This window comes from Lepisosteus platostomus, chromosome 1 (assembly GCF_059453375.1).
Source record: "Lepisosteus platostomus isolate fLepPlt1 chromosome 1, fLepPlt1.hap1, whole genome shotgun sequence".
Taxonomy (NCBI): domain Eukaryota; kingdom Metazoa; phylum Chordata; class Actinopteri; order Semionotiformes; family Lepisosteidae; genus Lepisosteus; species Lepisosteus platostomus.
The window spans coordinates 5181583-5325761 of record NC_142611.1 but is presented as its reverse complement, the minus strand read 5'-3'; the positions used below and the strand labels follow the sequence as shown (position 1 = coordinate 5325761).

Genomic DNA, 144179 nt, shown 5'->3' with positions numbered 1-144179 from the left:
AAAAATGCAAACCATGTATTATAGGAAATGCAGTATGTAAATTCAATTGTTATGACTGTTTTACAACATTTGAAAAGAAACTGACTTAAAGACTTAATTCTGCTTAGCATATATTTAGTTAAGGCAGGCACCCACTGATATCCATTATGAGGGTCAGTGTGGAGTAGCTGCAGCTTCACTGCAAATTGAGCTTAATGTCCTTCTGATAAACATTATTTTTAGTTTGGCTAAGAAAGCAAAAAATAAAAATGAAATTACTGTGGCATTCACATTGGTAGAAACAACACCGTATAAAATCTTTAAAGACTTTTAATTCTGTTATTAGCCATCAAAAGTAATCTTTTTCATATCAGCAGCCCTTTCACCCTGCAACTCACACCTGTCAGCCCACTGAAGCTCTGCAGGTATGAGCCTGGCCATACCTGGATGGAAGACCTCCTGGGAAAATCTAAGGTTGCTGCTGGAAGTGTTAGTGGGCCCACACAGTCTGTGTGGGTCCTATTGCCCCAGTATAGTGATGGGGACATTATACTGTAAAAAGGCACCGTCCTGACTCTCAACCTTCAGATGACCGTCCTGACTCTCTGTGGTCATTAAAAATCACAGGTTGTTTCTTGAAAAGAGTAGGGGTGTTACCCTGGCATCCTGGTCAAATTTCTCTTTGGCCTTTATTAATCATGGCCTCCTAATAATCCCGATCTATGAATTGGCTTTATCACTCTGTTCTCCTCCCCACTGATAGTTGATGTGTGGTGAGTGTACTGGCACACTGGGGCTGCACACTGATGGTGGTGGAGAGGATCCCCATTACTTGTAAAGCACTTTGAGTGGAGAGTCCAGAAAAGCACTATATAAGTGTAAGGGATGATGATGATGATGATTATTATCTATTGAATGCTATTAAATCATTTATGTCAGGAATGTCTTTTATTAACTCATAAGTGAGATTACCCTGGGATCATCTCAGCTGTCGGCATTGTATACCATGGATGGTGCAGAATCTGTAAAAATAAGAAATTGGTCCAATTTTATGTAGTGTTTGCAATAATCATTTCAAATGCATAGGAGAAAATAGTCGTAAAATGAGTGCAGTTATGGCACACCCGGACATAGTGAAGGCATGTTTTTAATGCATCCTCTGGTTTGCCCAGAAAGGAGTGAAAAACATGGAGGAAAAAGGGGCTGTCAGTGACTGCCAGTGTCCTCATCCTTCTAGATGCCTACCCTGCCTCCACCATTTGAGCAGCTCAGGCCTTTCTTTGTCACAGACTCTGATTTGTCAGTCTCGACATTGGAGGCATATATCTCATCCCCTCCTACTTGTTTAATTCTCCGAGTAGTGACATGCTGTGACTTTCCATCAATACTGGCCTCTTCCCACACACTACCAAACTGTTAACTGTTTTCCCATCATTCCACGTTGAGGCTAAGTGACCCTGATATCGGAGTTTTCCTGATCGTAAGGCAATAGCCTTGCTATTCTGCATTGCAGCTTCGCGACGTCGACAGGGTGATGTGATCACTACTCCTGACAACCTGATCCAAACCCCCCATTCACCTCCTTTTTCTCTCACAACCACGGGATCTGTCTCATGTTGTTTTCCACTCTGATTTGTCTGTCAAGGCCCCTTATTGATAGCATTTTTCCCGCTAAGGTTTCCAGTAGGTCTGTCTCTAGTCATGCAAGCACACCACACACATCACTCTTGCTGTCTGCTCCCTCCTCTACCTCACTGTCAACATGTCTACTCTTGCAGTTTCTGGCACAATGGCCTTCCCCACCATGAATAAAACACTTCATCCATTCTGAAGAAGCAAATACTGTGTGATCACATTCATCAACTATTAATCATAAAGCAATATTCTGTTCCCAGTTTAATTTATTCAAAATTGTATACAATTGCCTTTGAAACAAATATTTTACTTCAGGGGATGCACAACCCAGGAGAAGCTGTGTAATACAGTATGTGACATTATATGCCCATAGCAGCTCAGCTCTCTCTCCACTAGATCATTCTTCAGAAATGGCAGGACAGTTTAAATAATAATTTTCAAGTGGGAGAATTCAGCAGAAAAACAGATTATCCACCAACAACTAAACCCTGTTGTACTGTATACAATTTGCAAGTACTGTCTCATCCATCAAATCCATCACTGCTGCCATATTCATCCTGGATCTTCATTTTCTTTTTCAGTATTTCATTTTTTCTATGTGGTCGTCACGATCCAATGGCAACAGGATCCTGACACCAGTATTTTCTGTAAAGTTCTCTAAAAGTCTTCAATCACATCAATTTGCCTCTAGATTAGGCTTCTAGATCTTTTTATAAAAGCTGATCTTTAATTAAAATTACAAACTGCAAATTTGCAATGGACACAAAGGAGAAAGAATAAAGGGTTTATTGTTTCAAAAAACTCATAATTGCCCAGCTTGTGTCATGACACATGCCATCAATGGATAAAACATGTAAAATAAATTATTTTTCATATCAAACAGTCATTATTGTATCATTTTGTGTTTACAATCCTCATACAAAATTCTAATTACTGTTTTTTTTTTTTTTCGGAAGCACTGAAGTACTGGTCTATTTTTAAAAAATTCAATCCAAGTAAACAGCCATACCTAATTTCATTTCTTGGTAATGTTTTTCAAAGAAAAAGAGAAATGTGTAAAACATATAACAAAGATGAAGAGATGTGCTTCATACAGAATCATAAAAGCTCAGATTGTAGAGGCTTCATATGGATACTGAAAATATCATCCTCATTATTTATGCTGTCAGAGTATAATACATCTTTGCAAAGTATATCATATGTCAGCATACCCATAAATAATTCCTAGTAAGCCTGAAAATGTGAAATGCTGAATTGTATGCATTTTAAAAGGGACATAAAATATTTAGAAAATTCCTGTTACAAGGCCTTCATTTCTTGACTTTTTAATTCTTTTCATGTAATAAAAAATCTATGAATGTTATGTTTTGTATAAGCTGTATGTTTTTCTGTACTGTAAAATCCTGTTTTATTACCCATGGAAAATTAATAGCTAGAATTCCTTCTTAAATTACAGCAAGATGTCACAGCACGTTTGTTTTACAGATAAATGACAGACTACAGAAATGGAAGGGAACTAGGAATGTTTTTAGTTTGCTCTTTAAAGAGTACAAACCAAGCAGTTTGAAGTTCCTCAGAAGTCCCTTTATGCAATATGTTCAATGGACAGATGCATAAATACTGTATACTGTATGAGGCATAAAGCAAACACCCCAAATGTTGCAGCGCTTAATGATACATTACATAAAATATTTGAGATCCTTTTCATGTGAGTTGAAGTAATATATTACTTTGATTCTTAGATAGGTCTGATCACTCTATATTGTCTTAGCACAGTTATTGTTTTAGGGATTCTATTTGTTTTATGTAGCTCTTGGTTTTAATACAAGAAGCACTAAATCTGTCAGAGTGAATTATTCTTTTCAGCCTACTGTCAAATCCCCTTATTTGCAAGGCTAAAAATGCAAGATGATCTGTATTTGCATAGAAGTCTTAACTAGATAGACTTATACTTCTTACACCCACACAAATGTTTGATTTACTGTAAAGAAAAAATCTTTAGAAAATCTTCACTTCAAAACTTAAAAGTTTTTTGGCTTCTCTTTGTTTAATAATGATAAAATACTAAGTGACTAGTCACTAGACCTAGATTAATGAACTTCTTCATGATGTTAACAATAATAATTAATAATAATTTAATTCAGTCAAATCTAAGTGAAATTGAATTATTAAATACACAGGTAAATATTGTTACAATATACTGTACTTATGAAAACTTTCATCTTTCATGTGATTTTCATCTTTTTTTTAATCTACCTTCATAATACCTTTTTAGATAGTAAAATTTCATTATTTAATTGGAAGATTACAGTTATTGTTGATAAAAATATAAGAAGAGTTATGAGAATGAGAAAGATAAGAAGCCTGTCCTGAGTACTTGTTAATCGTCTTAGTAGACGATGAGCTCCAGAATCTTAATTTACCATTTTTTATTAACAAAAAAGCAAACAGAACAGAACAAATTTACTAAACAAAATACATGATAACCACAATCTAGTACTAGGGAAATATATTATGTTCATGCTTCTCTCTTTAAGAACAATTTCTGCAAATAAGTGCAGTGAAGTGCAATATGCAATATGGACTTATACAGTATCCCAGTCTGGACCCAACCTCATAGAATTGATTTTTTGGCTGCGGTTAGATCTGCAAACAAATGTTGTGCGTGAACAGTGATTGTAACTTGGGAATTATCCAGAAAGAGCCATTGAGGGCTTAGTGGAGCGGTCACATTGGTCACAACTGAAAGCACATTGATCACATTCACCCAAAAGCATTCTGTCAACACACTCCCAAAACATATGTAGCTACTGTAGGTACCAGGTACGTACAGTATCTGTGGCAGAGAGGGTCAAGAGAATTTTTTTAATCTGGAACATCTAGTGTCGTGCTGTGTACGTTTGACAGGCAAGCTTTTGAGAAGGTGCAGTTAGTCCAGTTTTAAGCTGAAAACTGATTTAAACAGGCTCAACCACAGTACATTTTGTTTAATCCACTTCTAATAGCAAGTTCTCCATGTAACTGTCTAAACCTGCTCTGCTCTCTGACCATCTAAAACGATATACAGTTCAAATGTATAGAAACGCACAACATTTAACAAATTATATCTCCCTTTCTTGAGAACAGAAGTCAGACTCCCTTTGTCTTGAATGTGCCTTTAAGGACGGTTTTGCCCCTTTGCTAGAAGGTTAGTCTCATAGGCATTTAGTACACATATTAGAAACAGTCTCAATGTAACATTCACTATTTCCTCTTTCATTTCAAATGTTTGAACTAGGAATGCAAAGTAACTTCCATCTGCCTCAGGATTTTAAAGATTGATCTTGAAGCTTGGCCTTTCAGATCTTCCCTAGTCACTCCAGAATTTTTCCCATATTCAAGAGTGGAATTGGTGGGACAACCACTGAGCAATGTCAGGTTAATGCACAATGGCGGGTGCATCTAGAGCTATCAGATGTTGTTGGCTGCTACACAAAGTACCTTGAGGCACATCAGCCAGGTAGACCCATGGAGTACAATGTTCCCAGAACTGGCTTCCTACAAGAGTTTACTCTGTGTCACGCCCTCTGCAGCCAGAGGGCGCTCCTTCTCTGTCCTGTCCCTAGTTTCTGGTCTGTTGTCCTTCCGGTCCCTCTCTTTCCCTTGGGCTATATATTTCCGGGTCTTGCACTCTGTCTGCGCTCAGCATTGACGTTCAGATGTCCTGAGACCCGCCTAGCACCAGGGCGCCCCACGTCCGCTCCCTGAGGGCATAGGTTTCTATACGGCATTCCTGAACTCTTTGCACTAATGAGCCCGGGCCTTTTTCCCGTCTCACCGCTACGCATATGGGTCTTTTTCCGCTCTCCTGCTCCCCACGGTTAGTGCCTTTGGACGTCCGTGACACTCTGATTCTGAACTCAGTGATGCCTATTGGAAAAAGTGAAATAACTTCCTTTGTGGAAAAAGGGAAAGACAGTGAATTAGCATAAACAACATAGTAATGCTGTTGCCAAAATATACTGTGAGATACTGTACATAGCTTGCATATTGTACAGTATATTGATGCATTCCAATATCATGCATGGCCATCGCTCTTCTCTAGTGTTCCCATACCTTTTCCTATAACAACCCAAAAAAAATCAAGTTCTAGAATCCCTCCACCCGAATAAGACAAAGGAAACTGTCATCGCAATTAAAAGTTTTTCTGCTTAAAGCATCTCCAAAAGGTTTGGGGCTACAGCTTGACCTACTTTCACTGGATGCAAAATAAAAGGATTTGTGACTTATATTAGGTGATATTCACTGCTGAACTGAGAAGCCTTTGAGCAAACCTTTGTGGTAGAAATGTCCCAGGTGACACCACTGCTTGTGTCAGGGGTCATGGAACTGGCATCTGCGCAGCTCGTTCACAGCAAGATCTAATGGGATGTCATTTATATGCCTATTTTTAGCATCCAAACCAGCACTAGCTTACGTTTGCTCTAATGATCCATTTGGTTACACTAGAAAAGGCCATGCAAAATGGAAGGCACTATTATTGAATGAATTTGTGTACATTGAAGAGACAAGGAGGTGAAACTAAAAAGGTATTGAAATCTTACTCTACTGCATATGAAAATCCAAATGGAATCAGCCTGTGTATCCAGATATAAAGGAGTCTGGAACTACCATGAAATCCTCATAGCAGAAGTGGATTTATTGTGATTTGCAGAGAAACAAATGGTTAAGCAGTGTGATAAGGCCAGAGAAATAAGCCAGGACCATGCCTGTAATTTGAACTTTTTTTTCCCCACCTCTTCAACATGTTAGAGATTTAGCTGATGTATTTTGTAAGTGAAATAAAATCCCAAATTTGTGACAACAAAATGCAAATGTTAAATTGAAGCAACTTCTTAGTTTAAGCAAGGCTGCAGTTGCCTAATTAAGGTGGACTGGAATGAAAACCAGCAGCTGTGTGGGTCACCAGCACTAGGATTGGGAACAATTACTGTATACTGGATATTCTACCTTCTGAAGAAATCACAGTATAAAGCAGTGGTTCCTTATAATTCCTTATGGACTCCTTATGGTCTGTCTGATGTTTATAAATATATGAATCCCATGTATAATGGAATTTAAAAATACTAATTGGCTCTGACTACTTTACGGTATTAGAATGCAGAACCATCTAAAAGGACTTTTAATGCTGCTCAGCACATATTAAGTCAAGCCAAGTGACTATGGACAGCCATTCTGTCCTTATTAGTGCTCATCAGAATGGTGTAGCAATAGCTTGACTTGTCACTGACATATTGTTAGGTCTTCTACTAAATGTTGGATTGTCAGACATTGTAATCATCTAGGGAATGGAGCAAGAACAAACCTTGTTACAAATGACCTCATACTTCTTTCTAAATAACAAACCATTTTGCTTTTGAATCATTTATTTCTAATGGTGCCCTCAAGACTATTGGGTGTGTGTAACTGAAAAAAAGATCAAACTGAAACCAGCAAAAATAAGCATCCTTGCAACAATCCTGTTTAAAATGAATGTATAAACCAGCTTAACTTGGCTAAGACTTTTTTTAAAGCAAAAATAGCCTTTTAAGGTTCTAAAGGTGCCCTTGCTTGTGTTAATACCAAAATAATTTAAATCAAGTTTCCGCAAGAGTCCCGCGGACAAATCGAAATTCTACCTCGAGAAGATAACTTCTAACAGTAATTTTGAGTATAGGCAAATGTGTGCAAATAAGCTCTTGCATTCAAACTATAATTGATATACTGTAAAAAGAAATGTCTTTCTTTGTAGCTGCTGACAGAAACACAATTGAATATCTTCTGAAAAATGCATTGAAAATACTAAAACGCACAAAACATCATAGATGGCATTATTCTTTAAATATGAAGCTAAATTTATTAGTGGAGTTCAGTTTAATTTACAAACAAAAACCTTCTGTCTGGAAGAATATGATGGATAAACTACAAATTAAATATTTGGCGTCTCAACTTCTGGAAAACGTATACTATTTATGTGATCCCTGTAGACATGTGTACAAATCTAGAGTAGTCTTGGATAGCAAAGAAAAGGAATACAAAATAATAGCCTGTGAAGAATAATAAATTCAAGAAAATTTCTTGAACAGTCTATTTGACAAAAAGGTGGAATGGAAAAAAATAACATCTTCAGTATTTGTAGTTCAGGCTCTACTGAATGGAATATAAGGGAAATTATTTTAGAAGACATCTGACTAGTACTTTGTTGTCATTTTAACTTTTGGTCCAAGAATCCTGTGCTTGTTCAGGTACAACTTTCATCTCATCTGCTAAATTAATACTACCCTGCACATGCTGGCTGTGTGTTGGCATAACCTTTCATGGTGAGAAAATCCAGGACCGCAAAGCAAGTAATCTCTGGGCATAAACCTTGTATGTCTAGAGTTCAATGCAGGCGATGGCCATTTAAACTTTGTTTCTTCTCTGATGTCTGTGAGAAAAATGAAATGAAGGCAGGCCGACTCCTTTTGTGAGAGTTCTAGTGCCTGAATTGAAATGCCTTTTGAACCTGAGGGACATCTCCCCTTATTCTGACAGCAAGGTCCAAATTAGACCTCAGTCACTTTCCGCCTGGAATGATGTCCCATCAAAATTTTTCTAATATGTTTGGAGGTTTATATAGTAGAAGCCTGCTTTATGGCTTAAATTAAATCTGATCTTATTATTAAGCCAATGGAGGGTTAGATTGTGTAACTGAGGCTAAAACAAAAAGTAGCAGGTGTGTGGGCCACCAGGAACAAGACTGGGAATAACTGGTATACAGCAAGCATTGACAATATTGAAAATTGAAAATTGTATTTTTAAAAGCATGTTATCTATGCTGATGTGCAAGCCATTTTGTCTATCAAAGTACAGAAGCTTAGGTAACTGTTCTGTCCTCTAACTGGAAACACACTATTTTCAAATATGAAATGTTGCACACAAGACAGTGGTACTACTACTGAAAGCAATATTATGACCAAATGCAAATAGCCACATACATATAACAGTATACAGTAAAACCAAATAATGTACAAAATGTGAGTTTTAATTTTATTTTTCTAATGTTCACTCTATCCCTTTAAACAAATGTATAGTTTAGACCTGCGCATTATTATTTAGTATATTGACTGTAATTATTTACTGTATGTTTATTTGTGTTTTGTCTTTATATTCAGCTGTCAGAATGAGCCCAGGAATTAAGAGTTTATGATTTGCAAGGTTCTAAGTAAAGATAAGGATGCTGGCCTTAGGATATCTGTTAATTAAGGCTGGATTATTTCCTCAAGGGAATCTACTAAGAGGACATATAATCATTAAGCAGCATCTTTATCCCAAGTTTTTTCAAAGATACGTGCTACTGTATACTGTATATACTGTCAGCTGATACTATTATAACTTAAAAAGTGAAGACATTTGTGTTTCAGAAGTCCTAAAACATATGGATACAGTATATCTATCTTAATATTAATATAGTAGGCTGAGGTTAGAATTGATATTAATGTATAATTTTAGATTGTATTTTTGCTTTTTCATTGCAGTCGAAAAGCAAAATATGTTTTAGACACCTTATGTGAAACAGAGCAACAGTATTGTGCTGATTCAAACTTATTTTTCAATATATATCATATATAATATATATCATGGATCTTTTTCAAAACCTGTTTAATTTATTGCAGAACAGAGCATTTCAGGGATGTATCTATTCTATTTGTTTTGGCTACTTTAGAAAAAAAAAGTCAGCTTGCTATCTTGATATTGTGTGATGACATCCAGTTATACCGTACAGTATAACAGTAACACACTGAAAATAGAAGTTCATGCTTCAAAAAAATATTTTTTATTTTAAAGTACTATTGTATGACAGTCAACTGCTGAAGTTTACCTGAATACAGGTAAAAATCCCAAACAGTCTAATAGTACAGAACATATTATAAGAGTACAGTACATCATATAGTGTTTGGGTAAACACAATCTGATGAGTTAATGCCTAATGCCTTAACACTAAAATTCAAAGACTGAAAGTCATGTACCTTCAAAAGCCATAAAAAATGTTTTTATCTAATCTAAAAATACATAATTGTTCCATTATCAAAAAGATAGCTACACTATGTTGAAAGTTTCAAAATATGAGAACATGACCTGGAAACAATGGGTGCAGGACACACACACAAACAGGCACAGAGGCATGATTTAGAGATACAAATTAAACAAACCAGCAAGTCTTTAAAATAAAGGCGGAAACTGGAGCACCAGACAAAATCCTGCACAAACCCATATTCCACACAGAAAGCAGCCCAAAATTCATGAAACAGACAAACAAATTGTCATTTCAATTATCCTGTAGCACTTTAAATGGGGTGTTGTATTTCTAAGTTACATTTCATTGAGATTCAACTTCTTTGAGTGGGGATACAACTGGTTTTTGTTAGGAAGCAAAATTAAGGTTCCCAAGCTTTGTTTTTATTAAAAGAAACAGTGCATATTTTACTTTTCTTTAATTTTTACACTGATCTCAATAACAGAAAAGGGAACAAAACACCCTTTTCTTCAGAAAATACTGTCTCCCAATCTCCTTTTAGTTTTCTCTAGCTACACTGTCTCTTTAGTGCAAATACCCAATCTCAAACAGATTGTTTGTTTTAGTCTGTTACTTCTATACACTGAGCGCAGGCCTTCTATTCACAACACCTGTGCTCAATTAACGCACGAAAACTCTTCAAGTGGAACTAGTTTATTATTTTAATGAGCTATTTTCCATCACCAGCACAAAACAGCGAAAAGCTGCAGGGGGTAGATCTTAAAACCATAAAAGACACTCCCTATAACTTTACCCCTTGTTCTATTCCAATATAAATATGACAAAATATCGAACTCCTGTAATTCAATAATAAGGACTGTATAAAAACAAAAATAATGAATGATAAAGAAACCTTCACTAAATTAGAAAAAAAATAAGATTCCAAATGGCACTTGAATCTTAAGTTCAAGTATGGTCTAATTCACAGCTCTGGGGCTTAACATGAAGCAACCACATGAGAAATTATCTTTTTGATGCTTTTCGTTCTGCATGGAGTGGCTCCCAGGTCTCTCTTGGGAAGTTCCTTGCCGTTTGATCATTTCAGCAATGACACAATGCTTTCTGATCTGCAAGAGGTTTTACTGCCTGATCTATAAAACACTTTAAGGTAATAAGGATTTTGGATTTTGTACAGTCAAAAAAAATGTAAATCAAATGTCAAACTTTTTTTTCATTTAATTTTCTCCATCTAATAAAGTAGACTTTTTCATAAATAAAGTATGGAAAAATGTATATTGAAATCTCTGGCAAACATTTTTGATGATGCTTTAAGAACCTAATTGTGACTAGAGGAACAGTCACACGCAATCATACCAGGGCCAATTTTTCCAGAAGCCAATTAACTTACTAGTGAGTGGATGGTCTGTAAAAGGACCAACATATCAAGCCTGGCTCAATTCAAGAAAGGCAAAGAGAAAAGATTCGGCAATTTCTTACCTGGATTGTTAGAAACGGAACACAGCCTGGGAACACAGAAAGGCTATAATCTGGGAGACCATGAGTCATAGCACTTTGCCACAGTCAATGAGGAGGTCAAAGTGTAATGGTTCGGGTGACAGTGTCTTGTTGGGTGACAGTGTCTAGTTGCTACAGGACACACCTTGTAGTCAATGATGGTAACTTGTCTGCACAGCCCTACAACAGAGTACATTGATCATGCTTAAGACCCCACTTGCCCTTCATGAAGTCTCATCCGGTTGTGACAGCGTTCCAGCAGGTCAACACACATTTTCATGCTGCTCATGTACAGTACTGTAGCATAGGCTTTCTTGTCAGAAGAGAAAGTACTTACCAGACTGCAGCCATATTGAACGTCTGTGGAATAAAGTGTTGCATCTACTGTAGGACTCAGAGACCACTGAACAAGCACATCCTTAAACAGGTTCAGTCTAAATCCTTGTACAAAGCATGCATTAGAGTGCCTATGCAGTAGGTTCTTTCCAACAATGGTCCCACACTCTACTCGGCAACAACTTTTACAATACTGTAAATAGCTGTTGATTAACCCTGTAAATAACAAATCTTATTGTCATTACCTACATTTGTCATAATTACCTACTGTACAGTATGTCATGTTTGTTCAATAAATCACCACTGAACCTGCTGTATAACAATTTTCAGATTTCTTTCATTTTTAGCAGATATCAATTAGAGTGTTTGGAGATATTCAAAACCTTTTTGTAAATATACTTTTAGTAAAAAATATTGCAAACACCTATTTGCGCTTCTTCGTACTGTAAATCCAGCAATTTAAGATTAAACTGTAAAATGACATTAAAACAGAAGGAAATATAGCAATAATACAATGCAAAAATGAATTCATATACTGTATAGTGGAATGAATATTGTACTGTACCTTTAAGAAATTGAAAGGATATAAAAATTGGTTAATGGAGTGGAACAGAAATTGGGTCTTTTTTTTAGATTTGGACTTCTCAGATTGAATTCAATTCTATAGATACCAGTATTTTAATTTCCCTTAATTCCATAGATATAGATTGAATTTGAAGTATAAACTAGAAACACATTAGTGCAGTCTTCACTCTTTAGATCTGAATACTCTTGAATCACTGAATCACTGAACTGTATTATCTTTCTAATAGTCCTATGTAAACCTCAGAAAATTGTGTTACATACAAAAGCATTATAAATGTCTTTCAAACATGGGCTTTCATTTTTATTGAGTCATGTAAGAGGGAAATATTGCACTTGTATTACACATCAGTTTATTGGGTAAAACAGAGAAAAACTTTGCTGTAAATGTCCATGTCTCCATTGGTACAGTATGTATTTTAAGCAGGTACTCCAATTTTCACTGTGCATTCTCATCATCATGAATCATGTACAGATAACACCAGAATACCAATGAAATAATACCAGGAAATATATACATGAATAAACATACTCTTTATACTGCATGATAACAAGATAGAGTAGCTTTCCATTGTGCTAAAAATGTCATAATTTAATGTTTACATTTAATGCAGCATGTTTTGGACATCGCTACTGTATATTAGGTGCTGTTATAGAGTATATTCATACTGGACACATGCTGCTTGTTATAGTTCTAAATCAAGCAAATTATTTTAATTTCTGTATTTTCGAATTGTATAACTTTCATACTGACTAGAATCGTTATACATTAATTATTTAATCATGCTTTTTGATTCTTTAGTGGTGACTGGGGCACACTTCCCTACCGCTGAACTTTAAGCATACTTAATTATTCATGTAGTCCAGCCTACTGTATGGCTACATCTGTTCCAACAGCAAAAGGATTGTCTGAAAGATGAGATGAGAATTTTGTTGAAAGTTTATGATTTAAAAAATGCTGGTTTATAGTTAAACATAACTAAAACTACATTAGGCCAAAGACAGAGAATTAACTTTATAATCTTTCACTCTTTAGTACATATCGTAGCATTCCACTTAGCGCTGCCCTATGATCCTTTCCCTTTTAGCCTCTTCCAGGCTCACTTCTTCCTCTTCCTCCTTCTATAAAATGCTTCCGTTCTGTCTTTTCTTCCTTGTGTCCATCCAGTTGATGAGTTGATGCTCTGTATCTCCATCTCCTTCCAGAACATTCCCTCTCTGTGACACGCACACTCCTCTCTAAGACGTGTGTGAGCCTGATTCACCAGTCTCTGCCTATCTTTGTACACTTCCCCATTCTAGGGAAAAACAGCACACAAAGGAAAGAAAAATTCACCAAGCACAGAAAGAAAAAAAACAGAGAAAAAGGGTTGGATGTGTTTAAAAGGGGTGGTGTTGAGTGGGTTAATTAAACAGGTTTTGAGCAAAAGAAAAGGCATATGACCATGTTTTCACAGTCTTTGCACAGACTAAATATAAATTTCCTAACAGCCATTTGTGTTAAAAAGATGCTGCAAGCATATCTCCTCCCTACCTTGAAAGATTCTGTTGGCTGCAGTTAAACCCTCCACTAAAGACATCATGCCTGAAGACTGATAATAACTTGGGAGTTAACAATGTGAAAAAATGGCTAGCACCCACTCAGGGGCAAAAAAAAGCAACGCTGAGGGTGTGCACATGGTATATCCTTGGTAAACACTTTCATAGCAAGTTCAAAACCATTGCCTCTTAAAGATGTTGTTATAACAAGCTAAATCAAAAAGCTGTCAGGTTGAGTGAACTATTAATCAATGAGACTCTTCTACCCAAGACCTGTAACAACAATGACCTTTATTTGCTATTAGGAAACTTGAATTCTAACACGAATGGCCTCAGAAGGCATTGAGGCTGCAGTGTGCATAGAAGCCATTAAACTTTTGATAATCAGGCAATCAGACAGCGCAAAAATCTTGAGGTTTAAAAACTGCTTCTACAGACCATGAAAAAATTACATAGTTTTTCAAGGTATGACCTGACAAGGAAAACGTCTTGGACTGAATGTCTTGGAATCTACCATAAGAGATTAAATTGCATTGAAAGCTGCTATTAAAACACAAAGAAAGAGCTCATGGCCTGGTTCTGCTTCTTAATTGAGTACCCTGTTCAGGCTTTTACCTGACATGAAAATGATTATGGTGTTCTTAGAGGGACTGCCTGGAACAGTGCCAACCACAAATAGAATGAGAAAGTTTAAATTAAATTAATTATATGCATTTGTACAGTAGATCAGACTGCAATTTTTATGATGCTATTATCTTGTAAAAAAATGCATGATACGTGTAGTTACAGTTTTAATGTATCACTTAGTCTGTACACAAAACAATGCATCTCAGAGGTCCACATTCTACAGACCCAGAAACTCAGAAATCGAAATCCTGTTCAATACTTTGAGAAGCCAACAGAGACAAAACCTGCAACCCAGAACTCTTACAACATGGATGCCCAAAGGCAAATAGGAATCTTTCTCCCTATTGTAAAGTTGCATCACCAACTAGGAGAGAACAATTTAATAGTGCTTATATTACTGTATATCTCGTAGAATAGTCAGAAGGGTGAATCTGATTAAGAAGTGGAAGGCACCTTGACACTACCTTGATAAAGTCAACCTCACATAGTACAGTACAATCACTCAGTCAGCATCATCCCTTTGTCAAGCATGGTGTTGGCAGAAATTGTGTTGTGATTCTCTTCAGCAGAAATCAGAAATGAGCTTGTCAAGACTGGTGGGAGTGGAGATGGAGCAAATCCTAGAGGAAAAACCTGCCAATGCCTTGTACACCAATTTCAGAGAGTGAAACTGGAGTTACTTAAAAGTAAAAAAATGAATGTCATTGAGCGACCCAGTCAATGTCCTGACTAGCTTTTCCGTCTTCTTCAACCACAATATTTCTGAAGAATCTGATTTTTTATTTTAAGAAATAATGGGCATTACTTGACTGGACAGGTTCTGGATGCAGTTAGGATGTCTCCCCTTTCACTTCAATTTTAAATGGGAAATACAGTTAATCAGGTGAAAGATTGGCTGATTGCTAAAATGAATTTAATGGTAGTGTGCCATACAATTCAGGCATTATGCACATGATCTCCTAGGAAGCGAAGCAAATCACTGAACTATTGCTTAGCTGGGACAATTAAATTCATTCATTCCATGCGGTATTTCCCAGAGCGTTATTATAGCACAGGTTTCTGAAATAATTTACCATACTGTACATATGACTGTAGCCTTAATGCTAGCTACATGTCAATGACAGGTCAATTTTGTGCTCATTTGATAAGATGTGTCATATTGTTTGGAATGAACCATAGAATATTGTAAATATTACACGTCATTTAAGGTTGCGAGAAGGATTTCAATTGAGAATACTAAGACCCAATGAAAAGGTACACAGAAAGCTCCTATCTTATATTGTTTAACAGAAGAATACAATACAAATACAATGAAAAAGACAAAAAAAATTCACAGTTTTATTGAAATACAGAAATGTACCATGAAACACTTTTCTACGGCTTGCAAATTGTTAAAACACAAAAAAAACAATGTTAAACAAGATTATTACTTTATTTTTTGTCACATTAGGAAGGAGGAAAACTGTTGAAGATAATAAAGAAGGCTTGGTACAGTATGTTCAGATGTAGCCATTCAGAATACACGTTAAAACCTCGTAATATGTTATTAGGGCTGTACTTTACCACGGCATGGTCAAAGATGATCGATAGATGGCACTTGTCGTGCATTAGCTGTTCATGAAACGATTGCTTCATTTAATCTCTCTACTGTGCAAGTTTACATCCGCTTAATATGGAATATTAATATGGAATTTTACAACTAAAGTGAAATTTTGGTAGCTAAGCATAAAAATAACGGGAGCATAATGTCTCTGAACATCATAAATGATATTAATTTAGGAATATAAATATATTAAAATATATTACACATACTGTAAATGGCTGGTAGTGGTAGCTAAAAAAATACACAACAGTATTCCACTTTCTTCATAAACATTTTATGCATCAAAGTCTTTAACTCAGTCACTAACTGTGGTTATTTTGGAAAAGTTTTGACGTGCTTGTTCTGACTATATTAAGTTTATATGCTTTATAAAAAGCTATAATGTCTTAACCTTTTCTAATTTAAGACTCTAAATAGAATCAATATTTATGTAGCTGGTAGTATTACTGTATTCCACTTTCTTTGTAAACATCTGGATCAGTTTCTTTCTACCATAGACCATGTGTTGATTTTAGTCTAGTCAGGAGTTTTATTTATGGTAGGAAAGCACATTATCACAATTTGCTGTTCAAACATATCTTATGACATACAGTAACTGACACGATACAAATGCTGCTGTTTATAGAGAAACTTATGAAAAGTGATGTGCTGCTATTCTGTTTGACCCCTGTTGCTGCTGTTTTTAACCTACTGTATGTGCAAACATTTAAAACATGTTTGCACAAAGCATTAAAAAAATCCTAATTCTACTCTTAATAATTCTGTGTTTTCTGTGTAGAAGACCTGTTTCACTTGTATATTTATATTTATCCACTATTCACTTGGTGCAGTCATTTTAAGTAATATAAAACAATAATTAATTCAGTTCAGGTTCCGAAGTGGTTTAATGCATGTTTACGTCTGGGTTATGTTAGTAGCTGGCTTTAAACTGATTCTGTAGACAATGCTTTCAGTTTGTTATATTTTAGTTGCCAAAGGTTTTTTCCATGTAAATCCAACTCCTGGAACACGCTGGAAACCCATGAGTACCAGGGAGGGATGCACTTCTTCTCCAGTAGATTGTAAATCTTTTGAATGTCACTTTTTCATTTCGGCTTTCATTTATCAGATGATGAATGGCTTTGACAGAAAAGCAGGTAAGAGACAGTTCCAGTATTAATCTCCTTGTGTAGGGTCAGGAATTGTAGCAGGAAAGCTGAGTAGATAAAACACAGCAAATTCAGGCTGATCTAAAAATGACTAAACAATCAGTGATTCCAACCGATTGTTTAGTCATTAGTAAAAAGACGTTTTCAACCACACACTTAATGATTGTAACAATGCCCTCAGAAGTATTGGAGCATTGATATTTAAACTGTGTGGTTTTCACTATCAAATCTAACAATCATTTATTATAAATAAAATTATTCATAATTATGTTATAATAGGACTGATAAGTACAGATACTAAGTGTTTCATTTCAAAGGAAGTCCATACATTTCTACCTCCTTGGGTCAGTGAAACAGATTGATAATATTAAACATCTTTATTTTGAAGGAATGAAATGATTTGTTTGGCAGACTTGTGTCTCCTGTTGGATGGGTGTTTGTTGTTGGGTATGTATGTATGTTTGGAATCCATAGTTAAAAATGGAAATAAAACCAGTAAATATAGATGAGAAAGTCCATGCCAGAGCTACAAAGGCTCATCAGTCCAGAGTTCAACCTGGTCTCTGTAGCGTTCATGCTCATTAGAGAGCATGTGACTCCTTCCCTCTCCCTGGAGTCACTGGTCCCAGTAGTGTCTGCAGCACGTGTCTGCAGCTCTACCTGTCATGAGTCAAAATACAAGATAAGATCAGATCACTTTATTGGCCATATACAACGTCTTCTATTAGGAATTTGTCTTTGCGCATACCCCAGCTTGCTCTCCCTGAGACACACAGACAGGGAGAGAAGCTTGAGGACAGAGCGCAGGTTCAGCCATTTATACGACACCCCTGGAGCAGTTGGGGTTAAGGGCCTTGCTCAGGGGCCCAAAGGAGTAGGATTCCTCAGCCGGCCACAGGATATGATCCGGCAACTTTCCAGCCAGAGGTGCAGATCCTTAGCCACAGAGCCACCGGACCGCCCAATCAGTAGACAAAACATAAAAAAGCAATAAAAAATTATGTGTTAGCAAATCTGAAGCTGAAAGAAAAGAAAAACTCAATGAGAAGCATGGCACAGAAATTGGACATACAAAAATGAACACTATGAAATATACTGAAAAAGAATGTAATCTTAGATGTAATTACCCATCAGCTAAGACTGGGTTAGCTAAGAAAAATATCTGTAGTTGATGACAGGAAAATTATCAAAGCTGTCAAGGAAAGCCCTAATACACTTATCAGTGAAACCACTAATATCCTCCAGGGACGACAGCAGGAAAAGTTACAGTACGCAGAAGATCGAGAAGTCATGAATTACAAGTCACATTGCAAAGCATAAACTTCTCACCAGCAGCAGTACCAGAACAGTCAGATTAAAATTTGTTTGACACTACAAAGATGAGTCAAGAGAATTTTTGTAAGTTTAATGGACAGATGAGATCAAGTTAAACCTTTGCCAAAGTGACAGAAATGTTACATTTTGGTGAAGAAAGGAAGGAACTGCAGATGCTCCAAAAACAACAACCTCATCTGTGAAGCCTGATGGAGGTAATGTCAATAGCAATAGTACCAATTACAGCTTCATAAACAGGTCAGGGGTTGACCAGGTGGAGGCAGAAAAGACACATACTGTAAGGATAAAATGAAAGAGAAAAAGATTTTGTAGGTTTTCCTATAGTGGGTTAAGTATAACTCCTATAGGACACTTCCACAAGAAAACAGACCTTAGGGAATACCTTGTGAACACCAGGTCATTATCAGTGCTTAACCTTCTGCTTCTCATACATACACAGACATGATCAATTCTATGCAAATTCTGTGGTGGCAGCTTGTGGCATTTATTGATTTCCTCTGTAATAAATCATCATTTTCCACAAGATAATGGGAATATTTAAAAAGGACGGTAGATAGTATCGAACGGCAATCCCATTACTGCTGACTAGCAAATGATGCCTTAAGAAAGCTATTTTTGGTTATTTTATATTAGTCCGCAAGTACAGTATAAGGTTAATATTTCCTGTTATAAGAATCGTAGTTTTACATTATCATTTCTATGAAATAAAAAAGAAAAACAATAAGCAATGGCTAGTAAAAACATGTTTATTGTTACGATTGTTAAAATTTCACTGAAAATTATACTGTAAATAACGTAAAACTACTGTATGTAAATTCCTCAGAAACAGTTATTCAGAAGCTGTGCTGTGCCGATTATGAATACATACTTATTCATTAATCAACTGAGTAACCTTTTATTTACTACTGTAAGTTTGCAAGATTATTATGATTATTAACACTTCAAAATTCTGGTCCAGAACAATGACTTTGGTCAAAGACCAAACAAACCAGTCCAATCATGTACAGAATGATTACAGCTTTAACATCCTTAAAAACATGTGTTTCTGTGCTTCATTTATGTTGATTAGTGCACATTACATGAAGGTATCGTCACAAAACGTTTGTGTCACGATCGTAAACCCCTCCTCTTAAGGACGCTCCAGGCCTTCCTTGTTTTTCACTCATCGCCCGCACCTGCTCCCTGTTCCAGCCCCCTTTACAAGCTAGATGCCTACTCTCTTCCAATCTCTGCATTGGTTCCCGTACCTGGAAGTGCCTGGCCCCGTCAAGGTTTTAGTTTCTGTTCCTGTTCGTGTTCTTGTTTTTATCTTGTCTGTCTTGGAATGGATCGCCTGGCTTTGGGCTTTTGCCCTGTTTTTGGATTCCCCTTTTGGACTCAGCTCAGGACTGTTTGCCTCGGCCACACCTCCCCCCAAAAACCAGCGCATCATGGACATGCCCCCTGTTTTCGTTCCCGACTCCTGCATGCCCTTTTCCCCGTGTTCTCCTCACTTATCCCCGGATTGTTTCGTCTTCATAGGGTCCGGAAAGAACGCTTACGTTACAGTTTGTTGATTAGTACTATGTGTTCCGAGGACAGTTGCTTATTTATTATGCATTTCTTAATTGTATTGTTTTAATGTAATAGAACAGTCAGACTTCATTCTCACAATATCTTTCTGTTTTGTCTACAAATCCATAAAATAGCATCAATCCCTAAAATGACAGAGTATCCTGAAGGCTGCTGAATGCCCTTATTTATACTAGAAACAATATAAATAACTGTTACCTTTTAGAGCATTATCAACTTCCAGTTCTTCTAAAATGTTTAATTAAAATTTAAGATCAATCATGTCACACTATAGGATTATAATGAATCTATTAGTATGTCACAGAGCTTCAATCCTGTAATTATGTTTGTTTTTAGACTTTATCTGTTGGTTTTATTAAATTCTATTTGTCCATTGCAGCAGATTGGATAAGACTGATTTTTTGGGTATGATAATAAACCCTTTCTGAGTGATCAATGTGTTATACATTTCTATGGAGGACTGTATAACTGTATTGATTCTTACAGGTAGATATTAACTTTCATTCTTAAATGGCACAGGGTCTTTGGGTTTGAATCATTGCAGTGGCAATATTGAACATTAACATCAAAACAGCACCAGAAAGAGTAGTCATTAATTCTTATTGATTGATGTTTTGATCTTATAAAGGAGTGAATGATAATAGAAAACCTCAAGTATCAAGATAGTTTAAGTTTACAGTAAGGACAAATTAAAGCCCATTTGATGTTATTTGGATTTTTACTTATTTCATAAACATATATTACGACTATTATCTGTGGGCCTCACTCTAAGGTTTTCCAAACATACAAAGATGTATGTTTCACTGGGTGGCAGATCTTTGGGTTTTGTAAGTGGCTCAGAGCTAGGAGATACCTGTATGGTGATCCAATCCCAGCAGTCACACTGATAAAGCTTTCATGTTCTCTGCAGTTTTCAGAAATTATTATGTTTTCAGTTTATACTATAAATATAAAACACAATTAATATTACATTGAAGTTAAGACATTACAAAAGTAGTTGAGCCTTATTCAAGGAAACTACAATCTCACAATTTCATTAGTAACCTTCACTTCTTAAAGCCTTTTGTACTAGAAAATGTTCCATAGACTGGCAATAATTGAATGTCTACTAAAAGACATTTATTAAGAAATGTATTTGGGAATTACTCGAACGAGCAGAGCTTCTAATATTTGTTTGTTTCCTTGTTTTTTATTTGCCCTGTTTTGGCATTTTCATTTTCCAGTGTCTGCCTTATTTTCCTAGTGGGAACATATCTTTGACACAGACATGCAATCATTGTGTCTATCCATTTTTTTCCAAGGAAAACTAGTAATTTATTTTCCCACCTTCTATGCTCCTTTGCCACGAGAATTAGCTTTCATAAAGCTCAATGCTTCAGTGGCCCAGAACAATAGTGCAACAGTCTGATGTTCTGTGCCTAAATAACATCTCAGAGGAGCCAAGGGTACTTTAAACAAAGTGAGAACAATGTTTTAAAGTAAAAAGTTTAGAATAAATAAAAGCCAACACCAGCCTTTAACTTACAATTACATTGTGTATTTTATAAATGCTTTCAAGTGAACATATACCATTATTATTTTTTCTCACTCTGTACAGTAATTGATAGCATAATTATTAATAACTTGTTTTCCTTCCAAAAGGTCAAAATATCAAGCTTAATTTTCTTTCACATTTAAACACTTTTTAGCATAACAAAAAGTCACAGGCATGTTTCAGTCATATGGCATTCTTTATTATTGAGTGAGCTTGATGGTAAATACGTTTTTTTAATCAAATGATCAATTAGTAAGCACTGTTTAGTAAGGAATGATGTAAAGTTATTTGTGGACAGGCTGTGAAAAGTTCTGTATGCTGACATTGTTGGAAACTGTACCCTCAAAGTACGGTATTTCTGAATGATCTAGCCAACAAGTAAGATAAAAGTCTAAGAGTGCAAACAAATCAATTAAGTCATCAATTAGCACAAGATTTAGAGCTCGACTCGAATTAAACCCAACTGACAGTCCTCTTTCAAGACCAGGGATGGGAATCATCGGTATATCCTGTTTTATTACTTAAATTACTTCATTACAGACGAGACGGTAACACCCACCTTTGATCAGATACTTGTTACCTCACTTCTTGCAACATTTAAGACATTCTGTCAGCCAGTTAATGAAATTTAAATTCAAGAATATTTTTTCGTATGTTGAAAAACATGCTTTGCATAATTTTTATTACAAATCCTGAAAGTTATTTCCTGTCCTTTTGATATTGTTTGCTTCCCTGAGCAGCAAACATTTCCCTTGTCTGCTTCACTAAATATGCACCAGCAATAAGAACTAGAGATCATTAGCTATTCAGATTCTTCATTACTGCTCTCTGTAGTTGCCCCATGGCATGGAAGAAGAATATAATGTTATTCAAAACAAACTAAAATATGATTGTGCTAAAGCTATTTTTATATTACAGTTTTTATGCTTTTTTAACCCTTCTTTCTTAAGGCCAGCTGACCTTAGATGGCCCGAACAGCAGGATTTTGAGTTATTGCTCTAGACGTATTTCATTAATGTTTTCAGCATCGTTGATCTCTGGGAATTGTAAGGAGAAGGAAAAATACCTCCTTCAATACCACAGGCAAATCTTGGGCTTGCTTTTTAAAATAATAATAAATATGAACAAAATAATGAATTAAACTGCACCTACAGTATGAAACCTAAATTACTGTACTTAAATCTTACAGTTGAACACCTGTATATCCACTGTATAGGGATTACAAAACAGGGAAATAAAAAAGGAACAACCAGAAAAAAAATGACTGGGTCTGAATTGAAAACAAAAGTACATTTTTATGTTCTCCTTATCCTTTTGATACAAACAGTATTTAATCTTTAAATGCTCCATTTTCTGTACATGAAAAACCTTGAGCATTAACGTTTACTAATAAAACCGACCCTAAGGTGGCCATTTCTGTTGCCTTGCAAGGTTATATAAGCATTTCAGCATAGTTTAGTTCAGTGCTCAATCACAATCACATGGCACACAAAAACTCAGTATTCCCTAAAGAGCATTGAATTGACAGCAATATCAATTATGATTAAAGACGTGTTTTATACCTCTGTCTGCAGTACATTTTTTAGTTACAACTCCCTAAATGTGGGAATTCCTGCAGGTAACTGTATAAAACATCATGCCCAACACCATTTAAAATGCAAAATTACAGTATGAGAATTATTACTGTATAGGAAATTACAAACTGATTGTTGCATTGATTAGTTGAATATCTTTTTGCAGGTATTTCCAGGGGCCTACTGTATGCATAACCTACATTTTTAACAATTCTTATGTAAACAATTCAGAATAAACCCCAATCCACAAACCACAACCCACACCTATATAGGTAAACAGATAATAATAATAATAATAATAATAATAATAATAATAATAATAATAATAATAATAATAATAATAATAAAAGATCCAGGTTCTGAAATTTTGATGGTTTGATGGTCCTTCCACTATTGTATTTGTAGAAGGTGAATAAATATATACAGTATATATATATTTAGTGTATATATATATATTTACTATAGTAAAGCCTTTAGAAGTGGGAAACCTATAGTCAGTCTAAACTCTGCAGTTCAGGATGTCAATTCACTAATTTCCATAGGACCTAATAGAAGTTTAGGTTTTGAGTGAAGTTTAAAGACACGGTACATATTTATTACTGATAGAAATTTCGGAAGAACAAAATTCACAAGAAAACATGCCCTACATTCAAAGGCTACATCATGGGGATCTACAGTATGCACTCATGAATTAGAGAAAATGTGAAGATACACATGAGCTCTGTGCATCATTGAAAACCTGCAACCAGTCTTTCAAAATAAAAGCGGATTTAGTTTGAATTTTCTGGTGAATATCATTGCCTAAAACTACATCAGGGTCTCTGTAGAAGAAGGAAAGTGGCATGCCCTGAGAAATAACAAACAGAACAAAATAGCTTAAATTTGGCTTCAAGGTTCAAAAACATGTGTATCGCTGCTCACTACTGACATGGACTTCAAGGCTACAGAACAGGTCACTAATAAAGCCATTAATTCTAAATGACAAGATATGAATCAGAAATACTACAGGCTATATGGAGTACAGAGTTGCTGGACCTCTTTTTAAATAAATGAGGCTCTGACAGCAGTACACATTTATTGTAGACGTATTTTCTTAAATGTTTCTTCCTGACGAAATACATGAAAACAAAAATGTTGAACCTTTTCTGTTCTAAGATACTAAAAGTAAATATCAGTTTCTCTTTTGATAAATGTGTTCCAGATTATTGGAGTGGATGTGCAATCTGATTTTGTGGAGTACAAGCAATACAATTAATACAGTACTCACATATTCATATAATATTTACAGTACAGTATTTGAGCATTATCAGACGTTTTGTGACAGGAAAAGAAATGAAGTGTAAGAACTATTAGAAAAAAAAGGCCCTGATCATTTACAAAATATGCACTCTTTCAGTAAAATGTATTCTCTCCGCATTTCATAGAAGTAGAGCGTACTGCCAACATACTGAAAGCATACAAAACCAAGTGTAAGTCAAATTCAGGAACACAAGTTAAAAGTTTTGGAAATCCATCCACAATTTTCCACCTTGAGCTAAAGATCGTGGCAAACATGATCTTGATTGTGGTGCTATAGTAAAGATATACTATCTAAAGAACAAGAAGAGGTTGATTCCATGCCGAAAAGAAAAGAAACACAACATTTTGGCTGTGGAACCTACTTCAGGTGTGGGGGAGAGAGGAAAACTGGCAGTGGATATACAGTACCAAGGGAGACCAAAAGCCGGGAGTGGAGAGGAGGCAGGAGCAGGAGAGTGGTATGAAGTCAAGAGAGGTGAAGAGAATTGTGATGTCAGACCTTTCAAATGAATAGAGAGGATTAGAAGGAAACAAATCTGTCATTGAGAGAAGGGGGATCCTAGTTTCAGGATAATTTTGGTTTTGGGTGTCCTTCTGCAATAGGAGTCCTGAAACCCCTCTGTAAGAAAGCAGACAGAGAGATCAATATGATCATGGTCGTTAGAGGTGAAATGGGAAACTATGGGTTTGGAGAAGTCTTTGCTCCTCACAGTCCTTACATGTTCCCTGAAACAGTCTCCCAGTCTCCTTCCTTTCTCACCAGTGTAACAGGTTGGGCGTTTTCTGAAAGAGATGCAGTAAATAAGGTTGCTGGAAATACAAGATGTCATCTGAGTGATCCAGAATTGTCCAGAGGGGGCCTTGAATGAGCGTGGTATTGGATACACTGTATATTTACAGGTGACGCAGCGAGTTCTGTTGCACGGGAAATGCCTGGTGTGGATGGTAACTGAGGGAGGTCAAGGGAGCTGTGATGAAGGTTACGCAGATCAAGTGGCCGGCGATATGAGATAATGGTGCCGTCAGAAACCAGGCTACCAGTGGAGGGATCATCCTGTAAAATGGAGAAGTTGTCATTAATAGTCCTGCGGATAGAAAGGGTGTTACTTTAGGTTGGTAGGGAAGCACCAATTGAATGGGGTTGTGTGGGGCTTGTGCCCCATTACAGTATGTGTCTCCAGGCTAGAGTGATTCTTCCCTGGAATTAGGGGCCATTCCGCTGTGGGGTGGGTGTTTCAAAAGCATTTTGTACTGTACATTGTGAAAATAAAAATAATCCAAGGAAAAAATGTTAGAGTCTTTTAATCAATTTTTAAATGAGTTTCCAGAATGTCAGTTTAAAGTTTGAATTATTCAAACAGACTAATAAAGGAAACAAATGCAGTATTTAAGAGTTTTAAACTGAAATTCACTGTTCTCATCATGTACAGTACAGTACGTAGAGCATTCTAATTATAGAGATCTGCTAACTGTTTACCTTGAAGTTTTCATTTTCGGAATCTGTCAACATCTGCATCCAACCCATTACTGCATGTCTTCTGGATAGGGGTGCCTTGTAGCTGTAAGCTCTGTTGGAAGGAGCGAATAACTCATTCACCAAAATACATCCTGACATTTGAGCTTTCTATTTCTTGCATCATATTTCTAGGGTGACCTCTCATTTGACTCAGTGATGTTTAACGTGATATGAAATGACATATGACTTTTTCCATTAACTGCCCGTAATGCATGGCAATGGGGTATTTTACTACAAATACATTAAACACTTACTTCATGAAATTAGACAATTAATCCTTTCTCCGTCTATTGCCACATACCAACAATTCCAACGACATCTTACTGACCAATTCTCAAAGCAGCAATGTAATACAATGAAAAAAATATTTCATTCAAAGCACTCATGCTATTGCACTATTGCAGGAATTCCGAGACTAACATTTCTTAACAATGTTTATCTGATTTTAATTTTTTTCCCCAATTTTCACAAGATTCCCTAAAGACAACAGTAATTTTATATGTGAACCATTAGTATGTAAATATGGTACATTGCAGAGTGTTCTTTTGCTCCTTTGCATCTGAAACCAAACTGCTGATTATCTAGTTGCAACAATGACTTTAACATGCTAATATAGCAATTCATTTCATATAGTCAAAGGAAGGGACACATACCCATACAGTACATAGTGCTGGTCATTTTTAATCATTAAATGGCAAAACATGATGCTATTTGTTTGTAATTGGTTTTAAGATTGATTTATAAAAATGAAAGCAGAATTTTTTTTTGTGTGCAAAGCTCTTCAGATTTATGGAATTCATATAATGAATTAATACTATTATAAAAATGGATCAATATGCGGTTTATATACATTTATATACAGTATAATGCTTACATACAGTATGTAGGAATGCTAAGAACATGGAATGCAATTATGCTTTGGCAATTTCCTTTGTACATGTTCAAGTGCTTTAATTAATACTGTATATCATGTATTTTATTTGAAGAACATGCTACATCATACAGTATGTTTTATTGTGCTTATTTTCATGAACCTATCATTTTAAGAATGCCAATGGCTTTACAACCTCAAATGTCCTTGACACACTGAAGCAATGTACAATCCCTGAAGCTTTTAAATCAGTCATTCAGATCATGGCTTCAGTTAATTTATATCCTGCTACACCAGCCATAATATAAACAACATAAACAGCTTTAAACACATGCCTGCTTACGTACTTTACTGTAGGATGCCACAGACGCTTTAGGTATTTCTTAGCTTTTTTGACAATTGTAATGAAATACTGATTTTTAAATGAAATTGTCCTTGTATGTCTGAGAATTCTTAATAAGATACAGTTTGATGTTTAAAAAGACAGTAACAAAACTGAAGGACTTAAAGCCAGATGTTCTAAAGAACTGCATTTGTTTTACAAGTGGCAAATTTGGTCGTAAACCATTTTTAACTGTCTGGAGACATATTAAACATACAGTATACAATGATACAGTATTTGAGAGGTTTTCAGGTAATAATTTCTCTTTGTGGAAAAGCACTTGACAAACAATTAATTCTGACCATTCTTGGTCAGTAAGCTTTTGTAAGTGAAGTTTAAATATTCAAATATTAATATTAAGATACATGGTTGCAATTGCAACACTTAAATCTATTTTTATTAAAAATCTTGAAAGCATATTTTTTTATTTATTACTAGTGCCACAGTATAGTGATGTTGACACTATACTGTAAACAGGCACCGTCCTTCGGATGAGATGTACAGTAAAACCGAGGTCCTGACTCTCTGTGGTCATTAAAAATCCCAGGGCGTTTCTCAAAAACAGTAGGAGTGTAACCCCGGCGTCCTGGCCAAATTTCCCATTGGCCCTTACCAATCATGGCCTTCTAATAATCCCCATCTATGAATTGGCCTCATTACTCTGCTCTTCTCCCCACTAATAGCTGGTGTGTAGTGAGCGTTCTGGCGCACTGTGGCTGCAGTCGCATTACCCAGGTGGGGCTGCACACTGGTGGTGGTGGAGGGGATCCCCATTAGCTGTAAAGCGCTTTGAGTGGAGTGTCCAGAAAAGCGCTATATAAGTGTAAGCAATTATTATTATTATTATTATTATTATTATTATTATTATTATTATTATTATTATTATTACAGATTGTTCTTAGCACTTAGTTGAAATCAATGGAGACATTTCAAACCTCTTGGAAAATTAAAAAAAATCCTCTAATATTAGAAATTGTCTCTAAAGAGAGGAAATGCATGTATAAATCTTGTCTTTTCAATCTAACAAGACAGAGTAATCCGTGGTGGGAAAACCAGTTGGAAACTGTGAACATAATATGGTATGCATGAAAGTATATTTACTACAAACTGTCAATGCTGTCCAAAGCAAAAGTTAATAATTTCCAGAAAGCAGACTTTGAAGGAATGAGACAGTTTAGGAAAGTAAAATATAAGATAGGACAGTTATGAGATCATCGGAAAATTGAGGCTGAAAATTTAGACAGTGAGTAAATCAAAAGCTAAATAAAAACAGTTTTCCATATGGTTCAACTAAATTGATAAGGAAAAATAAGGGGAAAAATAATAGTCCATTATGAAACCAATTATAAAACCAGCAGGATCCAGTTATAACAAAGGAATATATTCGATTACATGTAAGGTTATGGAAACAACCTTGCCAGTTGCCAATGCTGCCTGAGTTGTGTTCTTTGAGACTCTTATTGGGATGTCTGTCTTTTAGGATTCACGCAAACCTGAAAGGCTTGCTGAATTCAGTGAGGCGGTGTCATATTATGGCTCTTTCCCATTTGATGATGAATCACCAAATGAAACCTTGGTTCTTCATATACTGTAGTTTGGAAAGCACTGAAAGATATTTTGGCCAGTCCTGGTGCATTAGAGCAGAAGTTTGAAGAAGGCAAGCACTTTGAATTCTGTACTCAGACTCCCGGTTTTGATGGGTGTGCTGACACTTAGTGAATCTCACTCACACTCAACTGTTGACATGACCTAACTTTGAACTCATAATGTCTGGATGATAAAGCTCAATATGTACTCAGAGCAAGTGCTTTTACAGGGTAAGGCCACTCACAGGTCTTTTTTGTTTGTTTTTTTGGCTCTTAATAAGTATTTCTTAAGTCTTGTTTTTGAGGGTACTTTTTAAATAGAAGTGCAATGTCTATTTAATTACAATGTCATCCATTCAGATGTTGCTTCTATTGATGTAGGGGGCTATAGAGTCCAAGATTTCCATGGAAATACCTCAATATAGAATGGTGCCTTTCAATTCATTTCAGGGCTATAGTGCAGAAATTCAGTCAGTGCAGATATCAAAAGAATTCTGTTGTTTTATTTTTACAAAGATCTGGCAAAACATATTTATTCATTCATTCATATATAATAGATTTTATTGAAACATTACAACAAAATGTTGTAGAACAAGCAGAAAATGCAAGAGACTTCACTTAAATAAAGTCTCAGGCTTAAATTAAAAAGCACTAGAATAGATGAAGGTCACTGAAAAAGCAATTAAATTAAAAAATCCATTTTTTTTACTGAACAAGTGCTTCAGACCACAAACAGTCCCAGTAGAAAATACATTTTCTTTAAGAATACAGCAGTCTGATGTTTAAAAACACCACTTGAAACAAAAAAAAATATTACCTATTTACTTTGAGGGAAAACCTGTCTAATCAATTTATCATTGATAATAGCTGATTTTCCTGATTTAAAAAATGATTGGCCTCTTACAGAATGACTAAGGAGTTACACCTCATTTTACATCTCATTCAGATTCACAGGAAGATGATTTCACATCCGAGCTGATAAAAGTAAGACTACAAATGATACACTACTCAGTATCGGTAGTATGATTGAACAACAGGCATTTACAAATTGTGTAAATATTCTGCACAGCCTTTTGTTTAGGACAATACAGTGTCTTACTAAAGTGATATTTGCACACCTTCAGAAATATCCAATAACTTGAAAAGTGGAGTGTTATTGCGCATACTGTACCTCTTCTGCAATGAAGAAGAATATTGCTCTTAAACTTATTCAACAAACATACTGTATCACTATTCAAGCAGATGAGTCAAATATCTTCGCTTAAAAATTAACTCCAAGGATGTTTCTGAAACTGTTTTATTTTGGATATGGGTGAGCTGCAATGTGGAATTGCAGAAGTCATTAAAAGAGAGAATTTAGAATGCCTTTAATACTTTGGGGAACTACGGTTGTTTAGCATTTATTGGATTTTGCAGTGATTGTGGTAACAGGAGGCTATGAGTCAAAGTCTGTATTTGCAAACGGCTTCGGGAAGATTCTCTTTCTCTCATTTTTTGTGACTCAATCATAAGCTTCCAGTTGCTGTTAGTGAGGACCCAGAATGTACAGTATTGGAAGTAATCATGATTTTAAAATATTTTGACAGTTTCTTCTCATTTAAAGTCAGTTATTATAAAGCTTGCATAATCTGAGTGTACATAGAAATGAGCAGCACAACTTTTTTTTACAAAAACGTTACGTTTTTGCTTTATTTGCTGTAAAATATATACTGCTCTTCCAATGGAAGGATTAATTAAAATGTCCATACAAAGCTTTCACTGAGGAAGTAAAGTAAGCTAAAAAAAACTCAACATCTATGAAACATCATATTGAAAGTCATAGAAACAAGCAATCTGGCCCGATTAAAGGAATTTACGCTAATCCTTATAATAACAAACAAGAAACAAAGCTAATCAATTTGTAAAAAAGGAGAGGTCACAATCAATAACTTCATTGAAAATCTTTCTGTTTTGAGCTCAACAGAAATGGGTACAGGATTAAAAACATGCCTTGGGGAAGCTGAAATCTGATCACCGGCTCATCTGCTGAAGATCAGTCAGCACAGGTTTCCATAGAACCAATAGCCAGTGAAGAATGATACACTCCAGAAAAAAATGAAACACTGTGGTAGATTCTCTTGCAGTGAATAACATCAACACTGAAAGCAGATTCAGTCTCATGCATGACATCATCACGAATAATAGGACCTATAAACGTCTCTGGGTTTGATGGGCAGACATTTGTCTTATTTGAAGTATTCATGAGACAAATATACATGTTCAGCTAATATTTTAATGTAATCATGGCCAATGAATGCTTACTATTTTACACTAAACTTTCTTTGAACCATCTATCAAAAAAGTACAGATATAATTAAACTATAGAAGGGCTATTTCAAAATTCTGTACAGGTTAAGTATGTGCATTTCCATGCTCATACTATTACACTTATCCCATTAAGCATAAAGCTGCCTATACACAAGCAGTGACATACAGTGTCACACAGTTTGTCCATTCTAAATACTAATTCACTTTAATTTTTGCATTTAAACTGACATACTGTAAGATTAATTCTTATTTTTCCATTTCTTTTCTGCTTATCAGTTACAAGTTTGATTAAAGGTGTACACACTACACTTAACTGAAAGTACAAGTTATAAAATGGAAAAAAAAGCTTTCCAGAAAAGGTATTACTTAAAAATGTTCATGTTCCTTTCAGTGACTCCTATAAAACATTTTACCAATAGCGTACTTGCTTCTAATACTGGACATCTTAACTCAAATCAATATTTGATTATTTTTTTAATCCCATGGGATTTCCTTTGTAATTCCACTCGCCAATCATGACTTAGTGAAATGTAATGAACATCTCCCATCTCTCCCTGTGAACATTCATCTGTTTTCTTTTGCCCATTTTTCAAATGAAGGTCAAGAGTATAAAAAACATGTGCATAGGTTGAAGGAGTATCACACAGCATATAGACTTTTATCGCATCACATTCTGGAACTACATGTTTAGTACCTCAGCATTCTTCTTAATGTTCTCAGATGTCAAAATATCTGAAGAGATCATATCAGTGTGATTTTACCCCAATAAAAAAACTTTCAAATTGGTAATATCCAAAATACATTGTAGTTCCTATAGATGAAATCCCAAGTAGGCTTCCTTAGATAAAATCAGTGAAATCTAGCCTGTAGCACAGCACAAGGCACAAGTTATAACTTCTGTATCAAATTGTTATCCTGTATATACAGTACAAATATAGAAACTAATTCATTTTTTAGAATTGTTGTTGTTCATTTTTGATGGAATGGTATATTTCAGAATCAAACATGGAAAGTTGAAATATAAAGGATAACTTTATAAAAAATTAATAAAGTATAAATGAAAGTTTAATAGCCTGTCATACGTCACCAATACTTACTATCCCAAACTGGACACAGCCCCACAAAATCGGACATACTGTATTGTATAGACAACAGTATATCTGAATCTGAATGCCAGTGGGAGTTTAGCTGAACACACTCCCATCACATGTAATGTAGTAAAGATCAGGGGTCACTGAAGACCAGCTCAACCTGGTTTATGCTTTGTCAACAAACGTGAAAAAAACAAGAACTGCATAAGGCTAAACTATTATAAATTATTATAGCCAAGGTATAGTATCTGGCTGATGCTTTTTGCAAAGCAACTTCCAATTGCACCTATTATATTTATACAACACTGTATTTTGTGGATAAATTCATGTCCAGCACCTTTCGCAAGGGTATAACATCAATGCCCTGCAATTCACATTAAAAAAACCTAATCATTTCAGTTTTAGTTCCACCACAAACATTATACATACCCTACTTCCCTGACAACTTTTTGACCTCCCCAGTCCTCTGAGCCCCATCTCCATCATCTTTTTTCATTAGAAACTCCTCCAGACTTCGAGACCCAGATGGTATTTACTGTGTATTTTAGTCTTTTAGGGTTGACTGGAGTTTGAGTGGAGCACCAGAGGGGGCTGTATGAGGACCATTGCTTTTCCTGTCTATTGGTGTTTGTTTTAATTATTTGCATATGTGTGGATATAGTTAGAACCAGTCAAGTTCATAGATAGTGCCAAAAAAAGGAAGATCGGCAAGCATTGTGGAACCAGCCAAGGATATTCCAAAGGACTGAAATAAAGACTGGACAAACACTAGGCAGATGACATTTAATGTAGACAGAGTGCATGAGCAAATAGGAAAAATGAACTTTTAAAAATAAAGATATTGAAAAATCCACATGCTAAAAATCAAAAAAAGACATTTCAGTTCCACATTGAATCTGAGCACAGTGTAACGATTCTTGATTCAAATGACGTGTGTTACAAAGGTGTGTTCAAGTCAAGAGCACTGAGTGCAAGGAGAAGATATCGACAGAACTTTAATCAGCAGCAAGATAAATGACAGAATTCAGATGTCTGCTTGAAGTCCTGTTGCAAGTCAATAAACAGCAGACCAAGGATTCACTATGATATAAAAGGATGTGCCAAATATTTGCCAGTAAATCACTATGTTGTCGCTGCCCAAACAATAATAAATCCATTTTTTTTTCCTACAGTATGAAGGCTGGGGTTTTCCATTTCATGTTTTGTTTTTGCCTCAGCTCTGCCCTCTGCAATGTGTAAATGCATTAGCTATGGAATGTATTTTTTTTTATATTTGTATATCAAAAGTATTTTGCTGTACATCAAAAATATTTTTGTCCTAGAAAATCAAAGAAATTTCCATTTGACTGAGTGCTAAAATATTTTACTGTTTATCCCGTTGAATGTAAATATTTCTATATCTAGCACTTTCCTCACTAAACGGTTTCTGTTAAATTGAAACTTCAGCTTACTTAGTATTCTCCAGCCCTTCCAACACCCAAGCACGTTCAGCACAGAATGACATATTCTCCTTTCATTTGCACCAGAGGAGTTCTCCTCTGAGAACAATAACTTGTGGTTCATTATTTATTGCTTCGATCTACACTTATATTGACTCTGTAAAGTGGAGTAATGTCAAGACTGCTAATTAAAATATGAGACTAGTTCAGACTGCTACTTTTTCTGCATAAATGCAAACATAGAATTTACAGGCTTCATTACAAAATCAACATATTTCCCCCCCCATTTTTAGAAGCACTTCATTCAGTTGTCAAGCAAAGAAAAATGAACTACATAATGAAAAATAAAAATGCTTTATTTATTCACATGGGTAGAAATTAGTGAGCTGTAAAAAATGGTCACAGCAATTAACGATGTTTTGATTCTAGTCTGGCTTAAAGAAATTACATTGATCATCTAGACCTAGAACCACAGACAGCAGGCACATGGCTACTTTGGAGACACTGCCTGGTGCTCTCTGGATCAGCCAGAAATAGTCAAGGTAATTGTGATGGCAGGAGAATTGGGAATTAAGAGGAAGCTGAAAGGATGATGATATCATGTTCCTCTGTTAGGAAGTTGTAGAGAAGGTACCAGCAAACTACACTATCAGACTAGGAGGACTAGAATATTCTTGCATGCATGAACTACAGTACCCCTCTTCAGAAACAGCACTTCTGTCCTTCATTGATGGAACAGAGGAATGGAGTTCACATCCTGAAAAGCCATGTGATTTTCTGGTGCCACTGATGACTACTTTCATTTTAGTGCAGGGCAAAACATATCCTGTTCTCTTCAGATGTTTTGGGAGTGTTACTGTATGTAGGAAGAAGGTACTGTAGATATGGTTCAGGTGGGGAGCTGCGTCAGCATGCATAGGCTGCAAAGGAACAAGTAATAGGTTTATCCCATGCTGAAAAGAGAAGAAAGAAAACAACATTTTGTCCATGGAGCCTTCCCACACCTGAAGAAGGCTCCACAGCCGAAATGTTGTGTTCTCTTTCTTCTCTTTTCAGCATGGGATAAACCTATTACTTGTTCCTGTAGATCTAGGATTGCTTTCTGGATACTCATCTGCATGGATGTGTAATGACAGCAGCCTCCAGTGACAGTACTGTACCTGAATTAACAACGCCTTCAGCTCAAGACATTCCACAAGATGCCGCAGGACAACCAGGTACAGTATGTCTCTGTCAATCAGTGCTGCAAGTTACTGAATCATTTCACATTTGTCTGCCTGTAGCTGCTTTATGAAAATCATAAATCTTAAACTTCCAATCCAGCTTGCAGTACAATGCTTACAGTTGTTTATTAAAATGGTCTTACAATCTACATCTGTGTATGCAATTCAAAACAGCTCTACTATCACAACATTCATGAAGTGGTAGCAAGGGTTCTGTGCCCTTAAGTGGAAGGTTGTAGGTTCAATTCCCATATTACGCACTTCTGGTGTGTCCTTAAACATGTTGTTTCCTTTAGGTTGTTTTACTGCAATACCCTGCTGTATAAATGGTAAACCATAGTGTCATAATCAATCATTTGTTTTGTCTGACTTATAGGGTTACATAAAGGTTTAATATTGCTTTGTGTGTGCTCTAACAGCTGTTTGAATCAGCTCTCGTGACTAAAAGAGTATTACTACAACTACAAAATGTATGTACTACAAATACTGTACATATGAAGGATTTACAGTATAAGACACAGCATCCATTTTGAAAAAAAATGCATCTGTATAGTGAAAATAGTCTTTTTTCAATACAAATTAGATAACACAAGACATCTCATTGTAATGTACATCTAAATATACAAGACAAAAAAACAAACAAACAAGCCACAAGCTTTGGGATTAGGACTGAACACCTCTTAGTCAGAATCCCTTCTAAAAGGTTAAATTGCATCCTATATAGATTTTCTTCTTTAATACAATAAACTTTTAATACTGCAGATTAATATAATTTCATTTTGTGATCTATAAATAATTAACTACATAAAAATTAGTTTTGTGGCATGCTGTTAGCAAGCTGTATCAAAGTCATGTAAAGTTAATTACTGTGTTAATTAATGTCATACATTACATTTTGAATTTTTGTTATAAGGCATATATTTATTTAATTATTACTTTAAATTCTTAAAGTTCTTATCCTTCTTATCTGTAATGTAGTTTAACTTGTGCTGGCTTGCTTCATATTCTGCAAATTCAATCTTTTACTACTTAATGTACATCTACAGCGAAAGTAAATATGTTGTTACTAAACATTGTGTTATGTACTTATTGTCAGTTCATTTCTTATTAAAATGTATTGTACATTTATTATTACATACAGTATCCGTCCATTTTCTAACCATTTACTATATAAATTAATCCCTCTACTACTGTACATACAGAATGTAATAAAAGTAGGTTTAAAATCTTGTCTATAGCAGCACAAAGGATTCAGCCTCTACCACTTCCAACAGAGAAAGTGTTATTCCTTTTTGATATCTTGCCTAATGAGCCAATTAGCCATTTTGATGTTCAAGAAAGCAATTAAGAGTACTTATCATATACAGTAGCGTGTACTGCATGTGTTGCACCCTGCAGCAAAGTGTGTAACCCGCTGTCTTCTATGGATCTGCACCTGATATAGGTCTGCACTGCTGACCCCAGTTCACTCTTTGGGAGTGAGCATTTCATAATTAAACTGGCTTAATGGCAAGGTGTAAAGCCCCTGACCCCTAGCTACTGAGGCGTTAAATACAAAGGGAGCTAAAAAGAGAGAGAGAGAGCCTGTAAGGGGTGTTATTGCTCGAAGTATAATTATGCTATTAAGACATACTAGACTATCTGTTTTAACTAAGGTACACAAAAGGTCATTGCTTCAAACTTCTTTCTTCAAGGCTCCTTTCAATGCAGGCTGGGCAGATGTTTTTTAAGGATGTGTTGCACAATGTTTGTGATAAAAGAGATTACAAAAAAATGCTGGCCTTACACAGATCTGTGAAATTCTTGACCTGAACTGCTGGGGGGAGAGGCTGGTGGTGTAAAATGAATGCCGTGCCGGGTCGGGGCTGCACTTCAGCCATGAAAAGTGCTATATAAAAGCAACTAGTGAACTATAATTACATGCCATTACCTTATGCCAGAAAAATGTCACTAGTGAGATTTCACAAGTCAGATGGCAAAAAATAACACTTTCCAGAAAAAAAAGTCCAATTAGCTATTCATTGTTCCACTACTCACATAAATGTGATAAACCTGTCACGATTGTACCCCCTCCTCCCTAAGGGCGCTCCGGCTCTTTTCACTCAGGACTTAATTCTGTGCACCTGCCCCTTGTTCCAGCCTCCTTCCCGTCCCCCTTAAAAGCCAGACACTCGGTCAGTTCCGGGCTCTGCATCTGATTACCATACCATGCAAGCCCGGGTCCGGATGAGTCTGGCTCCATTATGTTTTGAAGTCTCTGTTCCTGTTCCCCCTGCCGGTTCCGACCCAGTTCTTGGGGGAAAACAACCCCCCCTGTTTTCATCCCCGTATTCCTGCATGACCTTTTTCCCCAGTGTTTCCTCACTACTGCGGATTGTGTCATCCGCATAGGGTCCGGAAAAGAACTGTTCCGTTACAAAACCCTTGTACCCCACCCCTAGATAAGAACACAGCATTCTTCAGACTCCAGTACAAGACACAGAAGAAGTCATAAAACTGACAAGTCACAAACACGAGCTGAATGAACACTTTTAAAGCATCCTGACTCTCTCTAAAGGATCTGAGTGTAAAAGCACATACAAACTTGCCTTAAAAATGACTGAATACAGCAAAAACACGTGCATGACCAATTGGGTTTCCTTGCATTCATTTGATAATAAATAAGAAAACAGCCAAAATATTTACCAGTAAGTTTACATTTAACCAACAAATTAAATTTCAGAATATTAAGGAAAATTCTACCCACCTCCCCGTCCCCATCAGGAGTGGGAGCCCAAACCACTACTCCAAATGTCTATGTATCAAATATGCTTTATTTTATTGCAAACACCATTTACTGTACTTTCCTTGTCCAAGTATTACAATATGTGTGATCTTGTCTTGGTTAGATCTAACTTATAAAAGTGTTGATAAAGATAATATTGTAAAGTACTTCTTTTTTTTAATTTTGTTTGCCTAGGTTTCTGAAGACAGATTCCGTTCACAGACAGCTAGCTGACATGGCATTTTCAAAATGCATGGTTTATTTATGGGCAATTTCATTGCGAACTATTCGGTGTTCATTTTCAAATAATATAATGGTGAAATACCTTGAATTCCAAACATGGAATATTATATTAAATTTTAAAAATATATTAAAGAAGAATAAGTCCATCCCTTTTATATTATGGTTATATTATGGAATATAAAAGTAAAGTGGTTTACTTTTATATTCACAAGTAATGACACTAGCAGGATTAATGACTCTTGGAAATTAGTCTTTGAGCCATTTTCAAGTAAGATGACTTGATGATATGAAGCATGCTGTCATCCCAGCCTCTAAATTTTAGCACCAGCGGAATCAGCATAACATTTACACTTAATGTTAAATTATTTGTGTCCTTAATGTGATTTTTTCAGCCCACTTTATTATTCTGTGAGATTTTATCCCTTTTATAACCACTTCCTTTTCCATAGATACTTCTTGTTTTGGATTTGCATTAATGTTTCATCAAAAAGGTAAGCAGACATTGCACTTACTGGGAATTATTCAACTGATTTTTTTTATTTATACATGCTGCCAGAAAACAAGCATCTATACAACATTGTATATAATGTTGTCAAAATAACCTTCACAGCAAATCATAAAAAAGTCCTACTTGAGTTAAAACTGTGCTACAATTACCACAATGCTTTAAAAGAATTAAACTGAAGACAATAAGGTTTTAAAAGGGGATTTCAATACAATAAGGTATGTCAAATCTGAGTCTAACCATCCCTGGTGGCTCAGCTTGGTAAAACCTCAACTTCACAGTGTACTGTAGTGTGAGAAATACATGTGTATCTGCTTATATTTTTATTGAGCAATGAGGTATAAACTAATTCTGTCATATCTAAATAATTTTTGTAGGACATGCTGAGACAGAATCTTTCTGGGGACAGGCTGGATAAAGATTAATTAATGTCATCAGAGATCATGTATTCATCATTTGTCTAGCTTTGTGCTTTGCAGAAGTGAGATAAATACCTGATTAATATTATTCTAACACAGGAGTGTTCATTTCTAATCCCAAAGCAGGGGTCTGCTGGTTTTCACTCCAACACACTTCTTAGTGCACTTAACCATCCAGTTTATAGCTGAATTGCACCAATGGAACAGCTTCTCCAAGCTCTTCTGTGTTACGTTAAAAGTAGCCGATGGTAAGGGATGAAGCCTATGCAGATACAGGGAAATCCAAGGCCAAAGCCCAAACAAACAGTAAGTCAAAAAGCCAAAAGATCTTGAAGCAACAATTATCCAAAAGAGAATCCAGAATTCGGGGTCAAAAGGCAAGGCAAAAAGTCCAAGGGCCAAAAGGGGAAGCAGAGAATATCTTAAGGAAACCAGGATGTGTGGCTCTCAAGATGTAAACCTAATACTGAGTGAGGTTGAAACAGGGAGCAGGGTTTAAGTAGGCTGAAGGGGAGGTGTGGTGATGGGTTAACGAGGTCTGATTAACGTACTGTATGTTTCCCCAGAGTGGATGAGGTACACACTATTTGTTTGGGAGCCCTCTGGTGGCGGGATGCTGGTACTGTAACATTCAGAACTTTAACAAGACCTTAAAAACCTGCAGACACTCCAGGACCAGGAGAGAACATCCCTGCTTTAAAGTGGACATAGGAGAACAGTAGGTGAAGCTCTTCCATATCGTCCAAAGGCACTGTGCTCTAGGAGGGTGTACTTTGAGTGAGGCCATAAATCAAAGTCCTGATTACCTGGTCATTAAAGACCCCATCGCACTATGCAGGAGCAGATGGTTTAACTCTGTTGTCCTGGCTTAATTTCTCTCTATGCCTGACCAACCTTCATTTCCTCCTTAATTTAACTGGTGAATTTGCAGAATCTGCAACTGCATTTGGTGAGGCATAGCAGTAGGGGCTGTTATTTACAGTATCCCTCAATTCAGTGAAGGATGATGTGGGTCCTCTCTTATACTTAAAGTGCTTTGGGATCATTTGAAATGAAAAGTGCTATATACAGTAAATGCAATAATTCATTTATTTTTCACAATTAATTGTAATATTTAAAATCTCTTAGGAAATGTTTTTAAACAGATGGTCTTTTGTTCTGTAGTGTTCATGATTTACATGGTTCGACATAGTCAATGACCCTAAAACTGGGTTCAATGCCTATATATATTTTTATAAACACACAGCTTTCATCCAGCTATGATGAAGTTACATCATCCTTATGCTTGAATGACTCTTGGAAGCAGTGAAACAAAACCCAGTGCATCTATTTGTTCTGAGTCACCACATTGCCTCGGGGTCCAACATAAAATGTCATATTCTTGCCCCTTTCCACTGCCCACATGTGACAAATGGATGCTCAAATTGATATTGCTGCCTTATTTTCTTACATTATTCTGCTGTTATCTGGTGTACAAAGAATGTATTATTTAAGTCAGAGTCTATTTTCTCAAAAACAACAAACATAATTAAAAACATTTTAAACACAGCATAGAACCATTTCCGGAGACATGTACTGTACAAAAATGTAATTCTGTTGTACTTTCAAAAAATGGATTGGCAATGTTTAGTATGGATTAGCTATGAATGTATTTTTAAAGAATATAGTAAGAAAATATAAAAAAATACTTGAGATAGATTTTGTTGGTTTAAAAATCATTTTTTAGATTATATATTTTTGAAGCAGAATTATATTTATATATTTATTTCAATGTGTATATACTTTAAAATGCATGTCAATGGCTGGGCTTACAACAAAAAAAAACTATTTGAGGTTCCACTGATACTGCACATTTTAAGTTGAAACATAAAAAAATAGCAAAGTGAAACACATTTTCACAGTGAGTAAAATAAATAATTTGTTTGGGGTTTTTAACTGCATGCATAAGATTGCAAATGTCCACTTTTAAATTATGGGCTAGGTTCATAATGGTATTACATTTGGTAGAATACCTCATTAAAAACTCACTTTAAAATAGCCTCAGCCCATGTTTATGCACCCTTTCTGGGACTGAGTTATTGTGAAATACTGTATTGTGATATCACTAGTTTGTGCATATTAGCAAGGTGAAGGGGCTTGTTAATACTACAATTGGCCTAAACCCTGATAGTTTTCAAGCCAGGAGTCACACAACACTGCATGATAAAGGTATTACAGGATTATTTGTAACTGCGCCCTTTCTAAATGTCACACCTTCCACAATCCTAATCGCATCCACGAATGATTAATAATTATATTGCAGTAATTTTTCCTGCTTTCATCAGAATTGCATTATCACTCTTTAGTATGTCACATGAACCCCTGATTTCCGCTGGCATTAAAAAAGAATAACAGCTTGCAGAAATTCAACACATAAACCCCTCGTACTGTACACTGAGTATTAAAAGAAACCACTTAGTGTAGACAAAGTATTATTTACAAGTTATGAACAGGAAAATGACAGTTTTTTCTTTAGCGGGTGCACTTGTTTTAAAAGACATGAGTAGCTGTGCTGATAAACATTTCTCATCCACTTGGAGTGCACTTCTAAAATTACAGTCCTATAGGGTGCGTGGCCACTGCTGAAACCCATGGTAGCTGTACATCTGCAGTGCATGCTTTGCAACAGGTTGTAGATGCTGTCCCTCGGGGATTCTGTCTTACTCCTCTTGTAGAGCCTAGATATTCATGTGTCTATTCACTGATCCTAGATGCCGCATGTCACCCATCAATGCTTAATGAGACCCCAGTCTGGAAATCAGGTCATCCACGGGCATCCAATTACTATCACATTCCGATTTCGTAAGAAAGGTGTGGCCATACTAGCAGCAGGAGAATGCGGCTTAGACATCAGGACGGGCAAGTCTCAGGACTTGATCAGTGAAGCACTGTGCAGAGAGGATTACATCAATAATGACAAGTGGAGTTCTGCAGGGACTAAAAACTCCCACAGGGAACATTACATTTCGATCTCACCAATCCTGGTGAAGTGTCAGGACTCGTGGTCTCCCAGATCATGGCCTATCACTGACAGCCTGTGCTTTGCTGTAATGTCTTACCAGATTGGAAATTACTACATTTTCTCTCTTGATTGTTACCTGGCTTGACATTCAACAGGTTAGATCATCACATCACATGTACCCAATAAAATCTCACCGATGAGGTAATTTAGTGCTGATGCAACATTCAGTCACTCCAGTGTGTCACAGTCAGTCATCTTAAAAAGATACCAAGGCATTTACCATGTATTCACAATCAATATTCTATATTTTTCTAAAAACACACATGCATAGGTTTTTGATACATTGTTGTGAAAAGGTACATTTGTTTGAACACAGCAAATGTTACAAGCAAACATGCTCATACTGCCGGCTGTAATGCCCTTCGGTACTGAATTTAAAGAAAATTTGTGATGAAAACTATTAGTAACAGCAGCCAATCTGTCACTTAACAATATGAATTGTAATAACATGCTGCATAATTCTGTCCAAAGTTGTTTTGTTCTGTATTTTTGTATGCAGACTTGGCAATTGCAATATTTATCATGAAGTAGACTAATAACTAATAAGAATTCAAAATTCAGCGTGTTGTTTCATCTTCTCAAAATTATTTTTTTACTCAGCTTAATTTGTTCTTTTAAACCCTTTGCCTTTAGATGTTTTAAAAAAGAAACATTGGTTAGACAGAGCTTGTAAGATGTACAGGTATACTGTATATAAATAAAATAAATCATAATAGTGTGAACCGGATATAAATCCCTTGGAAAAGACAATATAAATAATGTTTTTTTTAATAACATACATGTCCTATTGTCAAATTGTCCTATTGTAAATTCTACAATTTAACAGTCTCTACAAAAATCTCTTGAATAGTAGAAACTACATAGGGGTGTATGTAAAACTGATTTAATACATGAACTGAGTAAATCTTTGGATTGTCTTTATCCAAAGAGTTGTGGAAATGTGGAACAAGCTGCCCGGCCATGTTGTTGAAGCCATACCCTGCTTTCTTTCAGGGAATGGCTGTATGAGGTCTTTGGCTCAATTAACTACTAACTACCAAGAGGGTCAGCTCTACATGAGTAAAATGGTGTCCTATGGATTGTAACCTTTCTAACATTCTCCTGACTGAAATTCAAAGGACCCTGCAACCCTCCAGGGACCGGAGCTGCCTTGCCTGTTCCTGCTCTGAAAGATAATAATGCTACACATCCTTTTTATGTTTCATTCATTAAAAGCAAAACTGGGGACAGAGTTTCCTGTCAAAAAAGATTCTCCTTTGCCAGTATTCGTGTCCTTTCTGCTGATATGTAAAGTACAGCAAACCTCAGATTCATATTATTTGAGCTGGCATGAGCCCCTGGGAAATTTGGAAACCCCTGCCAAGCTACATTACGCAGTGAAGTAAAGGGTGCTTGTCAGTGAACTCCATTGTTTAGTTCACTGTTACTTCCTGTTATGTAATTCTATCAATTACTCATGAAAAGCTAAGAAAAGTGAATTTAGGTAAGACAGTTACAGGCATTATAAGGATACATGATTTTCCACCCAGCCTTCTCTTACAATTGTAATAAGGTCTATTCTGTTAAAAAAGGAATGATATCTAAATTATTTTAGATAGGTTGAAAATAACTGTAATTACTGTAGCAAGAGTAACAATGTTCTGAAAGCTTCTAAAAGAGGTGATAAGAGCAAAAAGACAAAAGTCATAAGGGAAAAAAAACACAATAGTGTTAAATAAAATCAAGGAACAATTTAATCCTTGAAAGGTGATCTCAACGTGCGCAGTAAGTAAATTAGTTTGCATCGAGGTAAAGGCAAAGCAATCGTAAAATAATAGCAAGTGAGACGGTAAGTAGTGTTTTTAGCTGATATAATATAATGTGATTTCTCATGGCCAGGGGGGTATTTTTGCTAAATGGGTTACATGGTTGGCCCTTAAGGAGGTTCTGTTTCTATACTGTCTGGAAAAATCATATGACACAGGGCTGAGTCTGCTGACTGCCAGGGAAAGGAGTCATGGTATTTGTAGTTTTCTCCAGGGTAGCCATGTTTTCTCCTGATTACTGCAAATGGACAAGAATATAATGACCTTCGATGACATTTCCCTGACAGTGCTTATGGTGTCTGTTCAATTTGAGGCTACAAACAATCATCCAAGTGGCTAAAAATGCAATCACATTGCAATGCCCAGTATACTCGAGCACACCTGCTGGAGTAGTGAAAGCAGGCTTCTCTTTGAATGGGGTGGCTGATTATCTCTCCTCTTTGTCTATATAATGGGTAAAATGGTCAGGATTATAGTTTTCATCCCTCTGTGCACAGTTAGGATCCCATTAGGGTGTGACTGATTGAACAATATGTACATTGTTTGTGTAATAAGTGTTTTTTTGTTTTTATCTGGGATGCACTGGGCTAAATTCCAAACAGTTTTTTTGACATGGCGATAAAATATTGAATTGAATACCAGGGTCAGATTCAGAGATGAGATTCCACCCCTTTTGTGGGAAGAACCAGTTACTGGGTCCTGGGTGTTTGGGTGTTTTCTCATCTTACGGGGACCTGGGGTGAAGTCCCAGAGGATCTGCAGAACCCCAGGGACCGGTTGGTCCAGATGATCTGCAGAACCCATTACCATCCTCAGGGGTCCTTTTGCAGTCTCAGTCTACACAATCCAAGATGTGTGAAAAATGTTGTCGGGGTTAAATATGAGAGTGCATCAGCTTCTGAGGGACAAATGACAGGCTGCTTGAGTCTGGCGAAGCCGTAATCAAAGTCTGATGAATTGTCATGACTCAGCTGAGGACAGGGGGTCTGTCCCTTCATGATTAAGAAAGTAACATGTTTGTATACCATGCTGTTCCGAGAGGTGGGGCCAACCTCCCTGCAGCGATGATTCTGGTACTCTTGTCTGGGATTAGAAGCCTTTGTTTCTCCATTCCCTTGGCTGCTTTTCCCTTCCTGGGTGACCATCAATGTGTTCCTGGCTGCAGCTCATTAGATCTTGTCGAGGCACAGCATGCGGAGGAGATTTTTAACAGTTCTGTCGTGGCCTGCTGCCTTTTAACCAATGTGTTTATTTGGAGACTTCCAAGATTTATAGGCTTTTATTCTAGAGTGGAACACTCCACATAAGATGACCCAAAAACAACGTTTTCAACATGATGGCTGTGATTGAAGTGGTTAAGGTTTCTGGTCCTAAGTACTTCCTCGCCAGATGAATCAATTCATACATCTAGGATCAGGGAGCCTGTCAGGTTAAAAAGTCCAGGCTCGGAGACACCACACATTGACATCAGTATTTATTACTACTTAACCGATTGCAATACACAGGCAATTTCAGAGATAAAAAGAAAATAATCCAAATAAAGTCTTGTTCTCCACTTTCTATGCAGTGCTCATTTCCTTCCATCACCACAAATTGAAATACCCAGGCCAGAACATAATGAGACTGTCTCCAATTTAAACAAACAAGAACAGTTTTCTTACACTTTTTCCTCACCACAGAAAGCAGATGTGTAGTTTTCAGTTCTTGTCATGATCTGCAGGTATACTCCCTTACTAAGCTGTGTTCAGTAATATACATTACCAAGTTTTAATAGACAGCTTGATAAACAAGTATACATAGTAACATTTTGAAGCAATTGACGCAAATTCATCTAACTTATAAATGTGTCATCATAGGGCGAGACCAGAATATTCAACCAATTTAATTATAAAACCAGAACACATGTACTGTACACTACATACTGTAACTACAGTAGATGGAATTAAGTTTTTTTTTGCTTTCTCTAATGGTGTCTCAAAAAACTGAATATTTAAATGTACAAATTATTTTACATCCCTCCAGGATGTAAATAGTTTGAAAACAACAAAACATTTGGGGAAACATTTAAGTATTCTGTATTTAATATTACAGTTACCGTACATTGCTAATTTTATATATTACTCTTAACCCTCATCCTCAAAGAGAGGAATGTTTCGTAACCCTCACTCTTTGAACAGCAATGAGTGATGTACTGTATATTGTTTTTTTTATTTATTTATTTCACTGAAGTAACTTTAAAAAATAATTTTGGACAAAATATTTATAATCTGGGACTGAGGTATGCCAAAGTAGGAACAAGCATTTTTTTTGTAACATTACAGTAAGACAGTCAACACAGGTAAGGCTTTGTGTCAATAAAGCTAAATAAGAAATACCTTCATGGAACATTAAAAAGGAATTGCTGGTTGCTCTCAGAAATATCTGTAGTATTTTTATTTAACTTGTCTTATACTGTGATGTTGTGGTACAAGCTAAGTGTAGAGGTCTATAAGACTCATTTTAAATTGTATTCATGTCGAAACAAATTAAAATAAACCACACCAGTGATTGCATCCCTTAGGTTTCAAGGGGAGTGGCGTAGAACCCCCCCCCCCCGCCCTTGTAGATTAGGGTGTATTGAGCAATGTACAGTACACAAGTACAAGGGACATTGACACCACTTTCGAACATGACCATGCATTAAAAAGTTTTCACTGTATTTTGTGGATAAAAAGGAAATGAAATATGCCACAATTCTCATCCTCAGCTGTGCCGTGCATTCTTATGTGCGTTGCAAATCTAATTTTTGGAAACATTCAGAGCAGAAAATTCCCCAAATACTTGCTTTTGCCCAAAAAGGTGGTTTTAAAATGAGAGTTAAGAATCCAGATTGTGTAATAAGAGCGTGTTTAGTCATTTGTGATAGTCACTTTGAACGTACCATGCTACCAGTTCATGTCTGATCCTCCATCGGTTAAAAATCAACGAGCTCTTGACTGCCATGTAGGAGAGTTAGGTGCTGACTAAAGAATTGGTTCATCACTCTCTGAGAATCATGAAACAATATCACCGCCAGGTCCTCTTTCTGGTGCTCAATCCAGGAGAAATGCAGCCCATTAAAGCATGCCGGTCTTTGGCATTGCATTATCCTTTGGTAGGTCCCGTTTGTGGGTCGAGCATAGACTGGACCCCTTCTCCAGCTCGGAAAGCTCTGGCCCTAGGGCTCAAACTGAACTTCTGAACACATTTACTGCAGATAGTGTTTTTAATACCTTGTTCAGTTTTGGTACTGTTACGGGAGCCGGTCCTGACTCCCGTGTAGTGCGTATTTAGGACCCTATGCAGACGGTTTAATCCGGAAGAGACTGGAGAAGGCCTACAGGGAAAACACGGAGGGGAATGGATGGGAGGACAGACAGGGGGCGTTGCCAACAGTGATCCGGGTGCAAGGGGGAGCGCAGGCGAACAAGTCCGGTGGGAGTCCAAAAGGGAAAAAAAGAGCGCAGTCCAAAGTCCAGGTAGCCTGGAGATCGATCCAAGACAAACAGCTAAAAACAGGAACCAGGTCGGAACTGGAACAGGAACAGGAACAGTGAAGTTAGAAACACGATGACGAAGCCAGGCGCTCCGAGGACCCAGATGGTCAGGACGCTGTGATGAAGCCCATGCCGTCGGGTCTCTCCTGGACCCGCTGGTAGGTGGACTTCCGGGCGTCCATCGTCCAGGGGTGAGCCCAGAGCGTAGGAGGCACAGAATGTATATAGGTTAAACAGGAGACAGGCGCACGTTATAATGAAACTAATAATTAAAGGTCGGAGCGCCCTCTAGAGGAGGGATGACAACCAGGACAGGTACATCTGGAGTGCACACAATAGAAATGCAACTAGGTCTATGTAAGGGTCTATGAAGTTTTTCCTTTCCTGTAAGAAACCCTCGGTTCTGATGTACAGTATTCAAATAATGGTTACAGGGTGTTTTAGATGAAACTCTGTTGCATTTCATCTTCTAACTGATCCAGCCTGTACAGTACATACGTCATTATTGATAAATGACAATGCAGCTATTTATTCAGATTTAGATTTATAAATTTAATATCTATATAAAATGTATATGTTGCATTTGTCTAATTTATATATACAATAATTTATATACATCAGAAAGTTTCAATTTATGCTAGTGATAATATGTATCTACAGTATTCATTTTTTAAAAAAATATAAAACTATTTAACTATTAAAAAAAATTAAAACTATTTTAGAATTCTTGTTTTTACTCTGCACATTGTGTTTCAAATTGTTTCCTGTAATGACTATAATTAAGGTATGTGAATTGTGTTATCATTGCTCTATTATACTTCACCCTCCCTTGGCAGCTAAATGTCATTTGAATGCATGCGATTCTGTTCTCAGTCATGTTGACCTGAAAATTTGTATTAGTTTGCCACTGCATATTTGAAAGTGACAGGGATTGACAGCATTTAGCCTTTTGTTCTTTCTGCCGCTCTGAAAAGGCCCAAAGCTTTATTTTGTGCCAAATCATTCTTTTTTAAATGTCTCTTTCTTCAATTTTGACTTTCTGCTGCTTTATTTATCAAAACTGGGCCCAAACAAATTTTGAGTCTGATGGGATCAAGAAAGCTTTGTGAAATGTTTTATTTAATTTGAACTAAAAAAGAATGTTCTCAAACGCAATTGTATACTGCAATTCAGGTGACTATGTTCCTTTGCATGTTGTCATCTGTAAATAACTGTTCTTCAAAATTGAATATCAAATTTTGAGGCGTTTCTTTATTAAAGATAATACCAAAAATAGGGTTCCAACCTTTCCAACCATTTTTTAAAAATAGTAAAATAGGGTTGAAAATTGAAAAATAATTCAAACCGTTTTAAAAAAAGAACATTCATCACTCATTAGGATACTTTTATAATAATTTTGATTGGTGATCAGATCATCAATGTCAGCTGTTTAGAGAATCCAGAAAGACAGAATAACTCTGTACTTTAATCCCTACACATTCACTGTTTATTTAGAAACACTGTGGTTATAGATTACCATGTTCTGCACAGTTGTTTATTTCTGTACTCTCTATCTCTGTGTCTCTTTCATTTCTGATTCAAAATATACTGCTTGGTCAGCCCCACAAGAATATCCTCGATACACTAGATTACCAGAGGAAGAGGATGATTGATTTAACAGCTCTTTTAGCTTTTCACCACTGGTAAGCCACATGCTGTGTGATTTTGCCTCTGCACATTCCTGGTACCTTGTAGAAAGCTGTAAATCTTCATAATGGAGCTGCATTGGACAGTCAATTCTTCTTAATTTCACTTCACCGGCATGCAATATCTCTACCCAGAATGCATATCACTCCTGTCACATGTAATAAATAACTGCAATGGCTCTCCAGCCAGAACCTCAGGTTTGAAAATTAATGAACAGAAAAAGCTAAATAAAGTCAATACTCTAAGTATTCCTTGTCATCCTTTAACATTCATCTGGTGGCAACACTAGCATATAAACTACCAAGGCCCCTTCGGTCTCTCATTTCCTTGTGTGCTCCTTAAACCAATAAATACAATACATACAGATGAATATGTGTAAGTGGTTATGTGCTCAGACTGCTTAATTGTAGGATTTGTATCATGCAAAGAAAAAATAAAATAAGGCTGTCTTTATAGTAATAGTCTAACAAGATACTTAGAGTGTTGGAAACAAACAACAATCACACCCTGTCTGTTTTACATCTTGCACAACGGGTGTGTTGTTAAATGTTGAACATTATTTAAACACATTTTAACACATCCTGTAAATGGGTAGTCTGGAAAAACTACTCTATACTGTGGCAGCAGTATCTTCCACGTCTATTCTAACATCACAGTAAAGAACATAAATTGAACGCGGATATTCTTTATTAAAGATTGGAGAGGTCTTTTAGACAACTGAAAATGTGTAAATTCATGTAAACATTAAAACTGAAGTACGAAGGGAATAAATCTACAGTAGTGGCTTATGATAATGTTTTTGTAAAAAACTGTAATTAGTGCGATTTCTAGAACACATTTCATGGTGGCTCATATGAGGCAGTTTACACCTTCAGTAGAATATAATAATATGGAAAATACAATCAAACAAATATGTTTAAACTAGATAAAGAAAGTTATATACTGAACATATACTGTTTGCAGGATTTTAAGCACTCTTCATAAGAGGGAAAAAAAGGCAAATTTAAATAGTTTTATTGATGACAAATAGTGTAATAACGTCTGAGTTACAACATGAGAACTGTGCCATAATTTGAAACAGTAGCAGCAGAAAAAAATTATTTGCAAGTGATACTTGTTGAAATATGTATTTCACCTTCTGACAAGTAATGTTTCATGTTTTGTTACTGTATTAAAAAAATATCCTCTTTGTCTGTAGCATTGGTACTGTATGTTTCAACTGCAAAGACATTTCATAAAATGAAAAGGTTATATTCATATTTCAACTGCCATATTTATGCATGATGGACTTAAGGCATTTGAAGCAGAAATTCATTATTCTCTGTAAGAATTCACATAGAAAGCCTAACAGCAGAATTGATTAGCATAGATACACATTTATAAGTGCATAAACAGGGAAGAATCAAAATAAATACTATTAAACATGTCATTAAACTAACCTTTTTACTCATAAAATGTGCTAATTGAAGTTTGTAAGGTCTGTTGAGCACCATATTATAAAGCCTTCAATGTTTCAAATTCCTTAATGGCACAGACAAAATCATTGCACTTCTTCAGAACTAGCAGTGAACCAGTGGGTGCAAATGGAAACTATGGGAAAGGGCTTTTACAGTACAACTCAGACCAGGAGTAACCTAGTTCACCCAAGGGTTGTTAGAGTCTGGAAGCAGGAGACCTTGACAACCCATAATGTCAAAGGTCATGCTCTAGATTTCTTCAAGACATAAATGGATTAATTCTAAGGGCCTCCTTCTTGTTTGTAATTTATTTATAAGACCAAGTATGTTCTTTAAATATTAACAGAAATGAAATGACTCATTGATTTTGCGATTTATTTGCTTCATTGCATTTTAGTATTTGCATGTCTAAAGCCATAGAGCCATGGTAAACTGCATTTTTTTAAAATTTTAATTTAGAAAATGTTTAATTATTGTTATTATGAATAGTTTTTGACTCTTGAAGGTGTGGAGAAAGAGAGTTGTTAGCCCTTGGCTGGGTTGTAGGATATTATTATGTCTTTTATGCCTTTCAGGCTTGTAAAGTTAATTGTCCTTGGGATTGTTATGGTCTTGTTTTTTGGCATCCTGTTAAATACCATCCATTCGGCACTCGTGTTAATTGCCAAACACTTGTTGTAATGTTGTGTATCCATTTGGTCACTGATGACAGGCTCTAGAGACTAGAGTCTGTCGTACTATAGTACTTGCAAGTTATGTTGTGTGCTCTGAAAGGACTCAAGTTTGCATTTTATTTCAAATAATACAAATAATTAAACAATAGATAAAAATAACTATATATTGTATACTGTATAAAAAAAATATTTACGATGTGGGATAAGGTGTCCAGGCCTGAGCCTTGTGTAACATCAAATACCTAGCAGCATGGCTGCAGCTTCTACAATAGAGAAATGATTACAAGCTCTGTGTGCAAAAGTACAAGAAAAGTATGAGGCCACATTCACTTGAATATGTATTTTGTGGGTGGAAAATGTGTGACTTGCAATAGAGGCAGAGACAAGATTAGAAAGGTTTGACAATTCACAGAGGTTTGAATTGGAGATCATGATTAATGAAAGACAACAGGAACAGAGGGGAAGTGGTTTCAGTAGATGTCTTGCACTGGGGTTTCGACACTGTAAATTGATGGTGCAATTTTCCATGGCATCGGTTAGCTACATATGAGCATGTAAAAGGCTGACTTCTTGGGTGAAGGCAAAGACGTGTTATCAATTAATACTTCACAAAATGCAATTATCACAAACTGAAAAGGCAGTTGTAGACTACAAGACACTCCAGTGTCAAAGAGCAAGGAAGTAGTAGTGGGGGTTGAAGCTGGGCCTTTATTTCCCAGCTTTAGCCTCCACTGTTTTTCATGGCCCAGTCTGATTTTTATCAGATAATAATGTACAGTACAGTAGATATATAAAAGAAGAAGTTAGAGGAGATTATATAACCAGAGTAGCCAGAAACTAGAGTTTCTTTCACTGGACCCAATTTATTTTCTTTTTGGTTTTCCGTTTGACTTTGTTTGATTCATATTCTCATCTGTACAAGACCTGTAGACTCACTGTATATCTGAGCCTCTCTGGACCTGTTCCCCAAACCAAAAAGGATAAGTGGGAAACAATCAAGACCACAGATAAACGCTCTTGCAAGTGAAAGAGATTCAATAATGCTTGGATTCAACTTACAAATCGAAACAATTAAATTGTGGGAAACAATCAAGTCCATTGATAAAAGCTCTTAATAATGTATTAACTAAAGTTGAACTGTATTCAAGTTTTGATCTGACCGACGCAGTTTTGGAATAAAAATACACCGCGGTGCACTGAGCCATCCTGGCCCCAGTTTCTGAACAAAACAATTTCAGATAAGAGCAAAAAATAATTCGTCCTAAACATGACTTGGGCCTCAAAAACAGGCTCTAAGGTTAAAAATTGTCAAAGTAGTGTGTGAATACTAACCCTAACCCTACCTGGGGTGTCAACAGAGCATTTCCTCGATCTACAGTACCATATATCTGAATCTCACTGGGCATCAGATTTTGAAATGTTCACCAAACCAAAAAGGATGAGTGAGAAACAGTCAAGACCATTGATCAAAGCTCTTGCACTTGAATGAAGTTAAAAAATGCTTGGTTTCAACTTTAGATTTGACCGACTCAGTTTTAAAATAAAATTACCATTCTGTGCACAGCTCCATCCAGGCTCCAGAGTTTTGCATAAAAACAATGTCAGAAAAGAGCAAAAAATAATTTGTCCTAAGCATGACTTGAGCCCCAAAATCCGGCTCTGAGATTAAAAATTGTCTAAGTAGCGTGTGAATGCTAATCCTAACCCTACCTGTGGTGTCAACTGAACATTTCCGCGATCTACTGTATATCTGAACCTCTCTGGGCATCGGAATTTGAAGTGTTCCCCAAACCAACAAGGATGAGTGGGAAACAGTCAAGACCATTGATCAAAGCTCTTGTAAGTGGAGTTTGAGATCACAAATTAGGATGGGGAAACATCGAACAGTCATACCTGCACAACATGTACATAAACATGTCCTCCCCCAAGTCCCAGGAGTTAATGTCCCTGATATCTCTCCACTATCCCAAATAGGTTCCCATCTATCTCCTGAAGCTGAAATCACCAGCCCCATTGCTTGTCCACTCAGTGTCCCATCGACGCCTGGTGAGGGCGCTAAACTATTCTGTACATTTTTCAAGGGGATGACGTTTAATGAGTAATTTTTCCTTGTATGCATGGGGGGTTTGAGGACAAAAATCATTTTGACTTTTTCCTCCATGTTTTTGCATAATCTCCAACCCACACTGGCACCTACTGTACCACTTGCTTTTTTTCTGTTAGCTTAGAGAGTTGTTTTTTTTCCTTCTTTTCTCATTGCGTAGAAGTATTTTTATGGAGATAGGCCACTGTCTCTTCAAAAAAACAAACCTTCTAAAACTTGAAAACTGTGTTGTGGAGTTCTGGTTATACAAGGTGTTTCTTGAAGGAATATCAATGTGATAACAGGGCTTGATCGCAGATAAACGTGGAAAATGCCTCTTATTTATTCATCCTAAACAGCAAAGCACTACTGAGCTTGCAAGAACTTCACAATAATAATGATGACAATTTCTTGCCTTTGTACCGTATAGTGCTTTTTCATCCCAAACAATCTGGAGCTACTGTACTTTATGTGTAGGAGGCAGCCACATTATCCAAAACTGAAGTGCTGCACCCACCTGGGTTATGTGTGACAGCCATTATCTAGCAGTTGTTTCCCTACTGTACACATACAGTACTGTATGGCCCTTAATTACATGATACACACTGCGTCAGCGCTAAACTGATCTTAGGCTGACATGCCCAAACGCAGCGCCCAGTCACAGTACCAGCTCCCTTGTACAGCTGGATCTTTAGACCCTCAGCGTAGAAAATAATCGTACAACGTCACTAAGGACACACACGGTAGCTGAAATATGTAAAAACAAACAAAAATTGTCAGGAAATAGTGTTAGGAAATACCTTCTACCAAAGTATTAAATATGTCCATCAAAGCTATGATTCAAATTCCAAGAGCTGTCTGACACAATTTAAATCAGTCACGCTACACATCTGAGAAAACTGTTACAGCAAAACCATTGCGTTGTGTTTCATTTTAAAACGCTGATAGTTTGCAAAAAAAAAAGTTTTGTCTGTACTGTAAGTAAGAATACGCAGAATTCAGTCGCTGCTCGTCCTTGCCGTCGATAACTCACATAGCAGGGTTATTTGTTTTCGTATTTTCATCACCAGAGGAAATAACAGGAGGCTTGGGAAAAGGTAATCCAAATTCCTTTATTAACGTCCTTTTTTTAATTTAATCACAGTTGTAGAATTCTAAAAAGTGCTGTAAGCCGCACTTCAATACGATGGCTTAAAATTATCTTTGACCTGCTCGATTTCCTGTTTCTGATTTTCGCCCTTTTTCTGCACTTTTTATCGAGGCGTTTCTCTTGCACGTTTTTGAGCTCCGTCTAAAACTTGCCCACTATCCCCCTCTAGTGGTCAAGCTCATAGGTGAGTAGACGCCTTGAAGAATAATAAAAAAGTCAAATTTCGTTTGTTTAAAACACATACTGGGGACAAAATACTTTATGTAGACTGTCTCGTAAATAAATAATACCGTATGACCACAAATTCTTCATTTCACCCCTCCACCACGTTAGAATTAATACAAATTCTATTACGTTTTATGCTTTACCTACATGTACAGTATACTGTGTTATACTGTATAACCAATGCAATTGTTGTATTAAGGTAAATGCTTTTACAGTGTATAACTCCGAATTAAAGCAAAAATCCTCAACCGTGCTCAAATTATAGACATGGACATCTGACATGACCACAGATAAACGATACCCAGAGGATCAAAAAGCCCGCCATTCTGTTAGTTGCACAGAAAGCGGAAAAGAGCAGGGGTATTTTTTTCCATCTGTGGTTTGACAGCTTGCATGAGAATAGCTTGCAACAATGGCTTCATACTGTAGTTAAAAGGAAAAACAAATCGAGTGCATTCCCACTACTTGAACAGAGTCTAAGCTGGAAGCTACAATAGTTCAAGAACTAAAGGGCCCATCTGTGTAACCCAGAGAGAGTGGCGCCCCAAAGGGCAGTACCCGGTCACTGTATACAGTACTGTACTGTATGTCCTGCTGTTAGAAAGAAATGCCGTGGGGTGTCAGAGGACCGTGCCCTTTTTTCAGTTGGTATAAAGTAATGTGAGGTGCACGATGGAGCAGTAAGACCAAAAACACATTAAATGAGACATGTTTAATGTACTGTATTAGTCCGTTCTGCTTCTATACAGTACTGGAGTTAAGCAACTGTTAGACGTGCTCATATTTGCGTGCAATCATGTTTGCTCAGTCATGTAAGTTTATCTAATTAGTTGATTCACAAATTATACATGAGTGGGTTGCGTTTTGTGTAGTTTCCTAATGAACAGATTTTGGTTTATTAAGTAAAGAAAATATAGATACAAGAATATCGCATTCCATGCAGCCATATAGTTTGTATGTTACTGGTCTTACTGTATAGTAAACCCCTTTTATTCCTGAACAATCTCTGAGACTAGCTGATAGATATGAAGGACATGTTTTAATGGGGCTGTTGTTTGCTTTGTGGACTAAAGTTTAGATGTAAAGCTGTCTTGCCGGATGGTTAAACTGCGATGACAGTTTTTTTTCTCTCTTAATCACACTATGTCAAAACCATGGAAAGGAAATAATGCATCTATTAACTAGAATCATCATCATTTCATTTCAATAGAACGCATTTTTTGTTCAAATGTTTTTTGAGTAAAAAAGGCAATATAAGAATAAATAAATGTCATCCTGTCACATTTATTGTGTGATTTGTATTCAAACACTGTCAAAAGGTTTCTACTAACAGAAGCAAATATGAAACTACAGTACATGAAAGACACCAATACGTACTGTACATACTGAGCATCAAAAGAATCTTGTCACTTATAAAAGCAGCAAATTCACAAGGTTTTTGTCAGGAAAATGGCAAAACCTTTTTGTAGGAGGCTCACCGAAATTTTATTGAATAGATGATGAACATGAAGTAAATTAATTCTGTTGACTAACATTTGTTAGCAAGAGGGCTGATTAACAGAGGCTGAACTGTGAAAGTTCTGGACAAGCAGCGTGTGTGGGCACCACTAAAAGCAAGTCAAGGAGTACATCTATGACTCATGCTAGCCTAGAAAAAAACACACTGTGGCTCATCCCATCAATGTTCAGTGGATTTCGAATGTAGTGTGGAGGGCATCCACATCATATCTTTCACATTCCCATCTCTGAAGAATGGTTCTGTTCCATGAGTAGCACGAGGATGGTGCATTGTGCTGCTGGAACTTTCTCCTGTAAGGAAGAGGTCACAGGAAGGGCAGCGAGTCCAATCCAAGGACTTGATCATTGTAGCAGCATGCAGTCAGGTTGCTATAGCGTCTAGACACTCCTCCCAGGAAAAGCACAGTTGGCCTCCCCATTCATTGGGATGTTTTACACAACAATTACCATGTCATTCTGCATGCAGGGTGGTCTACACAAAATCTTGATTCACTGCTTAAGAGAACCCGGCGGCACGGCTGGTGAGTCCACCTACCCAGACATACCTCCAACATACCAATGGCATAAATGTGTCCTCCTGCGAAGTATGCCTTATTGCATTTTTATCTGTTTCTTTTTTGGTTTTCGCCAGGCTTGACTTTCAAAAAGGTCAAACCACCTAATTATCTCCACCCAATCAGCTCTTACTAAGTAGAGATTTAGTCAGTCAGTGTCTCGATCAGTTATCAATGAGCAAGTAAGAAAAATTACAGAGAAATATCCACTATAATATTAAAATGGAAATTACCCATATGATTTCATTTCTGTTGTTGATGTTAAAGAACTATAGGGATAACTGAGATAAACCTTAATTAACATCAGTAATTATCATGCGTTACTGTACCCCTCTCGTCTATAGCACATTTCCTCTATGGCATACTCTTGTAGTTTCTTGAAATTAACATAATTCACCTGTTTCTTAAAAACTGTCCTGCAATATTCTGTTTCAGTCACTCATACTATAACCTCTGTAGCCCTCTCCTCTCTGCCAGTCATTGTACTTCTACTTCCAGAGCTCAGTAATTCTCACTACTTAGTGGTGGAATAAGCTACCCACCAAAATCACACCTAATCGGTTCCTGACTAACATCCTGTACCTCTGCAACACATAGCTTTTCAGCTAAAGCCTGTAGCCTCTCACCGCTCAACTATATCCTGGAGTAACTGTTACGTTCAGTAACTGATACGTTGAATTACTGTACACTAACATCAACACCGCCAACAACATCGAAAACAATTCCTTGCATCTGTACTGTATAGTCGTCTTCATACCAAAATATTTCAATGCTGTTTTATTTGTTTGAGGAGATCTACTTCATCCACCACTGAAGTGCAGCACCCACCTGGGTAATGCGTAGCAGCTACTGTAGTATGCACCAGCATATCACTACACAACACATTGGGTGGAGAAGTGAGAAGTTGTTTCACCAGTTGAACTAAGAGAGGAATTTAGGTACTGTAGGCCAGATTGTACAAGCCCAGAGTATTGTTTAGCCAGGACACTTTGTGTAACACCCATACTCTTGTGAATAGTGTCATGGGATCTTTAACAATCCATTACCATTGGCATCAACTTAACATCTCATCCCCCAAATAACGCCTGTCATTATAAAAGTTCACAAGGTTTGAATTTCTAGTCCAGATTGTACAAGCCCAGAGTATTGTTTAGCCAGGACACTTTGTGTAACACCCATACTCTTGTGAATAGTGTCATGGGATCTTTAACAATCCATTACCATTGGCATCAACTTAACATCTCATCCCCCAAATAACGCCTGTCATTATAAAAGTTCACAAGGTTTGAATTTCTAGTCCAGAGTCAAGAGTCCCTCCTAGTGGTTAACACCAGTGACAGCAGCCACCTGGATTTCCAGATATCTCCAATCCCAGTACTGACCAGGCCCAGTCCTGCATAGCTTCTAAGAACTGACAGGATCAGACTAGAAGGTGGTAATTCTATTGTCACTGCATACTGTAGATTTAATGATGAATTTAGTCATTTAGATGTACTGTAGTCCTTTTTATCTGGCAACATGGAACACATTTTGTCAGAGTGTTGCCATTACTAATTTACATACAGTACATTGCTTGTTTATGCTTGTAATTGTTATGGTGCATACTACTTCATTTGTGGATTGATTGTTTTTTTGTGTTCCTTCACATGCACATAGCGTACAGTACATGCATTGCAATTTCCTTTATTTTAATTCTAATGGTTCCATTGTACTTTTATTGTAATTTTATGGTATTTGCTCTTACCTGTATCCACATCTATAGGTCCATTTTGAACTAATTATCATTCATTTGAGGAAAATTTAACATTAATATTTAAAGGTATGTTTCTTGAGGTTCAGTGGTTGATAGATGCGAGATACACAGAGGGAACAGTGAAGCCAAATGGGGAGAAAGACGAAGAGCATTACTAACAGCAAAGTGGTGTCATTTTAATTTTTTTTCATTTTTGGAAATTATTTAATTTTTTCCTTTAAAAAATACATTCAGCAGAGAGTCCAAAACTGAACAATTACCTAGTTTTCGTCTCATCCGAAAGACGGAAAAGTTATAGTATTAATATAATATAACATTTTTAATTTTTGAATTCTTATATTATTACAAATATTTATAATTATGTAGATGATACTTTTTGCTTTCTATATACAGAGAATTGCTGATTTGAAGTCTCTTTTTGATGTCAGTTTAACCGTAATTAGTCTGCATACAATAATTTACCTAATTGGTTGGTTGAATGATTTCAATGAGGAGCATAATATGAAATTCTGTGTGGAAATGAAAATTTTGCAGTAATCTCGTTTTGTCAGATTTTAAGCAAATACTGACAGACAGTGTGGCACTGGGAAACACATTGTACTGTACAGTATATTGGAAAGTTACACACCAAAATGTTAGAAATAACCCAAGACGTCTGCTGCAAACAGATGTCAAGGTCTTTTCATTTTGTGAGCAGTGCCTCTTGTAAACCTACTGCAATTCTAAGAGATCCATTACATTTGACATTTCTGTACTGTGGGCTATGATACTCGGCAGACAATCTTGACATTTAAGATTATTAATTTAATATCAGACTTCATTCTTTGAGATTTATTCTGCCTGATATTTGAGATAGGAGCATAATAAAGTAAAGTCAACGTCCAAAGTCACAAGGTTGTAAGTTTAATGTTAGCTGTACTCTGCAGACATTTCTATAGCTGGCTTATGAAATACTGTAGGAACTGTGGATAGCATTACAGTGCCATCATGTGTTCATTTTTTGTATTATACAGTATGTACAGTATAGCTACAAAGATGTACGTACTGTATGTATTCATTCTTATGGGGAATTAACTTAACGAAGATATCCAAAGAGTATTTTAGTACTGCTGTTCAATTCATATATTTTTGGCCAGTAACGATATTCAGCGTTGCCCGTACTGAACAGGTATGTACATTTCATTACAAACAAAGCAAACTGGTGGGTAAAAACTTGTACTAGTTAATCATCTTATGCCGACTCATTGCATAACATAAACAATACTGATCACTGTTAAATATAAACTATTGATGTGAAAAAACAATGTATTCGAAAAAAAAAACAACACAAGATACATTTTGATCAAAAGATCTCCCGGAGAAAACTTGAAGACGCTGAAGATGTTTGAAAAGGCAATTGTTTTTTGCATGATTCGAGTCAAACTCATCAAACCATATTCATGGAGTAGAAGGAGTCACTTTTACCTCTGCATCAGAAATTCCAAACCAGTACACCAACACCAGTGAGGTAACAGTTGCTCTCTCTCACAGGAGCCTTTAAACTAAGATTCCCATAATGGACCTCACACGGGTTCTGAATGTGTGACATTTAAGATATGGCCAGATCCGTATCAGGATAGAAAATCTGACCATTTCTTAATTCCTCTGTATTAAAGTTTCCTGCCCCACACCCTGTACTTACAATGTAGGATTGTTCATTGACCTGATATTTTCTTGAGAAGCATTGTAGGATCTTTATATATATATATAACCGCACAATATCAGAGCAAGTTAATTTTTTCCTTCTCTACCACGTGTTAAAGAGCAGCTTGTTATAACAGCAGTTTTGTATCATCGGGCTTCTTCCTAATTTTGGAAAATACTAGCATTATTAAGCGAATTACAGTGACTGTTACATGTTTTTATGGAAAAATACACAGTGACTTAAAAATCATTGCTAACGGTGAACTGGCAAAGTCTGTGCAAGAGAGCACCTCCCTTCTGGAAAAAAGGTCTGAATGTGAAAAATATTTTTCTTCAAAGGTGAACCACTTCAAATATACAACTTTGACACCACTCCTGTGACTTTTGAATGCAAGGAGCTCTTCTCCTATGATCTTTAATATGAAATTAAGTTTTCATATTATAATAACGATAAAGCCGACTACTCCAGTTTAAGTCAACACAAGAGGCTCTGTCTCATATTGTCTTCTTATCTGATTTATCTACTGTATGTCCAGTGGTCATGACCTTAAGCTCAGGAGAAATGTATGTTCCTCCTTGGATATATATATAATATATATAACTTGGAATGCATCAGTCCGCGAAGGTCAACACAGATGACGTACAGTAGTTTATAGTAGTCTTCTGGCCTGTCTTTATTTGGATAACCTTTTAATCTTAATCTTTTATTTAAATGAGAAGACCATTTAAATATGTAATAGCAATACAAATGCGAACATCAGTAAAATTTGATGGTTTTGGCTTGCCTAAAACATTTTGTTCTTCAGCTGTTCAGACAGGATTGTTTCTTTTTCATCTTGAGCTGAAAAGAGCATCTTGTTTCTTGCTTCTTTTCAGTCCGGTTCAAAACTTTAAACCTTGTTCAGTATATACAGAGCTAATGTAAAATAAAATACTGTAAAAAGCAAGGTGTGCAAGTATTCATAGGCTAAAATTGAAATATACATGTAGTATAGTTAGTATGCTCGGCATTTGAAGTCCAATTGTGAAACATTCTTTAAGCATTTCAATTAACATGAAAAAAGCGAACGATGCAGTTGGAGAGTTATAGACTTCACAACATGGCAGAATGAGGGGTCCTTTCCACTTAGACAGGAAATGCATTGCTAAATCATTCATCTTTGAGTTTAGGGTACTGCAATAGTCAGCTGTCTCCAGAATGCATCAATGTTGTCAGCCACCAGTAAAAGTGTGGTTAACTCACATCTGGAGATGGTGTATAAATGGGTAATTGCAGCCATATGCAAGCTACAGTAAGAATATATTAACAGATTAATTCTTATTAAATGTTTGCTTTTCAGAACCATCATTATTATAACCACTAAATAACCATTCAATATTGCAGAGTAATGAATAATAACAAAGCTGTGTCACAGTATTGGTAGTGAGGGGATTTTTCCCATGTGGAATTGGCATACAGATCTTCATACAGGTACTTCTTCCTATATTTTCTCTGTTTAACTAGGATAATTGTTTTTTGCAGCCTCCACAATACGTAAGGCTTCCTTCACACTTAATTTATCTAACCTTATTAATCTTTTTCACTATTTCACCAAAATAAAATAATAAAATGAATTGACGTTCATAATTCTTTCATAGACAGCATGAAGAAAGAAGGACAGAAGTCATATTAATTAATAACAAGTACACAAGTGCATTTTATTTATGCAAGCAATTTGTTCCTACAATTCAAAAAAGCCACCGTCAAGCTGTTGGCACATTTATGTACAAAACAGATTAATTTTACAGCCTGCTACAAAGCATTCTTTGTGAAAGTACAAAAGACTAATACAAGGAGAAAGCCCAAAGCATCATCAGGTTAATACGGAATACATAACATCATTACAAGTATCAATTTAAGACATGGTTCAGAAATCATCACAAACTATATAAAGACACAAATCAAACACTACAACCTAATATCAGAAAGAGATTTAGCATAATGCTGTTAGCGTAGGAACTGTAATACTGCACATATCATAAAACAGTTGACCCAGCAAGACAGTCTAAGTGTAAAAAAAGAAATATACTTTTGAATTAGTAAAACTATTACCATTTAATGCATAACCATGCCACAAATAACAACTATATTCACGGTCTTTACCTAATACAATATTTGTTAGAAACCAATGTCGCATGACTAGTAACAGTACAGAGATTTAACTCTGGTTTTAATAGAAATGCACTTACACCAAGAAAGAGCTCACAATGGTTCAATAAGTGCACAAAACTAGCTTTTGAAACACTGACAAAACAAGTATTGTCAGGCTACAAAATTATGAAACACTGTACTGCAAACCTATAGCAGTATATGTAGGCAAGACAGATCCAAAACATCAAGTTTGGTCCATAGTTAAGGATTACATTTTATTAGTGACATTTAATGTCTTCTAGTAAATTGTTTAACAGATAGCTGTCAATACCTTGCAAAATGTGATATTCACTTTTTCACTCTGTAGTTCCAACACCACAGGTGTAACTACAGTATGTAATTCACCTGTTTCTCACCTGCATATAGTCAAACTTCAAAACTGATACATTTTAACTAGCAATGGCTTTCTTAGAAATATCACCCAAACCTAAAACCACCGAGATGTGTTTTCTTAAACTCCTATTTAAATGACCTGAAATGGAAGTGTTTAACCTATACATTTATATATACAGTGCAGAATACTGAAGAAAGAAAAAAAAATTATATGAACTGCTTTATCTGGCTAACTGCATTTAAAAACACTTGCTTAAAACAAAAAGATCATAAAAAGGTTATTTGCATGTGAAAATATGGCTTGCAATGAACAAAGATGCAAGAATGTACAGAGTCTGCCCAAGGCAATTCCTAAAAAGGTTGATCAATCAAAAATGATCCAAACTTCTGCTGTTCTCACTATTAACGTAGTACTTAATCAGTATCATCTTTGTGACAAATTTTCACTTAGATGACCAGTCCCTTTAAAATTACAGAAATATTTAATTTGACATTGATGTTATGTTTTCAAAAGGGCTTGGCAAAGCTAGTAAATGAATAGCCAGTGTTTCTTACAATTCAACCAACCTACAGTATGACATACTGTTAAATTAAGATATACTTTTTTATCACTAACACTCCCAACCAATACAGAATTTACTGGAAAAGAATCTGTACATAGTCTTTATACTGTTGGTATTAGACACTTGGAAGCTTATGTAATTCAACTGCAAATTATACAAAACCTGGTAAAAGTTTGGTTCAGTCGTTAAAAAAGTGACAACCCATTTGTGACCAGAGCCCTGTAAAATGAGTATCATTAAAAACTTACAAATTTGTAGAAGGTGGAAAACAAAAAAAATAATAGAAACCCTTCCGCCCTACCCTCCCACTCCAAAATGGACATAAATAAATACTGGCAGGAATTCTAAATGACATTAAGGGTTAAATGGCAAAAGCAAATCAAAGCAATCAGGATAGCAGGTCACTGAATTAAAGACTAAGGTGAACTGGATCTGAAAGCAATAATAAAAATGAAAAAAAAAATCAGTCCCAGAAAGAGGTAAAGGAATGTCAGCAGAAAGCGCAGTTAGGGCGCAGTGTGTGGTCCCTGACTACCTTCAAGCGACAAACCCGTAAGCTTAGGAAAGGTAACCGAGCCCAACCCCTGAACGGAAACAAAGCAGAAAGTTAAGAGCCAGTGTGTGTTTTATGTGTATGCATTGAGTCGCTCTTTCGAGCGGGTCGAGTGGATGTCATGAAGCTCCTGCTCCTCCTTGGATTTGATATCCTCATATTTTTGCATTCTGCATGCATCTTTCACATATGCCCAATTGGCAGACAGAACCATTAGGTAATGCACCTGCAAGAGACAAGTATTAAGGAGAATTAGTAGCGCGCCAACATGGAAGCACACTTTATTGCATTAAAAACACTAAAAAATATATTTTAATATTAATTAGGAGCTTTAAATAAAATACAAAAACTGTAGGTTAACAAGGGGGGACAAAGCAGGTTATGTACTGTATCTGTTGCTGTAAAATAAAAAAAAAGAAAAGCAATTTGTTATTACATTACACATTTTAGTACATTAACTGTCAGGGTATCAGCATAGAGGTCAGTTTCATAATACGACAGAGACTAGAACAACTTTGTAGTGAGTCGCACAGTAGCAAAGGAAGCTTCATAGTTAATAGAATCATGTCACTTTGATAATATTCAAAACTCTATACTATTCCCATATTCCTTAAGGGGACATTGTGAAAGCCTGGGCAAATCTTCTTGGCAGCTCTTGACATTCAAATGGCGACGTTTCCATTAGAACTTTGTGCAGTATTTTCCAAGACTGTGAAACTTCACTGTTACAAAGTTACGGATCAGAAGTGAAACACTCATGACCTGTTTCAACAGTGAGAGATAATGACAGAAGAGAAGAAAATGATTAATATATGGAATTGAGATACCTTCACGCGTCTTGCTCTAATATATTTTTCAAAAGATCAACATCTTGCAGCCCATTTAAATGGGTAATTCAACAGCGATTGACATTTAATTCAGCAACTCGAGGTAATGATGGTTGACAGTACAGTACATTTAAAATACAGTAATTTTCATGTAGCTGAAGTATGGAAAAGGTGCCAAGCCATGTTGTTGGAGCTGATCCACTAGCTCTTTTGAAGAAAGGGCTCAATGAGATCCTTGGATTGAGTAGACACTAGCTACAGTACCAAACAAGCTGAATGGGCCAAACAGCCTCCTTTTGTTTGTAACCTTTTTCATATTCTTATGTATGTCCCTTATTAATGGCAAAACCTTAAAACTAACTCTCAATATAATAAACAATTATTATTGTAGGCAATCACTGTAAAATGCCTAACTCCAGTCCTTGAGGGAAACATGGTCTTCTGGTATACACCCCAGCTCTGATCTTAATTACTTGGTTAAAACAAATATTTGGTTTTGAAGTCAAATCGCCCATTTTGAGAGATCAGCTGTTATTATTGCTGCAGGAATCTCATCCTCAGATACTGGGTCCGTCCTAAACATCCCTCCCCTCTAAACTATAAAGCACAAACTGGAGCCCCTTTATTCCCCTTCTGGATTCTGATTTTATGAACTGCTACTGTAACTAACAGGACAGTGACTTACATTAGTACTGTAAGTGGTGTTTGCCAAGTCCAGCATGCTAGTTGCACTATGTTGCAACTCACTGATTGCATTTCTCCTACAGTCATGTTTTCCCCTGCACTTCGTTATAAAATAAAATTAATTACTCAGGATTCCTTGAGGGAAAATATAATCGACACAGACCCTTCTTTTTCAGTAACAAGGGATTGCAATAAAGTTGATGCATTCACTGTTCCTTATTTTTAACAAGCACGTGAGAATCCTGTAACTGAAATGAAAAATGCTCGATTGCAGGTATGGGATTTGCGTGTCTTTGTAGGAAAAATAAGAATTGCTTTGAATGCAATTTGAATGAATGGTAGTGTATTACACCACCTGTGGTGTATTTTTGGCCACAAGGGGGAGTGTTGGGAAGTGGAATATAGTCATTTCACAACTAATCAAATCCTACACTACATGTATGATTAAATTAGATTTGTTTATGAAACAAATATGAGATATACAGTACACTCTATCTGGTATGATCTGAAGTTTAAAGGAAGATTATTTTATTGCCCGTCGCTGAAGAATAATCATATTTTTTCCCTGCTAAGTGAATTGTCCACAGGTGCTTTAAAAAATGGAAAATCTATTTCGGCTGATAAGGGCTCAGAGGGACACTTTCCAACACCAATAATTGGAACTGACATCCGAGACTGCTAGACACGAAAAAAAAAAAAGATCTTTCGGAAAGCAATTGTGTTTCACAGAACAAACACCGGGGGTCAGTATTGCGCGCGGTACAACACTAGGGTTTGATCTCCCAAGACAGCTCGCCGAACCGATTGTCCCTGCATGCTGTACACCCACTACTCATGTCTTCTGCTTAGGTGTCAACACTTCTCACCAGGGGCTTTCATAAAAATCCACTGTGGCTGTACGTCTAGTCCTAGAGAATGTTTCGCTACACTTACAGACTGGGGTCTTGAGGTTACTAAGGCCCAGCATCTAACACATTTATTTAGCTGATGCTTTTATCCAGAGCAATTTAAATGTATACAGTACCTACAGTATTTATACAGCTGGGTAGCATCTAAGACACTTAAGCACTGTTTCACACTGCTGACCCTGTGCAGATCTCTTTCCCCTGTGCTTTTGACCAGCCATGGCTGGGATAATTGAAAGAAAGTGAAGTTTTTATAAGTAATAAATTCAGTATTTTAATATTCTACCTTTTGAGTTTATGATATTATTGTCAATACCAAATAAAAGCAACATTTTCTCTCATTATTTATTAATTTTAAATAACAACAACAATAATAATGTCTCTCAATTAAGTTAAATATTTCAATCATGTTTTAGGTAAATCATTTATCATTAATTGATACATTTCATAACATGTATTGTACATTATACTGTATGTATTGAGGAATTTTACCATGTATATCAGACTTTAGAAATTAAACAATATATTCAGAGCTAAGGACTAATGCTGTGCTACAATAAAAGACTAAGAGTTTTAAGTAGAAAATGTCACAGCACAAATTCCCTGTGTATTCCTTATCACCTGCTGATTAGTAACAATAATGAGTGTGATAACATATAAGAAATATGTGATTTTGAATACGAATATGCTATAGCATCTAGGAACCATTCTTAGAAGCACTAACAACTGACACCATCACTGGTAATCCACAGAAGAGACTACCTGAGGGATCACTTATAAACACAGAAAGCTTAAACAAATTTGTGTCAAAAGACAAAAGATACATTAATTTACATTAACCAAAATGACTCATATCTGCTCGCATCCAATGAAGTCTGTACAATGGTAAGATGACTTAGTGCACCATCCTGTATAACTACAATGTACACATTTGCATGAATAAGCTTGTGTTTTCTGCAGAATTACAGATCTTGGTCCCTGTGATGGAAGATACAAATTCAGAAGAAAGGAAATTCTTTGTCAGGAGTGTTTGAGTGCAGCAAAAAAACTTGTGGGAAACACTAAAATCAACTTTAGTGAATCTACCTCACTGTTATCCATGGTTACCTTACTGCACAATGTTAAAGCTGACATTTTGAGACCTTTGCTGTACCTCTAGCCCATTATATATAGTAAACAGTTATAACCTGGTTATAGAAAACCTGATATAATCAAATATGTTCATCAGTAATGTTCATCCCAACACTGAAAGGAATTTTTTTCCTTAGCCTGGGGATAATACCATGCCTGGATGCTGCTTCAAAGCATTTAAACCAATTGAGCTCCGGTGGGATACTGGATGTCAAAGCCCACTGCCAGCCAATTGCTGTTGACAGACTGAATGAAGTAATCTCCTTGTGGCCAGGATTTATCATGTGCTTGGATGCTATTCATGACAGGCATTGAAGAACCTGATTTGCAGGTGCCGCTTAATCCAGCATGAGGTCTTAACTTTGTATTCAGTAACCTGTTTTCATTTATGATGAAATTATCTCAAAGACGAAACCAGAAGAATAAACCTAGCATTATATAATGTGATGTTTGGAGTTGGTCAGTTTTTCCACTATACAGTATATAGTATCAGACCTAGGACTTAAAATGTACTTAAAAATAATCTGGTTTAATTCGGTCTATGATGATCAATCAGATGAACAGAAGCACATTTCAATACTATCTGCACCAATGTGACTTTCACAAAAATTCCAGAAAAAATTTGGAACATTTTGTGTGTGCACAGGGAACCTTGTTTAAATGCTTAAAAAACTCAAAATTAGTCCACTGCAGAATGCTGTTTACTTGGATACTGCAAACCAGACATTTTACACAATACAGTAATTGAATACTCAAGGACAGAAAACAATCAGGTTGTCTTGTACTGTATATCTTTTATCTGTTTAAATGTTTAAATGTATGACATCAGTACTTCCTTTGTTTTACTGCGTGTTTAACTCTAAAAAACCTCCTTCAGCAGTAGAGTCTTTTGTGCCCTGCCAGCAGGAACTTCCCCTATAATGAATGAATATCTGTTTAATATTAGTTTATCACTGTAAACAAACTTTATTTTCTGCTTGAGCTAAACAAAGGCCAAAAAATTTGTTTATTTCTTAGAAATAATAAATATGAATATAATGACATATCAAAATATACCACACCCACATGCATGCTGTTTTATTTTTCAACACTTTATTGAGCTCATGTGAGCTTTTTTGGACAGGAAGAATTATTGTTCCTTTTCATGATACTTTACTATCTACAAATATTTATGAGGTGCCGTTTAGGCCATTATTCAAACTTTATCTCTCATAAACGCTCAAATTGCTCTCACCCTCTCCATTTTACCTCACACATACACATAAAACACAATGTGAACGTCAGAGACAAAACTAGTGAATGTGAGTTCTTTTTGTGTGTATGTGAGAGGTAAAACTAATGAATGTGAGAGCATTTTGTGTGTGTATATGAGGAAAAATGGAGAGTGTAAGAGCATTTTATGTTTATGTAAGAGGTGAATTATGGGCCAATGGAGGCGGTCCGTCCAAATGGCACAATTTGATTGGCTGAGAAAATTTATCAACAAGCTTTCTCATTTTCTGCTGTGCTCCAAGTTGGAGGAAAGAAATCGACCTCAATCACGACAAGCACTAAGCCAAATAAGTACTTCATTCCGACGTAATTTCTTTGGGTTTCGTATCGTCTCCGAGCTGAAACTGCTGCTAACGTTCCCGTCCCAGCTTTGGCACCACCGTCATTAGGTCGAAATAAAGTTCTTATTTCGGCTTCCGTACTTGCATGCGCAGACCCGGTGGCGGGGTGGTTGGGCAAAAGGGGGCGTCGCCACCTCAACTGTACTGTCCCGCCCCCTCAGTTTTGGACAAAAGGATTTTTGAACACTTTCACTTACCTAACTTGCGCCCTAAAAAACAGTTGTATTTTGTCAATGGTCAGATAACTACACTAACCCCGAATTCACAGTTACTACATCGGACTGTTTGGTGTGCAGGAGGTCTATCCGTCCAGGAATGGCACATATTACAGTGTCTGCGTTAGTGGGTGTCAACATTATTACGATCTTGTTTGCTCAGGTAGACTGATTCCTTGCAGTAGTTTATCCTTATACTTAACAATCGTTATACAACTAAGACTGTAGTTATAGAAGTTTGTGCTTTCTGTTGGTTTTACAACATTTTTTTCTTGACGATTCAGAACCCCGTTACCATCGATGTAGCTGCAAAAAATGAAAGCAGAAGGTATTTTGTCGCTCCAGGCAATAATAATCGTGAGAGTGCAGATGAACATGAAACTGTACTTCATCACCAAATACCAGATTGCTCGTCGTTATCTTCTATCATGGAGCATGGTTGCGAGATTTAACTGGGGTAGCTGCAACGGCTCCGTTTCAAACGAAATATCGCCGCCCCCCTCAGAATTGCAGACGCCCCCTACAGATTTTTCCCCTTGCACCAGCCCTGTGCATGCTGTGTTGAGGGAAGAACACCCATACGGGTGTCGTAGCCGATAACAATGAATCTATCGCTTCTGGTGTGGCTAAGATGTTATTAAATAAAGCTATGGCTTGGCTTAGTGCTTGTTGCGGTTGAGGTTGATTTCTTTCCTCCACCTTGGAGGGCAGCAGAAAATGAGAAAGCGTGTTGATAAATGTTCTCAGCCAATCACATTGTGTGTATGTGCGAGGTAAAACTAGTGGACGTGAGAGTGTTTTATGTGTATGTGCGAGGTAAAACTAGTGGACGTGAGAGTTTTTTATGTGTATGTGTGAGGTAAAACTAGTGGATGTGAGTGTTTTATGTGTATGTGTGAGATAAAACTAGTGGATGTGAGTGCTTTCTGTATGTGTATGTGTGAGGTAAAACGAGTGAATGTGAGAGTGTTTTATGTGTATGTGTGAGGTAAAACTAGTGGATGTGAGTGTTTTATGTGTATGTGTGAGATAAAACTAGTGGATGTGAGTGCTTTCTGTATGTGTATGTGTGAGGTAAAACGAGTGAATGTGAGTGCTTTTTGTATGTGTATGTGTGAGGTAAAACTAGTGGATGTGAGAGTGTTTTATGTGTATGTGAGTGGTAAAACGAGTGAATATGAGAGCTTTTTGTACGTACAGTATGTGAGAGCAATTTGTGTGTGTATAAGAGGTAAAGTCTGATGATGGCTTAAATGGCACCTCATAAATATCTGATATTCTCTAGCTGCACATCACATAATTAAACCTGTGCCTAGACTTTTCTTGTTTTATTTATAGTCAATCTGGGATTCGGTGGCGCACTGGATTAAAATGCTTGCCTAATTGCAAATGCTCTAACACTACTTTTTAGATAATGTGCTGCAAAAATTCTCATGTACTGTACTTACTGATGAAAGATCCTGAAACAGGTGGAAAGCTACTAGTAACTAAATGATCTAGATGGGCTGATGGCCACCAAACCCATTGTTTTCCTTTAAAAAGTGTTAATCGATTTTGTTGTGCAGATTATGTGAATATAGATTTTTTTTTTTTAAATCACACTTAAATACCAGCAGCATTTTCTTTCCCTCTTGGAACATGGCTCCTCGCGATTACTAAGTGTTGTTTTCAACAAGCCCCAGCCCTTTCCTCATGCAGTTTCTATGGCAACCGTGTGCAGTGTGTTTCCAATGCTAAGCGCTTCTCAGGAGTAAAAATAAATCTACAGAGTATTTTTTTTTGCTGCACCAGAGTATTTCCAGAAAAAACATTCTTTAAAAAAAAACCATGAACATATACAGAATATTTTTTGTATTAGCAACAATGCATATACTCTCCAAATATTTTGGATCATGGTAATGATATAGTGTCAGGGTTAACCTTTATCTAAACCGACATGATTTTTACTAAATAAAATCTGGAAAAAATCTTACCTTATCTGTACACGAGTCTGATAAATATCCCTATTTTTTATTTTGATGCTAACAATCTATTTGATTAGGAATAAATCTTTTTAAATATCCCCTGGTGAGAAATTAAATTAAACCTAAGTACAGAAACTGAAAAAAGATAAATCCGCTATTAAACAAGGGAGGAAATGTAGATAACACAGTTTGCACCTGTGCCAAAGATTCCAGTATTTTACAATCAACTGGATTATACTGTAATTCTTCCAATGAATTACACTTTATGTTGGACTAATTATTGATACAGCATTTTAATCTATCTCTGTAAAACATACATGCAATCGCAACCACTAAAGGTACGATTTACTGTTATTGCGACGGGGATAATTAATATGTCATCTTAATTGCTCCCAGTAACTGATTTTTATTGCGCCTTTATGATTTCAGAGCAAAGTGAAGTATCCGTGGCGCGGCTCGTTCAATCAGCATGTGTCACGACCGTGGCTAAGACTGAGCTCAAGCCCTGAGATGAAAAGGGTAATAGAGTTTCTGTGCTCACCATAGCGATGACTGCTGCTCCAGCACCCGCCAGAGCTACAATAAACAAGTGGAATGTCAGGTCCAGCTGTGAGAGGGAGAAACAAAAGGAATCTTTAATAACGGAATTTCAGCAAGGACTAAGGGCATAATGCGTTCCACAGAAAGTCAGACTGAATGGTTAGGGACACAGTGTGAGAGACACATAAGTTTTATATTATACTTTATTTTAATACGAGGTGGCTCGCCAGTCTGTCCAGAACTTAGGCTCTCTACACTATCGATTTCGTGAGGTTTTTTTGGGGTAAATCTGCCATTTTTCAATCAGCTTTCATTTTGCCATCACCAAAAACATTTTAAAATATTGACAATGGCAAATTCATGGCAAAGTACTATAATTGGCTTTAAAGCCATATTTCTTAATATATTAACATGACTTTTTTTAAACAAAATCTAAACTGTACACATTTAAATTAATTAAAACTTCTCATGTTTGTATTTGACATGAAAATGTGTTTTAAATAGATTTAAGATTCTTATATTCAAAGATAGAAGAAGTCCTTGAAGCTCATGATATATGTTCTGTTTAATGAAAAACCTTTGCTATTGACAGATAATGAAAAACGCTCTACAAAAAACTGTTCTATCTTTAATTATACTGTAAACTCTACAACACAAACCAATTAGCCTGTTAAAGTATTACATAATGAGAGGTTGTAGTACAGGTTCTCTTTATTACACTCATTACGCATGAAATGACAAAAGGTATGATAACACATGTATGCTGTTTGAAATGTGTGCTAGCAGGGCCAAAGGTTTCACCCTTCCACAATCACTTGTTTGTGGTTGTGCTACTGTTAGCAAGCACTCACAAATGACTTGTACCTGGTCAATTAAGATTAATAACTCAGGGGGATCACTTATTATACTAATCTGATAAGTAGGGGCAAAGTATTTAAACACAACATGTAATAGACTGCACTGCAGACTTCTGGACATTGTTGTCAGCAGTGTGATAAAAACTGGAAGGTGCCATGGCCAAAATATAAAGATTAAGCCTCGTTTTAACCCTTTTAATATTTATAAGGTTTTAGAGTGTGTTTCTGAGCGGTTTTCTGTATATCAAGGGTCTTTTCACACCTGGCAGATTTTAACCCTACGATGAAAGGTGAGTGAGGTGTCAACACAAAGAACTCAGAATAGGAAAACTGAAAAGATGATCATACAAATTGGTGGAAATTACAACTATATGTTATTTTACAGTTTAGGACAATAATCTGGGATTTCAGGACAATGATAATGACATAGTGATGTTTGTTTTTATGTCGTGATTAAACCTTTTCCTTTTATTTTTTATTCATAGCATATTTTTCAGACTTGCAGGTTACAAAGACACATTAAGTATTTTTTTTCTTGTTTTGTTTTATTTTTAATATAAATAAGGTTTGATATTAGATATAGATCATGATAATTAGGTAGTCACAATTCCCAGCACCACAGAGCAGCAGTGAATTTGAATTATATTCTAAATAGATTTTGAGGCTAGAATAATCTGTGCATATGGTTAAAATCCCACCTTCATGCTGTGATCTGTAGCTCCCCATTTCTAGCTCTATGACTATTAACAGAGCACAATTCTACTTCATACTTGACTTGAAATGGTATACTAATGAATCAGAAGTGTCATTTTTAAAAACTACAGTGTAAAGTTGAATTCTTCATGAACATACAAAAGCAAATGAATGGTGGCTGTGGAAGCTGTGTTATCAGTTCAGCACATGCAGCAGCCATGGATTTGGGGAATCTGATTTTTAGACTGACTTTGCTTCAGTTCCTGGGATGTGAAAGCCAGGTTAAAAATAAAAAAGTCATGAAAAGTGCAGTTTTTAGCAGTGTGAATGCAGAATAATCTTGCTTTCCATTTTTCAGAACTTACCTCATTTGATTCACACATCTTATAGAAATTTTCAGATCCTGTGCAAACCTTCTTCTCCTCTCCTATAGTCACAATTCCTGAAATGAAAAGGTCATTGTAAGCTCGATATTTTGGCCTCTCTTTGATTTTCAGAACTCCATACTGTACTTACTGTACATACAGTGCAATGATCATTTGCTAAGATACTGTATGTCAGTGTGTATCAGTCAACACATTGACACTTAACAAACCAAATACTGGAGTTTAAAGAGATGGAGGCATCTGTGAAAGTTGAAGCAACATTAATACATACCAAACTGACGGAGATCCAGACACAGGTTGGCGCCTTCAGCAATCGTAGTATTCTGGCAGATTGTCCAGATGTTGAAATACATAAAGACTGGCAGTGATGTGAAAGCAGTGACTCCAAGCCAGGCTAGCATGAAGATGTATGTCAGCATGATGAACTGCAAATAATAATTAAAATTACATTATAAACATGAATTGTACAAACTGAATAGGATGTAAATAACAATAATAAAATGCAGGCATCAGACACCACATGGAAAATCCATGCCTTCTCCTCAAACAGCAGCTGTATACCTTTTGGGTTTTTTTTGTTCCTAAATAAAAAATAAACTTTCTCCATATACTAGAGTTTCAAGTAAATTAAAAATATAATACATATTTGGTTGCACTTTTAACAAGAATAATGTACAGATTTGGTTCAGTCATTCAGCAATTAGAGTTTTCGATTTTTGTCAGAATTCCCAGCACAACAGAGAAGCAGTGATTTTTAATTATACACTAAACAGATTGTTTTACTAGCATAATTTGAGCAATTTTAAAGGTGCAAATCTCACCTTCAAGCTATGATATGTAGCATCACTTTTCAATTTTTGCCACTGTTCAGAGAGCAGAAATCTTTTTCATACTGTACAGTATATACTTGTACAGTATATACAGTATACTGACAGAAAATAAAGCATAGTTCTTCTCATGTGGACAAGCAAAATACATTTTATGGCATCTAATGAGGTTGTTGTATCCATTTAGTACACGTAGTGTTAAATGGATACATTGCATGACACTCAATTAAGCCTTGATCAAAATAAACTTCTTTGAACAATTATGTCAGTCAGAAAGCACTGCAGGTAATTAATTTAATCAGAACTTAGCAATAGCATTATTATGTTCTTTCTTTGACAGAAATGATATCAAAGCTCACATGAAATTTAAACTTTGTCCCACACACCAATCCGTTATATGACAGGTCTCTCCTGCAGAGACGGCACTGAATACTGTACATTTAAAAGCAGGAAGCTTTGGGTAGTAAGTAATGCAGTGTGAGGTATCTGCCAGATGGATGTACTGTAAGTGTTTTTAATCAGAGTCTTTAAACAAGAATTGTATTGGCATTGCATGGAGCAGCGCTATACCTTTTTGAACCCAATTAGGATGTCAAATGCCAATAAAATATTCCACCTATTGTACAGTTCTTTGTTGACTCCTGGTATTTACTTGTCAAGATCTGCACCCCTTCTCCCAGAAATGGACAGATATGACAAAACATTGTCAAACAGATGGAAATGGCTGCTTTTCCCCCACATTTATACATGGTCATGGAAGACTTTAGTCTTCTTTCTACCCCCCTCCTTCTAAAGTTACCATAATTCTGTCTTAAAGCATTAGAGAATAAGTAATGGCACCAGTGTCTCTGCGTCTGCTAAATGGGTAATCTGATGCTAAATTAAGATGCAGCTTTCTATAACAATGGTAATAACACCAAATGCTGTGAACTAAAATACAAAAGGCCTGTTTCACATATTACACAATATAGTAATAAAGAAGCTTAGATGAAGATAAAAATAAAACCACTGGTGTGATATTTCAATATAAAAAATTGCAACAGTCCTGTTTACAATAAAACGAAATACGATATAGCACAATTGCTTCCAGGGTTGGTATAATTCTGAAAAAAGCTGCCATATCTGTAAATCCATATATCAGGAGAGTCAGTAAAGAGGTCCTGTGCAACCACTGGTGTTTGTAATTAGCGCAGAACCTAATTATTGCCATACACAAACTTTCCAGTGGCTTTTCAACAATAGATTAAATGTAATGTTTAAACATGAAACCTAACCAAACCTACACACTGTTGACTTTTTAGAACTGACAGGATGATTTTAAAACAAAAACAAAAGTGAGAAAACTAGAAGGGGGACAACTTTTCCTTTTTAATGTTAAATTAAATGATTCATACATAAGGAAATTATTTTGGGCACAGAAGACAGTATTTATTATCACATTTTCTCTGTGAGATTGCAGCCTTACCCAGGCGCTAACACATCTGCCACATGTGGTGATTTTGAAGTCTCCATAGAGATCTTTAATGGCACCTGTTGTGAAGAAACCCTCCACCATCAGCAGAATCCCATAAACAAAGAAAGCTGCCGCAACACCATAGATGACATACTTGAAGATATCAATCCTGTAGAAAAATGATGACATTTATATTATTATACATAACATCCAACAAAACATATCAATATAACTTTTAACCAACGTCGACTTCAAACGATTTCCTGGTTGAACAAAGTGGACTGTCAGTGCCTGGGTGTAAATGTTTGTAGAAAAAAATATTCAAAATCAAGAAATTACGAAGCTTTGAAAATGAGCACCAAAATGAGAAAAGCCAAAGTTATGGAACATTATTTTAAAACAAAAGAGAGAAAAAAAGGCTGTACAGTAGGTATCACTATACTGTATGTTATCACTATTTAAAGGATAATCTAAAGACTTTCAAAACTTCACTTTGATTTTCATTGACTGTGCTAGTGTATATGCTGTAGACAAGGAATTCAAGTCCTTGGAGAATGAAGAGTGCTTTAATTGTCATTTTTAATTAAATTAATTATTTGCATGGGAAGTCAAATCACCTGTTCTATTCAGTGCTAAATGAGAGGCTAAATGAAAGGTTCATGCAAAACCTGCAGAACTAGTGCCCTCAACTCACAGTAAGTCTTATTATGAAATCCCTACATCCTTATGCTCGCAGATCATAATTACAGTACTGTATATCTGTATTTCAGGTGAGATTACTCACACCTTTGTATGAGTGCTCAGTTTGTTAGTGTAAGGCTTGGAAGGGGTGTGTTGGTCTGTATAAAATATGTACAGTATGAGGTATTTTTGACATTATCTTGCAAAAGATAAGATCACTTTATTGGCCATATACTGAACAATTTCTTGTATTAGGAATTTGTCTTTTCGCATACCCCAGCTTGTTCTCCATGAGACACATTTCATTTATACAGCGCCGCTGGAGCAGTTGGGGTTAAGGGCCTTGCTCTGGGGCCCCAACAGAGTAGGATTCCTCTGCCGGCCGTGGGATACGGCAACCTTATAGCCACAGGTGCAGATCCTTAGCCACAGAGCCACCACACTGCCCCACACCACACTACTAAAAAGCCCCACTGTACCATTGCGGGTACTCATCACTACTGTGCATGAAATTAAGGGCACATTGTGTGTACAGTACAGGATGTGCAAGGTTTGTCCCATGAATAGCACACCAGAAACAAGAGTGAGGGTATGGCTTAGTTTCTCAGGTTAATAATATGTGTGTCGTGTGTTGATCACCACCTCACTGCACTAAGCACATAATAACTGATTGCATTTTTGTGTATTCGGTACTCTCTAGCTGCATACTGTATTACATATAAAGCTCTTTTTAATTAGAAATATGTACATGAGAGAGGTCAAGTGGTTTGATTTTCTCCACACTGTTTACCTCAGCTGGCAGTTCATTAAAGAGCAGGTCACCACAGGGAATTACAAGTGAATAGTTTTCAGGATAGCACTGTGGCAAATGTGATTTTCAAAGACAGAAATAATCACCAACTAGTGTTTTAAGTGCAGGAAATGACCAGAAATAGGAAATATATATTTGTAAACAAAGAAGCACTAGAGGCATATTGTTATCAATATATGAAAGCATTTTTCACAGCTCAACTCATTTATATCAAAAGAATTCTCTCTGGACCCTGTCAATACCTTATTGGGTAATTCTAGAGTTCAAAATGGATTAACTCAAATAAAGATCTGTACGTTGGTTTAATCAATATTCTAATTGCATTTGGGACTTCCTTTCTCACGTGCTGAAGCGCAGCTGCTGCAGTGAAATACACAAGCCTGATGGAATGACGTAACATGTGCTTCAAATAACAGGTACTGAACAGACACTGTATTGCTACTGTATTTGATAGAACAATTGTACAATGTGCTGATTTTGTGCTCACACATTAAATAAGGGTGGCACTTTTAAAATAAATTAGTCAGGAGGATTTTGTTAAAAGCGTTGGCAACATATTCCCAAATCAATAGCAGTTATTTAGATTGGCATTAGTCTGATCAAAATAAATGCATAACCAGCATTTATTTTTCAGGTTCTAAAGGCATGCTGGGAGTACCTGATTGTCTACTTTAAACTGTTTCTTACAGGGTTCAGTTCCCAGTACTCTGGTACAGTACTGCATTAAGATCTGGGATTGACTATCAGCCCTAACCATGAGGTCAGCTCATTTAATATTTGCAAAAATAAATCATGAATGGGAATTTCAAAAGCAACTTGTGGGTGCAGCCCTTCTTAAGAAGCAGAAGGTACAGTACCTGTCCAGTGTGATTGAAAACATCATAGACGTACCTGGGGTGTAGCATCCCATCACAACCAAAAAAGATCATCTCAACTGAGATGAGTTCATATTTTCAACTTGACATATTCGCCTTGATTGTTATTGCTAGTGTCAAAGCTTGGTTAATTGTGTATTAACATTTGCTGTGTTGCTTGCTGTGCTTCTGCGCTGGGTGCTGCAATTTTCAAATGTAATGATTTATTGAGAAAGAGGCAGGACAGTGGCTGAACCGCTTTGTCCAGTTCAGTCATTTGTTGTAGAAACGTGTATTGTGTTGACCAGTTGTTTTTTTTAAAGTGCAGTACAGTATGGTAAACTACAAATTACACTTCTGTGACTGACTGTTGTCAGCTCAACCTTTGAATTTTGAGTGGGCCAAATTATAAACATAATCCACCTAGCCACTGTTAAAAGCACAGGCCACGCTCGTAAAGAACCCACACCAATGGCTATTTCAGGCTAATTCAATCTGATGAACTGCATAGTCTGGTGCTTTTCTGTCAGCACATGTGGTTGGGAGATAGAGAGAGAGAAAAGTGGAGAACTGCGGAAAACAGCTTCATGATTGACAGGATGACAGCAGATGTGACTGAAATGAAATAAAAGTACCGAACTAATACAGATTTTTCCCTCAATCAAAAGCTTTTCTGCTGGTTCATTTTTTCACCTTATTGTTTTCTTTCTTTCTACCCAGAGGCAAGAAAACATCAAAGCAGGGAGGGAAAATGTCCTGTTTTTATTTCCTTTGACTTTTCTTGGGTGACAGTTTCTGTCTCTCCCTGTGATAGGTCTTGACACTATAAGGAAACATCACCTCACATGGGTATCTGGCCCTACACATGAAACTGGTGACTGCTGAGATGGGGAAAGAGGAGGCTTGTCCTGGGAATTCGAGGACACCACGTCCTGTATGCTTTTTAACAAACAAATACTTACATAGTGAAGACATCTAAGGTGTCCACAGGAGATCTTACCACCTCAAAGTAGTTCTGCAGTATGGTGACTGTTCCTGAGAGGGCTTCATGCCCACAGCCACAGAACAGAGCCACTCCGGCATAAAGCAGAATAGTGGCAATCAGAGATGCATATGGAATGCCACCCAAGCATTTAATGCAGCATTCAAAACACCCTGAAAAGAAAAGAGAAATCCATTGTACTTGGAGCCACTTCATAACGGATGCACATAAACGCTACATTTATCGGTTCAGCAGAAGGTGCAGAACTGCCAAATGTTAATGTATGCTGGCGGATTTATTGTTTTAATATAACCAAGCTTGTGCTTGAAAAGCCAGCGGTGAAGAGAACAATATGCATCAGTGAGCAAGACTGATTGTTAAGGGCAGGCAGGGGTTTCTGGTCTGTAATGAAGAGTACACAGACCACAAACCAAACAAAATACAAATACACAAAATACCACAAAGCAAACAAAAAAAAAACCCATGACAACACAGGAACCTCATGAATAATAATATATTGCTACGATAACAGATTTATACAAATTGTTTATATTAAACCCAATAATATAAACAATTATATTAATAAATAACAACAAACATGTTCGTTTACTGCAACACACTTTCAGTATTAAAATTAAAAGAATAATAATACATTGTCTCACATTAGTACTAAGAAATGTAATGGCGTTACAGCACATTTTGTTGTCCATTTTGTTGTATTCAGCTGGTTTTTAAATTCACTTTGAACAACAGCACTATTTATTATACAGTAGTGTATCACATGGCAATGTTCCTTGGAAACAGGAGGCACCGCTGGTTGAAAGTCAGTATGTTAATTTCACTTTCACACCAGAGCCAGGGTCCTGCAGCTCTCTTATTTCCTGCTGCTTACACAGCCCTAAAAACGCCAACAAAGAAAGCAGTCTCCAGCTTTTGCTACATGGCAACGACAGATTTATTTCGGCAGTAACATTCTTGCACAAGTTTATTTTGTATCACAAAATAATGCTCACGAAAGCATGTTCATCTACTGACTGTGTCATAAAATTTTTAATACCTGCTGAACATTTCCATACTGTTTATATTTGTTTGTACAGTAGTTCGGTTTATCATAAATATTAACTATATACTAATTATTTTGTTCTATTATACATTTCCTCCACTATGTTGACCAAACAGGCCAACATCAGACTGGGCATCATCTGGTGGCAGCAGAAATGATGATGCAGCACGGAAATATCTGTAAACACTTGAAGGCTTGTTTCGAGTGTATACATTTGATTTCAACATCTGCTCCCATAGTGTTCAAGTGGGGGAAGAAACCAACATAAAACACCCTGAAAACAAGACAGAAATCTAGCGCATTCAGAATCACTTCATATTCCTGTTCATCTAGTGTAAGAACTATAGTTACTTTCTTTTAAATAAAGCTACAAATATAATTATTTTAATGCACAGCTTTATGAAAATTATTTGGTAAACTGAAGTGCTATTGCCCAGAACATACAGTACACTAGAACACAAAACGCTGATCCAATTTTTACATGTAAAATAACATGAATGGATATGATGCTCTAGCAAAAGAACGAAACTTAAGAACAGCACTTCAGTGTGCAGATCTTCAGTGTAATGTGGTTAAAAATCAATGTGAACACTGCAACTATTCATAAAGCATTATCCCATTACAAGATGTTGCCCTTGTTTTTTTTAGTCTAAAAAAAACCTTTATAAAATATTTATAAATATAATATTTTCAAGAAGCATTCATATTCTGCATCCTGAGGGGTTTATTTACAAATAAGCACTCTTTACATTTATAAATAAAAGATGAGTTATTGTGTCAGTAAATTGTTTGTGATGGAGGATCCTTTTAATTATTTTTAACACTTGCATTGCCAGACCTTAAGAACACAAGAGGTTTGCACACATGTGGAGGCTGTTTGGGCCCATGCAGATCATTCAGGAGATTATACTGTAGCTAACTGATTCAAGGATGTCATCTACTATAGCTGTTTCTTGAAAGATGTAAGGGTATGGGCATCCATGACATGGCGAGGCAACTTGTCAAATACTCCCACAACCTATTGGGTGAAGAAGGGTCTCCTGTTCTGCATTTTAAACCCACTTTCCCTTAGTTTCTGTGCATTCTCTCTGATTTGTGTTTCACTTGATTCTGAGGAAGTACTGTATGCTGACTTTGTCAAAGCCACTGAGGGTTTTGAATACGTGTATCACGTCTCCTTATAGTTTCCTTAAAAAGACCTTTCAGCCTGTCAGTGTGGAGCATTCCTTTTAACTGAGCAATGTACTGTATCTGGATGCGCTCCTCTGAACCAAAAGATAAGTCCAGAGCAACAATATCTGAGGCATATGATAGAGACCAAAACTGTACACAATATTTTAAATGGGGTCTTACTAGTGTTTTCTACAATTGAAATGTAACACAGCTTCACATTTCTATTCCAAAATTCTGAATTTTTAACTATATGAAACATACATTTTGCATTTTGTATTGCTTCTCCCCATATTATTTAACTTTGTCTTTTCTCAGCCTGAGGCATATTGCTGTTTCCTCCTTGGTCCTAACCAGAGTGAAATATTCATTTAATACATCAGTTATTTCCCTTTTATCATCAAAGCATTTCTCATTTTCATGTGAATATCCCATAACATTCCTTTAACTGTAAACATCTGCCTGCAGTTTATTTTCTGTAACTGAATTATGTTCTTTTTTTAAAATGATTTTAAATAGTGTTTTCATTCTCTGGGTACTTGATTTATTCATCCCCAAGGGGCCACTGATCTCCCAGCTGTAAACTGCTACCATCCATTTCTGGTTATGCTTTCCACTCTGCAATTCTACATGAGGATTTTTTGGCAGATATGGTCAATTTAAAACTGCATTATCTATCCGATACTCCTGCCCTTAGATCGTGATATAGGAATGTTCTGTCTTATCATCAAGCAAGTCAGGGCACTCTTTGCAGCAGTACACAGCAAATGCCGGAACCACTTGTCACCTGGAATAATCACAGACAGCAAGCCGCACAATCCAACCAGCAGTGCCTCTCATTCCCAATTTCTCTTTTGTGCAGTTGCCAGATGAAGAAATCACCTCTTTGTGAGTCTGCTTGTGACACCAATCCTTTTGTATAAAAATGAAAAAGCCTCTATTCTTTTAATCTGTGGATTGCGTCTAATGCCAAGAATCTGGTCACTTAGTTGCATACTAACTACCCAGGATCTTTCAACCATTCAAACCTCCTACAGCCGTCTGTACTGTTTGACAGTTTTAAGAAAACAGACTGACTGGGTTTACATCTCCTTTTTAGGTCTCCTCATTTTAACAATGCTGAAAACATGTAAGTCTTTAATTTCCATTGTTCACCTACAGACCTATGAACAACCATATCCTCATCCTTACAGTACATGCTGCAGAATGTGCCATTTTATTGTAACAGTTGTCTGTCATGCATTTGCACTGATTTTTTAGCACAAAGCAATAAAACAACAGAAAATTGAGAAAAAGACACAGTGTTAGATTACATTAAGTCGCGGTCTGTTTTAGCTATGAAAGTATTTTTTCAAAGAAACCTTATTTTTCTATGGTCCATACCAGATATGGGCAATTCTGGTGCTCAGAATCTTAAGAAAGTGACTAGATTTCCCATCCAATCCGTTCAACTCAAAAATGAAGATTGAAGACTGCATCTGGTTCCTACATCGTCTGGAATTATTGTGTGCCCACTTCATCTAAAACACTTGAGACAGTGCCACTGCACACTTGGAGATCAAAACCCCCTACTCTATAACAAGCAATACAATCAGTTTCCTAGACAAGCCATTAAAACTGCAAGGCACAAAAAACCACGAAGAGATGCAATTTGAGAGTAGAACTCTGATACCTGAAATGAGTTTTTTTGTGTATTTCCACAAAAGACACCTTCCCTAGTGATTGTTTCTACATTTTTCTAAGACGGCTTGGCAGATATCTGTTGTGAGTACTCAAGTTAAGAAAGGGGAAAAATCAGTAAAATTAGGAAACTAATCTTTGATATTTTCCATTGTAAAGACTAAATGAGAGAATCAAACCCAAATTCCAGGATTGTAGGTCCAATATTATTAGCTGCACAATAATGATACAATATACAGTGATATTATTATATTAGGATCATACTGGCATTCCTGTACTATAACATTAATTTTGTAATGTATTTAAACTTATACTGACCAGCTGCATTGTTTGTAGCATATGGTATAATACTATCTTTTGTAGTTTACATTTTGCATACTTGTGGAGAAAAATAACTTTTTTGTACTTATCAGTGAGAAGGTTAGAGGTTATATTTCTTATAAATTCATGTACTACAACACTGCAGGTATATATCTGTAAGGATGGGTGGATCTTTCATAAAAATATAATTGGTCGAACAGAATAAAGGTTCTGCTGACTCTCGACTCATCCTTCAACAAGCTGTGTTATAAAATATGAAAAGCATCCTAATGAGAAACAATTTACCTTGTAGTGTGGCTATGTAGAATTACATGAATAGTGCAAAGAGACAATGTGTACAGTGCATACTGTGTAGATTAACACACTATCAACTTGAATATGTACAGTATATACTGTATGTAATACTGCCATAAACATTTTTTTTAATTTGATTTGGGGATTAAACGTTATCTTTCTTATAGCTAAAAAAGTGTAATAGATACCAAATTAAACATTTGTTCTAATCCAAAGCATTGTCTTTTGAATAATTTGCCTATTCTATACTCATAACATATTGCTAAACGGTAGGTACAGTAGCTCAATTGCACAATTAGCATTTTCCTGCATATTGTCTTTGGTTTCGTGTTAAAGCTGCTGTCAAAGACACACCCTTAATGCTTCATTATTGACTTTCATATAGAATAACAGCAACTATTAAATGAACACATATTGTGCATATTGGTACTTTTCATTCTGATACATTAATTCTGAAGCGTAAGACATTTGCACAGATAACATTCATTTTCACTTCAATGTGCTTGGGAATGCACCCAGCCCTGGTTCGCAAATATGAATTATTTTTAATTTCTCATCACCATGGAGCTCAAATTTGGTATAATCATTTAAAAAAAAACATGATAGGCACTATAATATGACAAATACGGGACTGTTGAATGTCTCCTTTGACTTTAAGAATCAACAACACCAAACAACATGTACAGGTAGATAGTTTTATGATTATTACTAAATTACAGAAATGTAATATATAACATTTCTCAAAAGCATAAGGCTGGCAAATCTTTAGGCCACACAACAGGTAATAAGTCCTAATCCACAGGCTCTGACAAGAATTAAAAAAGTTCTTTCACAAAAGAAGAACAGTTTTGAAACTGAAGGAAGGGCACAAGAAATAAAACTACTGTACAGTGATGTTCTGGAAGGTAAGATTTCAGCCAAACTGTATGCCTCAAATACATTACAGTTACAATACCAGAACCCATGTGCAAACAGCATTACAAGGCACAGTATGAACATCATATGGAGATATATTCTTTTCCCTAGCCTCGGCAGATGTCTGTGCTAGTATACAGAAGACTCCTGGGTTGTCTGCTGGACCTAAAAATAATGCCACTGTAAAAAGGAACTTAACAAGCCCTTCTGATCTGTTGTTTTGCAATGTCAGCTGTTCCTTAAGGCTTTTTGCTTTTGGGATCACAACAGAAGCATAATGAGATCATACCGCAGATTCAGTAAAAATGGTGAATAAATAATGTGACATATACAGTATGTGAGATAAACAGCCTGGAAAGAACTGACTGGAAGCGTCCTTAAAATCCTTGGGATTTTTGTTGTCTTCCTACCTGTCAAACTGGTGGTGTTCGGAGATTGGCTTCTTTCTGCACAGGTGTACAACCACACACCATCCAACCATTTTCTAACTGCTTCATCCAATTCAGGGTCACAGGGGAGCCAGAGACTGTCCTCACAAATAATGGACACAAGGTGTGATACACCCTGGACAGAATGCCAACACAAGCTAGGACAGACTTGCCTTAAAATCTGTGTCAAAAACGTGGGTCCATGGGTCCATTTTAACCAAGATGCAATGCACGACCTAAGGTGGAAAGGGCCACAGAAATGATCACAGAAACCAAAGTAAAGATTAAAGCCACAATTTAAGGAAAGCTGGGGTCTACAGATGGTTTTCAAAACAAAACTTCCACATTGTTTTATCATAAAGGCATACACAAGTACAGATTATCTTGGTAAAGCAACAAAAACTGTTACTCAAAAGTGACTCATTAGTAAACCTTTTTAACAACTTGGGAAAATCAGGGCCATTGAGTGTATCTTCTCTACTACTGCTCTGGGCTGTTAGGATTGTCCAAATGTCCTGAGGCTTCTGACATAACAGTTTGAACGAGATTCTCTGGGATATGAGCCTGAGGTTTGCCTGGGGTGACAGGATCAAATCTGGGATCTGAAGATGCTAAAGAATACAAGAACACTTTAAGACAACAATAGGGAGAAATGATGAACTGTTCCTTAATAATGCAGCACTAAGAGTGTCTATGTACTGTACTTCTACACATCTGCCCCTGCCCTTTAATCTCTTGGCAATTCTTGCTTCCTTCCATTGTTGGTGATTTCCCATTGTTCAGTAGCTAATCTAAAAGATTTATTAAAAGGTGTAATGTTTGCACTCATGGAAGATGGCAGTGTATGGTGATTTAAAGTAGCAACAAGAAGTCTTTGGAGACTCCCTAAAAAATCACTGTAATAACTCTGCAGCTCTAAACTAGATGTCCAGATGTATCATCCTTTACTAGAGGTGAAGCAAAGGTTGTGAACATACATGTACAGTATTTTATCAACTAATTCACAGGACTGCTGAAGACATTAAATTATTGTAATACATTGTTTAAATATAGAAAGGAGCAGTAAAATAATTCTGAATTCTGAAATGACAAATTTATATAACACAATAAATATACAATAATAATCACAAAGGAGACTGTGATGTACAGTAAATATACTCAAAGAGTTACAATTCCAGACTCTCGTAAATACTGTTTTCAGGAAATCCCACATAAAAAAAAACAACATTAGAGGAATTGAAACCGCATTGTCCCCTAGATATGTAAACAAATTGCACAATACGAGTGAACATAGTTATATTTCAAAAATTGGAAACACATTAGTTCACTTTTTTAGTATATACTGTACTTGGTGTCTAACCATATTTGTAAGGAATGGTTTTAAATGGTCTTTTATACGTGCATATAAAACTGTCTGTTATATAAATTATGACTTTGGCAATCATGGATTGTACTGAATTAATACTCAGCATCCTGCAATGATTGTTTCCTAATGGCAAAGGTACAGTAGCAAAATAATCAGCTACTTTTAAATCTGATCTTCAACAGCTATTTCTCTTTTAGATTAAGTGTACCTTTTTAAGTTTTCTATCATTTACGACAGTTAATTACAAGTTCAGTGTTTAACCCTCTAGAACACCATTGTGTTAGTGTACAGTACCTTTACTTTTAATGAAAAGGTAAAATCCTTACACAAAGTGTACCATGTGATTTAAAGTAATTGCCTAGATTTTTACAGGCACTGAACTAGCTAACAGAGCATTAATACTATGAGAGACTATAACAAGGACATAATTAATGCCCCTCAGGCCACAGAAAGGGAACCTTCTTATCTTTATTGAGGATAAAGATTTTATGTACTGTATTTTACATATTGGTGTAATTTATCATAGAAATAATTAAAAACTTATCAGTTATAATGAACATTTGGCTGCCATAAATAAGAATGTTACCTTTTATTTTGAAATTAAAAAACAAAAAGTATTGTCAGAAACAGTTTACTGTATAATAACAACATTTCCTGAAGTCATTAATGAAAAGCATGATTTTCTCACTCATTAAAATTGGGATTTTTTTACTGTATTTTGAAAGTACTGTACCAGAAGAGCAACATACTGTAATTATTTGCAAATACTTAATAAAATTGTTTTTATTTCATCTTCTTTAGATAACACAGTTGCCATGTGATGTCTACAGTAAATATTAATTGTAAGTAACATTATTTTTGTTAAGTCAATTACAAAAACAAAATTGCATTACAGTAATTGCAATCTGATTAATACTACAAGCAGTAGTGTTCCCTTCAATGGAATTGACTCAGGTTTAAAAATTCCTCTCAACTTAATAAACAGTTTGTTTCCAAAGACTGATTGCTCTTTGTGTTTAATAGTCCTTTATCGGCAACATTTTTCTTCATAACACTTCTGAAAGGATAACCAGAAAATTATGTACATAAAATTGATCATATTAGTAAATATATAACTGTACTTCATCTGTAGATTCAAGTAAAAAATAATGCTTTAATTAACATACAGTATACATATTTTTTATCTATTCCTACACTGTGTTGAAACATAACAAAATATCTGCTAAAGATAGATCTATCATCTTTCACTATACACTTTTTAAAGTGTGACTAAGTCTGACGTTAGTCCAGGCACTCACCCACAAACACCCAAAACACACCAAAAGTAACACATAGTCCACAGCAAACCAATCCTTAGCTAAATAACCTTAAGTTTCCAACAGTCTGTGCTGTGCTCTAGGTAAAACATAAATTAAAAATGTGTATGAAAACTTCATCAGTGTTATTCCACTCATAGTTGGATGTCGCTTCAACTGAAGCAAACTTGGCCTTCTGTCTTAGGCAGCTGTATCAGGGCCCAGTATTCACTGTATTAGACTGTTTTGAAATCCATCCTAGATAGATCAATCCATCATGCAACTGCATTCATTCCTTGGTATTCATAAGTTTTTCCAGCAGCATAGAAGGTTATTCCATCCTCGTTTTAGATTTCCTCTGAATTAACTGCCGAGAACAATGAAGACTGTCATCCTTTGGTCCCTATATCTGACATTTTTGTTTTGTTTTTTAGTCTTTCTGAGGAAACCATCTATGACCTCATCTACGATAATACCACATTCATCCTGTTTTCAGCCCAACAACAGACCTGCCTTGAGGAAGACCGCCACAGCTGGGAGTATCCTGCCTGGCAACAGTGCTGCACTGTGCCCTGGAACAAAGCACAGCACCGAACCCTGATGGCCTCTACTCTTCCTACACCTTTTTCCATTGCACTCCTTCCCAGCTTTCCAGGTGCAGTCCCAGTCCGCCTGCATGCATCCCAGGCAATCATGGAGGACTGACTGCTAACCTCTGCAGCCCTTTCTTGGGGAGCTTGGCCGTTAGGTATCTGGACTGAACCTGTAGAGTCTGACATCCCTTTTGGCCTTAGCTCCTGGTGCCTGGCCACAGATTCTCCGAACACTGTTGCCTCAGGGCTTGGTGCTAGCTGGTCTAGTGACTGAGATGCAGGGAGCCTATCAACCCCCCTGGACTGTGACACACCTAATTCTTGGTCCATAACACTATATCCATCCCTGTTCCCTGTGGGGTGGCCACCTGGTTGTATCAAATTTATTACAACACAAGTATGAGACTGCAGAGTATAGTACGTTAGAATAAGGAGACTAAAATGGCTGTAGGTCAGGCACTAAACAAGAAGAAAAGGTCATTCATGGGCCAAAGAAATTGAACCCAAGAGACCAAAAACAACCAAGAAGAAAATCGACTGCAAGCTGACATCAGTAGGTGTATAGGATCAAGTTTGATAACGATAGCCAAAAGCTACAGAAGTTCCTGGAAGAACTCTGGGCCTTCATCCAGAAGTGGATTGAAAAATACAAAGATAATGAGACCTTGTATCTTGGATAGATCTTCTGTTAGTGTTTCAGTTACATCTCTGTTCTGTAAAAACTGAAGCAAACCAGAGACGGTACTTTTTTTGACTATTTCTTTCATGCTCTGTCCTCCTGTTTTGCTTTGCCCATGTTAAAGAAAATACTATTTTTGCCAAACATTTTCTATTTCAAAATAATTAATGTTTTTTTTAAACAATTCAGTATCTTAGGAACCATTTCCCCCGCAAATGATAGTGAAAATGAGGATAAATGAAATGATGAAGCCAAGTTCTGTCTAATAAAGTTTTTCAACTCATCAGACTATAAAAATAGTTTATTTAGTCAGAGACTTAATGGGTTGATCCTAAAATAATATTGTACTCCAGAGTAATGTAAAGCATATGATGCATGTAATTCAACAGATACAATATTTCATGCAATAAAGCAAAGTGTGAAATTGCTCATTTTGTTAATAATAACAGTCTACTAAAGTCTACTATGTATGTGATTTTCTACTATGTCTGCACCACAGTTAGCTAACATGTTGATTATTTGACATGATTATCTAAGAGTTCACATCTGTATTCAGCCAAGAAAGAACTTGAAATTTGACTGGACATTTTTAAATTTCAACAATTTTCTGAGCTATTGTTTGAAGTCTGTATCTTTTTTAAATCTACAGCTACAGTGTACCTTGATTTCTCTATAGCTTTTTGAACAATTTTTGAGTTGAATGTAATATATTAAGTTTATAATATATGCGAGGGAATACAATACGAACCAGATTCATAGACTAAGAGGGATAAGAACTATAGACTGAGCATTTCATAAACCATGAATAGATATGCAATATTTTTACTTGGCAATTAACTGACTTAATAAATTCACATAATAAACTTAGAATTGATTACAAGATTTGTCTTCTTCAATTCATAACTGAAATTACCCCCAATGACTATGAGTGTTCACTACAACATTTTTATCATGAGATGTTGTTAAACAGGCAACAGCTACAAATAATTCGCTGGGTCATTTAATTTTAAATACATACAGTGCTTTCACTTTAAGACCATACTGTACATTGATAAATACCCTAACTAAAGAGACACATTCTTCCATTTACATTACAGTCGTTTTCTTTTTTCCCCATCAACACATTTTGTTAATTGACTGTATTTGACTATAAACCCAATACAGAACAAAATCAAACCTCTCCTCCATCAGCGGTACCCTTGAAAGCTTTCTTCCCCATAGACTACAGAATATAAATTACACTAAAGTTAGATGTACAGTGTAATATTTTTGGAAGGGAAATTCTAATTCTACTGTAAAAGTACATGACCTATCAGACCCTTGTTCCAAATCGTAACAGCTACTAAAGATTTTTTTATGAAGCTTATAAAAACATATACAGGAAGCCAATCCCTTTTATTGCCTTTAATGTTCTGCATCCCCCTTGAGGGACAGCATAGGCATGAACTGCAGAATGGGACACGTAAGTAAAAAATGAAAGAAGATGCAGGTAGTTCATAATGAGACAGCAAGTCCCAGAACACCCATGGGTTGTTATTCAAGAAAAAAAAAATATACGTCTTAGTATATAAATACCTTTAACTAAGAATCACTGACAAGTAGTTCAACAAATAACAAGCTTTCTAATTTTCCACTACAGAACTTCATAGGTACAGTAAATATTGCCATGTTCATAAATTATAAATGTTGTTCAACATTAAAGGACATGAGACCCCCTATAAGACATTTCATTCTGTGTCTCTCATACACCAGGATTGGTAAGATCTAAAATGGACTGAGTCAATTATCAAAGAAACCACATAAATACAATCATCAAATAATCAGAATACCCTTGAGAGGCTCTTTGTAAGTAAGACAGCATCTCTAAGTGTTGATGGTGAGCCAAGCTCTAGGGCAAGCTATACAGACGGAGGGCATTTGACAAAACACCTGATTGTCTTATTGCTCCTACTGTATATAAACTTTTATTCACTTTAGTGAATCACATAACATAAACATAATTAATCATAATAATGCCAAGAAAACTGTGCACTGCTTCCCTATTACTCTATTATACCACACTAACTTGCAACTCCCTTTAGAAGAAACATACAATTTCAACAGACAGGTGAATGCGGCGCAGAAGGGTAGCCATTTGTAGCCAAGGTAGAAAGAGAATGGGTCAGCAGAGGAAACGATCGACACAGTTTTAAGTAGCTCTGCCTACCAGACATTTTTTGGAACATTTTGTTCATTAAAAATGTAATCACATTTTAAATGCGCCGATGGCATGCGTTGAAAATATCTGGAAAATGTTCTCCCTTCTTATGTTTTTTGCAAACCATTAAATACAACGAGAACAGGTCTTGGTGCCCGCCAGAGCTGCAATGCTGAAATAACCTGACGAGCTCCATTCCTGCTTCAAACAGGAGCATGACGAGAATAACAAGTACCTCTGCCTCTTCCAGCCTTTGGAGCCAGCTCTGACAGCCATGCACAGTATATCCAGATAAACACAGCTCCGATCTAGTGACAGACAGCGTCAGACTATTTTAAAACAGAAACCCCAAACCTTTTGCATGCATAAAGGTATGTCTGTGGTTGTGCATTTGCAGGTTTTCTTCCTGAACAATTTTATGCTGAAATGCCCCCTGTTTCTTCCACTTGAATTTTTCTGCATACGTTTTATTAACCTTAATGGCTACCTAAAGTGAAATATGAGAGAAAGACTTTTAACTATTGTGAATTTTCAATTCAGTTACATTCCTAGAGATCATTCAGATCATTCCTTACTTTGAACAGTGTGTAATGCAAGGCCAACCCTTTTGTCCTTGATGTGGTATAACGTTTCTTGATTCAGTAATAGGCCAATAACCACACATGTTTGTACACATCCGCACAATCTTTCACCTCAAATGTTTTGCACTTTAAAACAGACATAATATCACTTCTTTTGTTTTCTAAGGAGGAATGACAAAAACACAACATACAGTATCCTTTTTTTTATATTACAAGTGATCGACACTGACAAAATGAAATAAAAGAGTTATTATTTGGCAGATTTACTGTATGTCTTTTGATTTCGATCTGCTTTTCAGTATGTTTTATGTCACATTCATTAATTGCCTGGGGCAGAGCCCCCTCACACATATATTTATAGACTCCAATGGTGACAAGCTCTCCCATAATCTGAATCCTCTTGTGTTAAATGGCTTCCTACCCACAGTTCAAGTGTCTCCCCTATGAGCTGTATTTTCGTGCACATTTCAGTCAATTGAAATAAGAAACCATAAAAGGCATCAATTAGGACTCCATCAGAACTGGAGAACAGTTGTTTTATCTCACCCTTGTGACATATTATTGCATTATTACAGCAATATTAAATTATTATGGTTAGTTATTGGGAATATAAATCAATATGATGTTAATCTCTACCATTGAATTCCTTGGCAATTGAGTTAATCCTCAATAGCCAATCTTATAAAAATCTCTATAGGAAAACATGATTTATGGCAAGATACTGTACAATGTTTTATTTTTACTTGAATGAGTTTCAGACACTTATTTCTGTTTTTAAACAATTTTTCATTAAGTAAGGCATAATTATTATTGAATATGTACAGTATCCAATTTCTTAGGAAGAGGCAAATAATGCATTACTGTCTAAAAGTTTTGGCGGACTCAAGGGGTAAATTTCAAGATTAGCATTACTGTACATGTGTATACTGTATGTACTCCTGGATTGCTAGAATAAATATGCCTGTGATCTCTGCTTTCATTATAAACCTTCTGGTAGCGTTTTGTACTTTAGTGCAGATTTTATCAAGATATCTGCATTTCTTAATCTGTGCAGTGTGGAGTGTGATCCTCCAGATCAATTCCAAAACTCTTTATAGCAGCCCATTCTAAATTACTACAGCACACTGCCCGATAGCAACGGAAAACGCATGGGAACAGAAAAGAAAATGGGAATCTTTATAAAAAGTGGTTCTATGGTTTTTGCTTTATTTATCTGCATATTTGGAAAATATAATATATGCAGGTTTTTCACACCTTTGATGCATTGCTATGTTTTTACACTCGTCTCACATAACTCTTTCTTTCATACCTAGAGCTTTTAAAAGTCATATAAAAATAGACGCTGTGATCATCTGAGTGTAAAAGATGGAAGATAACACAGTTGAAGAGTGATGTAATATCCCTAAAACCTGACTGGAGATGCAAAGCAACGTGACTCAAGTTACCTTGGTAACCATTACTGTAGATGAGGTTGTCAAAATGGGTTAGAAAAACATAGCTGAACCAACAAAGACTTTAAAGAAAGCTTTTCAAAATGACACATTTATCAATTGTTCGCTTAGACAAAGGATTGTTTTGTAAAAACAGCACAGCTTAATCTGAATGTAAGCAGTTCAACAGGACATTAAAAACATGAAGTAGACAATTTTAACTTGTTTTATTAAATCCTATGTGTACTAAGTTTTTAGAAGGCTGTGTATTTTATGAAACATGCAAAACAGATTAATTTTTTAATGTAAGGTTTTTGGGTTATACTGTCATAAAACTGTGGAAATATTATCCATGGAAGAGCAGACTATTCACAGTGATGTGATAAGCTAAGATGCCTGGAGGCATCTTTTAAACTACAATTATTCATGAAGTTACTGCACATATGGGGAATCATATGTGCTGTAGCTTTATATCCAGCTGACAACACATAAAGACATGGCTCATTTTAAGATTTTATTTAGCAAGATAAGAAATTCATGAATATAAATTTATTATTTCTGAAAAAATGTTTTTTTTTTTAAATAATGTGTTCACAGTGTTCAGTCTGATATCCAGGAGTGAAGAGAGATCCAGTATGAGGTTGCTCTGATTTCGTAGCACTTTCACAGAATACTGTATAACCAACCCAATACCACTGGTAGAGGTGGATAAATCTAAAGGTTTCCACTCAAATAATTACATACATTTATAGATGGCGAACCTCTGTGATTGGCTTATGAAAAGCATGGGCCCCTTTAGAAAAGCTAGGGTGAAGAAAACTTAAAGAACAGAAAAATGTAAAATGAGCAAATCAATGTTATAAAGAAATTTTGTGTATTTATTCCATTGCATTTGTTCAAATTTTACTGACAATTCAGCCTAATTCCTCAATGATTTCTAGTGCACTGGAAAGTAGGAAATGGTGATCTAATGTGTCTGTCATGAGCACATGCAGAAGAGAAGCATATGACAGTTACTGTATGTAACGGTAACCTGCTCAGTGCACAACGAACACTAGCATTAGCAAGAAAAGATGGTTCTAGAGTGAGAGTGCTCATCTTACTGCATTTTAAAATGTTAAGCGGGCTAAGTTCTCAATTGATCTGAAGTCTTGAGTCGCATTAGGAGTACGCAACTACTGTAGTATATGAAACTAGTATGCAGGCACCTGCAACAGGTCCCTGTGCAGTGAGCAGGCTACAGAAGTGATGCCACCCCTCTCAGAAATCTACACAGTATAGGATTCTGGGCAGAGGACCCAGGCTTTTGGTACAGCAGAGTTCATTGCCAAGGAGTGGCTCTGTGATGCTTTGAGCCCTCGGGCGCCTGGGAATGCATCCTTGCAGGGGCAGAGGAGAGCTGCACGCATCACACACAAGAAGGAAGAGGGCTTGAGATGCAGAGATGCAAAGAAAACACAACCAAGACGTGCGTTTATGGAAGCAGGGTTTTCCTTCACCTGCTGTACAGTATATAACTTTCCCTCTGGAATATTGTGATATCCAAAATGTACAAATTTCTCTATTTGTTTGAGTGGGTTTACATACCACTATAACAGCCATGGGAATCCCTTTACATAACACCTTAGTTACTACAAATTGAGCTAAGTATGCCCACAGATCTGAAGAAAATCCTCTTTGTTTTGCTTAATACTGTAGACTGGCATGCTGACCCATTATGACATGCAAGAAAAGACTAGTATACTGTACCAGTTTTCACTGAAAACCGTTCTTCACACTTTCACTGAAGCAGTTGGTAAAATTAAAATAGAAGTTCTGTTCTGTTTTATTCAGCATTGGTATTTCCAGAGGAAAAACAAACACCAAGTACACTGAAGAATACACCAAAAATACGAAGCATGCAGTTCCCACATCATAGTACTCCCCAATCTTCCACCAACTCTCCCGCCTGCCTTCTTAGCTACAAATCAATAGCAATTCCAGAAGGGACAGAGGTGAAACAGTAAAAACTGCTCGAGCATGTACAGGATTAAAAATCGTTTTTAAATGTCACATTACAAGTACAGTATGCACATACAGTATTTAAAGCATGTATATACAGAGGAGCACAATTCAAAAAATAATTTAGGAAGAGTCCAACAAGTAAGGGAGTTACTCAGTGATTTCTCTTGGGTGCCCCTAAGCTACATTTGTTGCAAAATCTCTTTCTAGTCCACAGTTCTGCCAGAATTCCCTATAGGCAGACTGTAACTTTGGCAGATGTCAGCTTTCAGTTCGGCTGTGAAAGGTTTAATCACAGAAACATCTTAAAGCAAAGTGATTCCCAACCAGCCTCCCAAGGGGATACAGAATCTTACTTTTTATGTTACTATATTAAGTGATGTACTGCAGATTCACCAGCCCTGAAATCAATTAGGGATTGCTATGTGTTTCTTTAGATACAGTATTAGATCTGGTATAGGACTTTCAGTAAGTTATATACATCTCAACGTCAACTTCATGGAAAAGACAGCAACCTGACTTGGTACTGTACCCCTTTCAGGCAAACTTGTACATCCAATCATTGAGATCCACCCATCATCACAAAGCTGCTTACTGTAGCTCCTGTTAAGTGTAACAGCAAGCCCAGAGCCCATCACAAAAGCACAGGATGCTAAGCCACATCCTGCATGGGATGCCAGTTCATCCCAGGGTGTGCAACCACACTCGGACAATTTCAGGAGACTGAAGGACCCAGAGAAAACCCAAGCAGAGGTTGATAAACTCCACACTGAAGGCACCCCAGTCCAGAATCGAACCCGGACTCGAGTCATGAGGCAGCAATGCTAACCTGTGATCCAACTGTGAACCTGAAAAAAAAACCCACCCGGTTTAACTAAGCTGTGTTACAATTCTGTTACATTGTCATGTGTCTGATCCTCAGATAATAAAATCCAAAGTTTAATGAATAGGTTTAAATAGTTTAACGCTCAAATCACTAGTAATGAAGGTTCTGTAGAATTACTGTGTATTACAGCATCTAGAGATATACGTCAATGTTCATATTAACCCTTGCTCTGCCCCTGCCCTAAAACTTACAGTATTCTATCCTTACAGCATATCCTATCTCACTGAACATGTACAGATAGCTAATTAACTATTTATCAGTTCTATAGGATGTGAACTGAGAGCATCTTAAAGATTCAGAGAATATTTATAACATTAAAAATGGCAATTAAAGCCATGCTTTCATGAGATGTTTTCATAAATATATAGAATACAATAAAAAATGAATAAGAATAAGAAAATGATGAATTAGTTTAGCACTTTTTCCGTTTTTTTTTATTAATCTATTTCAGATGTTACAGTAAATTGTTCATTTGTACGAGACAACCATGTCTAGTTTCGGCCTCACGTGAAGACAATCGACAACAGTCTTGATTTTCTATGAATTTTCATTTACAGAAAATGAAAATAGCTTTTGGAAACAAATCTCTCTAAAAATGTTTTGAACAGTTTTACACTCATTATAGACAGAAGATATAAGTGTAATGAAATTTCAAAATTGTTATCAAAGTCTCAAAGCACCCACTTAACATAAGGTGTATTTTAAACGTCTGTGTACAGTATATTGTGTGTCATTACATTAGATTGTATAAAAAAGAAATACTAAGACCCATCTCAATATTCCAACATCTTTAAAAAGCACTGCTTAACAAATCTACTCACATCATTGTTCATACCCTTATTAATTGTCATACAAATCTGATGTCTTCTCTTGCTAAAGCACATTTGCTGAATGCTCAGAAACCACTGCAAAACAACTACATTTGTAGTTCTAACACTTTTTTTCCTTGTCATTATTTTTGTATGCATTTAACTTTTCTAACTGGGGAGGCGATCTATAAGCTTGCTACTGTACAGTATGTGTTATAACAAATGATTATCTGAACAAAATGATTCAAACATAATGAAGCTGTGGCTTGACCCCTGAACTCAGGTACTGTATGCCAGCCCAAGATTACGTAAAGAATTAAAATCTCACTTTGTGATTCCCACATGTGGGTTCCCCAAAAACAACTCAAAATCACTTAAACACCCTTTTTATAGATACAGTATCTGAATTTGATTTTATACCGAGTTGGCACCTAATACACACTAATTACACTAATACTAAAAAAAGTCACCCAGCCAAATTTAACTATGTTAAAGCTTAGATTTACAGCACAGAATAAACATATATTCTGCAGTATATCAGTGTTAAATTGGCAACGGAACACACACAAGATTACATAAGACAGAGAAGACAAATATTTATGATGGTTAATGTCATGAGCTACTAATGTAAATGTACATGTACAGTACATATACTTTAATGCTGACTTTTCACAGTGCTCATCTGCATAATTTCATACATGTTTTGTTATCTAAACTTAACAATGGCACAAGCTTTAGGGTACCTTTGAGTGCCATAAAGGTTTACAAGGTGCCAGAGGGAAAAACTTTAATTAAAAAATGTTCGATGTGTGGTGTTTTCTTTAATAGACAAATCCTATGGAATGTGTTTAAGCAAACTTTAGTATACGTGGACAGGATTAAAAGATTTGTATTTTCATTCAAAATAAAGAGATCTATTAGTCTCTGTGCAATACTGAGTCAAACTGCTCAATGAAAAAAATAGAAAAATACTGCATCAGAATAATAAGCTTAAACTATAAAAAAATATCAATTTGTACCATAATCACGTGATCTAAATAAGCCAAGGACCACTTAAAATTAGCCCCAATGTGTTAAAAGATTAAATGTACTTCAGGCACATAATTTGCTCCTTGGCACAGAAGAAAACTATGCATCAATCAAGCAGAACATCCAGTATTATTTATTAATAATAAAAACTCTAACTGAAACTTGAACAGAGTGGAACTGTTATGATGCATTACAGTGGCCTTAAACGTCTACACAAGAAAATGAATTACAATTAAAAACAGTTCCGCATGGCAGTCAGAAATATTACATTAAATCAGAAATGACTTTATCTATGAAACTGCAATTAATAACGGTCAGAGTCAGAGATGACATTTTTCACGTGACGCTGTAATTAAGCAAAATCAGAACTCGATTACATATTTGAACTGACTCAAATATAAGCGATCATTTTAAAATGGCCCTAGCCGCTCCTTGTGGTATAAAAAGTGGAAAGAGTCCTTCCCCAAGACAAAGGAATACCAGCCCCCTCCCTTATCACCCCCCCCCCCCCCCCCCCATCCCTTTCCCATCTGTCAGTGCAATGTCGAACAGGCAACATCGGGATTAGTCTTTCCATTAATCCATTTAGGGTCAGAGGTTGTAATTATCTAATGGTTAGTTCTTGGGGGAAAGAAAAGAGGCTGTGAGTTGAAGACAGTATTTTATACCACCCGTTTGGAAGGATAATATAGAGCAATCCGATCCATTTTTCTTAGTTCAAACAATATTCATTATTAGCTTCAAGCTCATGCATGGATAAACGCAACCAAATCTTTTACATTGAGCACAAATTGGATGCTGACTGGCTTTCCTTATTAATGCAACAACCATGTCAAGTTGAGTAGCACCTTTGATGGTGCTGGAATCACTCCAATTACTCAAATACTTGGCCCGAGTCTTGCATTTCTAGCTCATATCCACACTGTTGTTCAGGCAGCGTTTTCATCTCTTTTAACATTTCTCACATCAATTCAGTTCTCTCAATCTCATGCAGAACCTGCAAGTCATGTGTTACTGTATTGTAAATGCATTAAGAGCTGTTTGGACAAGTTCTGAGCACGCTGCAAACTCATCTGCTCAATGAAAACTAAAATGGATGAGTATGCCGATTCTGTTTCATTTTTTCTATCCATTGTGCATCTAATTATAAAATTGAAAAAGCTTGCCCTTAAAGAACTTTAGTGGTTTGGCTCCTGAAAACATTCCCTGTAAGCCTACAATACAAGTTGTTTGTCATTTTTGGACTCTTCAGTCCACTTTCAGCTCCCTGAACTACTGTATGCTCTGAATCCCAGCAGACAGTGCTTTGTGGTGTGTTGCTGCAAGGCTGTGGTGTGATCTCCCACCCACTATTATATCTTGAAAGCCAGTCAGCACATTTCAGTCAGGACTTAAAATTAATGTTTGTGTGCTAGCTTTTAATACTGTTTAAATGATCATATTACATTTGGCGTATCAAAGTGTTTCTAATGTTGTGGCCATTGCTTTGATTTACTGTCTCACGCCTTGCAAGTCTGTACGATGAAAGATGCTATATAAAACAAATTTTAACTTGTGGTGTTCGGGATATACCGTACTGTATACTGTATTGGTGTTGGCTTTATTCAAAACACGGCAACAATGAATGCCTTGAATACAAACTGAATAATAAACAGCTGAGAAATTGGCAAGGTTCAGTACCTGACAACAGGTATTCGAGAAGTAATAACCGAGAATGACCGAGAATGTGCTCTGCATGCTGCTCATTCACTAACTTTGTTCCTACCCCCACAAGCCAGCAGGTTTTGAACTCCACAGGCTTCTGACGGCTCTGTACATGGTTAATCGACCAATGCAGTCGCCATGCCAACGAGAGCTGCAAATTCTGAGAATAGACTGGGTACTTTAGTGCAGTGACCCAATTACTGTATGTCAACAAATTCACTGGGACAATAGTGAATCAGACACATTACAGAGATTAAGCTTTAGGGGAACCGAAGAGCAGCCGGGGCATCGAAGCTCAGACACTGATTTTACCAAGGGTTAAAAAAAATCAATCTTACCAGCTGAAATTGTTACTGTAATCACCAAGGATACTCGAAAACTGACTAGCATTTTTAAAACCTTCTACGAAACACTGCATTGCATTTGCACCAAAGAGCTTCCAAACCGCCCTCAATAAGCTATTATGATCAGCAGAGCAGCATCACGCTTCTTGGTGAACTGTAGTGCTCGATGCTGCAATGTAAAAGCTACAGTACTTGATTGAGACTGTGCCTGACTCAGAACCTCTTCAGAAAGCTGAGCCGTGAATCGTTTACTGTGCTCCTTGTTGCAAAGCTGTACACATATTTAGCTGTATCCACTTAATGTTAGGGGGTTTGTTGTGGGATACAGTGAGGTTTAAATTGCATACTTTCAAATTGATTATATGGGAAGATGTCAATTTAATGGAATAATAGGGTAGAAGTACAGCCTGTTAATGGCAGGAGTCCTTTAAAACAAATAGAGTTTACACAAATATGCCCGCACACAGTATGTAACCAACATTGAGCATAGAAACATGAAGTACCGATGAAAAGCCATACAATAATAAATAAATCAATAATGAATGGAAAAAAAATTAAACTGTAGAACAAATCAATGCTTATATGCATTCTTCACTTCAGGAGTTTCAGGTTGGGCACAATTATGAATTGGAGCTGAACACAAATCCTTGTTTTTCACGAGGTTTTTAAGGAGTTTTCTAAAAGGCTCCACATTCTCCATTGGTGCACTCACCGATCTGGCACAGATTCTCTTTTTAATCACTCTATGGCATCCCCAGCAATACAAATCACCTAGCTTCTTAATACATTTGAGTTTCTGAGCTACATCAAAAGAACACTCTTTCTTTTCTCATCACCGACTGTCCAGAAAAATAATCAAATACAAACACATCTAGAAGTATCTACTGTAGACGACATGTGGACCAACGTGAGTCTGTTGTTGACGGGTGATGTAGACCCCCCCCGCTGGACTGCCAGCATCCACAGATTTTATCAATTGTTTCCAAAGTGCTTTGGTTGCAGGTCCATGAAATCACGATTTTGCTGTATTTACTACAATAACTGTTGTATTCTTACAGTTATTTATTTTTGCGATTTTCTACTGCAAACAAATCATTGGTAAATCAATTTCATGATGAAAAATGTCTCAGACTTTACAAGTCACTTTATTGGAAGATAAAACTGCTTTCTCTCTGTCATATATGAAGTGTTTTAAAATGATCATCTGCAGATTGAAATATCAACATATGCGTAAATTAAAAATGTTACGGTCTCATTTACGTACTTAGTTTCTTCTGCTGTTAAATCTATTCTTCTATCTATTATTTTTGTCCTACTATTAAATTCATATACTCATTACAGTGTTAAGATAAATCGGCAAGCAGACCTTTCCACTTGCAAATCCCTGACCTTACCACACTGCAGATGTACAGAAAAGGTACTTTATAACTACTGCACAACAAAACCTTAGTAATTCAGTGACCTCCACTGGAATGCAAATTATACCAATCTTTCTAAACACAAATTAATAGTTTTCTAGATCTTATTTTCTCATTAGTCACGTACAAACTACAACAGGCAAGCTGTAAAAACAGGTGCATCTTTCAAACCTGACAAGATGAGGCAGTTATTGTTAGGACTTAAAAAGTAAGAGTATAGAGCTATGGACAGCTTTTCTAAAATGTGAAAAAGAGCTTTTTGCAGTTCTGCTGTTAACTTTTGTCTTCTCCTGTATTAGAACTCCAGGAAACAACATTCGCAGTAATGCAAGTTCATGAAAGGCAAGTCACACACTACATTTGTGGGTTAAGAAGAGCTGAGTCTCTCAAGTCTTGAACTATACTGTATACAGTATAACAAAATCATACGACTGCTAGAACATTCATATGACTGCTAGAAATTAGGCCATAATAATAATGTTTATATGTTTTTAATGGTCAGATGCCAATTTACTTCACTACTGAACTATATTGAGTCTGTCTCCTTTACTCTCAAAGCGAAAGTAAAGAATTTCTGAATGACTGATTCCACATAAAGAAATGAGGTTGTATACAGAAAAAGTCAGTGTTATAATGGTTGTTAAAGCAGTCTTGAACTTGAATTCTTGTTCATGCAGTTTTGATCTTGCAAGTCAATCTTGAAATCTTAAATGTAAGTAAATTATGATAAAAGCAGTATGTCCTTTAAGCTTAACAAAACAAAGCAGCGAGATAAATCCTCTGAAAAAAAACAATTGTTAGGATAACTGGGCCAGGAAGGATTGGCTGTTTTTCATCTTGGGGAGACAGGCGAGATGGTGGGGGGATGGGCCAACAGCAGGGAGAAAGAACCATATTAAAATTCATCAGTCCTATTAACATACAAAAGGCTTTAGCAGTGGCGAATACAGAAAACAATTAGAGAGCAGAAGGTTAAATGCTACTGTGGAACAATATCTAGTAGAATATACAGTATCTACAGGAGGTATGAATACGTGAAGAAGAAAAGGAGGTTTAAATGTTGCACACAATAACATATTTAGCTATACAGTATTCTTAAATATGCCAATGGTTGTGTGGGCCCTTCGATGGACTAATGTTACATCCAGGGCACAGTCTCTTCTCACTTTGATCCTTTGCGTCTGTAGTGCTAGGCTCCAACCTGCTTAACCCCTCTATTAGATGAAGCAGTGACAGATAACGTATAAAATGGATGCCCATGCAAGCAATCATGATGAAAACTTCTTTTTCACTTGTTTTATTTGCTTGAATCACGAAAGAATTGAAAATGCCCAAATTGCCTCTCTAAATCAAAATGCCAATTTTAAAAATGCATGAAATACGCAGCGCTGGATGTGTTTTTTACATCAAACGTGGAATTCCTTTTAAGGAGCACCAACACTTTTTGACTGTCACTGTTTAGTTTCAGTGTGAAGAAATCCATTATTTTCTCCATTAAAAAGGAAATTCATTTTTACACACATATATACGTACAAAGTAATAGACAAACATTAATAGTAATAAATAAAGCAATATTAATCATAATATAGTAATCAAGCTATAGTAAAAAACAAAAACTGACTGCTGCTACTACTGTAAATCTGTAAATCTACTACAGATGTTGCCAGTATAAATAAAGAACAATGAACCCTAAAGACAAGACAAACTCACTAAAATTTTACAATTACAATTTTAGTGTACTTGAAAAATATATACAGTATACTGTATATACTGTATGATAAAATACACAACTAGTGGGCATGCGAACACCTAAGATCTGATGATGCACGTGATTTGTCAGTGCTGGCTAAAAACATGAAATGGCTACAGATCCTTTTCCAAATCCTTCTCTGTTCAGATATAAAATATTAATGTCGTTTTTTTTTTAGCCTTTCATGTAAAAGATCCACTATTCATAAATAAACGCATGGAATGCTAAAGATGAAAGAGGCAGTCGGGAGATAATCAGGTGTGAACCTGCCTCTCTCTTGCAGAGAAGAAGGATGGTAGTGACAGTAGGAGATGCACTGGGAGCAGAAAGCACACAGATGGCACAGATACTGTGCACAGCGGTTCAAGTTGAAATCATTCTTAATTCTTCCACCACTGTCTCCTGCTTTTTCAATGTTTAATGACTGTGCCAGATGGAAAAATCTATCTGACCCAATAACAAAAGCACAGCTGACCTAAATGGTCCTCTTAAATTAAAACATTCCCAGATTGAAACTGCTACAGCCACATGATGTACTGTGATGTGACTAATGTGAATGTGTATTTATTTGAAACTGATAATGCACAGTGTACATGTATCAAAAATAAGATCCTCTCATTTAAGTCACAATACCATCCCAGATATAAAAAAAACAGACACATTTCACCTGAAAAATACACCAGCAGCCTCAAAAGAATGCTGCACCATTCAAACCGAACAATATTTCTATCTTTTATTCTTAGCTGGAGCTTTAAAGCTATGCTGCCTGCTACCACCTATGGTCTTTGTTAGCCCTTGTGACTGACAGACACTGGCTGTTTGCAGCCAGGGATCACACATCCTATAAATCAATTTGAAGACTTGTCAGTCAAAACCTGCACTTGTGAATGACATTTAAATCACAGTTCCCTCACACCTTCCCAAACACAGTCAATACCCAGGGACGGCCAGCAGGATGTTAGCAATGAGAATGAGATAAATGCTTTTGTGCGAAAAAGTAAAACAGTGCATAGAACAGACACAATATTACACAAGCAATCTCAACAAGTAGAACATTTGTGGTTTCTTTTATCTGCCAATTCAGTGTACAAGGCAAAACTCACAGGGCGGTGTGGTGGATCTGCGGCTAAAGATCCGTGCCTGTGGTGGGGTATCACGCGGCCGGCAGAGGAATCCTGCTCTGTCGGGCCCCTGACCAAGGCCCTTAACCCCAACTGCCCCGGGGGGCGCTGTATAAATGACTGACGCCGCACTCTGACCCCAAGCTTCTCTCCCTGTCAGTGTGTCTCATGGAGAGCAAGCTGGGGTCTGAGAAAAGACAAATGGCCAATAAAGTGATCTTATCTGAACTGATGATGTTTAAATATTTGAAAAAACACTTGTAGTACTCATAGTGTTCATATCAATGCACAAACAGTATAATTAAATAAGCATTTGTTAGACATTTGTTAAATCATTTTTAATAATAAATATTTCAGGTTTGGTTAAAAAAGGAATCCATTTTTCTCATCTAAGAAAATGGGAAATGGCACTACCAGAAGTCTTGTACTGTTTTATTGTTCACCTCATTTTTAAATTATTAAAGATATGCAGTACTTTACTGGGAGTTTTTTTAAAATGTTTTCTTATTCTGATTTAAAGTGTCAAAAATAGTTTGGTTGAACTTTTAGGAAATAAGTGGCTTAAACATAATAAAATGTTTTGTGCATTTAGCCTTTTATAGAGGATTCTAGAAATTGACGTCCCACAAGATGCTGAAAGCTTTGTGCATTCAATACGATGCACCGTCATAGCTTTCTGCTGGTTGGAGATGAAGAAAACATTTTTCAAGTGTGAAGTATGTCTGCTGAAAATTCTGGCACCCTGAACAGTAATTTAACTGCAGCATGAAAAGGTACTGATCTGTGTCCCTTTACAGGCTAGATGTACATGTACAGGATTATAAAAATATGCTGTCTATGCACATTTCTCTAAAGTGTTTGAATTTCATAATATCATTTGTAAACCACTGTGTGGTGATTGAAAGAACAAGAGGTCCCTGCTCACACAGTCTTATCGAAGGGGGTGCTGACAGACATCATCCTGTGTGAAGAAATCTTAATGAATTCACGCAGCTTTGCTTTTAATTGGGCTGGTGCTGGTGTGAGAGCCTGGGTTACAGCTGCCTCTCTCTCTTGCACCTCTTTTGAAGGTTTCAAAGAGTAATCATAGCGTGTCAATCACGGCTAGATAAAAGGTCTGTTTCTGAACCAGGCTGACAAAAAGAAAATGACGCACTGTGCAGAGGACTGCCGAGACATCAGATAGGTGAGATTTCATTTTCTCCACACAGGTACAGTATAACCATTCCACTGGTTGGTAGAATATTACATCAGTTGTGCAGAATGTAATAAAAGTCTTAACACAAAATACCTTCTTATATCCTCTTTTATGACGTGTGTAAACATCATGACAAAAATCCAGAGGCACTGCCCCACTGCTTGGTGTGCTGACTACGTGTTGAGCAAGTATTACCAATTATTTCTGCATGAGCATGCATCTCCAACAATCACACCTGTAAAGCTATTCATCATTTGACATGTTGCTCATTTTGCGGCCCTCGAGGGGAGACAATTAATTAGAGGATCAATCACCCACCTCTCAGTGATGTCACCCCAGGCCAGCAAGAGTCGCTTTTTGCTGGGAAGCCAGGAGAGCTGTGACAAACACATCTGAACCCTGCCATTGCACAGTCCCAGACAATAGCAGCTAGCATGACCTGGACTCTAACAAGCAACAGTGGGATCAGGCGGACATGAGTGAGCATCTCGGCTTTTAACTTCACAGGCTGAACTACTCGGGATCACTGAGCTAATTATTTTTAAAGTCTTGCTCATTATTCCACTTCATACCTCGACCTTGCACACCTAAGATTCCTGGCGAGCAGTTATTCTTTTGCATAACCTTTTAACTTTGACTAGGAGGGGACCTGAATCAGGTATTCAAAATCCTCAAAGCCACTAACAATGTCAACCCAATGGATTTTTCAGAACAACATGTAAAATGCAAGTCAGAGGACACAGGTGGAAATGACGAGGAAGTGCATTAAAAACCAAGAACAGTAGACAGCTTTTTACACAAAGAGCTGCGGGAGTCTGAAACAAGCTACACAGTCATGCTGTTGAAAATGATTTTAAGAAACTGCTGAATGAGATATTTGGATCAATAAACTACTATGAATCAAATGAACTTGATGAGCTGATTTTCCTCCACTCATGGTGGAAACCTTTCTTATATAAGACTGCAAATAACTTCTACTGTATAACCAGAAATAACTAGCAAGCTTTTTACCATCTTAAAATAGGAAATATATTGATACAGCAAAACCAGACGTATTTCCTGCTATTTATTTCCTATTTCTGTTTTGAATGGAGCTTCACCCTGACGTATTATGGATGTCACATCAGAATTGCGGAATGACTCTCTTACATTGTTTATAAAGCTGACTAGACTTGTTGAGGAAGAAAAATTAAACATAAATAACACGCATAGTCAGTACAGTACAGTACATAGACAGACAGGATTATGAGCAAGAAGGCCTGAAGCTAATATTTTTTAAATCCCTACAACACTGAATGCAATCTACCTCATTGCAACAACATTTGACTGGATACGGAATCAGAATCCATATACATCATTTTCATTTAAAAAAACAAATGTATATAAATTTAGGGTAGGTTATGTACATCAGGTAGCTAATGTATCAAGCTTTTAGATCAAGTAGATGTTTTCTAAATACAGCAACGTTTAACAGTGGATATCATGTTTCTCATAATGCAAATGTAATTAAATTTGTTAGAAATGAACACTAAAATTCCAATCTTCTCGTTAAGCTGTGTTATTGTGGGCTGCAGCCAAAGACAACATCAAATTGATTGCTTCATAACACAGTCCAGATAAAAATACACTGGGGAGCAGTAGAAGTATCTAATAATCACAGTAAATCATTACCTTGATATCTTTCTTTTGAAAGGTTTATGTAAGAATTTGAAAGATATTCTTTGAGGCATTCATACCATGCAACTGACACAGTATTCTTGTTTAAGGATCCCAACATAAAAGGAAATGCTACAACTCATAATAATATTTTTAAATTTCTCTAAAAATGTTTAAACCTGACAAATGATAACACCCACTGTTTATTGAGCAAACCTAAAAACACATACTACTCCAGATGTGAAGGATCAGCAAAGTCATGTAAAACAAATCCTTTAAGCACTTTTTTCCAAAGCCTTTTTGACATGGTAGCTTTCTTGAATTTTTTCACCAACACACAGAAAATGTGGTGCTAATAACATGAAAATAACATGAAGCCCTTGCTTGATAAAGGGAAACACTTTTTTTTTACTTTATTATTATTTTTACTCACTGACATGAGTTTGGCTGTGCAACATTGCTGTACCCTCAGTACTTAAGATTACATGTAAATCTTAAAGTACTGTATCTCAATTTAACTGTGGATGCATCCTTCTACATTTTAATATTAGAATAATATCATAATGGTACTGTTAATTTTTTTTTAATTTAAGGCTTTTAACATTTAAACAGTTAAGCATTTAAAATCCTTAATCAAATTCAATTCCCTGAAAATGCATCATAACTCATAACGAGTCCAATAATTATTAAAAATGAGAAAATCAATACTTTTGAAGTTACCATACAGAACGTTTTGCAAAGTGAAATGTTGCGTTGGGTGTGGTATTAAAAAAGTAAAAGCATATGAGAGTGGGACAGCATTTGTCTCTGACCTTTTGTTACCAACTGCCAATATCTGCTATATTGATCCACTCACTCAGAAACAGTGTCACACACAAGATGAACACACTATACAGAAAATTGTTTCTTAAATATGTGCTTTAGTTCGTAAGCACCAATCAGAGAAAAATCAAGCATAGTTTACCATTTTCTTACAAATGAAAGATGCATCATTTGTCATGTCATGCAAAATGTTGTAGTTGCAAAAACATTTCAAGAGCAAAGAAAAATCCAAAGAATCTAACAAAAGTAGCAAGGACAAAGTACTTGTGACACCAGGAGTGATATACTGTATCACTTCACAAATGCCATGCTAACCAATACCCTTATTTCTACAGAGAGTAATATATATCGAAGTGTTGAGGTTTGCCTTTTCTCTGCAGTTTTTATTCCTGAAGAATTCCCAGAACGCTTTAGACCTTTGCAGGTATTAGTGGAATTGGTTTTTTGACCACTGCAGTGAAGCACCTCTGGGATGCTGTGTGGTGTCCATTTTGTATCAGCAGTCTGCTATACGATACATACTGTACAGTGGAGGAGTGAGGAAGTAATTAGCTAGCACTGCCAACTACTGTATACTGGAGGGGAAAATGTACATACTTATAGGAAAAACAAGTCTAGGAAGAGCCTATGCCATACACTGCTGACCAAAATTGATAAAATAAAGGCAGAATTCAGTTTTAATTGTTTGAGGCAAAACCATCTAAGGACCATCCAGATACTCCATAACCATGACCACTGTCATAAGGTTGGTGTCTACAGAACTGAGAAGATTCCTCTAGTCAGCACTTAAGATCTGCATTTACTATTCGAGTCTCACCATATGTGTCAGTCTGAGGAGGAAGAAGCAACCATCACATTGAGGTGACATCTCCCAGCACATGGAGGAAAGAGCTGACCCTTCCAGAGTGCTGCCAGACTAACAACATTACACTTTGCTGCTGCTGCATTCATTTGCTCCTACTATTCCCACCAGTGTCTGAAGGACTCCTCCACACATTAACCAGCAAACCTGTCCGTCTACCTTTGGGGTCAAAGTGCAACACAAAGAGTAAATCATCTCAAAGCTGATCAGAAAAAATGTAAACTTGGAAGACTCACAAGGGCAACTTTGGTATTCTAAAGTCAGTACAGGGCAGCACTACATTAGGTTGTGCAGTAACTGGTAATTGAAACTGGGTTCCATAAATGTGGGAATGGTGTTTTAATCTAGAGTATGTAGTGTTCAATCTGTTAATGCTGCTAGTATTTCATTAGTATAATCTTGTAACAGTGACTTGTAAAACTGCACTTTGCAATGTACAGTATCACAATGAATTGGAGCCCAAGCAGTCCAGAGTACTCATTGTTTACCTGGTCCTTGCGTTTCCTTTTTCCATAGCAATAAAAAAGAAACTCACTTTGCTAATAACCTTGTTGTTCTAAAATATTTTGACCATGCCTAGACAGAAGGAAGGACTGAAAACACTGTTTGCATATCACAGGGCTCCCTTTCATGACCTGCTGAGTCCTCTTGCACAGCCACCTCGAGGTAAATGTCCTGAAGGAAATCACACACAAGCACATCACATGTCCCTGCTCCCGGACAACTCTCAGACGTTTACTGACGTATACTGAAAGCAAGTGTTTTTTAACTCTTTTTTCAACAGGCTCATTCCCATTTCTGAAATGTGGAAGGCAAAACTAAATAAATGCATGAGAGCCAAAGGCAGGACACTGATCACCATTATAAGAAGGCAGGATGATTAATCTGGGATGCAATAGCTTTAAAATGATAAACCGGATGGATATTTCGGCCTTTTATTAGCTTTTTAGGCAGCATGGTCAGGTGTCTTGGATTCTATATGAATGCTTGCCTACCAGAAGAGCTCTGTTAACAACCATGCAAACTTCAGGGCTTTTAATAACCTTTTTCTGCATTCTAGCACCTCATTCACTCCTTTGATGGTACACTGTAGCTCCACCATGTATTAAATAAACCTTTCCAATACTGCTGCTTCATGCAGGCACATGAGAAACGAAGCTACATGACAACTCCCAGCACTTGCCCTTTGTCATACATAACCCCGATAACCAACAATATAAAACATATGAACCTAAAATGACAGGGGCTAACACTAGCACAATCACAATTTAATATTATACCAAAACGTTCCTCTTGACCAGTGATGTGGAGAAAAGGATAACAATAAAACTAACAAGTAACTGAAAATCTGCCTCTGACATCACCCTTCTCAGCACATATTTTTTCTCAGTTGCACATCTGCACATAAATTAATTTAGCAAAATCTGTTCTGATACTGTAGAAATTTGCTTTCTAGTACAACACAAAATCAGAATTACCTGTAGAAATGACTATCCCTCATAGCTGACTTTGGACATGTTGGATTTATTCATGTAAATTGCACGCAATGAGTGCCCACCGATTTAAAAGGTTGTAGAGTAAATACATTGTTTGGAATTCTTGGCATTATTTTTCATAGTGCAATTCTTTATTTTCTTCTATACCAATATTTTAGTGGATTTTGAGCTAATGAGCTTTCATACTTTAAATGCAACAAGGTTACTAACCACAGGCAAGCTCAACAGTAAGCTCAATGGGTCCTTTTAGTACAAGACAAAGGCCAAATCAGATCTTGTTTAAGATACAGCCTAAGCTTGGTTTAGCTCCTTTCATTGTTAACAGACAGCACTGTGTCAGAAAGAGTGGACAGGAGGTTGGAATATTGGACTGTAGCTCTAAAGGCATTTACACAACATAGGAAAGCTCCTTAATTTATAGAAGTCTACCCAATTCTATGAACAGACAGATGAGTGTACTAAATATATTTTTTTTAATGTGCCAAAAAGCCATTGCTGAATCACCTTAAAGATATGCAATGGGAAACAAAAATTACAATATTACTTGGAGTTATCAGGGTAACTATAATAGTTCAGTTGGCAATACTTGCAAACCACAAAAACAAATTCAAGGTACTGTACTGTGCTGTATGTAGTAAACATAATCTGATTGTCCATTCATGACAAACGAGATACTTTGTCATGGAAACATCCCTCACTTGAACAGGCTAGCAGTATCTACAGTATCTACAATATAAGCTATAAATGTAGCTTACAATTAGGCTAGGATATGACTGAACACAGTGCATTTCAGGTTTACAAATGTGCTTTTCACTTTTCTTCTCGGGGTAAAAAGTTTGTACTAATGCCTATCTTTACTGCAAGAAATACTTTCCAATATTTCCAATGATCTTAAATCAGTTACATGTTATCTCATAATACAATTAAATTAAGCGCTGTCAAGTGGTGTGTTTTAACCTATAAAACACACAATACCCCATAGTACTATTCACATCTTCTAAACAAGTTTCACTTAAAAGACAGGAAAATGTCTAAACTTCTGTCTGCAATTTTAATACAAGCCCTCAACAGATTTGTTGAGATCTGTTAATCAACAAATATCAATGCCAGATCAATTAGACCACATCAGTTTTGGTCAGATCCTATTCTCATGTACTGTACATCATTCTTTAATAAAGGAGCTATTTTATTAATCTGCTTCTGCAATAAATGAGAGGTGATTGATTAATGCATTTTTCCTCAAAAGCCACTAACCCAGTGTAGTTTCAGCTTCTCTTCCTTTCGATTTTAAGTTACACTCAAAATACAGATGTGAGTTTTGAAGATTTACAGTCCATGGTAGCAGACTAAATCAGTCTCAAATCACAACAGAAATGAAATATGACGCAAAAAGGCACTTCTGTTTCACTATGCAATATAGAGGAAAACAACGTAAAATGTTAATTAGGTCTCCACAATTGAATGCTGTCTTACTGTAAACAGAAGCAAAGCTAGAATCTATTTTACAGATGTTGTAAAAACATTAAATAAGAGCTGCAAGGAGTAGTACAAACCAATAAATATACTGTACATTTTCTTATCTGAAAGGTTCAAATATTTTCTTCAGCAGCAACAGAATACTCAACACGCTAGATCATGACTTAAAGTGTGAGAACCACAATTTCTGATATTGCCATTTCTCAATTTACACATCTACAGCTAATGTCATTTTTGTGTTATAGTAGTGATCTGCATGTCAAATGTTATCTGTCTTCCATCCTGTCTATGCATAAGAGTCCCGGAATGCTTACGACAATGGTTCATCTGTCTGTTGATCCACTTAAGACCACTAAAGACGAAAATTAATCTGGAGCACTCCGCCATCTGCTAAAGATTAATGTTTTATTTATATTTTATTAAGATTTGATGGACAAGCAATGTGACAGTGGACCACATTTTTGCCCAGGGGGAAAACCTAGCAGGCACTGGTTTAGTGTTATTCCTTTTTAGTGCTCATCGCCATTACAGTCGGTCTCAAATTTGTTTTTTCCCCTTCTTGAAAACAACGTCATCGATGGAAAAAACAGAGAGTGCTTGACCTATTCATTGCTTTTTGCCCTCTTGTATTTTCATTACACACTTCTCTGAAAATACCCGCATCGCTTGCTCACTTGATTCGCAGAACATCATACTGTAATCTCATTGTGATCAAGCAGACATCGTTCGATTTGTCTCGGTTCTTGGTCCATTGAGGAAGTCACCATGACGAGCAGATAAGAAATGACGGTGAACTAAAAATGCCATTGTTTTGGGTTGCGTTGAAGCGAAGGCTTTCATTATTTCACAATAAGCACGATAATTACTGGCCGTCCTTAAAAATGCATTATGATTTAATTAGATTGGTAATTGGTACAGGTGGTACTGAGGTTTGTCATTAAGCGACTCCATCTTAAAACACACGTTAGATGATGAGCATCTTCTCAGGACTAACAGGTGTAAGAGCTGCAATATAAATCCATCAGCAATGGCTTCTTCAAAAGCCAATGAGCATGTCTTGGGCAATAGACCATAAAAACAAACAAATGCATTGTACTGAAGATGCATATTTTACAGACGAGTGTTTCAGTGCAATTTGTTTTCCTTTATAAACTCGCATATGGCGAACAGACAGCTGTGTTTTTAATTTACCACCCTCCCAGACAGAAGCAGAGATCAGGATAAAAAAAAAATCTGAATGCTTAAAGCTACCCTATTTTTCATAAGTGGGTCAGTTTTAATGAGCAAGCATAGCAGTTACTTAAAGAATGGTACAGTGTACACAGGATACAGTAATTGCAGCTCTCTAATAGTGAATATTCTTGATTTCTCATTTCTTTCCACATGCAGACATATTTGTTAAGAAATTAAAGACATGAAATAATGAAAATTCTAGAAGTACAGTAACACTGGTGTGGGGGAGGAGGCGTGGGTAGGATCTGATAATCACACAGTAGCTAAACCTGGAACTGTGGTCTCAGTCTTTCCGCCAGAAAATGCTGTATTGTTTTTTTTAATTATTTGGGCTTAGTTGGTTTCTCTTTTGTAAAACGCATTTGAAAGCCTCCAGGGAGCAATAAGATAAATGAAATGTCTAAAAATAAAAATATAGTTCATGGGTAGAGGAGTGAAAGGAAAAGTTAACACAATCCCTGACCCTAAGCATCACAATCTACAGGGCTCAAGGCAAAGTGTTATGTTGTGAATAATGTGTTCATCATAAAACATTATTCCTGAGAAACGTATTTAGATCTGCTTGAAATGCTGGGAAGATCTGGATACACATGCACACGTTATTTATGTATATTGTCTATTACATAAGCAAAGGAATCCATATTGCTTTGGTATATGTCACAAATATATCCATGCTATGTGCAAACGTGCAAATCCAACAGACATATTCTTTAGAAAACCTTATCTTTTTAAGCACAGACATGAAACCACAAGTCATATTCCAGCACCACATAAAGCACTTTTGTGTAACAAGCGTTTGAAATTTAAAAAAAACTACGAGGGTTGCCAAGAGTTAAACTGAAAAAGTCAAGGCTAGGTTCTGAATAATTGCTATATTGTTAGAATATCCTTAGAGGAGTACTCTCTAGTTCACTTTCCTTCAGACTCCTTTGACCCATCTAGACAAGCGTGAAAACATGAAACAAATGAAGGCTAACAAAGGCAGTTCTCATGGACCATCCATACACAGGATGCAAGCGAAGAGCTGTTTGTCCTGCACACACTACTGTGCTTAATTAGAATTCAGCTAGAGAAAAATTAGCAATACCGCACCAAACAGATCCCACAATTTTCCCAATATTTCCTCGATAGATACCATATATACAGTACACAATGTCTCCCATCCTACTCAGTTTGCTAAATGCAGAACACACACATGCATTCCTAGGCAAGAACAGAAACAAGATTAGCACTCATTCTGCATACAGTATCAAAAGAGAAAACAGCTATTTTATTTACAATACCTTTTTGTGTCTGCCCTTCTTCCATATTTTCTTCCATTGTGTTTCTTTTTACCTTGAAGTGAAGCTGCTACACAAAATTCAATAGAGCCCACAGTATGGTATTTTAGACCCTGTTATTTTTCCCCTGAAAGCTTCCACAGCAGTGGCTCAGTAAACTCCTCAGAGCTTAGCTCAGAGACTCTCACACTCCCTACTTTGCTAGGAGATTGCTTGTCAACTGTAATTTCATTCAAATTACTCTTCCGTGAAGATTATCAATTTTTCTTCTCGACGCTGTCCATTGTAAGCCACTGTACACAGGTATTTAAGCGACTATCCCTTGGAATGTGGAGGTAAAATTAAGCTGTCTGTAAGGGAAAGAGGCATCCACGCTGAACAGAGAAGGTGTTTAAAAAAGATATAGGGGCTTGTGTTGAAATAGACGCTTTGCATTAAAAACAGCCCTCTGCACAGGGAACAGATGGAGGGGTGTATCTGAATGAGAAGCAGACCACCAACCCATATTCCCCCTATTGCTAAGAATGGAAAATCCCAACATGCTGTGGGGTTTTTTTTCATGCTGCATTAACTGACTCTCACCAAATGAACACATTGCTGTAAAGAAATAAAAACGCATTTTCTCTGGATGGCTATTTCTAAATTTCCTAACTAAAGAGATGCAGAGGCAGAACAATGAGAAAAGACATTCTGTCACAAAACCCCTGATCATTCATAAATTTGCCCATTGTTATCCTGTGACAAATACACACTAATCAGGGTTGCTACAGTAAATACCCTTAGGATATCGAGTCTGTGAACCCTGGAATAATAATTCAGTGATGCCATATTGCTTCCCTAATCTTGGGCTATCAACACCACTCTGCCATGTGTCATGTCTGAGGACAGGAGATCACCTTCTTACACCACTGAAATATACTGTATTGGTAGGATGCAAATTTCAAACACTGAGTGCGCTAATAATATCACAGGCTCGCTGAGCAATGACCAGAGTCCATTAAATTAACACAATTATTTATTAATGAAAGAAGGACCATTAATTACGATAGTGTAGTCAAAAATGCAAGCAGCAGTGTCTGTACAGCCTAGCAACAAGATAAGCGGAAGATGTATGAGCTAGCTTATATGAATACATTAAAATGATTGGTTATACACCACATTACACAGTGCATATCATTAATATTGCAATGCACAAGAGGCATTATTATTGAACAGTTTTACCCTAGGCAGTGTGCTGCTATCAGGCACCATAAAAGAGTAACGCAGTCAAACATACCGAAGAGGGGTTGAGTAAAAAACACAGAAACAATGGACGAGAAACACAGCAGTGAGGAGAGAAAATGCCATCAACATGAAAAAAATCTATACTGTATGTTAAACTGTAATTTAGTGTCCAAACTGAAAGCCACGACACAAGAGCTGAGAAGCAGCAGTGCTTACTGCCACATCACCATGCTGAACCACTTTGTAAAACTGCAGAGCATAATTTTAATTTTACATAGTGTATAATTATTAGCTTCTGAACTTGAACATTAGAGTGACATCAATGTAGTCAGTCTGTGTTAGAATGAAGAGGATTTGTCTAACTGACAGCATTTACTGAATATTTCTACCACAAACAAGTCATTTATTTACATAGTGCATGCACTTAGCAGATAGGATTACAATCCAAGATCTTTTTTGACACCGTCAGCACATGTATTTTCCATTGGCAAGGCACTTGATACAATTCTGACATTACTTTCAATCCAGAAGGATTTATGTTCCTTTATTATTGTCAGATTGTATGTCCTTATACAGCAATTTATACACAGAGCATTCTTCAAAGGTTCATTCTTTGACTGTTGTAGCATGATCTCAGATTAAACCTGTTGTGAAAAATATGGATGCATTTGACTTCAGCACTCCCTTGACTGAAAGGCAACCCTTTACAATAACTTATGAAAGTTTCTCTCTCCATCCCACACCTGAAAAAAACAGCTGCTGAAGAATTTAAATTTTCATTGGAAACTTTGCTCATCGCCTTCCCAGACTATCACACACACTTTACAAAAAAATCCCTTCCTACCATTCACAATCATGGCTGCAGATGTTGTATGCATCCTGTCACACACTAGTAGTGTATAAGTAGTATATATTGCTCTAATATTGTTAATTGACTCAGAATCTTCTCAAGCATATTTGTATAGGTTTAAATCTTATTTTTCGCTATTGTGTCAAGATCTATTCTACCGCACTGCTAGTAAACTGACAAAACAAGGTGAGCATTTTTAGTGCTTTTCTTCATTGTTTAAATGACTTTGATTTCATCTCTTAGCATAGATTCAGGGCCAAAAAGAATGCAAAATGGCTGAAAATAGAATGATGGTGTCTAATGTATATTTCCTATGTCCGCACCTGGGAAACAAAACCTAGCATTCTCTTAACTAACTATATTTTTTGCTGTGTACCAACCCTCTCTTTAACTTCAATTTAACCAGGCGTCTACTGTGTATACTTACAAAATTATTTCAAAATGTTTAAGGGGACATCAGTCCAGGTGCAAAAAAATGCTTCTGGAGATCTACAGTATGACACAAGGGAGTACTAAAAGGTTAAATATAGTTAATGCTGGAGCTGAAAAAAATCAGACATCAAGTGCTCACTAAAAGCTCTTTTGGAGAATCTTTGTGGTTTATTGATTGTTCAAGACATTTATTAAATAATATTTTTTCCCCAAATCTCTTGTAGCCTGATTTGAAAAATACTGTTTTTTCTTTCCAAAACCACAAACAGGTTTCAGTGGTGTCAATTTCATTACAAATGATAAAGATACCCCACATTTTATTTCATGTAACTTGAAACCCCACTCACTCCACTGAAAACCTCTGAGGGGAAATGAATCAGGAAGCAGCATACAGCTCATCTGTGCTATCATTACCATTACAGACAACATAAAGTGTTCATATCTGAGCTACATTATGTCATTGGTCAGATATGTCTGAGAATCTCCAAGCCCCAGAACACAACTGGCTAAGTGCTACCCAGGAGTTAGGCAGGGTACACAACATTGACCCCTGTACTTTCCTTAGGGATATAAGAAAGGTTACAAATGAGAGGAAAGAATTCAGCCCATGTACTATATACTGGGTGATAGTTAGCAGTTACTGTAATACTTCCAAAGGTCTCATATACTGTAGCTGTTTCTTAAAAGAAGCCAGGTTTATCGGCTATGAAAACATAGATGGTTTGCTTTTTCTATACTTTTTTTTTATTCCTTTCTTTCCTCTGTTTCAAGGGCCTGACTTACTTAATACTAATAATTTGGACAAAATATTAGTGTCTGGTAAGTGGTGATAACTCCATGTGGTTGTAGCCATACTCAAACGCCCTACTTGGTGAGCTAATTGCATGCAAAACTGTTCAATGTGGAAATCAGAATTAGCATGCAAATGCTGCAGGGTAATACAGCTGATGTTGATTCACAGTAGATGAATGGGAAAAGCAGGTGGCGTTAGTTTGGATATGGATTATAAAGAGAGAAAGAAAGAGATGTAGCAAATCAGACAGCAGTCTCACTGTGCTGTTTGAAGTGCTGCAGTCAGTCATTACACATAATTCAAGACAGTATGAAGTCAGGCAGACATACAGGAGCAATGTACGTGATGTGGATATTTTTTTACTCTAAACACAGAAATCAGCATACCCTTCTACCAATTTCCCAATAGAGTTTAGGGCTCTGGACAGAAAAGTGTAAGTTCGTGGGTTCAAATTCTGGATGGGACACCACTGCTGTGCCATTGAGATAGGTACTTCACTCACATTGCCCTGTGGTATAGATGTATAAATGGGTACTCTCCAGGTGGTCATTGTGAATGAGCTTTTGTTCTCAATTGACTCATCTAGTTTTATAAAGGATTAAATAGTAAATGGGATTGTACAGTATAATTGATGCTACTTACCTGAGCCAAGTACCACCATTTAGTAAATCAGGTCCCTAATGTTTAATTAAAACAGTAGCAGCACCACAACAGATGATTCCTGTCACACTCTGCCTTGGGAAGGTGTGGTTATTTGAACTACACTTGTCTGCACCAGCACCAATATATGGAGTATACTGTATATGAACATACTGTTACTCAATAATGTAATGTTTTATCTTATTGTTTCATTTGCTTCCTATTAAATTCTCTGTGTTGAAAATACCTGTGCACTGAACCTGCTTTGATGGTTTGTAAACTAATCCGAATTACAGCAGGTCCCTGAACCCCTATGCCTGTGTTGAACCAGGAACCCTCTGGTTTTCATGAAGTCCTCTCCTGAGCTCTCACTGAATGCACTTTACCCAGAATTATATGAGACTGAGGCTTGTGTGAATACTCCGTACCCCCTTTCATTTTACATCTGCTTGTGTCGCCGTGTAAAACTAACACAAGATAAAAGGAAAGTCCCGCTTAACTGTCTTCCAATAAATAACTGTGTGAGTCTTTACAATGTAGAAGTCTTCTGCACATGCAGAAGATGTGCTGTGCTGTCTCTGCAACTGGAGAGGCTGGTCTCAATGGTAAACCGATCTCAACATTTTCCTTCACTTACTCCATCCAAATATACCTGACTTAGATATAACCCCACCCCCATCACAAAACAAAAGCTCAGTAGCGCTTTTGTCTGTCAAGCATGTGAAGAGAATGATGACCTCATCACTCCCACATTGCAAGAGTAACTTCTGTTCAAACTTGCTATGACATGTGCTACTGTATATCCTCCTTTCCCAGGAACAGTAATCCAAACAATTACATTGCATCAGATCAAATGAATATGTGCACCTGTGACTTAAAGAACTACTGTATTTACTGTTTCTATGTACTGTAGCAGGACTGTATTTATTCATTTTTGTGTTATTTTTCAGGCTGGCCACAATATCAAACAGTATCACTGTGATGGTCAACAGTCAACACTGGTATCATCCTGGTTCTCAGGTTAATAACAGTCAGGCACCTGTTAAAATTATTTATTATCTTCTGCATTTTAAGTACTGTAGCTGTTTCATGCGTTGTAAGTTTAACTGGACTTCAACACATCTGAAAATACACATTTCCCCAAGTCATTTTAAGATTAAAATTCAGTTTCAATTTCAGATACCTGAATTGACTATAAATGCAATCTGATAATTGCTTTTCCAAAATATTCAGTCTAAAAAGACACCACCTTTGCAGAATTATTACTTCCTAATAGATCTACAGTATCTATACAACTGTACTGTATATCTATACTAATGGATTTCTGCCGATGTATCTTGGGTGATTATTTTGGGCCTATCACTCCAAAATTCCAATTCCATCCCAAAATGAATTACAAATACCCAAACCTCTGATTTAATAGGATCTTCAATATTTTTCTTTTTCATTGTAAATATAATAAAATGTAAAGCCAGTGAACTCAATACAATACAAAAACTGCATGAAGCATAGAATGGTTTGGTTTAATACAACAATGAGTCAATTAAATCTAGACTTTATTATCAATGTTAACAAAATATGTGATGTGACCTTGTTTTTGTGAATTACTCAGCCATCAGATACCTACTTAATAAATGTAGCATTTATAATACACATTAATTATTATATGCAATACAGGATATGCAAAACCCAAATTAAATACAACTAAATATATTCTAGTTTTTATACAGGTTTGAGATGTTTATGCGACTCTTTTTTGTTCTGATATTGTTCTGGAGAAACTAAACTGGTCTTCTAGACACACATTAGTTAACAGTGTGGCACTTCTATTTTAACAGAGAACAGTTATCCTTCACTTGAAAATGGATGGCATCGCAAGAAAATATTCATTTATTTGTCCTTATATCTTAACAACTAAAATAGCTTTGCAAAAAACATCTTCTGTTTTATATCACCACCATCTCCCCACAACATGCATAGATCTAACACCAGTGTAGCTGTATCTCTATAGTATACTGTATAGGCACAGGATTAGGAGTTCACTTCCATTCCACATGCTTTTGCAGCAGGCTAAAACTAAGGTCAACAGGCTATAGCAAACCCCATAGGTCTTTTCCTCTGAATGTGAAGTAACCTATACAATCTTGTTGATAGCTGCCAAGCACCTACCGTACCAACTCTCCTGTGATCTGCTCACAAAACTCTTTAATACAACACACACATTGGCTTCACTGCAGAGTGCCCAAAGGGCCTTTTGATATTGAAGAGCTCACAGTCATCACTTTCAATTCACATTCAGTATGTATCACAGAAATTAGCTGAGGGAATTGAATGTGTTATTTTTACCTAGCCTCATACCAAATATTATTTGCTGTAGCTACGGCATATCTGTTACTGTCATTTTATTTCCATCCTAGATGAATGGTTATTCTAAAGCAAGGATAACCTGAAACATTTATTAAGAACAATGCACAAGAGATGAGGACATGTTACAGTATATTGCCTTTCACATCTTGAGGAAGGCTGATGCATTTCGAGTGCATCAGCACGAAGACTAGAGTGGCATGGTATTTAGTGACAGAATACTGCACTGTGAGTATTAGAGACTAAACAGCCTCTCCATTTTTTTATTTTGGCTAGACACAAAGCAAATTACAAGCTAAAAGTCTCAGAATTGGCATTATGTTGAGTTTTATTAACAAGTGGTCTTAACATAAAGATGTAACTTTACGTTATCTGTATCCAGACCAGCTCTTACCAAAAACTTGTCTAATATGGTAACAATATGGTGACTTCAATTTATGAAAACAGTTCAAGATACATAAAGCACTAGAAAATAACACATGCAATACATAATAGAAGTAAAGGAGGAATATTATACACAGCAAATTGACTTGGTAAAACCAAAAGTAGGAAATTATACATTAAAAAAGCTTCAGCGAAAAGAATGGTCTTCTAAATGTCAGCAGTTGGTCTAATGGTCTAACTTTTTAAAGCTCCGTTTAAAAATCAGGAAGCTGTCGCTTCTAGTTATCACACAATGTGCACAAATCTGGACATACTGCCTATTCAGGACCTGAGTAAATAAGGTACAGTATTGTGTTAGTCAAATGTTAATTCAATAAAGAAATGCTTTTCAGCATCAAAGGTATAGAAAGAGACCTGCTGTAACCAAGCAATGTTACGCATGTGGAAGGAAGGTTCTCTAACCCTAGTGATGTTCATGACATACTTTGAAGAATAACTGTGATGAAGAGCTTTCGCACACTCTTGTCATAAAGTCTCTGATGAGGTCTATCATCTCTCCGACTCATTATTTATTTTCCAGTCCCTTTACTTTATTTTAGCGAAAACTATACAGTAGTTGCAATTTATTATTATTTATTCAATGACTTGTCTTCCTCTTTCATACGCTGTTTTTTTTAAGACCATGTGTGCAAAAAATGTGTATTTTCATAACGTCTGTGACTACCCCGTGACTTACTGCCAGGTGGTTCAGTCACATAATAATAATAATAATAATAATAATAATAATAATAATAATAATAATAATTGCTTACACTTACTGTATATAATGCTTTTCTGGACACTCCACTTAAAACACTTTACAGGTAATGAGGACTCCCCTCCACCAACACCAATGTGCAGCCCCACCTAGATGATGCACTAGTACAGTATGCTCCCCAGCTCTCAGTGGGGAGAAGAACATAATTCATAGATGGGGATTATTAGGAGGCCATGATTGATAAAGGTCAATAGGAAATTTTGCCGGGACACCAGGGTTACACCCTTACTCTTTTTGAGAAACGCCCTGGGATTTTTAACCCCCACTAACACCTCTTCATCATCATAGCAGTCCTACAGTATCTATCATGGTGAATAATCTGACCAAGTGGCAACATGTAAATCAATTTATAATGGTCCCAGCAAAGAACCTGTGGAACATCAGCAGATTAAACACCACAATATTTAGGAACTGGGCTGTTAGTTAATCGGGAGCCAGACCAATAAAAGGAAGTATACATTATCCCAAGATAAATATTTTGTAGGCCACAGGAGAATTGAGAGGGGAATGTTATGTGGCTAAGAGTCAGAAGCCATCAGCAAATCATTAGTTACCTTAACAATGGCTGCTTCAGCAAAAACCATCCTACAGGCTCCCCTGCCTTGAATTTAGTAGACACCAAACCCCTATAACTGGGAATAAGGTAACTCTGAAGTGCCAGAATAGATCCTGCACATAATAAATCAGACAGCTCCAGTGTAAGAAATATCGACTGCTTTTGCTAACCTCTGGTTCTTAACATAAAGTAATATGACATTTTATGATAAATACTGAATGCACACATCACATGAAGTGAAATCTTACAAATTCATTTTCTCAAAACTGCAAAATCATACCGTCACACAGCATATCTGGTCCCAACTGCACTGCTATCCATCTACTGTCATTATTAGTGATTTTGCCATTGGTAATGAAAGGATTGCTTATTTTATCATCACAAAGATGACGACTTTACATTATAATATATGTTATTAATGATATCCGTCAGTGAGAAGAAAGTGCTCAGATTCCTTAACTGCAGTCTTACTTTACATCGCTTTCATTTTTAGTTTGCTTGCAACAGAAATTAAAAATACCTTACATACTGTACCTACTGTACCTCGCATCTCCACTTGTCAAAGTAAAGCAGAATAAACAAAATAACTCATACTGAAATAAACAGAGCGAAAGCTAATATGAACATGTTTGTTTGAATATTTAAAACACAACAATTACAAAAGATTTATTCATATTTTGAATAATAAAATGTATTCTAATTAAAAAATATTTAAGATATAAAAACACATTTATAGCTTTATAGCTGCTAAAACTGCTTAAAAGGTTAGTGTCATCAGTACCTTTGTACCAGTACTTTATTTGTCAGTAAACTATTTCACATACATTTTTCTCCAGCTGATGGAGACTAAATTAACTACAGAAACATATTAACTTTAGAACTAGGTGAAACATTTACTGTAACTGCAGTCAAATCCAAGCATCTGCACAGAATTTCTTCTCATTGTGGTAGGGGTGACCCCAGCCCTATGGAGGGCACAAAGGGTGCTTCTGATCATGCCACTCAGGTGTACCCCATCATGCAGACTTGGAATAGTACTGGCAGGGTTCGCAGAGGGGGACTACTCTAGTATAAGAGTCTGTTCTTTGTGCCCTTGGAATACGAAAGTGCATTTAATGACGTGCACAGTCGCTCCACAGGGACGTTGTTCAAGAGCCCATTTCACTTTCAATGGGGAGGAAGGGAAGGGGAGATTTTTGAAAGGGGAAAGAGCAGGATTTGATATGAGACCCAGAACTCTCAGTTATGCACAGCACTACTGTGCTACTCCTACAGTACATGCTGCCAGTGAGCTTAGAAGTGTTTCAACAGCATTTGATATAGCACTTATTGGAAATTGTTTAAAATCGGATCATACTGTATGTCCAGTAAGTTGACCACAAGCCTGTCTAGAGGCCATTTTTCTTCTCCCACTTTTTGCTTGCTGTTTTGTTTTTGTCTTGTCTGACACATCAGGATCGAAGTCAGCATCGTAGCTTGAATCGTTCTAAAAGAAGAAGAAATTGAGGGAATTGGTTTCTCCTGAACTCACTAAAAGGAGTACTCAGCTGGAGCAGAGGGCACAGTTGACAAACACTGAGACAGAGGCATTTGCTCCAATCGGTGCAGAAATAACTGCTGAGATGTCAATGAATAGCACAATGCCAAAGATGTCAATGAATGTTGTATTCAGCAAGTGATCTTGATCCTGGACTTGCATCAGGTGAAGAAAGGGAATACAAAAAGGTACTTAAAACTCACGCAGCAATGTTGTTTGAAATGCAAGGTTACTGAGCTGAAGGAACACTGAAGCACCATTCATGCAACACAACAATCTGGGCAGTTCCCTAAAAATCACAATCCCTTTGTAGTTTCCAAACTTTTTTTGGCACAGAGGGATGGTGCCTGCTCTGCAGATGATAAGAGTATGGCAAATACATGTAGATTATTCTTATGAAGGGCTTGTTTTCAAACCTCCCTGACATGCTCATAGATAATTGCTTTGGAAAGAAAACAGGCCATCCGGGCTCAGTCTGCATTTTACACAGTTTATAAAATAGCACATGTGCAGTACAGACGTGCCTTTGCAGAAGTAAGGAAATCACTGAGCAAAGCTGATCCACCTTTCCGTGTGTACCTCACATGGCTCAAGTTGGGGCGCTGGACAGTGTCTGGTTCGTTTGGAGCAGAAAGCTGAGGAACGCATTAGATTTGAAGCATTCACTTTTTCAGATCTGATGGAATATGCAGAACACCTTTTTTTTTCAAGGAAACTGGAGGTCTCTGCAGCATTCATGCCTTTGTTATGGCACTGCATACGATGTTGCCTTTCCCCCTACATCATGCATGCAGCCACAGATATTGCCATAATAAAACGATCTCCATAATATCTCCATCCCCTTGATAAAATGAATAGTTATTCATTTTAGTTCTATGAGGCCTCTTTTAGCCCCTTCAAGGAACTGGAAAATATTTAAAATTCACATGGAGAAGAAGCAACCATGCATTAAATTCTCCATTTTGCAATTTGGAAGATCTGCAGGGACCTGGCTCTTGAAATCTAAATGCTCTATATACTGATTTGATTCATTATCAAATAATGTTGGGACTAAACCAGACTGCTGTATCTTGGCACCCACTGATTGGACTTTCATATAAACATTACAGTCTGGTGTACACCAATGTACAGTACCTTTTAGGCATTTTAGTCCAGTAATTGCACAATACATTATGACTGGGCAGTTAGTGGAAGGACATAATTAAAACATCTCTATAATTCATTCTCCATTCTGTGAAAGACTAGCAAGCCCTGTCAAATGTTAAAAACATTATCCGAGGATATGAGTTTGCCACAGAATCTTTGATACTGTAGTTCACAGACAAGCAAACGTATTTCACTGAATGTACTTTGCTTATTTACCATTGAAACACATCCTGACATAACTTTAAAATATTCAATATTGATATACTGACAATGACTCTGCAGTAGCCATTGTTAGTGTTTACAGATACTGTAATGATTTTTTTATTATACAGTTTGTTAGATAACAACCTTCTTTTACTTCTTGTAAAAACTTGTCAATACAAAATTGAATCTACACCAATCCTTCTTGGATTAACCATTAATAAATATTTTAGTATGTGCGTGTCTGCAGAACAGTATGATACAAATTAATAGATTGAAAAGACAGATAAAATTCATTAATTATGAATACATATTTCCACTTACTAGAAATAGGGAACAATATTCCATTCTAATCCCAGGCCATGAATAGAAACGCCTCCCTCAGGCATCATTTCTGTGTTTTCCTGCTGTGTACAGTAGGTTCTGCTATACAAAGCGTAGATACAAATTGTATTGAAAACTGATTTATGTAGCGAAGCAAACGTATGAAACATTACATATGAAACAGGCCTGGAAAACCAATATCCATTAAAACATGTGCACTCAATTGCGTGCTGTAAGCATGTGCTAGAAAGATGAAGAGGTACGCCCAGACCAACACCAGGACGAGCTACTGTGTTCAGACTGCATTGAACTTGACACCTGAACGACTTTAACAGGAAGCTATCCCTTAGCCTTACATTCTGAGTGGTTTCTAGGTCCTTATTGGTTTAGGACTTTATACTATGCTTTGCTAATGAATTATTTTTGCAAATTGTAAATAAATTAAATATCTGATTAAAGGGCCCCAGAATCAATTATGTTACACACAGTCTGTCACTACACATCTGGAAGTTTGTTGAGGTGGTAAAAAGCATTGGGTCCCTTTCAATTCATCAGTTAAAAAAAAAAAGAGCGATTAGACCCGTCAAGGTTCTTGCTCAGAGCACAGTCTGAGCACCATGGGGTTCGTTAATTCGAACTTGGTCATTAAATGACAGCGATCAGGACTCCTGGGCTTCTCTGGGATTTTTGCCAATTGCCCTCTGACGTGACTTGCCAGGCACCTGCAGACCTGCCGTGAAATAAATCACTTGACTAAATAAGTCAAGAGATGACTATCTGGTCATGAAAAATGTATTCATTTAAAGTTAGACCAATTAGATGAAAGGATTATTCGTCTAACTGTGATATACACAGGTGACTTTTACTGTTTCATAATGAAACAGCTGATTTGGAAAAGGTAATGAGGTGATTGAAACTGCTGAAAGTCCCGCCTTTTGAAAATCAAATAAGAACAGAATGCCATGAGGCAACACTTTCAGTAAACTTGCCAGCAGTGGAGCCAAGTCATTTTTAGCTGTGGATCATGGTCCTGTGTCGAACACCCTGATGGATGTCCATGGGTCCTGTGCAGATGTGCAGAATGACAGGCTAGTTGTTGCATCCAACTACCAATTAATGGAGAGGTCCGTGTGAGATGGCCTAGCCACAACAGAGCTTTACTTTATGTGATGAATGGCAACCTGACTGCACTGAGCTACATGTATCTAGGTCTGGGACCTCACTTGTGACTTATCCTAGGGCCTTATCCTGATGCCACGGCAGACATCTTCCTGCTGGTTGTAACAGCAGCTTTCTTTGCCAGATGAAGTGTGAGCAGGGGCATGCGGTCCTTTACAAAAGTACTCAGAGCCATGCCTTTTCTGGCTTTAAAGCTTGCAGTCATGACACTTTGAAGTAGGAATTAACATCTGTTTTAAGCACCACATATTCTATTCATTCAAAGCAAAAAAACAAAGGGGTAAATACAGTACATATGGTATTTGACACGAAAGAAAAAACAGAAAAGCTATGATCCTTTGCTGACTCCAATCCATTGCTGTAGAATACCAAAATTAATTTAGGTTAGTTGATTGGCCTCTGTCTGTGTGCAATAATAGCTTTCAGAACAAAAAACCTGTCTGTGTGAGGTTCCTTGGTCCGGTAGTATATTTCAAACAAAGATGCAAACACGAAGACTATCCTGTCCTGCTTTGAAAGCATCCAAGTTATTGAAATGAACAGATCAGGAAAAGGGTAAAACAGGTCTCTTATTATCCCGGTGTGGACAATCTACTCTATCATCATGGAATGGAACTACAGACTTCAATGGCTGAGATGGGAGAATCCTCAAGCAACGTGAAATCTTGAGTATATCTGCCAGGAAAAACTAGCTTTTTTTTTTTTTTTGCTGGTGTGCAAAGTGGTAGAGATTTAACCAAAAGGGCATATTTGCATCTAAAGTTGCTTCTACCAAATAGTGAATTCATGGGTCTAAATACTTAAGCAATACTTAAGTATACTTACCACAAGAATTGTTCATGTTTTGACTTAAGTATTAAGTTACAAAAATGTGCATGCATCCCAAAAGTGGACACCATAAGAAAGGTCTTAATATTTCTGTGAGGCACTATACAGTACTTGTGCAGGCTCCCTGTGGGGCATGGGACAGAATCCCACAAGATGGCGTCTACAACCTGGTGCAAAGCAAGTGTCACAGATGTACAGTTTGTAACGCTTCCAACAGTAGCCACACATGCTATTATCCTGTCAGTTTCACAGTAGACCTCCCATTGAGGACAAATGTTAATCACCATAATGATTTTACCTACTGTACATCTGTTCAATATCAGTACACATGCCACCAAAAAGATCAACATTTCCTAATACAGTACCTTTGCAAATCTGTTGCAGTCTTTTATGTTCCCACACATAGTATAAGACAAGTATTTCATGACACAGATATAATGCAAATAAAATATTAAATCAGATCCTAACATACTGTATTTCACTTTTTTATTAACTAGATTTGTAGGCTTACGGTAATTGTTTGTAATGCAACAACCTATAATGATTTTTTTCCAACTACAACATAAACAGCTAAAACACAATAATGGTATTACCCTCCATCCAGCAATAACCCCCTCCCATAAAACAATTTGATAACTACATGCTAAAGATCACAGATTCCATTCCCAGCTGTGCTACCTATCACCAATGAGTATAACGTGTGCCAGTAGGGAATGATACAGAACATATTTTTAACATCAATGTCTCCTGCCCATGACCCATATTAGCAAATAAAATGATCACTGCCAATAAAATCAATGTCAGAGTCATGGAGTTAAGAACTCCATTCTAAGATATGATAACCATAATTCACATGTTAATTATAATAAGGAAATGACTTGCTTATGACATACTGTACTGTTAAGTATACATTGAATAACATTTTATATTAATACTGTATATTATGAAATGTTGCCAAGCTCCATTTGATTATTTAGAGGTTTAGAGAATGCACATTCATGTAATAATAATAACTGCTTACACTTATATAGCGCTTTTCTGGACACTCCATTCAAAGGGTTTTACGGGTAATGGGGACTCCCCTCCACCACCACCAGTGTGCAGCTCCAACTGGATGATGCGACGGCAGCCATAGTGCACCAGTACACTTCCCACACACCAGCCATCAGTGGGGAGGAGAACAGAGCGATGAAGCCAGTTCATAGATGGGGATTATTAGGAGGCCATGAGTGGTAAGGGCCAATGGGAAATTTGGCTATACTGGGGCATTAGGACGCACACAGACAGCAGGGTGAGCGCCCCCTATTCCCCTACCATGTACTGTATGCCCATGGCAAGGAGTGGACTCTAAAATTTATGAATGGATGGATAAAATATTCTTTAGCTACAATAAATAATGAGGTTTTGAAGAACATTAACCAGGCATTAATTTACAGTATATCTTCATTACATTTCTAATTATGATGTTGCCAATTCACGGTTTATTTCAGAAACACGGGAACTGTTACAAGATTACAAGATTCTGAAAAATTATAAAATAAAAAGAAACCTGAAAAAGGTGCTGGTCACTATTTTCTGATATTACAATTATGATTTTCCCTGAATACAAGCCAAAGTGGTAACTTAGGGGAAATTCCAAACTAACCAATGCTGAAGAAAGATACAACTACTGTATATCAAAGCCAACCTAAGAAAAAGCACTGAATAGGACCATTCCTGAAAGCAATCTCATCACATGCTTCACTTACATAAGCAGTTCATCCATCAGTCAGGATCCATCTCACCCTGACAGAACAGAACACACCAACTTATGTCAAGACTCGATACTCGAATTACTCACTGCCCTTCCATTCATCAAGACAGCAAAGGAATGAGATTAGAGGATTTCCATAGGCACAATTACATTTTCATCAAAACGTGTCAACTCAAAAATAATCCGATGCAAAACAAATCGGACATGTTTTCATTAACTGACAAATTTAAATGAATGTTTATTCTTCTTTCTATGAAAAAGAGATGAGCATAAACCCTGTTATTATTTTTTTATGTCCCACAATGTGCTTTAAATTCAGCTACTGTTTGTGCTGTGTGCATTCTGGGATAGGGGTCTGATATATTCTCATATTTTGAAATGGCAACACTAGTTGTAACTGACTTTTTTCACCATCATAATAGACAATGGCAACATTTGCTCCAAATATAGTATTTCTTTGGAAGGCCAATGTTGGCAGCAAAGCCCTGAAGCTTTAATTTTAAGATTATGTTGTTTAACATCAAGCGTGTCATGAGACATTTAAGGTTACTAAGCAACGAGTGAACAGCAACTATTGTAACTGTAAAGAAGCACAGTTTAAAAAATGAAACAGCTAAAATTAGGAGCATTTTATAAGGCAAACACATGAGTAATTTGGCCATTTGTACACTGCATGTGTTGCATGTTTTATCTTCCAGTAAGAAAATGAACATTTTTATTGCATACTGTATGTGTAGTGCATACTGATGCATGAAAATGAAACTAGATAAAAAGAAGGCTTCAATAAAAAAATCTTTACAAAATAATAACTATGAATAAAGAACTCATAAAAACTCTGTAAATTAACAATATAAGCCTTTAATTTACATGTTACAATTCTGAGGCAAAGGTAATCCAGCAGGTATAAACAAGAATTCCATTCAAAAGGTACAGAATATACTATTGTTTTACTCCCCTATAGAAGATTATTGTATTGTTCTATTGTTTATTGGTCTTTAATTCATAGCTTGAGTTATCAGTGTTATCAGAAAATGGTATCATGCTGTGATACACACACAAGGCCCAAGGAGCTGTTATGTAATGCTTTGCTCTTCTCATCCTGATAAAATACAGTAGAATTAAACTGCGGAAAAAATTTAAAAGACCAAATGCCCCTACCATGGGAATTTTTACTGATAACTTCTTACTAGCAGCTCATGTCATCCCTATCAAAGTATTGAACAGTGGGTAAGGATTGACCTTTAGCAATTGACACAGCAACATACAGCATACCAACAAACTCCATACCTTTATTTACAATACATTGTGACATTAAGGAGTCTCCATGTCCTGTTCTTTCATCAAAAAGTTATTTGATTATGAGCTTTGGAGAAATGATTCTTCATTAGTTAAGAAAATGACCAGAAAATGAATCAAATTAAAATAAAAGGAACAGTTACTTCATATAGAATCTGGAAACAAAGCTAGTCTTTCAACCACATACAGTATTATGGTTAATGGTGCAATTTAATGACTGAAAAAAAGATGGTTTTAGAAACAACTTGGTTTACAAGTAGCCTGCACAGAATGGCTAGGAATGAAAACTAAAATAATTTCCATTTCCTGAAAACACACTGCCTTTTCAGATTCCGTCTACCAGTGTGGATGCTTCGTGTGCATGAAAGACAAGAATACTAATTTCTGATGCTTCCTGTACAGAGAATGAAAAGATTGTCAGATGTGTTCAATTATATCTGTGCAATGAGACAGCCTTTAAAGATCCTGTGTGCTTTTAATTAGAATGCTTGACAATATACAGTACCCATGACTATCAGATAACCTTTTTAGATTATAAAGTATTTGAGATTATACTATACAGTTCACTGTAGTTAGTGTGACATTGCACGTACTCCAAAGATTTTTCCATCTATCTGCTGAATTACTTGTCTTGTGACTAGCTTTCCCAGTTAATAGAAGCACTCTTTCAGTGTCTCTTTTGCACTGCCTAGCACATTTCATACAACAACATGACATACAATAAAGGTTGCTGTAACATCAAAGCCAAATCTATAGCACCTAGCTCTTAGCAATAAATACACCCAAAATCAAATTCTTTGTATTTTTGTTGGTGCCTCCTTTCACAATTATACAAACAGAATCATAGTGCTTTTATGGACTATAGTATATTTCTCCCTCTTTTTGGTGGTTAGTTTTGTTACGGTTTTAATTAAATCTCAAAGTAACGATACACCCAGCATTAAATCACACAGTGCCCACTATATAAGCAAATCTCAGAGGTATGATAATATAATAACAGACGATGATGTGTGTTTTTATTTATAGCTCTGTTTCTGAGAATATTAATCATTTTCTTCCATCTGGATCAACAGGGAATAAGGCATCAACATAAACACAGTTTATCCCAACAGATGTTTAGTTCTCTCAAGTAGTGCTTCTCAAAAAGATTAAAGCATTACTCAGTCTTCATTATCGTTATTTAGTTTCCTTTTGAAGAAGTGAAAAGTCATCCCCCCTCCACCCCCCGTCTCTTTTCATGAATGACGTTTAACTACTTTGAAGCCTTAAGAAAGCAATCGCCATTTCACTCATCTGAACTGACTACATGTCAAGCACTTTCCACAGATACTGAACAAATTGCAATGTGAGTCATTTGAGTGACTTGCTGTTGGGACTACAGAAATAGTTTGCCTTTAAGGTCAGATTAAACTTTATGTTGAAGCCTATCAAAAGCACTGTGCTATTTTATTTTTAATGCCTTACTTCTTCCCAATTTAGGTACAATAAATCAGTTACCCTGGCACAATTGGCACAGCTCTGTGAATATCATCACCTTTAGTTTTAATCAAACTCTTAAAGAGAAAAATGAACTGAAGTCATGTCATTTTATCGGCTGTCCTTCACAGTCCAGAACAACTGCCTTCCATGAACCTGAGGGAGACTAGTCTTAATCCTGATTTCTAACTTTGTTCGACTGTTGAAGAAAAGAAGCAGTTTTAAAACTACAAGCAAATAGTTCAATGCAAGAGCCATTTAACGAGCCAAACTAATAAAGTTCAAATGGAATGAAAACCAGAGTGGTACTCTGGGACCAGGACTGGGAAACACAGGAAAACAAACAATAATGTGTACTGTGATGTTAGGGAACAGTTACAAAGCAGAAATAACCCCTAATTCATACCTGGCTACAGTATAAAAAGAGAGGCTGATATGGACACACAACTGTGGCATATTTACAGAAATAATACCTTCTTCGAATGCCAGGCAGACATGCATGACCATGGTTTTCATGCTACTGTATCTACTCAAGGCACAGTCAGTCACTCAGCTGGTCACCTACTGTATGGCTCCATATAAAACCACAGCACATTTCATTTGTGGATTCTACCAAGAATACAAGGTCCACAACCAGGCAGACCATAATCTCAGGGAAGTCTAAGACCAGACAATTCTCTTGATGTTTTTTTGTTTTATTTTGGTTGTTCCATTTTTATTTCAAAAAGCTACCGACCCCTCAATAGTCTTGTGAAAAGGTGTTATTCTAAACCCTCTTTTACACTTTGCATCTTCCTGAATCCTGCTTCTGCCTGTTTAAAACCTACATGAACATATATACATTAAGCTCAGTTAAAGAACAGATTTCCAGTTACCAATTTTATGCTCAATGTTTTCTTGTTACTTTTCTGTTTTGAAAATGATTAATGGATTAAAGTTTAAAACGTGAGCTTTCACATTTCTTGCATTTAAAGCAGCTCTACTAAAACATAATGGTTGTATTTTTCATAATCTGATATTCTTCCACCAGCTGTAACAATGTCTTTTATATTAAAATTTGGTCTGCACAATCCTATCTTACATGCTAAAGGAAAAGGAAAGCTACTGTATACAGCCTGGTTGCTATTCAATCTCTTTCTGTTTGCACTGCATTAAAATGTTTCATTTCTGAAAAAGCCAGTACATCATCTTGAAATGAGGGAGTTAAGGAATTAGCTCAAAGAAAGCTTATTACTGGCTCTTGGTTCAGCATTAGAACGTAACCATGGGAACCATCTCTGGAGACGTGCTTTGTGAAACAGAAAACAGGAAACATACAGTAGGACACCTTATCAATTCCCATTTAAACATCTCACAATTCCCAAATACTATAGTTTAATTACTGTAACTTCTTACTTTATTTTAAGGTGCCTTTTTTATGAAGTAGGGATTTATACATATCTGGGTTTATTTAGATGATACTTATTCATTTAAAGAGTGCAAAGGAGGCACTTTAACTATGGCTTTGTAGCCATAAGACTCAGATCTTGAATTTTTGGTGGACATGTATACGTACAGTACGTGTTTCATTCTTCAAAAAGAACTTAAGGTGTTTTCTTCATGAAACATTTCTCATTAATCCCTCTATCCAGAAGGGATTTGTGCATATTTGCCAGAAATACAGCCGCTGAAAATTTACACTCTGAAAATTCAATTATTCTGGGGCTGCAGAACTTTTCTCTCATGGGGCTTTTCCATCTTAGGTTTAAACTACACACATACACTGAAGTACTTTGAGTTCTTGTCCAAAAGCTTAATTGGCCTCATGTAATATTTAAGGACACAGTCAGGAACAAAGACAGAACCGTGCAGAAACAGGACTATATGAACTCAAAATAACATACACTGAAACTGACACAGGTGAAAGTACAGCTGCCAATAAACTATGCACAACAGGACAGATTAACATGCACAAATATCCAGCAAATACAATTAGATTTATTACACATTTTTTTGGTGCATGTTTTTAAAATTAATTAATAATTAAATTCTGGATACAGAATTCAAATTGGTTTGGTATATTATAGATTCTATAAGGACACAGTTTTAAAAAGATCTACAGTACAATACGTCCTTGTACTATTAAGAGAAACATGAAAATCTGACTGTCTCTGTGTTAATTTATCGTCTCATCTCAGTATTGCAATTCACAGAGAATTGAAATCCACTTTGGGGCTCTCAGAAGTTTATCAGATGAATGCCTAACTGGAAGGCACAGTATATTGGAGGTCTACACAAGCAGGTTCTCATTTTCCCCCTGTGGTACAGGAGTTGTAGTGGCCCTGTGATACAATCAAAAACACTGTACTGTTTAAGTGCCGCATCTTAAAGTGCATACAGTAAATGTTACATGAGGAAAAATCAGAGTGCAGGATTTTGATGTTACCAAAGCAAAGCATTTTGACTGACATATTTTTGTTGTAGGAATTTTATCAAGTGTCAGGAACCATCTGAAAGAAGAATACAGTGTTCCAAAGTGTGCTTTATAGAAATGGGTTTTATACACAGCCTTCAATACTTGTTAACATGCTGATTAATTAAGGAATGACTGCAAAAGGACTGTCACAAGTATCTATTTAGAATCTACAGACTCATCAAAAATTTCCATGATCACAACCCTCTCACAAGATCTCTGCAGTAACAAAAGATTTGTATTCACATTTATTCACAAAAAAAAAACATTTTTAATGGGACAAATCCAAAACACACCAACTGCTAAGAAGCACAGATGATAAACTTGTATTCGTGGTGAAATACTCCAGGAAATATTTTAAAAGAAAAATACGTTAGCTCTAACGAGTCAATTTGGGAGTACATTTTTCCAGAAGAAATTATTGCTCAGAAAATCTGACACTTGGAGAGTATTAAGCAAACCTAACATGAGAAAAAATAACCATGCTGCCAAAAGGCTTTTTAAAGTTTGGCATTGCTGCTTTACATTTCCTGTTGTTGAAACTGAATATTTGTACACTTATTGGAAGAAGATAATAACAAAAGAAAAAAAAGGCAATATCACGAACATGAGAACCATGTCTTTCGTACACAACCACTGTGCTGGGCAAAACATCAGCAGGGCTAGAAGATGTTACAATAGCAAGGCACATTTTTAAGGCTCAGTGCCAGACGTCTAGGCTTCACAGTATCAATTATGGTACTACTACCACCACTATGTAAAAGAGACAGAGAATAGGACTACAGTTTATATTTTCTCTTTTAAAGTCAGCCAAAGCTGTCCTGTGACTGAAATTAAGTTATGCACATTAACAGAAGCCCAGCCTTTAGTGTGAAAGAATTCTTACATAAACAGTGCAATACTTGTTGAAAATCTCAAAGGCTCTACACAACACAGAGAATAGGAGGGGGCACATATGCATAATGTAGCCTTTTACCTCTCATGTGACTTTCAGCATAAAATATGAAGCATATTGAAAATCTGGGAATAATGTATCTTATATGTCCAAGACGATACATTTTAATTACAATGAAAGATGATCCACTGATGTTTTTAAGTAGCAGTTTAAAAAGTTGGCTTTCTGTTATTCCTAAGAGAGTTTCAAGTTCTAAATATATAATACAGTACATAACAGTAATGTGTAGGTAAAAATAGCAGCTTAAACCTTACATACTGTAAAAATCAAAAGTGGTTTTCATTTTAAGCCGTCAAATAATATCCAAGCCAAAGTGACAAACGATGAACATTGTGCCACTGATACCTTATTCATGAGTTGCTCTACCTACATTCCATATGGTAAAAAAAAATAGATTAAAAACCTTTAAATGAACAAAGCAGACAGATATACAGTACAGGTATTTTCCCAGCATTATCAATATTACAGTTACAATGTACTTTACTCATGTTTTCATACTGTGGTACTTTATGATTCCCTTGACCAGGATTTACAGTATCTTCACTGACTTATTTTGATAAGCCATAGCTCAATAGCCCTGGACATAGAACATTTTCTGCTGTTAAGGAGAGTTCTCCTGGCAGCTTGTTGTTGTTCTTAGTCGGAATCCCCCAAAAAAGTCTGAAAAGATTAACTCTTCCATTAAGACTTGGTTTTGATACCCAGGATGAAAACAAATGTGGCAACTTTTTAACATCCTGTTAACATCCTGTTAACATCAAAACATTGTAAAGGGTGATAAAACAATTATTATTACAATGCATTATCTTTATGACATACTGTGACTGCTCTATAAAAGCCAATTCATTTACTAATATATACAGTATCAGTGTCCTTGGGCAGCATGGCAAGACGACAGTTACCTGTAGCACTGCTACTGTACTGTACCTCACACTTCCTAAATTGTGGGTACTGTTCCGGACTGTGGAAGTTTTACATGCTATTACTATGATAGAACAGATTTGATCCAGGTCCTCTGGTGTCTTTCGACCTCCCAAACCTCCTGTGCTGCCTCGATTAGTGTTTTTACATTGTTCCTGTGTGTGTGATCCCTGCAATGGTGCAATGGAGTCTTGGCTTGTGCCTTATTCTACTGCCACTCTCACCCAGAATAACCAGATTTCTGATACTGAAGGAATGGATCATCATTGTTACCAATAGTAGCACCAGCGTAATGATGCGCAAAAGGAAAGGAGAAACATTTCTTACTTTTACAAGTTCTGAAAACCAGTACATATATTAAAGAATAAATACATTTCTATCAACACAATGTATACAATTCACTGATCTGCTTTGTGACCCAAACTCTTTCTAAAGATTCCCCAGTGATCTTTTGTACTAGCTTGTTCATTTGGCGGCCTGCAGGATGGCAACTGCAAAACAAGCAATGAATCAGGAAATCTAAGGTTACTGTAACTTCCCTACATGCTGTAAGCTGGTCTACACAATTGCACTCAAGGTAAGACTGACAGGGACAGCCTCTCGTCTGCTTATGTAAGAATGAACATAGGGGAAGCGAACTTACTTTTTAGACCAGCCCTTTTCCTTCCCAAACACAACATTTTTAAAACTTTATGTAAGAATGCAGCACTTTGAAAGCCTGAAAAGGAGTAACCCTGCTACTGAAGTTAACTGTTTAAATCAATGTCGGTCTCCAACGGCGGATACCTGGCTGTCTTACACAAAAATGACGTTTTTCAGTTTTGTTTGGTTGTGCGTCAAAGTAGAGCATGACTGAAAACGCGGCGATGCTCATTTATTACTTTACTGGCTACTTTAGAAAGCTCTTCAGAAAGGCGAACGATTTCTAAAAACGATTAAATCTGATTTTTTTTACACTGAAATCAGTAAAGCACAGTGAAGACATTAAACCTACAGGAAACCACAACTAATAAAAGTAAAACAACTTTCATAATAAGGATGGCACACCAATTACTGTACTTTTTTACGTTTTTTTTCATTGAGATTGTCCATCGCGTTTCACCATCTCGTTCTTTAGCTTTCTACGGTTTTCTGCATTAATAATGACACTCCTGTTGCCATCTAAATCACGTTATTTTCTGTGTAAGTCGTATATCAAGGAATGTTCTTCAACAAAACGGGAAATGCACGAACTGAATCCAGTCACAACCACGCACGATCTAAGAGACAACCAATGATAATCTGATTATCTGCTTTTAGCAGCTTAAAGTTAACCACTAATACTGGACAGCGCAATAAAATCTAAAAAACCAACACAAGCTTATTAATTAAAATAATGTCCGGGGTCACGTGTCTCCAAAAGATTAATTACGCTAAATCTTAAAAAGGAATCTTGAATATTTTTTTAACTTATTGCTATATTATACCACGAAGAAACGCAATACAATCAGTACGTCATTAAACCAGACTTCCATGCAGATGTGTCCTTAATTCCACTTAGTATGATGTTAGTTTTACAGTACCTATTCACATGCACTGCTCGGTGTAAGGACGGTTTTCGCCAGCACACCGTTTTAATACCATCTGCATTCATTTGGTGTATACTTTCAGATACAGGCCTTCTTAGACTCTCCAAACAGGACAATTAATAATCAATTTAGCCAAGCAAACATAATTAACTACAACGGCTCCCATGAGACACTGCAACTTGATTAAAAAAAAAACTGAATAATACTCTGATTACCATTAGCAGAGTAACCCAAGGTAGTTTAAATCAAGTTTACCCACATTTTATTCCGTTTGATCATCTGCTTGGATTACTGATTAAACTTCGAAGTCAAGAAGTCTGAGGCTACAGGGCTTTACATAATGCGTCCTCTGGTAAAGAGAAGTTGGAATCCAGCCCATAAGATATCACAAATACTATCTCATTAAGTAACGCAACATAACTAAGAACACTACTCACCCATCTTAACAGCAACTTCTTCTTCTCCGAAACTTTTTTTTCCTGCCTTTTTTGTTACAGTTTTGCTTTATTGTAGAATCCTAACTTATTTGTTAGCGGCTTCAAATGGGTCGCTAACGCTCACTGTGGGAACACAGGACGTCACACAGACAAGAAGCGGGCGGAGTCCAGCGCCGCAAGGAACAGGAGCTCACATAATTGCGTTTTTGTGTCAATGAAAGACTGATGAACACCAAAAGAAAAACTGTTCACCATTTTTGCAAATGTTGCCAACAACAGTATGAGAACTCGTCGGGGTTTAGGCTAACGATGCCTTGAAGCCTCAGTGGTCATTCTGTAGCTAAACTGTTGCTTTTTGTGTCATTAACATCGTACAGCAAGTAGTATTTTTAATACAGTATTTGTTATGTATATTTTAGTAATAAAGATTCTAAAGAGGATTCAGACGTGTAGTTAGATATAAGAACATGCTAATATTATGAGAAATAGGTTCAAGTAGATAATTCACCGGCGATGTTTCGCCAAGTGTTATCTATCAAAACACGGACAATTCGCAACAACATTTAATAAAACAACAGCGCGAGCAATCACATGCAGCAAATGCCACTTGTAAGTATTCAAAAGTCAGCAGAATATCAAGAGGAAGACCTACAGTATGATTTCACAAACTACTTTTTGAAAGTTTAACAGATTGTATGGTTTGGAAGGTTTCCCTTACACATTCTGTGCCTTTACGCTGCAACGGTCTTCCTAAGGATCTGTCCCCGTATTTGACCATTATTCATTATGTTTTACTACACTTTACTGTGCTCTTACCATAGTAAACCATACAGAACATCGCATCAGGTACTGTATACACAATTCCCTGTACTGTACATTTGTCGTATCCACATGTTAATGTTATAAGGTGGAGTTCCCTCTTCCCTTGTTTTGAACAGGAGTCAGTTTATTTTGTAAAAAGCACCCAATCAAGCCAGCTCAACAATTCAGATTGATGGCTGATTCTTCTTGTTATTCCTGACATTTTGAACCAGTAGCAGCTCATAATATGTTGTTGATTAATTTATTTGTGTGCTTGAAGTGTTCATTTACCACATACGGTAAATGTTGATGGCATTTAGCATGTTGAGTCTGTTTTACAGCAGATTTTAAGAGAGCTATTAAAAAAAACACACTAAAGTCCTTTAGTCTCTGTTGCATAATCCTGGTTCTGGAGGAGCCTCATACAGGTTTTCTGGTTTCATTTTTGTTAGCCTGACTCACTGAAATCCCAAACTGAGTTTTCTCCAGGGGATCGAAATGACCATGAAACTTGTGCTGGAAGGTGGGAGACGGGTCTCACCTGTGTCTGCACAGAATCACCTGATCATTCTGAGTTTTGATCATTCATATTTTTTTAAAGTTACATACACAAAATAGGTTATTTTCTTGAAACTACGGCCTGGGTACAAACAAACTCCTTTCAAAATAGTCATTCAGTTCAATTAAAGGTTCAGTAAATGTAATTAATTAAGAGCTCAGTTTAAATGAAAACCACAAGACACAGGGGTACTCCAGGCCTGGGAATCAGTCCTCCAGGGCATTCAGTTAAGATCTGATCTGAGTATTAACCATCCCAGGCAGCAGTCAGTCTCCCCACCTGCTGTACTCTATATGCTGTATAGCAGACGTGCTGTGTACTGTGTGCCCTTACAGGGCTCTAGATATCATGTCTGATAATTTGCCTGACTCGTTTACTGACAATCTACCCACAAGAAAAGTAAAAACTAGTGTCATTATTCACTGAAACACAGATTCAAGATAAACAGTATTATAAAATATAATGTAGCTGCATTTATTCTGGTTCTCCAGCAATTCTATCTCCAAAAATGACACAGGTAAAAGCAGTGGGGTTTCTGAATGTGTTGCATCCTTACATTAGATGTCTTTCTGCAAGTTTATCACAAAACTAGAACTACATACAGTACCTGTAATTTGAAAACAGGAATGGTGGAAGGCCACTCGGTACAATATACAGCATGTCCGTTCAAATCAGAAAACCAACTTAAATGATCAAAACCTGATGCACCTACGTGTACTATTAGATGGAAAAACATGTTGCGAAATGGCAGAGTGTAGATTATTATTAAGAAGTCACACTCAGCACACAACACACCACAGCAGTTGTTCTCTGTTTTAAAGCAACTACAGTACCAGAAAAGTATTGCTTTATAATGGTGGTTGATCTCAATGTACCATATGTGTCTGTTGATACAGTGGACCTTTCTGTAACATTGATTCCAGATTTATGCATAGGATTTTGAGTCGTGTATGAGGTATATCATAATCCTGCCATTCAGGTATTTTGTTAAAATTGATTGAGCCTGATGACAACATGAAGAGTGCATTTCTTACTACAGTATGTTTTTAATGCTTACGTTTAATACTTTTCTTTAAAAATAGCAGACGTACAGTATACAGTACAGTAGGTATGAAAACAAATATTTGGTGCACCATCCTTCCAATCATACTGAAACTGGCAACTCTTAAAGTTATGTAAATCTAGTGGCTCTTGTATATCCGTTTGTCTTTAGCTGTATGGTTAACAAGGTTGGTGGCCAAGACCTTAATCTAGTTTTGTGAGGTCACCTGAGCTGCTTTATGGCCTTTCCACTGCCTTGAAATGAATTAAATTGGATGTGCAACATTCCCAGACTATTATGGAAACTGGAAGGTAAATGGTCGAAAGTGTATAATGGAAATATATATTCTAGATCAGTGAGCTTCATTACAGCTTCTGCAATCAACTAGGATTTTTGGCTTCCATTCAGCCAGAGGTCTTAATTACTTAATTAAATTGTGAACTTAATTGAACTTAATTCCAAGTATTTTCTTTGTTGTTAAGGAACTAGCAGAAAGATTTTGGACATTTAGGATTTCATGTTTCCTGTACCAAGGCAGTAGCTCTCCAGATGTGAAGATCACAGATGCACACATGACAAATACAATTGAAATGTTATTATAAATGAAAAACTGCACTTAATGCTAGTAAGACTTTTCAATTACAGTATATGCTGAAAATAACCTTAATGTCAAGTAAATATTTTTTTTGAGGAAGTAATTTTGAAGATAATAGCAAATTGCTTTTCATTTTCATTTTTGCCATTTTGAAAATATTGGAAGCAAAATAATAAAACATCAATGGTACAAAGCCCTAGTGATCATGAAAGCTAATAACTTCGGGCTTTTATGCATTTTCCACAATTATGTAATGGGTTTTCACATTCTTAACAATAATGATCTGAGAGTTTGTGTATCTATAATATTCTGCAGGAAATTATTTTTTACAACCTCCAGTACTTGTATACAAACACATAAAAACGAACTACTGTATACTATATAGTTGAGTGTAGGGAACAGAACAGAGTAGTGGGAAATCTATATAATGAACCCTTACAATACATTTTGTGAAGAACATAGCTTATACTGTATATAATGTATAGTCTTAAATTATAATAAACTTTATTTTATATAGCGCCTTTAAAGGTGGCTTTTCAAAGCCCTATACAGAATGACAACAAAAATAAATAAAAAGAATACACAAGATAAAACACAATTACAATACACAGAGGAGACCGTGGATGGTGGTACTAAGTATAGTAGGAGCAGAGGGGTAAAGAATGGAACCAGTTAAGTAAAGGCTGTTCTTAAGAAGAAGGTTTTGAGTCTGGATTTGAAGGAGTTTAGAGAAGGTGACTCCTTGGGGAGAGAGTTCCAGAGCTTGGGTGCATAACAGGAGAAGGCCCTGTCACCCATAGAATGTAGACAGGCTCGGGGAACAGTTAGGAGACCAGAATTAGAAGAGCGAAGGTTGTGAGATGGGAGTAGGGTGATAATAGTTCAGACAGGTACTGAGGTGCCAAGCCATGCATAGCCTTATAGGTGAGCATGAGGATTTTAAAGTCTACACGGAATCTGACAGGAAGCCAGTGCAAGGACTCCAGGACAGGAGTAACGTGATCACTTGCACCAGACCTGGTCAGGATTCTGGCTGCCAAATTTTGGACATGCTGCAGTTTGTTCAATGTAGATTTAGATACCCCAGAGAGTAGAGCATTACAGTAGTCAATTCGGGAAAACAATTTTGTTGATCAGCTTTTCAGCAACAGTTAGTGATAACATATGGCATAGTCTAGCAATGTTTCTGAGGTGAAAAAAATATGTTTTGACAATCGAATATCACCCCAAGGTTTTTCAATTTAGAAGCTCAAGTACAGAACCATCTACAGCTAGGGTTACAGAATTGGCTTTACGAAGTTTATGGGGGGTGCCAATAAGCATGACTTCAGTCTTGTCACAGTTAAAATGAAGAAAATTTTGAGTCATCCAAGTTTTTATGTCAGAGATGCAAAGAGATAGAATAGAGACAGCTACATCAGTGTCAGGTTTGATATGGATGTATATTTGAGTATCATCAGCATAGCAATGATAGCTGAGGCCAGGTGATCTTAAAAGTTGACCAAGTGGAAACATATAAATGCTGAAAAGCAAGGGGCCCAGTATTGAGCTCTGAGGAAACCAGGCTTAACAAGACCAATTTCAGACCTGTACCCATTAAGAGAGACAAAGTGACTGCAATCAGTGAGATCAAATAATAATAATAATAATAATAATAATAATAATAATAATAATAATTGCTTACACTTATATAGCGCTTTTCTGGACACTCCACTCAAAGCTCTTTACAGGTAATGGGGACTCCCCTCCACCACCACCAATGTCAATGTCAATGTTAATAATAATAATAATAATAATAATAATAATAATAATAATAATAATAATAATAATAATAATAATAATCGTATAGTAATGTATGTGCATACAACCTATTTTTAAAATGTTCATGATGTTACTTAAATGGTAATGTTATTGAATAACAGTAATAGTTCAATAATAAGAATTAATTATTATTATTGTTGTTGTTATTATTATTATATGCTAAATAGGTTGAAATAAACAGTTGAATTACTGATACAAGCATTCTTACCCTACAGAGAAGCAGATGACAACAGTTTTAGAAATCTAAAAAACCTGGATACTCTTGGAAGGATTTGATGAGGTTTTGGTAGGACTGCAGGTATTGCAATTTGATTCTCCATTTCACAAGGTTGACTGAAAAGCGATTGTTTCAGTTGACGGATTTCAGAGTTTTTTATGTGAGAAACTATAAAACAGGCTTGCTTAGGTTGACCTTACGTGTATTGTCCGAAATTCCTTATCTTTAGAACGTATTACGTTGTGCCAAGGGGTACTTTTATCTCTGTGGAACACACCCTTTATCATGTCTCCCAGGCTCCCAAGTGGAAAGAGAAATCGCAACATGTGCACGACCGCCATCTATTGGCAAAACACCCATTGGCATTAATAGCCTGTGACGTACTGTACTTCGAGGACCAAATCATTTCGGGGGGTTCAGGTACTGGTTATCTAGGTTTGTGGGTGTAGTCTGTACTGTACTGTAACTGTTGCATGCCTTTCTAAACGACTGAAGGACTTTTGCTGCGAAAAGTGCAGAAAAAAATATGTTTAATAATTTTAAACGATCCATTTTCTATCGTTTCAATTTCTTTTGTGTTTGTGATTAGACGTTTTCGTTTTCTTTTACACACCACGGTTTTTGGTTGGTTTCTGTTGTTTGTGTTGTGTTGCTTTTGTTCCGTTGTAATTTCAGTTAATTGCCATTATACAGTATTTAATTTGAGAAAAACTTTTTAAAAAAATAGTGCATTGTAAAATTCTATTTTTGAAACTTTTGATTGTTAAATATAATGGAAAATAATGATCATAAATAAATATTTTTTATATCATACTGTATATGGAAATACAGAACTAGACGTTTGTTGAGATGGTTTTTCTAGATAGTGTTGTAAAATACATAAGAGCTAATTAATTTAGACATTCTCATAGTTCATAGTATCTGTTCAAAAGGAGTACTTTAGTTTATACTGTGAATGATGAAGTAAAACAAATATTTTTCAAATTTTTATTAAGGGAAGGTATTCATGTAAATCTTTGAGATAAATCTAGTGTTGAATTTGGTTGTTAG

The 144179-nt window shown here is 36.4% G+C and overlaps 1 protein-coding gene and 1 long non-coding RNA gene across 5 annotated transcripts; both read right to left on the bottom strand.

The window, feature by feature from the left end:
• Positions 1 to 25777: 25777 nt before the first annotated feature.
• LOC148677547 (uncharacterized) lies at positions 25778 to 54200 on the bottom strand. 2 transcript variants are annotated; one of them, XR_015941112.1, is made up of 3 exons: positions 53953 to 54200; positions 53587 to 53666; positions 25778 to 25860 (listed from the first exon to the last, which is right to left on the bottom strand). It is a non-coding gene; the product is annotated as an uncharacterized LOC148677547 (long non-coding RNA). The 2 variants fall into 2 exon arrangements; XR_015941111.1 differs by lacking the exon at positions 25778 to 25860 and adding an exon at positions 44962 to 47006.
• A 7271-nt stretch (positions 54201 to 61471) lies between these two features.
• gpm6ab (glycoprotein M6Ab) lies at positions 61472 to 138253 on the bottom strand. Of its 3 annotated transcripts, none has more exons than XM_088644450.1 (7): positions 138095 to 138253; positions 78846 to 79038; positions 75550 to 75706; positions 73529 to 73682; positions 73237 to 73313; positions 71323 to 71388; positions 61472 to 63668 (listed from the first exon to the last, which is right to left on the bottom strand). In XM_088644450.1, the coding sequence occupies exons 1-7, from the start codon at positions 138096 to 138098 to the stop codon at positions 63516 to 63518; spliced, it is 804 nt and encodes a 267-aa protein (XP_088500576.1). In that variant the 5' UTR covers positions 138099 to 138253; the 3' UTR covers positions 61472 to 63515. The 3 variants fall into 3 exon arrangements, with proteins under 3 accessions (XP_088500576.1, XP_088500565.1, XP_088500586.1); XM_088644439.1 differs by lacking the exon at positions 138095 to 138253 and adding an exon at positions 113966 to 114451; XM_088644460.1 differs by lacking the exons at positions 61472 to 63668; positions 138095 to 138253 and adding exons at positions 63675 to 64204; positions 113966 to 114458.
• Positions 138254 to 144179: the final 5926 nt, after the last annotated feature.

What these genes read in the sequence shown, in the direction of transcription:
- gpm6ab (XM_088644439.1), bottom strand. Translation starts at nt 114,002, where the DNA reads ATGGAAGAAAATATGGAAGAAGGGCAGACACAAAAAG. An exon ending in TCTGGATCTCCGTCAGTTTG is followed by an intron (nt 73,314 to 73,528) that starts GTATGTATTAAT and finishes TTTTCATTTCAG; the next exon opens with GAATTGTGACTATAGGAGAG. An exon ending in AGATGTGTGAATCAAATGAG is followed by an intron (nt 71,389 to 73,236) that starts GTAAGTTCTGAA and finishes TCCCTCTCACAG; the next exon opens with CTGGACCTGACATTCCACTT.